This window comes from Orbicella franksi, chromosome 13 (assembly GCF_964199315.1).
Source record: "Orbicella franksi chromosome 13, jaOrbFran1.1, whole genome shotgun sequence".
NCBI lineage: Eukaryota > Metazoa > Cnidaria > Anthozoa > Scleractinia > Merulinidae > Orbicella > Orbicella franksi.
In genome coordinates, this window is record NC_138157.1 from 2203301 (window position 1) to 2323600 (window position 120300).

At 39.3% G+C, this 120300-nt stretch overlaps 13 protein-coding genes across 16 annotated transcripts; 2 read left to right on the plus strand and 11 right to left on the minus strand.

The window, feature by feature from the left end:
• Positions 1-7562: 7562 nt before the first annotated feature.
• LOC145465571 (uncharacterized) lies at positions 7563-8909 on the minus strand. The gene has a single exon (XM_081449345.1). It carries the CDS (start codon positions 8907-8909, stop codon positions 8079-8081), a length of 831 nt encoding a protein of 276 aa, XP_081305471.1. The 3' UTR covers positions 7563-8078.
• Positions 8910-12438: 3529 nt separating this feature from the next.
• On the plus strand, positions 12439-17138 carry LOC145465402 (putative G-protein coupled receptor No18). The gene has a single exon (XM_081449184.1). The coding sequence runs from the start codon at positions 13110-13112 to the stop codon at positions 14289-14291; it is 1182 nt and encodes a 393-aa protein (XP_081305310.1). The 5' UTR covers positions 12439-13109; the 3' UTR covers positions 14292-17138.
• Positions 17139-25555: 8417 nt separating this feature from the next.
• Positions 25556-28731, minus strand: LOC145466387 (protein phosphatase 1 regulatory subunit 3D-like). The gene has a single exon (XM_081450106.1). The coding sequence runs from the start codon at positions 27749-27751 to the stop codon at positions 27218-27220; it is 534 nt and encodes a 177-aa protein (XP_081306232.1). The 5' UTR covers positions 27752-28731; the 3' UTR covers positions 25556-27217.
• A 2053-nt stretch (positions 28732-30784) lies between these two features.
• Positions 30785-31348, minus strand: LOC145466239 (protein phosphatase 1 regulatory subunit 3D-like). The gene has a single exon (XM_081449967.1). The coding sequence runs from the start codon at positions 31346-31348 to the stop codon at positions 30785-30787; it is 564 nt and encodes a 187-aa protein (XP_081306093.1).
• A 5480-nt stretch (positions 31349-36828) lies between these two features.
• On the minus strand, positions 36829-37686 carry LOC145466044 (protein phosphatase 1 regulatory subunit 3C-like). The gene has a single exon (XM_081449823.1). The coding sequence runs from the start codon at positions 37684-37686 to the stop codon at positions 36829-36831; it is 858 nt and encodes a 285-aa protein (XP_081305949.1).
• Positions 37687-40585: 2899 nt separating this feature from the next.
• On the minus strand, positions 40586-41932 carry LOC145466045 (protein phosphatase 1 regulatory subunit 3C-like). The gene is made up of 2 exons (XM_081449824.1): positions 41554-41932; positions 40586-41283 (listed from the first exon to the last, which is right to left on the minus strand). The coding sequence occupies exon 2, from the start codon at positions 41195-41197 to the stop codon at positions 40592-40594; it is 606 nt and encodes a 201-aa protein (XP_081305950.1). The 5' UTR covers positions 41198-41283; positions 41554-41932; the 3' UTR covers positions 40586-40591.
• Positions 41933-43736: 1804 nt separating this feature from the next.
• On the minus strand, positions 43737-45772 carry LOC145466385 (protein phosphatase 1 regulatory subunit 3C-like). Its single transcript, XM_081450105.1, has one exon. It carries the CDS (start codon positions 44963-44965, stop codon positions 44360-44362), a length of 606 nt encoding a protein of 201 aa, XP_081306231.1. The 5' UTR covers positions 44966-45772; the 3' UTR covers positions 43737-44359.
• Positions 45773-46716: 944 nt separating this feature from the next.
• Positions 46717-50828, minus strand: LOC145466378 (protein phosphatase 1 regulatory subunit 3B-like). Its single transcript, XM_081450097.1, has one exon. It carries the CDS (start codon positions 50162-50164, stop codon positions 49325-49327), a length of 840 nt encoding a protein of 279 aa, XP_081306223.1. The 5' UTR covers positions 50165-50828; the 3' UTR covers positions 46717-49324.
• Positions 50829-53116: 2288 nt separating this feature from the next.
• LOC145466347 (protein broad-minded-like) lies at positions 53117-78061 on the minus strand. Its single transcript, XM_081450063.1, has 37 exons — positions 76742-78061; positions 75721-75867; positions 74962-75019; positions 74519-74656; positions 74020-74097; positions 72852-72977; positions 72277-72355; positions 71708-71811; positions 71407-71468; positions 70816-70963; positions 70538-70594; positions 70058-70151; positions 69723-69866; positions 69459-69548; positions 68449-68534; positions 68013-68060; positions 67125-67264; positions 66337-66529; positions 65502-65578; positions 65105-65243; positions 64460-64547; positions 63265-63383; positions 62591-62737; positions 61839-61927; positions 61140-61250; positions 60830-60941; positions 60584-60686; positions 60136-60187; positions 59623-59699; positions 58927-59010; positions 58646-58837; positions 57959-58113; positions 57112-57195; positions 56486-56542; positions 55891-55992; positions 55198-55284; positions 53117-54520 (listed from the first exon to the last, which is right to left on the minus strand). The coding sequence occupies exons 1-37, from the start codon at positions 76894-76896 to the stop codon at positions 54407-54409; spliced, it is 3936 nt and encodes a 1311-aa protein (XP_081306189.1). The 5' UTR covers positions 76897-78061; the 3' UTR covers positions 53117-54406.
• Positions 78062-78142: 81 nt separating this feature from the next.
• On the minus strand, positions 78143-99747 carry LOC145466382 (neuropilin-2-like). 3 transcript variants are annotated; one of them, XM_081450099.1, is made up of 6 exons: positions 99661-99704; positions 82421-82459; positions 81191-81367; positions 81052-81117; positions 79518-79825; positions 78143-78460 (listed from the first exon to the last, which is right to left on the minus strand). In XM_081450099.1, the coding sequence occupies exons 3-6, from the start codon at positions 81363-81365 to the stop codon at positions 78323-78325; spliced, it is 687 nt and encodes a 228-aa protein (XP_081306225.1). In that variant the 5' UTR covers positions 81366-81367; positions 82421-82459; positions 99661-99704; the 3' UTR covers positions 78143-78322. The 3 variants fall into 3 exon arrangements, with proteins under 3 accessions (XP_081306225.1, XP_081306227.1, XP_081306226.1); XM_081450101.1 differs by lacking the exons at positions 78143-78460; positions 79518-79825; positions 81052-81117; positions 81191-81367; positions 82421-82459 and adding exons at positions 78467-79478; positions 97256-97600; positions 98465-98536; positions 98625-98783; positions 99543-99581 and having other exon boundaries at positions 99661-99747; XM_081450100.1 differs by lacking the exons at positions 78143-78460; positions 79518-79825; positions 81052-81117; positions 81191-81367; positions 82421-82459 and adding exons at positions 95467-96200; positions 97296-97600; positions 98465-98536; positions 98625-98783; positions 99543-99581 and having other exon boundaries at positions 99661-99745.
• Positions 90735-92110, minus strand: LOC145466241 (protein CFDP2-like). The gene is made up of 2 exons (XM_081449968.1): positions 92088-92110; positions 90735-91782 (listed from the first exon to the last, which is right to left on the minus strand). Exons 1-2 carry the CDS (start codon positions 92108-92110, stop codon positions 90735-90737), a joined length of 1071 nt encoding a protein of 356 aa, XP_081306094.1.
• Positions 99748-105449: 5702 nt separating the features above from the next.
• LOC145466412 (uncharacterized) lies at positions 105450-106535 on the minus strand. The gene has a single exon (XM_081450122.1). The coding sequence runs from the start codon at positions 106459-106461 to the stop codon at positions 105667-105669; it is 795 nt and encodes a 264-aa protein (XP_081306248.1). The 5' UTR covers positions 106462-106535; the 3' UTR covers positions 105450-105666.
• Positions 106536-112022: 5487 nt separating this feature from the next.
• On the plus strand, positions 112023-116798 carry LOC145465759 (techylectin-5B-like). 2 transcript variants are annotated; one of them, XM_081449518.1, is made up of 2 exons: positions 112023-112486; positions 116112-116798. In XM_081449518.1, exons 1-2 carry the CDS (start codon positions 112372-112374, stop codon positions 116381-116383), a joined length of 387 nt encoding a protein of 128 aa, XP_081305644.1. In that variant the 5' UTR covers positions 112023-112371; the 3' UTR covers positions 116384-116798. The 2 variants fall into 2 exon arrangements, with proteins under 2 accessions (XP_081305644.1, XP_081305645.1); XM_081449519.1 differs by having other exon boundaries at positions 116118-116798.
• Positions 116799-120300: the final 3502 nt, after the last annotated feature.

The window sequence follows — 120300 nt, forward strand, 5'->3', positions numbered from 1 at the left end:
TAATAACGAAAACAGCTCTAGGTAGGTGAGACATTAGGCTGGTAAGGCGAGTAGGAGAGCAGGTATTGAAAAGTTGAGAGATAGGTGGGTGGTACAGAGAGCTGACTAGATAAGCAGCATCTGGTAAAGAAAGGAAGGACTAACTTACCTCAGGAACTAAGACGGACATGAGGTAGCTCATCATCCTGGTGTTGGTTGGCTTAAAGTCTGACCAAATGCTCGGCAAAAATGACTTTATTTCATTAGTAAATCTTCTGATCAGTCCGAGGAAAAAGAATTACAACACTTTTTAAGAAGTGCTTGAATTACAATCACAACTGTAATCATAATCATTAACACGATAATGAGCGAAACACTCTACGAATGAATAAATTAACTGATAACAAAAAAAGACAGCTACTATCAACAATTTTGCACATACCTTTGACCCGGTGAAATAACTGGTACAGTCACAACTGTGTATCAGAACTTCGTGTTCCTTTCTGGCGTTAAAAAGGGCATGCCTAGCGCTGGCGGTGTTCCCGTAAAGGATATTCTTAAGGTGGTCCTGTAAATAGATTTTAATATTATACAATTTTTAGAACCCCTTAAAAGCCATAACCGAGATAGAAAATAACTGATGCACAACTATTTCATGCATTCAATGAATTATAACTATTGACGATTTGGAAGGAATCAAGGCTTCTTTTTGTTTCTATTTGAAAAAGACAGGGGAAGTCTGCTAATATCACCCTAATTGGATTGTGGATACTACCTTCAAACCTGCGAGTTCCGGAGATTGAAAAAGTGACATTCCGGATGGATAATTCCTGATTGACGAGAAAAAGAAATACAATTTGGTTACGAAAGTAGAGCTATCATCTGACAACTCGCAAAAGATGTGAAACGTTCAGTGGGCGATAAGAAAAAAGTATCACACACTCACGACGGGTTAAGTTCTTTCGTCTTGCAACCGCAGAAGTACGGTCCATCCGGAACTCTCTCTATTCCGACACATTCAAAATGAAACCATTTAAAGCAGTCCTCGCAGTAAACCCAATTTTGTTGGTTTTCAGCGAGTTCACCTCTCCTCTTTTTCCTTTCAGGAACCTGCTGGCAAAGAGCCGCTTCACAGTTTTCATCTTCTGTATCATATTTACCCTTCTCCAACCTCTGCGTCGCTTTCCTCTTTCTAGTGGAACGTCTGGTATTGGTAGTGGCTATGGTGGATACGATGGTGGTGTTATCCGATATTGTGATGCTTGATGATGGTGTGGTGTTTGATGATGTGGTGCTTGAAGGTGTGGTGCTCGGTGGTGCGGTACTTTGTAGTGTGTTGCCTGATGGTGCGGTGCCTGGTGCTGCGGTGACTAGCAGTGTGGTGCTTGGAAGTGTGGTGCTTGATGGTGTAGTGCTTGGTAGTATGGCACTTACAAATGTGGTGCTTGGAGGTGTGGTGCCTGGCAGTGTGATGCCTGGTAGTGTGATGCCTGGTGGTGTGGTGCTTGGAAGTGTGCTGCTTGATGGTGTGGTGCTCAGTGGTGTGGTGCTTGGAAGTGTGCTGCTTGATGGTGTGGTGCTCAGTGGTGTGGTGCTTGGAAGTGTGCTGCTTGATGGTGTGGTGCTCGGTGGTGTGGTGCTTGGCTGTGCGGTGCTAGCTGCTGGAGTACTAGTGTTGTTTTCCTGTAGTGTATTGTTGATGATGGTGGTGATGTGGTGGAGGATTGTAGTGTGTTTGCAGCTATGTTGATGGGGTTAGCTGATGTTGTCCTGTTGGATGGTTGACCGTTGGTGGTTATGATTGTGGTATCGGCGCTTATTGCAGGTGTCACAGTGTTATGCGTTAACGGTATCGTGGAACTAATCGTCTGTGGTGGTATGGGCGTGTTTGGTGTTTGGGCGTGTTTGGTAAGTTTGAAGATAATGTCGTTTTTAACCGCAATTATTTTCTTCAAATTACCCACTCCATAACCCGATGGATGTTTTAAGGGCAGTGAGCCCATGTTTTCCACCAAAAGAGAAATTTTATTGCACTTAATGTCCTTCTATGGGGCTCTCATGCCACTCTTTCCGCATGCCTCACCTGGAAAAGACAAGCGGAGTGAAAGACTTTTAACCTTACATCCTTGCCGCGGACAAAGGCTGCCAGGCAAGATTAAAAACCCCATTAACCCTATTTGACTCAGAAACTTGGTTAGATGTGATATGGAGAGGAAGACAATAGCACTTTGATTGCAAAATCTTTGTTCGGTTATTAGCTATGTTACGCAACAAAGGTCAATGCGATTTCAATCATCACTTAGAAAAATGTCACGCAGTCAATACAGCAAAGTTGGACCAAGCTCTTATGCATGCTAAACTAGCATCGAATTAATAGCCCAAACATGGGATCTCATAGCACATGACAGGATTCCAAAATTATTACTGCACTTGTCGCTTTTGTCTGAACTGCGTGGCATTAAAAAAATCAAATAGTTAGCTGCTTTATTTCAGTCATGTTCAGTCAGGGCTACCCGCCATTACATCGCCCGGCCGTAGGATCCTACAGCCTCTACATGACGCGATCAGGAGCGCAATGTCATTCGTTTCATGGCTTGTTGTCCCCACTGTACGGTACAACAATCCTTATTGAGGCTTCTTATAGCAGAAGTTTAAATTAAATGCCAGTGGCCTTGATTTGGGACGGCTGTAAATTGTGAACTGAACTAACCCTTAGAGTTCCCTCACCCGGCCATACCCATACTATACTACACAGCCAGGAGTCCAATTTCATTCCCTTCACAGCTTTCAATCTCAGATCGGCGACACTCAGAGTTTTTCATCGGTTATTTCCATTGAAGCAACTTAGATGAAAGGAGAAATTTCCCTATTTGAGGCGACTTCAGAAGTTTACTTTTCACCGAGGACTACCCACCATTAAATCGCCCGGCCCTTGGATCCTACAGATGCTTACACGACGCGGCCATGAGCGCAATTTCATTCCTTTCATGGCTTGTCGTGCCCATTGCACGGTATAACAAGCCCTATTTACTTTTATTTTTATAACAGAAGCTTAAATTAAAAGCCAATAATGGTCTTGATTTGAGACGGCTGTAGAATGGGACTTCAACAGTTAAAATTACCCGGCAGGAACTCACCCGATCGTAACCATACTATAGTACACAGCCCAGCTTTCTATCTCCGATTATCGGCGTTAGCGAATATTTTTCATTCAAGAAGAGTAAATGAAATGAGAAATGGCCTTTTTTGAGACGACTTTTGAATTTTAATTTTTCGCTGAGGGCTACCCATCATTAAATCGCCCGGCCATAGCATCCTATAGTACGACACCGGAGGAGCCCAAAATCATTCCGTTTGCGGAATTTTATCGGCAAACAGTGACATAAAACATTATTGCTGTATTTCGCGCTTTTGTCTGAACTGCGTGGGAGTAAAAAATCAAATGGTACGTTGTTAGAGTTCAGATCATGTTCAGTCAGGGCTACCCAGCTTTTAATCACCCGGTCGTAGGATCCTACAGACTCTACACGACGCGGTCAGGAGTGCAATATTACTCGATTCATGGTTTGTAGTCCCCAGTTTACAGTATAACAATCCTTAATGAAGCTAAATTGAATTAAATGACAATGGTCTTGATTTTAGACGGCTGTATTGTGACATGACCCTTAAAGTTCCCTCACCCGGCCATACCCATACTATAGTACACAGCCAGGAGTTCAATTTCATTCCCTTCGCAGCTTTCCATCTCCGATCTGCGGAGCTAACAGTTTTTCATCGGTTATTTCCATTGAAGTAGCTTAGATGAAAGGAGAAATTTCCTTATCAGAGGCGACTTCGGAAGTTTACTTTTCACCGAGAGCTACCCATAATTTTAAACGCTCGGATGTAAGATCCTACAGACTCTGTGAGTCCACTCGCCAGTCGTTTTATAGCTTGTTGTCATCAATTCACGGTATAAACAGTCATTTTTCCAGCTTTTGTTATTTTTTCATAGCAGAAGTTTGAATAAAACGACCAATGGTTTTGACATGACGGGTTTGTAAAATGTGACTTCACCCTTAGAGTCAGCCGGCATAAAATCGCCCGGTTGTAGTATCCTACCGTACTAGGCTCGTACTATAGTACGTACTATGACGGGTGACGCCCGCGTAATTTGGTGCACTTTCAGCGGGCATCACCCACAGGAGTCATGTGAACCGGGTGGTCATTTTGTTCTGTAGTTCATGTTGGATGCGAGGTGAAATATATATTTTTTTAACAGCAAGCGAGGCTCGTAACGCAGAGTCTGTTGTAATTAATTGCCGAATAATAACCTCGTATCCTCGTTTTATCCAACAAGGGCGAATGGATTCTTCATAATGAGTACGTTTCAGTTTGTTCTAAACGAACCCGTGGTCTAAGGAAGGCGGGAAAATTTGGCTCGCGTTGGCGCGTTGTTTACCTTGTGAAGAATGAAGCATGTCAGGAAAGCGAGACGAGTTTTCTTCCGAGAAATTCTTCGCATAATCACCTTTAAAGTTGTCTTCGTTTTGGAAAAATGTGATAAACAACCAAAGGCTTACGGGAAGATGCGAAATAGTGGCGTTAGTGAAAATTATACGCTTCGTTCAATTAGTCAAATGAAGCCAGACTTTACTTGTTACGCGGCTGTCATCATTACGACTACAGCCCTAACATTGGCAAACTGACACGTTGGCGAAACGACCAGTTACCCAAAGAAGTATTAAAGAACAAGGCCCAGTTGTAAGGTAACAAGTTTGCTGTAGTGCTAAGTCTAATTTTCAACTGAAATATAATTGAGCAGCAACGATAATGAGTCGGTTTTTTGCTGCCGGTTTTTTCTTCTTCATATTGTCGGCTTTCAGCCATCGTTTTGTTTTCGACAGAGCTTTCTTTGACAGGCGAAACGTGCAAAACTTATCGATACTTTGGTGTACTCATTTTCTATATACGTTCAAACACAGATACAATAGCCACCATTTGACTTAAACAATATGCTCAGATGCTCCGAGAAGCCAACAGTTTAGCCTCCGACAATAGCGGGAAATACGTCTCAGGCCTTTGTTCGCAAGCTAGCGAGCCATTTCCTTTAGCTTCGCCCTGGCTTCGCTCACGGAAAACTGTTCGCTTCCCGGAACAGTTAATGCCCGCGGACAAATATCTCAGCATATTTTCAAAGTCAAATAGACGTTATTAAAAAACTGGTTCATGCTTAGCGTGCTCGATTTAAGCACAGCTTAAGGTATGAATCAACTTTATATCACATAGCGACAACAACTTGGGCGCTAAAACATGTTTTATTTGTGATTGACTACAAAGTTCTCGCAATGCACGGTGAAGGAAAACAATGGGAAAGGGCTGGTTAAAAACATGCTACAACCAGGTGAGCGACAGCTGAGCGAGAACGCTTCACCTGGTCCCTTAAATTGTCAATGAAATATTCTCTTCATCGAATTAATGAAAATGTATAGAGACAAAGTCAAAATAGTCACGTTTTGGTTAACATCTTAGCTTTGCAGTTAAAGTCAAGGGCCCAAAGGGGGCTATTCCCTGAAAAATTGGGTGGGGGTGTGCTTCCCGCTTCCCAAAACCCTTACCCTATTTATGTCCAAAATCTGCGCTTTTACCCCACCCTATTTATGGCCTGACCAAAAATTCAACACCTTATTTATGACCGTTGCGACTGGCACAGTTGCCCTAAACATAATTTATCAAGGGCTTTTGATGATGGTCTTGTTGATATGATGAAAAAGTAGCTTCTTCTGAAAAAACATACCCAATTCAAGAGTAGAGTGAAAAAAACCATAACCTATTTGAGACCATTAAATGACCAAAATCGATACCCTATTGAAAAACCATAACCTTTGGGGTCGCACATACCTATATAGCCCAAATAAAGGAGCACCCCCCCCCCCCGGGGAAACGGGACACGTCATGTTATTTACCCACGGCCGTGCGTATATAGTGTCGGTGATGTCCTTAGTTTAACATTTCACAACGCGAGACTGGGGAAGTTTTATTAGTTGGGGTATGTATTCGGCCACGTAGACCAATCGCATGCGAAGAAAATATTTGCTGGGTTATACAAGTGAAATTTAACCAATCAGGGGGCGAAAATTCCCTGAGCTATGCGATTCTTACTGAAATTCCTTCAGGTAATCATAATGAGTTCCAATTATTTATCTATAGTCATTTACTTTTCCTTTGAAATTCTCTTTCACAATTACGTTTGGTAAGCTTGAGATTCCTATGAGGTGATTGTTGATGACGCCGAAGGCTGAATCAACTATCACTTAATAGAAATCGAGATTATAGTTCATTAATTCTAAATGAAATTCCATCAGATAGTGATTTCCAGTTACTTATTTGGTAGATACGTACGTAGTACGTATTTCGCGATATCACAAGCGGATTGATATGTCAATTGAAAAGAATGTGAGATTTTAATCTTACGTAACGATGAATTTCCTTAATGTTTATCTTCTCGGAAATTGAATTATTTATTAATGTCTCTGCCCTGATACTTCGGGAAACAAGAAAACGTCGCCACTTTGTATATCATTTTTGGTGTTGTAAGTGACCGCTTGCCACTGCACACTAAATATAAGACTGATAGTACGGTGGCCCATAGGGGCAAAACACAACTCAATTTCTCTTCTGAAACACAACAATCTTTTGGAGAACACAACAATCTTTTGGAGAACACAACAATCTTTTGGAGAACACAACAATCTTTTAGAGAACACAACAATCTTTTCAAGAACACCACAATTTTTTTCAGAACACAACGAAATTTCCTGATACACAACAATCTTTTTCGAAACACAGTAAAATTTTCTGATACACAAACGCAAACTAAAACACAACAAAATTAATTGAAACACAACAAATTTCAAAGTACTGGTAACTAACCCTGATGCTGAAAACGACCGGAACCTGGGACTAGCTCTGGTCACAAGGACCCTTTGCACTTGTCCTCTATCCTGTTGCCCGCCATGTTTTGTCACAGTTGTGGTGGTTGGAGAAGAGCAGATCACAAGTTTTGCCCAAAGTGCGGTGTAAGTTCATCTTCGTCTTCAGCTATTCAAGTGTCCTCTTTCAAGAAATTTTTATCCCAAAAGTCGAAAGAGACGCAAACCACCTTCAATTCCAAGTCCAAGAAAGCGAAGATGGACGAATTTGTAACTATAACCATCGGGATTGGTTCTCTATCGTGCGGCGTTTTCAAGCCCGTGAGAGGCAAGTCCCTTCCCCTAAAAGTCATGAAACATGCCTCAGCCGAGGCAATACTTGACGAAGCCTTGAAGAAACGAAGTTCTTACGACCGTACTTTCAGAAATGACAAGAACAAAAGAGCCATTTAGAAGAAAGTGTCAGGAGATCAGCAAGGATTGTTTGTATGTGGATTCTGGGGCTCAAAGGATTAAGATTGTTGACATTTTCATAAATCATCACACAATGATATTGTTGCAATTCATTCCACAGTAAGGGGTGTTTCATTTGTTATGACCAGGCAGTCTGCAAAATTATGGGGTGTTTTCTTTTCCTTTTTTTTTGGGGGGGGGGGGTGGTTAGAGGGGGAGAAACCCTGTTGGGGGTTAGTCTATTTGTTTGTTTGTATTTTTTGGTGTGCCCAAGAAATTATTACTGCTGGTAAGAGTTTTGCCAATCCTTCTAACCCTGGTCATAAGTAATGAATGCTCCTGTGTTGGTATTGTTTTGGTTCTTACGTTATTGGTGGATATCATTGCTTTAGTAATCAAAGAAAGAAAGCAAATTACCGAGTTGTTTATTAACTTAAATCTTGATGACATTGTCCAGTTGAAATTTACTGATCACGTTTTTGTTCCTATGAGTACTTTCACTTGCTGTCAAAAGACAACTGCTTTTTGATATGTACTTGTAACCACTGATGATGAATAATTATATGAAAATATTTTAACGTTGAGTCTGATGGCTACCTTTTAAGTTTTACTTGCACAGTACTGAAATGGAAAATACAAGGTATAAATCAGTCATGGGTGTAATGGATCTGTATCAAAGTGAACACTTATGTATGAACCTGCCCCTACTGATATTGCACAGCTCTTTCTTCTTCATTAAACATCATCTATGTTAGCAATTTCAAGGAGGTCTTTATACAGAGAGAGTCCCTCTTCAATACTGTTGGGCAGCTGCAACTCGGTGTTTTCCAGTACATATTCAAAGTACCCTTGGTAGATGCTCTCCTCCTCTTCATAGGTCAGGTTCTCCCTCATAGATTGGATCTCGTCATCCAATATCGGGTGAAGTAGACCATCTACTCCTCCATGAAGTTCTGGGAGAAAGAATAGTTCATCCGGTCTCCCACTGATAGTGTCATGCCTAGAGCCCCTTATTAAATGTGTGTTCCAGTGTTTAACTTTGTCTAGGTCATCTTGAAGTAACTGAGCAAAACAGAACCAGAGGCATGCCATTTGAATCTCATCTCCAGGGTTAATGATTTCCTGTTCCATAAGGCTTTTAAAGAAGTTAATCCACCAACCAGACCTGTTTCTTCTGTAAAACGCCCACCAGCCCTCAATCCTTTGGTTCGACGGAGATGACCCATACTTGTGCTCTTCTGCATCTTCTTGAAATGTACATTGCTTCGCTGCCATCAAGCCATTTTCTGTTCCACAGTCAGTCCTCAGTTTCACTGGACAGCCTCCTAGCTCTGCCACACAGTTCAAATAGAAATTGGCAATAATTTCTGGATGGTTGTTTGACTTTGTGACTGCTAGCCACACTATTTTTCGGCTCCAGCCATCGATACACCCATGTATTGGAAATCCATAAGGTTTTAATTTGTCGTATCCGTCGACGTGCCATGTGTAGTTTGGACCAGATGAGAAGTAACTTCTTCTTTTAAGGCTTTTTGCCCTTCTCTGCTCACATCCTTCTAGATCCATTTCCCTCGTAAGGTCAGCAACATGTCTAGGAACTTGAATATTTTTTAGTCGTAGGGTATGCCACATACTTCTATATCCACCTTGGCAGCCTGGGCCACTAAGCTCATTCATGATTTGTTCCCGTACAACATCCATATCAAAAGATGGCAATCTTCTCCTTAAGTTCAATTGCTTCAACCTATTTTTCAATGTTCGTACACACATCGTAATGCCATGAAACTTAGCTAAAAAATCAGTGATGACTTCATACGTATATCCTCTTGAAAAGTAATATGAAATTATGCTTTCCTCCTCTGGATTATAGCTTATTGAACCTGAAGAAGCCATTTCAGATCAAATCCACCACATGAACGGCACAAAAATGGCACCTTTCAGTGACGTTGACCAGAGCAAGTCTCAGGTTCCGGTCGCTTTCAGCATCAGGGTTAGTTACCAGTACTTTGAAATTTTGTTGTGTTTCAATTAATTTTGTTGTGTTTTAGTTTGCGTTTGTGTATCAGAAAATTTTATTGTGTTTCAAAAAAGATTGTTGTGTATCAGGAAATTTCGTTGTGTTCTGAAAAAGATTGTGGTGTTCTTGAAAAGATTGTTGTGTTCTCTAAAAGATTGTTGTGTTCTCTAAAAGATTGTTGTGTTCTCTAAAAGATTGTTGCTTTTCAGAAGAGAAATTGAGTTGTGTTTTGCCCCTATGGGCCACCGTACTGATAGCGTGGCTCAGCCAATCAGATTCTTTTTCTTTTTTTCTTTTTTCAGCCAACCAGATTGCAGTATTTACATTAGTATACTACAGTATAACTGAATTCTAGTTGTTAGTTGGTCATATCCACAACTTTACCGCTCTATTTCTGTCTTGTACGGTGCATTGTTTTGGCGACACTCAAACACATGCGTATATCTTGTCCTATTAGGCAACTGACCACCTGCTATGGTTGGTTTTGAATAAATGGCGTTGTGCTTACTCGATTTGTTTGACATAAATACTAAAGATGTGCCCTAGTCACAACTATGGTATATTGATGCACCAAGTTCTAAGGGAAAAGACTTTTTTGTGGTAATTTCTTGTACATACAACTGCAAATAGCTGATGAGTGAGCGTGTAAACGCGCAAATAGTTTTACCGCAACTTAACGAAAAACCCGTGACCTAATAGCTACAGCTTATCCTAACTTCTCTCTTTTGACGAGTTCTAAATCACAATATTAAAGAAATTAAAACTGAACTACAGTGTTGTTGGAATCGACAACACTTGATTCCCATATACCTTCCTCTTAACAAACGAGACAGGTTATTTTCTGCAAAAGATTCAAAAGAAATTAAAGACGCGTCAAATTTTACATTTATTGTAGTATGTTTATTGTAGTATGGTTAATTTTGTGTGTTTCATTTTCTATACTGACTGCATACATATTGTGTAAGCCCATTCTTCGTTGTATTTTTTATTCCGTTAAAATCAAATGGTTAAATTTGTTTTTTACTAGGCTTATTTCAGAACAAGTATCTTTACGTCTCTGGTTTCACGGAGCCCTTCCTTGCAATCTATAGATGAATAAACCAGTTTATTCAGTGGCGCTTTTTTAAGTTTTCAGCCAGTGCTCCTAACTAATGTATTTTTTAGCTTTCGAGTTATACCGTTAGTGAAAACCTTACATTGCTTCCAAAAAATCGTTGCTTTACTCGCAGCATTTACTTATTTCCCACTGACATAAGTTGTGTGGATACACTATTTGTTACAAATTTTCAAATCATTGAAGTTTGAAGTAAAATTCGTAACCATAACATGTTTCCCGCTATGCGAGGCAGCGTGAATATGTATAGACTATATTGCGCGGCACGCAAACCTAGAAATAATTAAGGCCAATTCTAGGATTCGGTTGTGAATTTTCTCGGCAAATCCCTACTGCGTATCTCATGCAATCGAAACCAAGCATATATGTTACAATTTATCCAAACACACATTTTGACTAGAAGGGAAGGTATTATAAGAAGGTTAAATTTTCGCTCCTTAAGAACACCAAAGAGAGCTTAATTATGTTTTCTCTGAGTTTTATTTGAAGTTGTTTGCTGTTCACCGCCGAAAAAGCCGCATCCCCAAATTGGCAGGTGTCTAATAACAAAGGCGCCAGCTCTTGTTCCGTCTGGATATCTAGTCGCAGTGCTCTTGAAGAAATAAACACATACACGCGACGTGGCGACTGATCGCGAAATTTTGTAGGGGATGGCATAAACACCCGACTGGTTGTGAAAAATTATCCAGTTGTTCTCAGCACAATTAAAGTGTGGCAGAATATTTGCGCGTGCCTCCCACTTGGAAACAAAGTGGTCGATTTGTTCTTCAATCATTTCCCAAAACACGAGCAAAACAGGTGGTTTTTCAGTTGTATTTCGAGGAGCAATTACGTGCTTGAGAAAAACGAAAAAAAGTGTTTTGGGTCGACTGAAGTGATCATGCCGTCGACTGATTTCTCGGGGTCCTCACTTGACGCTGCAAGTAGCGAGGTTGTTTTCCACGTTTCTGGCGTTTTGAAAATAATGATCGTGGTGGTTTTTAAATTTACACGAATATGATCAAGGTATTTTGATCCTAATTCTCTTTTTATGAAGCGAAGGTCGTTAACTGAATTATAACCAATGGGAGTAAAAATCTTAATTTTGATCTTTTTCTTGACCTATTTTTTGCCTAATTCCCATATGAAAACCCAGTGCGATCGTCCTCTTATTTAAAACTGTCTCGTGGTCCTTGCTTTCAAGAAGTCTCTTAAACACTGTCCCCGTTCAGATTGGAGTAAAATTGAATAATCCCCACATTTTTAATTTTACAACTCATATTTAATCCAGTTTATGCCAGTATACCAGCTAAAGTAAACAGAAATACCCGCCTTTTAAAAGGGACAAAAACAACAAACAAATTAGGAAATCGACGGCAAGCTTTTAGCTGAGGTAAGAACGACTGAGTTAATTTTCGTTCGTTGAAATACGCAACTTTAGCGTAGTTACGAGGACCAGAAAAATAATTGTAAATTATTTGCGAAATAGAGGAAGTATATGCAAGATTATATTTATTTGCGATCGAAAGCCAATATCGCGGAATGTCCGCCATGTATACTGAATTTTTGCCGTCCAGCATTAATTAAATCAGATCGCGGCACTATGTAAATAAGTGAAGAAAGGTTCAAGGAAGTTTTTCTAGCTTTCCCCGTGTTGTTAGCTTGTGTTGTGGGTCGGCGTGCCGAGCAAATAACGATCCGACGATGAATCTAAATATTGACCCCTTTTCTCCGCTCGATATTTGAATAACATATAGTTAGTAATGAAACGCCATATTCGTATTAAAATAAACAGTACATATTACAACAAGCCGACAACTTCCTCAGTTAGAAAACACGTTATAATTTTAGATTGCGAGCTTGAAAACCAACTAACAGTACAAGGATGTAAGCACGCGCGTCTTGATATTTTTCAGTAGTTTTTACAATTATCAACTCCGTGGTTTTGTTTTCCGCGAATTCGATATTTCAGTTTCAAGCTGCGCTGAATGTTGGAAATTGTAACGCATTTCCTCTTACTCCTCCTATCTCATCCTCAGAGACAGCGGGGCGAAAGATTTAGACGAAAACAAATCGTTCCTCTATTCGCTGAAAGTCTTCCGCACACTAACAGATCGCAAACAAATATCTGTCATTGTCTTCGCTAATTTAAAATTGCGATAGGTAATAAACACAACACACTTTGGTCAGGCTTTATCTCAAGCGACAAGATCATTAGTTTAGGGGAAAAATGCAAAAATACATGGCACCTTAAGCATTCGACGGCTCGTTATCCGAAATTTGAGCTGCGGCGAATCATATTATTTGAACTACTTCAAAAGCATTTTAACACACTTTTTTTTTCATTAACGAAGGTCTCGCTTTTTTCATTGGGAAGGGAGGGACTTCTTGCCAAATAAAGATTTGAATACAAGATTCAAAATACGGACTAATTAATAGACATTCAGAAAACAGACAAATCACAAGGCAGATGTCACACCCCTCGACATGTCTTTAAGAGCGCTGCCAACGCGCTTTTTTCGTCACTTGGCGACAACAATCATTTCGTACGCGTGTTTTTACGCATTGTCTCTTATTGTTGTTACAAAGCGCACCAGGATAACTACGGAGGTACAAGCGTGCAGAGCATATTAGTCCACAACAAACCAGTGGCGACATGAACGGCTCCAGTTGTGGAGGTGGCGCTAACACCACATTCGGCCTGGCTAACATGATCTCGCAAGCCAGTTTCGTCATTTTTATTCTGATTCTCGATGTCTGCGGAAATTGCCTTGTGATCGGCGCGATTCTTCGTTACAGACGACTTCGAACAATTACCAACTACTTCATCATCTCGTTGGCAGTATCAGATCTCCTTATCGCCGCGCTTTCAATGTCGTTTCGCATTCACCACACTCTCAAGTCGCTGTGCTGGGATCTCGGGGAAACGATCTGCGAATTTTGGGTCTTCGTGGACCTGCTGTGTTCTTGCGCTTCAATAACAAACCTCAGTCTTATCTCGATCGACCGGTTCCTCGCTCTGACCTTCCCTTTGAGCTATAGAAGCATCATGACGAAGGCTAGAGCAATAGCTGCCATTGCGTTCGTCTGGGGATATTCCGGACTGTTAGCATCTCTCTCCTTCATGAACTGGTCTGCGGACGCGTCCACAAGCGCTAGTGGAGAATGCAAGAAAACTGACCGTTACTATTACACGTTTGCTATAACCGCAGGCTTTTTCCTGCCTTTAATCATTCTCGTCATCAACTATTCTATGGTCTTCAAAGTCGCCTTCACTCAGGCGAAGAAGCTGCAGCAGTTGAAATCAGCGAGTTCGATGGAGCCTGCTGAAACATCTGATGCCGACTTTAGCCCCGATCCACGGCCCAGCGTCATCAGCATCGGACGGGTCGAACGTAAACGACGAAAATCGATCGTGCGCGAGCTGAAAGCCACCAAGACCCTGGCGATTGTTATAGGGACTTTCATCGTGTGTTGGCTTCCGTTCTTCATCATAATGTTCGTCGTTCAGTTTTGCGATCTCTGCTTGCATAAAATTCATCCCACCGCAACACAATTTGTCGCGATCGTATTCGTTTATGTTTTACCACTGTTGAACTCGGCTGTCAATCCCATCATCTACTCGAGCTTTAACAGTGACTTCCGTTCCGCTTTCAAGGACATTTTTATCCGCGTCTGCACAATCTGCGGACGGGACAGCTACACTCACAGATCGTCCTCGGGAGACGAAGACGTTTCTGTCGTGACATTTTTCCAGAGCAAATACTACAACGGTACAACTCCACAAATAGTGATCCAAGAAGCGAACTCGGCATCCGAAGAAGGGGATTCAGTATAATTAGACAGTTATTCTCGATAGAGAAAAGATTCATATCAGCGGATCTAAGCTAGTAGGAGCTACTCGACTGAATTTCGCGCGGCGAAAAGAGTCGCTTAAATAAGCACTATAGCGAGTAACACTAACTCTCTAAATAAATTGCCTCCAGATCACTGTTTTTGTTCAGGCGCTTCCACGGTCAAAAATTAAACAAGATTTCAATTTTACCTTGTCGTTTTGTCTACTGAACTGCTTTAATGAATGCGGCTAGATCTCTTTTGGCGACACATCAAAAGTGTCATTAACCGAAAAAGCTCTCAAGCAAATTTGTAGCGTTGGCGTTGAACATTTCTTTAACTCTGCGATACATGTTAATTTTGATATTCCTTAGGAAATAAACCATTTATTGAAATAAAAACATTAAGGATAGATGTGCATTCTGATTGATTTATACATCTGTATAAACTGAAATATAAGAAATCGCTAGAGCTAAACGAAGCGTTTGTTTAGCGGCGGAACGATAGCAAATTCTGAGGAAAAAAATAACTTTATGCAAAGTTCGTTTAGCAAGTTTGTCTTTCTGGCGATGCGCGTGCTTTTTGCCTGAAGATGACTGGATAACAAAAATAAACTAATGGATAAGTTGTCTCGAGCCTATATTCATAAATAATGAATGAGAAGGATAAATCCACCAGCGTCGAAGAAAAGAACATCGATACAGCAAGCGTGGATGAAAATTTTCTCCTTATTCTCAACCACCTGTTATCGAGCGAGTGAAGGCGGTTTTGGCGCGCTCTCGCGAAGGAGACAACCGTGAGAAAACAGTTCACGATTTTCAGAACTACTATTTTTACGTGCCATCTGACGCTAAGTATCGGCAAAATATTTTTTAAGCCAGAAAAAAGACATGTACATTACAAGTGGTGCCATTGCTTCAATTTATTCGACTGTCAAATGAGCGCGGCCTTGCCAGACGTAATGTTGATATGATTAGCGAATTTTGAGGTTTTCTGACGCCGATACAATTATTGGCGAAAAAATAAATTCAATTTAACGATTCCTTTTTACTTGCCGATGGCCATTGCCCCTTTGAGAACAACCCTGTGTACTGAGAAAACTTTGAACAGTAAATTTTCTTTGATCTTTGTTAAGCTTGTTGAATAATCAATGGGTTACTTTTTCATTAGCATTTGCAAATCGATGAATATGAGAGCATATTGTAACATAGAAACCAGCGAAAACCCTTGCTTGTAAAACCGTAATTACGCATTTCCTCGAGATATTGAGGAAAGAGGTTTTGTCGAATGATATTAGGCTGGTAGCTTGGGTGAACGATAACGGCATCTTAGCAACGTGATCCAATCATTTATTGTTATTGTTATCCACCTCGCGAAAACGTGCGAAACTAGTATATTGCCCCGGCACTTTAAACTGACTTCGGCATATTTAACTTGATTATACAAGAAATTTAAATTGAAACCTTCTGAGAAAAAAAAAATTATTCAGTTCTAGTTTGTTCCAACTGATTATCCTTGCAAAAGGGCAGAATTGTTTCGACAGGAAAAGTTGTGCTTTCCCTTTTTATTGTCAACAACCACGCTAGCTTTTCGCAATTCGAAGATTGTGAAAGACAATCGGCGGAATTGGACAACTTCCAACGTAGAAGAGATATTTATTTGCCTGACAAAGCGCTGTATTCAGTTTTCGTCTGTTATTTATGGCATGACGACTATTCTTTCCATTTCTTCTCCTCGTGGACCTGGGAAACGGAATCCAAAATAGCAGCATAATGTCAGTTTCAATGTAGAAAGCTGATTCAATAGAAGCTATGTTTCTGTCCACAGGAAATCGCAGTAAACCGCTTTTTTTTCAGTTTCGTCGGGCTAGTCTAAAGCAAAAGATAACCATTGTGCTTTCATTAACGATGAGATAAAGAAAGAGAGGTTTTCTTTTCCGCTGGAATTATCAAAATTCACGGCGATAACAAAACACAAGTAATAAATGTGAAATATAAAACAGATGTCAGGTCGTGTTCTTTTAACGCGAAAATGCAAATCCAACAAATGTATTCGACTCCTGTACAGGAAGTTGCTGTTTTGAATTTTTTAAAATAAATGTTATCTCGTCAAAAACATCGTCACACAAGACATCTTCAAACTTAAAGCGTAAACATTTTCCCGAGTTTAAAAGAGTCAAAAGAAGTGGTTGTTTGCGCGCGAGCCCACTTTACGGGCTGAATTTGCAAGCTGTTGTGGTATAATATAAAAACTGTTCTTCCTTGGGTCAAAGTACTCAAAGCTGTAATCTAAGGGAAGACGTAGTTGAAGAAGCAAACAAGTTTAATTTTGTGATTTACGTCAAAAGCATGCTTGCTTAAGTCCTATAGTAGAGCCTCAATTATTGCACAGGACAGCTGGCCTTGCGAGTGACACTGCCCTCTCATTTTACATCTTATGCAAACAGTTTAAGCAAATATAATTTCAAAAGACGAAACAGTCGTATGCAAAGGTACCTATATTATTTTCATCCAGCAATTTATGATTATGAATCCCCAGGCACTGTATGTGGCCATGAAACAGTGATTAGAGATTTAGTAAAGTTTTGTCGGCGTTCAACTGTTTTGATTTATCCGCCCCCTTTGCTCGCGTAGGAAGATCTATCTATTTGCACGCATTTAAATATAAACCATGTATGCCGACAAGGGCCTATGATAGTTTAATTTCAGTTTCAAATTCAGCAGCGAAAAGAAATTGTTCTCTGTATTGGTTTCCTGCCTCTCTTGGATCACCCTAAAGATACCGCAAAGTTTTGCTGGAAGCGAACTGAATCAATTTCCTTACCTTTTCGTTGGTTCAGTTGCAGTTTGTTAATAAAGCGGAGAATGTAAATCGAATGTTTCACGTAAAAGTTCATTTAATCATTTTCTTATAAATTAGGCAGCGGCAGGTAACATGCCTTTATCGCCCGTTATAGATTGAATGTTTGCAATGTACAAATTCGTCTTTTTCGTTAGCGGAACCTTTTGCGAATTTCAAGCTCGCTAAAATGAAACGCGGTTCTTTCAAAAAGAAACTGATCTCGTTGTTCCCGTTTTATTGAGTATTATACCAAATAGTCCGATTTCTAAGCAAACTTTGCGGCAACCGAAATATGGGTAAAAATGACGTGACATGTGACATTTCCATTATTAAAATCCATCTTTTATTTATTTCTTGGGTATTTTACAGTTTCGCCTTTCGGTCTTGCTGGGAAATCGGACTAAATATAGTGGTTTATTCCGTTTATCGGCCCCAAAATTTGTTTTTCAACAATTATCGCCAAGCATTTTTGACAGCTTAATTTAAAGGAGGGCGGCCTAATGGACTGCCCTGGTCGATTAAACGACTCATCACTATTCGCATTTGCTGTATGACATGGCGTAAAATTCAACAAGAAACTTTTTGCATTTAAGGATGTTTATTCAACTGGACATGCCCTCGACATGTATGCCGATATCACGGGTTAATGTGGCAGTGTTATATTCCTCAATAGGGAAACTCTACTCTCCTCAGTGTTAAGGCATTGTAGGACATGTACACGATATCGCATTGCTAAATGGCAAGTTTATTTTTTATATGGAAGAAATATAGTTTTGGTTGCTGACGAGTAGGTGATAACCTAAGCGGAAGAAAAAATAATAGAAAGGATGATGAAACATTCGCTGATGATTTTCAAGAGATTTTAAAGATTTGCACATACAATATATTTTTGACACATGGCTTGAAGTTTTGTCATGGTAAATTGCAATTTACGCCTGAAAACCCGCAAACAGAAAGTTGAAAGGAACACTCCGACAGCATTTCAAACAATGTTCCGCTTGCTTTACCTGAAACAAAATACAGCTACTCGAATTAATTTTGCATTTTTTACAAAAATGAAAGACCGAACATCTTTACTTTTTTCGATTTCTGTCTTCTCTCGAAGTTTTAGTTCTTTTTTTTTTTTTTTGCCTTTTTGCGGGAAAAATGGCTCTCTTATAAAACTGTTATCACAACACCCCACCGTCACGAAGAAAAATGATAGTTATTGACTAATAATGGAACAAAAGATAGCCAAAACAACTACTAACTATTTGAATGATTTCAGCTTGGTCTTTAGTATGCAGTAATATTCAGTTCTGTGTATCTACCACAAATTTTTATAGTTTAGGAAATAGAAATCAACGAAATCAGATTCACTTAATACTTTTTATGTGCGTCGAGAAAATATTCATGAATTTACTTATTAATAAACTCAAACATTTTATAATTATGACAGTTTTCGTGCGTTTGAAAACAAATTCGAGACAACGAGTCGAATAAAGCACGAAAGTACATGAGATGCTAACAAACTTGACGTTGGTAATTTACAGACTTTTAAAACTGCATTGTGTCATTGAGTTTGGTATTCTTAGTGTGCACTTCTTAAACAATGCATCACCAGCCATCGAAGTAGGTTGAAACTCTATACATTACATTGAAATCTTGCATTTCTATTTAAAAAAAAAAGAAACCAAGGCTTGGAAAACCAGGTGAAAAATTATTTACGGTTTTAAGAAAACACCTTATCCGAGCTAGTGATAAAAATATGTAGTAGAATAAAAATTATTTTGGTAATTGGTAATTTAATAGGCCGAAAAACCTTGAACCAGGATTGCCCTTAAGTGCACATTTGAAGGTCTTTAAAGACACCGGGATTTAGTAAAGTAGGTTGTGATGAATGATAACCTGGATGTAATGTGGGTGTGATTTTATGTCATCGGAACAGCCAAAATTTCCAAACTGAAGTTTCTTTATAGATTGTTATCTCTTAGAAGAGTCAAAGAATCACATTTATCTTTGATTTTTATTCATAATCAAACGATGTACTCAGCTGTTGATTTTACACGTCCATTAGGTTATATGTACCATCTGAAGTCGCTCGTCCCTTTAGTTTAGACAACATTTGCATGGATAATTGTTAATTTTAGAATGAAGAGAAAGCAGAGATAATGCAGTGATTGGCTGATTGAAACGAAACCTCTAATGGGCTTCCATCGAAAACAGATAATTCACCTGCACCCATGCACGACTCAAGTTCGTAATCAGGATCATATTTTTCCGCTTTATTTCATCGTTCTTTTCAACTAAACATTTTCTCGCATACTCTAAAAATCAACAATATTCTGTAATATACCAGAAACTCAGCTAATGTTGGCAAAAGTTGATGTTAATGACACGAATCGTTTTTTTTTGTTTGTTTGTTTTTTTTGTTTCTCGCTGGCGTTTATTTCATTGTTTTCTTTTAAAATAATTGTGAACCATGCAGCCAGCTAAGTCAACAGTTGACGAGAAACCGTTTGTGCTTTTTAAGGTCCCCTTTCTTCTCTGCTCAGCTGAAAGAGACAGTCATTATTGGACGGTAATGCTATAATTTAGAGGCTTAAATAATCACAATTTTTTTTATAATCATGTATGGTACGATTGCCTTGGTTTATCTAATTATGAAAGAAAAATATTCTGAACACTTTTGTTGATGTCAACTTTCTTTCCCGAGGTGAGCTTGTTACTTGTTAGATATGACAAGCCAGCGACAAATGTCTGTTTTTTTTTTTTTAGATCGCCTCATTTTCGTTGTCTGGTGCAAAAGTAAAATCTTTTTTTTTTGGTAATTTTCCTTTTTTTTTTTCATTTGAAAAAAGCTCACTTACAATATATAATTACAATAAATTACTTACAATACAATTCTTACAATAAACTTACCTACAGTACGTTAATTACAATAAAGGTGCTGTTAATTGTAATTAACGTAAAATCATGCACGTGTGCTAAATTACGCCGAATGCAAAAGGTACTTCACTTTTTAAATAATTGTTTTACTCCATTTAGAAGTTAATGGTAGCACACATTTGTTTGGGACTTTAAATTTCACCGACAATAACAACAAACATGATTGCTTTCCAAGAGAAATACTACTTTTCTTAAATGCTGTTACATCATTGGAATTGACCTGTTTTCGCCAAGGCCAGTTATCACTTATTTAGTCCATTGCTGATGTCCAAAACACATTCAGGGAGACAAAATTATACTTTTACCATTTTTCCATTGAATTTTAAATATTTATCATTTGTACAGTAACATCAACACTCCATCCGTGTTTTTTCAGTTGATGTTAAGATGGATTACGTAGGTGTAAAATGAATTTTTGTAAGTGGCTGTGTCACAACAATGCGCATGTCTTAGCGACATGGAAGTTTGATGGGCAGATCATTAACTGTATTCTGATTTTTGAGTATTTTCATGAAGCAGTGGGTGTCATTCGCAGTGGGGTGATGATTTCGTTTGTACGAAAAACTCTTACTTGCGAAGGAACTGATCTTGTGGTAAAACTCTTATAAGTCATGTTTACGGCAGTTTATTAATATGCAGTGGCAGGTCTTTTCGTTGTGCATTTGATTTTTGTTCGCGAGAAATAAACTATTTAAAAAGGACCTGACTCTGTCAGTGATCATACTGAAAGATAGTCATTTGCAAGTGCAAAAAAGGAAATATCCCGAGTATTTCGACAGAACGGCGGCTTATCTCAAAGTAGAAATTAGAAACAACACTGTTGAGAAAAAACTATGTAATAACTTTGGTGGACGGATAAATTTAAATACTTATTGAAAGCCTGTACAATATCGCTGTCTTGCGAGACGAGGGCACCTTAACCATAAATTCTGATCTTGATCCTGAAAAAAGGTTGAGCCACCAAGAATTCTCCTTCGTAAACAGGACGCGAAAATATTTTTACGCAAACTGCATGGATCCGCCACGAATATTCTAAAAAGCCCAGTAGGGACGAATAAAGCAAGTGTGTATGTAAGCAGGTATAAGCAGACCAGTTTATTTTTTCAAAATCTACCCGAGTCAAGGACCGCAACATTTATTAGCTCGGGCTTCATTAGTCCTGTCACGGGGGAGATGTCTTATGATGTAGCTTCTTTCATTAGTAACTCTCATGTCTCTCATTACAGCAGTAAATTTATTGATTGACTACCAATTTTCCTGTAGGATTTGAAAATAGCTCTTTTAACGTAATAATATATTTCTGGCTGCGTTGGTGCCAAGCCATGCAAACCATAGTTGACACAAGCAGGGTCTCATGATGTGTTTAACATGACATTTATAACGTTGTCGGTACATGCAGGGCAGAAGAAAAAAGCGCAGCTGAAGTCCCTTACGAATGATGGCATTATATCGACAGGTGAGTGGAACACTGCCCTAGCTCTGACCTATACTCAAGTGTAACATCTCTGACACAGCAGTGCAGTGCTATTGAAACTCAGGGGACGTGGACGAGCGACTCAACCCTGGAAGAGCTGAGCAAGGCCATCAACGGCCTGCGACCAGGGAAACCTCCAAGAGCGCAATGGGGCTTCTGCTGAAACAGCACGCACAGTCTGTATTCAAGCATGGTTTATAATTGTCTCGCAATTTTCCGCATGCAAAATCCAAAATGAGTATGACCTGCTAAAAACACCCATAATTTTAGCTTTAAGGGCTTATGATTCAAAAGCGGCAAGGTGAAATTTTTTTATATTATCAAATTTTGATTAGCAGATAAGACGCAGCTTTTAGCGAACTTTTCAAAAATCTGTTCATGGGGTTCATATCTTAAAGTTTTGAAAATTTTCGAAAATTACAACGTGTTCACCAATTACTGAGCATTTTTTTGATACCATGATTGTAGCATCAACTGTATAGTAAAAAGTGGTTTTATCGACCCATCAAAATCTAAGTCTTGGAAAGTGCTGGAAACTTGTACACCATAACAGTTGACCTTTGACTGAGCAAGTCTACAATTCAACAACTCGTGTCTGAGAAAAAAATCCCAACAAAATAAAAATTAGGGAATAAAATTTTCAATTTCAAATCGGAACGGCATGCACGTGATTCCAATCCGGGTGGAGAGTTTCGCGCGCTTCACTTGGTGCTTGTTTACTTCTTCGTCCCGAGGTGAAGTTGCAGTCGGTTCAGGACTAAGTATTCCGTACCCGTTGTTGAAAGCCCGTCCCTTTTTTGTCACTGCACTTTAGGTATCATGAGTGCCTTGCATCAGTCTACTGGAATCACGAGTCCAGAGTGTCGACTGAATAGGGTGGTCCAATTCTGACCGGGTCAGTACTTATCGCAGGACTTCCGGCTCTAACCGCCAGAGGACTGTGTCTGTATTCAAGCAGGGGTTGCATTTTGTCGTTTGATGTTACGCATTCAAATTAAAAAAAAAAATTGCTTGAATTGTGTTTTCAATTTTGAGAGAGAGATAGGGATGGATGTGATTATCATGGTAGCTGTATTCATCAAAACAATATCCTGTCCAAGTTGACGAATACAACTACCATGATTCCCTGCAGGCGGATTTCATAGACGGAATTGCCCATTGTGATAAGCAACGAAAGTTTGTTTTTCGCACTTGCAATTCACTGCCCTGTATGTTACATATGAAAAAAAATAAAAAATACAAAAATACAAAACCTGTGCTATTGCTTTCCTGCATGTATATGTGTCTCTGTCTCAAGGTTCACAGGCAAGGCCGAAAAGTACTTGTAGGTACGTGGGCCATCTGTGTTCCACTTCGCGAACAGTGGAGACTGGTTTTTGGGTCTTTCCTGAGTTAAACGGAGAAATGCATTGTGCGAACAGCATTGCATGCTGTCTCTTTATTCTGCGAAAGTAAAAATGTACCAAAAGCAATATCAGACGGCAAAGGCAACGAGAACGCCACCAAACAAAAGGTTTAATGAGTAGGACAATAGCTGTACACGTGCGTCATACGTCTTGGTACATTTAATTTCTTTGCCGTCCTTTGCAAAACAACAACGCGAAATGACTACTTTCTGCGTAGTCTGAGGAACGCGAACGACGACGGCTAAGTTTTTGTATGTTTCTTTGGCATTGAAGACTAGCATTACATATTTAGCTTGAGTAAAATCTAAGATCAATAGACGCTCTGAACAGATCTAGACATTTGCGAAATGCGAAGGTAAAATCATATGTTTATTTTTTACTAGGCGTTGTCCTTGGGGTCGCGGTCGTCATTGGTTAAATTCCCTTATTTTGTTATTCAGCACCTCACTGGGGGCGTGCACGGAGGTGAGGTACTCTATACGGCTACTATAGTTTCGTAAAAGAGCATCATGCGGTAAGAGCAAATGGAACTACATAACTTAGAGAAAATCTTAACTAGCTGAAACGAATGAAAGTTTATTCTAAAGAATGATAATGACGCCGAGGATACTTGCCTGGCCAATTTTAAGATGAACGAATTCGATGAATAGGGTTTATCGTCAAAGGGCATATATCGGATTGTAAAAATTAGAAGACAACTTCGACTGGTTGCCAGGACCAAAGCCGAGAATAACGTCTTACCAAATACTCTTTGCTTTTATGGTGAACAGAGGGTTCTGCGCTTAATCTTCAAATTTTGAGATCAGGGTCCAAATGGAAGAAGACGTCATAGTCAAAACGATGGCTAAGCTTATTAGTTCTTCTGACACGATCGCTGCGCCAATTGCCTGCTAGATTCTCTGGGTCCGGCCGTTGATAGTCGTATTAAGCTCACCCTTGACTAGAGGCTATATGCAGGAGAAATCAAGCAGGTTACAAGCCATTGCATGTTTCACTGGATTAGAATTCAACACTAAGAAAACCAATATCGTGAGGCTCAATAGCAACTCCCAGCATCAAATCTTTATGAACGGAGCACCCTTGGAGGATGTGGACAAATTTGTCTGCCTTGGTTCTGAGATGGGGAAACCAGCGGAGGAGAGACGGATATCAGCAGGAGACTATCCCTTGCCAGAGGTGCCTTTGTAAAACTCAAACCATCATGGAATTTGTAGTGGTCAGCGGTTCTTACGGGCGCATGCTCGTATCAATAAAACGTGTTCTGTGCATCCGCCATCTTGGGTATCTTGTTTTCTACACTTCCTACACTTCAGAATTCATCAGCTTACCGCTACAAGACCAAACTTAAAATCTCCAAGAGTAATGTCCTAGCTGTTCTACGATATGGCGCAGAAATATGGAAGATGACTGAACATGATGCCTGCCGATTGGACAGAATCCAGAGAAGGTGCTCGAGGAAAATTTTTCGAATCTTCTAGCCAGAAAAGATTACTAACAAAGATCTATTCTTAAAAGCTGGGATGATGCCTGTTTCTGACATGATTACAGATAAGCGCTGGAGATGGTTAGGCCATGTTCTAAGGCTTGAGGATATCAACAATGCTAAGGTGTCTAACATGGAGCCCTGAAGGTAGAAGAAGGAGAGGTAGACCCAAGACAACCTGGCGTTGAACGGTTGAGAGTGAATGGCGCAGACAAGGCTTTACCTCGTGGACACAGATTGAAAATATGGCGAAAGACCGTGCAAGGTGGAAAGAGTTGGAGCGCGGCCTCACACACCACCGTGAGGTGTTAGAAGAATGATGATGATGATGATGATTAGAGGCTCCAAAACGCGAATTAAATAAAGAAATAAAAATATCTTTAATTGACCATTCCCCCAACGGGGCTTTTCAGGGCCAATGAAACCAAATGATGAAACAAATAATACAAATGAACATATCATGGTTAAAAATTCCATCTGGCAGGAGGCATACCAGTTGGCTATTTACAAGCGTGGCCGAGCAGTTGGTCTACCGAGAAACAGCTTCAGCTTAGTGGTCAGAGCGAGACTTAAACCTGCGACCTCCGGAATTCCGGCGCCCTAACCACTCGCTAATTCTTACTTGACTCACAGCTAAGAAACACAAAGGAAACTCATGAAGTCAGGGAACATTCCAGCGATGTTATTTTCAAAAAAGATAAAGTTTGCCGCCCCCTTTTTTATCGTTTCGGAGGGGATAGTAAAGCCAGTCAAGAGTGTCACATGCACAACCTCACATGCTACCTTTAGCTCACCTTTAATATTCACGAAATCCTTGATGTGAGCGCAGTTCAGACGACGTGAAAGATGAAGGTGTGCAAAATGCAGATAGGAGGTATATCCCCCTGAGCGGGATAATTCGTTATTTCGTGTTCCGGCCAAGTGTATGCGTAACGTATGCTATAGCCTGGGAACCGGCTCTCGTGTTTGAGCCAGTGGCGGGAGCGGCGAACCCACGAGAGACATACATGTAAGACGAAACGAGTCCAGTTGAGTTGAGTTGAGTTGAGTATTTAGTCGAGTCGAGTCTAGTTTCTAAGCCCGTCCCCCCCCCCGCCACCCCCCCCCCGCCACCCCCCCCCCCGCCACCCCCCCCCCTCCACTCGCGTCGCCCTTAAACTCGCTCGCGCGCTAAAGCAAATACGGAGCGCTTGAGTGCGAAACCCAGACACTAGAACCTACTCGCGGGCTACGTATGCTTCACCAAGATGTGATGAGACAGATCGCAGTCTCTTGATGAGAGGCTTGGCAGCTTAGTACAACGCATTCGAGGTTTCCCTCACTGGCTATCAGGGCTGTAGTTCAATATTGGGTAGCGGGGGCCAATAACGATTTGTGTTTTGTCACTGACACTGAAAGCATAAGAACGTTTGGGCATTGAACACTGAAAGAACATCACTGAGTAAGTGGGTTTAGCTCAATAAAAGGGGCTCCTAGAGAGAGCGTACGCGCTTTATTGCTTTAGTAAAGGTAGCAAGGAGGTTTTTCGGAACATGTTCCCCATTTAGGCTCTTTCAGAGCATTTAACAGGGATGGATGGGGCCTGTCCTCGTAGATTCCTCATTGATTAGTTTTGTCGTGCACATTTCAGAGTCACATGATGTAAAAAGACATGAAACTAAGGAACGAGAACGTGACATAGAAACAAGTAAGACTACGCTCATAAGAATATATACCTCCGCAATTGGCAGCTGTCACGCGTGACGCGACGGAAAGCGTGAGAGGAATACGGCCTCACGCGAGCGAGCGAGAAAGCGGTTTCTCATATTCGTGCGGCAATTTTTCCTCTCGCGCGTCGCGTGTTCTTGTCGGTCACACTCGACGGACTACTATTCAAAAGAGAGGCATCTCGTAGTCTGCATCTGATACAGAGCGATACACCAGTTTCTAGTTTCAAAGCAAAAACACTTGCCAGACATCAGAGATTAACATGTGATGAGGAACGTACCGCAACACAGAAGCGTCAACAATCATTTCTGGTTTTGTTTTGCTTTCTGTTATTTAAATTTCTGTTTTGCATCTTGTTTTTGTTTTAACTTTTGTTTTAATTTTACCTTTGGTTTAGATTATAACATTGCACAATACGATTAACAAGGCGTTGCGTTTGTCACCTATATTCATTTACGTTACAATTTGCAACGTGGAGCACCCACAACGCAGTCACGCGAGGTTAGTAGGTCACGCGATGTTCGGTAAAAAATATTTACATTGTTGTCGTGGACATATTCATTGATTGTCTTTCTGAATTTTTGTAAAGATGAACGGAAGATTTCGTGTTAGATCTTAGGGAGAGAAACTCGGTTATTCGTAAAGATTTCGATCTTTGTAGCTGCGTCCTTTGTCATCCTGATGTTACACTATTCACCGAGAAGATTGTTAAATTAAGACTTTAAAACAATGTCTTGTGAGATGGCAGCGGTCATTAGCTGTTGTAAGCTCGAATATTCATTATTTCGATTTTAATATTTATTTAGTTATTTTCATTCAACGCCGCCATCATATATCCACTGCAGCGGAATAAAGTGTTGTGGAATATACGCTTTCTTAATCTTGGATGGCTATTGATATCGAAAACTGTTTAAGAAGGGCTGAGTGAAGTCTTCTTATGTGCTTCTCCTCCAAAAGGCTGTATAGTAGCTCTGAAACAGGTCTCGTCGTTCCGTTTATTTTCGTTGTAAAGACAACTGACCCTCGGGAGCAAAAAATATCACCTGCGATCATTACCTCCCCACAAACCAGCTGACTCAGGAACCAAACAGTTAGCCTTCACTTACAAGGCGTACCGAATAGTTTTTGTAGAAGTTATTGTCCCAGTAAACGTTTCCCCTCACGTTGTAACGAATGGCGAACTCCACATTGCTCGTTTCTTTCAAGAGAGATAGCAATGGTATGCGAAAAAAGAACGTATCCATTGTCCCATCACTTGAAATCGAAAGATGTTCGGCGGACTCCTCGCGAAACGTTTCCCAACCATCCCCGGTGTATCGTACCACAACCTCTTTTTTGTAAGCGATGTTCAACACTCGCACAAAGCCGATGATAGCTTTATCACAAACTACGCTTTCCAGACAAATGTACTGTCGTGTGACTCTTTCAAGAAAATCGTCTTTGTCGACTGGTTGCTCAAACAGGCATGTTAGGTATCGCCGGTGAGCTGCGATCGGCTTTGCCGGAGCTTTATGGTCTTGTGAAAAGCAAATGTCTGTCAGGCTATTCCTCGGAGAGATTTCTACCACATTGACCAGCGAAAAGCCCAATAAATCGGCAAAGGTGACTCTTTTCTTTTTTCCCATTTAGAAGCCCGTGAAATGTTTCACACTTAGGGCTTCTAGCGGGAATGTTATCCAGCTCAAACGTTCAGCGATCGGTTCGGTAAACAACATTCAATCGAACGTGCAAGCATGCACAACTGTTCACGTGAGCAGACAGTCTCCTGCACGTGCACAGAGATAACAGTAATTTACATAAACAACGTTAAAAATAGATCAGCAAATTAAGTTTAAGTGTAGTGATGACGTTTTTCGCGAGTCATGACATAAATCGTCGAGTAGGGGCGCGCTAGTAAGTTTGCCAGGGTCGCGTGATTATGAACGAACGATCGAAACCAGTGGAACAAGTGGAGCAAGGCATGTAAGTGATTCGACCATAATGACTCCACTCTTGCGGGTATACGTACATCAGTAAATGTAGCTGGGCATTGAATCAAAATAAAAGCAGACTGTATGTAATTATGTAAATGATCAAACGAAAGGCAAGTGCACCTGCCAGGGTGCGGTGATGGATTTTTGTCGAATCGTGTCAAGCAAATGATGTCGGTCGATTCCTGCTGCGAAAATCGGTTATTACTAGAATTAATTGCTAGACTAAGACAAAGCAACGAGGGCGAGGAATGGGGCTGAGTCCTGAATCCCTCACCTCACCTCCAAGCCCCTGATAAAACTATTTGGAAGTTTACGAGTAACGCGGGTGCTGAGTGGTTGATGGAGGTGGAACAGAGTTTTGGGGGCTCCGCACGAGGACAAGATTTTCAAAATCCTGCACTGTGATTGGCTATTCGACAGGATAAGATGGTAACAAGATGGAGCAGTCTTGCCTGCTCGGGGATCCGCACGAAAATGTGTTCTTGCAATTTGTGTAGCAAAATAAATCTAATGGATCAAGCTTGTGCCTCGGCTTAAAAGGAATGAGGCCAATATTTATTCATCTTGACCTCACTTTTGGTCAATAATCCTTGTTTCCTTGCCATTAAAGGTCTGTTGTAAGTAAACTACGTGACGGTGAATGTATCGTCGAAAAAAACCTCATCAGGCCTGTCTCAACAGTTGATTCCTGATCCGGTCCGCGCAACCGAAGAAACAGATGCGGCCAAAGTTCAAGTTAGCCGAAGTTTACTGGCGTTGAATTTTGGCAGCTGGACAATACAAGTAACAGGCGAATCAGTCTGAAATTATGCTGAAATGAACACTGAAATTTTGTTAAACTTAAATTCTACATTCTACATTCTTAAATTCTACATTCATCGGAGGGTAAACGTGAAGGCATAAGAAGTATTCTTTGACCTCTGCTCCTTGGAAAACAAATCAACTTGCTCCATACTGTAGCTGGGAGAAATAAACGGGTTTCCCCTAACTAAAATAACAAAAGTGTAGGCAACGTTTAACAACATAAAAAGCGATCTCTGGTGCTATTTTACGTAAACATGACTACGCTCTGGATGAAAAAAATCTTTGCTTTTTTGAAGGGTCACCTGCAGAGCCCCTCACTGAAATGGCATAACAGGTTGGGGCTGGTACTAATCTAATGCCTTTTGAAGTTATAACTAATAACGCGACAGAAAGATAGCTGGACAATATTACGAACGTTACAATGATCACGCTCATGCTAGTGAGCCCGGAAAGGCTGAAATATGTTTGTTGTTCTCAGGTACACTTTTCACCTACTACGAAGCAAAGATATTTATGCATAATATTAACAACCAAGTTATATTAACAATCAGTTCGTAAAGGAAAGGCCCGGGGACGGAGGAATGCCATATAAAAGGGACGGGGGTACTTGTCGGAAATTTGGAAAACAAAACCCTACGAGGTACCAAGATCCTGTTTCGTGGGCGTGGCTTGAGATGTTTTTCACCCCTAACAAGTACCAGATCTAAAATAACACTTTATCTCCTGTCATATATTATTCGGCTCAATACCTTAAAAGATAGCACAAAAGCTCCTGCAGTGGTCCTTTTGGGCTGAGCACCTTAACAGGCACCAAAACCGCGCTTTTAACCCCTAAAAGGTATGACGAGCAACCCAGTCCTTTTTATATGGGAGTCCCCCCCCCCCCCCCGGGGGGAAGAAAGGTCGCAAAACAAGTCTTTGTGCCGACAAACGGCACCTGGTCACTTATGATATCACAAAATGTCTCCACAAGAGACAGTGTTTATTAATTACATTTCAATGTTTAAATGGCATTTAGACAAGCTCACTGAGAAATAATCAAGCTGTTCAACAGTGACTGTCATTGTATAGTATGGCAGGAGTTCATTACATATGGAAGCTCCGGGTGATGGTTAATCTTTTCTACATGGTGTTTGTGCGATCTCCGTTCAAGCTTTTGGGTCTATAAAAGAAAGTCATACCATTCTTTTATACTTCTACATGATTTTCATGCTCAAAATTTCTTCTTGAATTTCATTCCTCTAAATTTCAAGCTCTCTTGCGCATCCTCTTTGATACACTTCTACTTGACACACGAGAAAATCAAACAAAGAGGTTAAGCTTGTAACTGACTTTCTATAGCGATTGGAAAAACCTTCAGCACCATTTCGTCAACCTTAAAAATTTCATTAGCTGAATATTTATTGAACATTTCCTACCCTCCTTTTTCCCGTCAGTTTTAATGTCACTTCACACGATTTCCTAAGAATAGTAAACATCATTAATTTAGAGGGATTCCCAAATCGCGATGAAATTAAATCACTACTAAAATAATATACATCATACATATTATACTATGACAGCAAAGATATTCTCAGTTTCAGGCAGCAAAAAGACCACCCGGTTGCAAATTGAGCTTAGTCGAGCGTGGTGTAGTATATGTAGTCAGTGGTGCATGAAGTGGAATTAGTGATTGTTGTAGTTGTAGGGGAAATGGTGCAGTTCGTCAGGTATTAGAATTAGTGATAGCTGAAGCTCTATAGTATAAATAGTGTTAGTTAAAGTTTTAGCAGTGTAGTTAGCGGCTTTATTGGTGAACTTCGCAGTTGCATTGGAAATGAATCGAGGATAGTCGAAGTTGCAGGGGAAGTGGTCCACGGCACCTCCGAAGTTATTGTTGACTTAACTGGATTCAATGCACTGTATTTTATAATTGCTATTCAAGTTATTGTCCCAAAACTCTTGACCGCCAATGCAATAACGAATCGCAAATTTAATTTCTAGATCGACGGCAGAATCCATTGGAACTGTAACACGAAACCAGAACTTATCCGTTTTTCCATCCATGCTTGAGGAGAGATAATCCGCCCAAATATCTCGATAGGACTTCCAGTTATCTGGCGTGAATCTCACTATCACTTCTTTAGCGAAACCTATGTTAGTTACTCGAATACTTCCAGTAACAACAGAGTAATGGCATACAATGCTTTCGAGGCAAACATTCTGACTGTAAACACGTTCGAAGAAAGAGCTTGTTTTATAAGGCTCGGTAAAACTTGGAGACAAGTACTTCCCTAATGGTTGTGGACTTGGCAAACTTCGGCTGTAGTTGTTGTTGACGTTCCACAAGTTACTGGTGTAAATGTTAACATAATCTTCTCCACTGTGTGGTGGAATTATTTTTACAAATTCGAGCGTGAAGCCAGCCGCATCTGCAAAGGAAACTCTCTTCTTGATCTTAGACATACAGATGCTGCTTATTTCATTCATCCGCTTTCGCTTGATACGATCCGTCAAGTGACTTTTGGATAAAGTGAAGCTTTGCGTTTACAATACATCTTTTTGAAGGGTTCACCCACAGAGCCACCGACTCAGCGCCGTGGCGTAACACGTTGGGGCTGGTACTGAGATACAATGCCTTTTGAACTCATAACTCCCATATAGCTAACACACAACGAGAGTTGTACAAAAATTACGAACGTCGCGACTAACTCATGTTAGTAAGCCCGAAAGGAGCTAAAATATGTCTGTTACTCTCAGGTGCACGACTCGCTTGCCACGCAGCAAAGATATTTTAAAATGCTGAAAACTAACAACCAAGAGGTTATCAGTTCATGAAGCAAAGGTCGCAAAACAATTCTTTGTGTTGACAAATCACACTCATCACTTATCACTAATCGCAACAGATCACTTTGAAATAGATCTAGTGTATCCTGCAATATAGGAAAGAAGCACACTATTACGAACGATGTTGAAGTCGCATTTAAACAGGCGCAGAAATAATCAGTTTAGTTGTTATTATCATATATATTAGGTTAATGTTCTGAAAGGATGTTTGTGATTTCGTTTTAAAAGTCAGAAATATGTTCAATTTCGTGGTGTGCGAACATGCGCATTTGATACGTTTTAAGTGCATAACAGGAAGTACTCATATCACACTTTTAAGTACTGCCACATGACTCACGATATCGCATTTTCATTGGCAACTGTTCAATTGAATGGTTCCAACGTTCAAGCCTTCTCATTTCCATTTCACGGCATCTACTACAGACAACGGAAATTGGCTTTGGTTACCATGTCATCGGCCTTGCCTGTTTTTACCAGCTTACTTCAGCACCTGAATATGTAATACCCTCCTTCTCCTCCACACCCCACCCCCTCCACTCCGTTTAATGCTTTTTCAGTGAGAGGAAGTAAACAAAAATAACAAAAACACAAGATATGGCCTATGTGTAGGCTCTCGTACGTTGCGGTACAAGCAAACAGGTAAGCCGAAGCGGGCCAGGCCCCGACTCGCTCCCCACGCCGACTCGTCTCTCGCGTCCTCTCCTTCTACGCGTACGGGTCTCCGCAGCCGTTGTTAAACCTTGGTAGAGTGGAGTTACATACTGGTAACTTAGTACACAGAAATAGTGCTAGCAGTTGTAAATGCTAGAGAAGTTTATATATGATGTTAATGAAAGTGGCATTGGAGGAATTTTTTGCATGGGAAAGTAGTAAAATGAGCTGATACAGTTTCAGCTGTGGAAAAGGGGTGGAACTAGAAAGTCATTGTGTTATTTGTAGAAGTAATAGGAGTTGCTCAAGTTTTGAATTTGATCATAGTTGCAAAGACGTTTTAAACTGAGGTAGTGGTAGTGGAATAGTTATAGGGAACGGAGACTTAAAGTTGCCGCAATCTAAAATCAATCAAATCTTCGAATATCCGTTGGCTACATTCGGGCTATATATAAGTCAGCACGATCCGAAATATCTGACTCTTAACTTGCATGATTCCATTTCAGCCCTTCTTTCTATATTGTTGGGACTCAAAATCCTGAATTAATTTTCATAATTACTAAATCTAGGGCTGTCACTTGTTTCACTACCAAAAACCATTTGTTCCATTTCTGCCACTAATTCCACTACGGAGCCACCACAGCCAATACAACTAACTATATAACTTACTCCAACTCCACCAAACCAAACATTGTCACTACAACTATCACTTCCTCTCCTACAATCAACCTCAACTCTATACCACATTTACTCCATAACTGCCAGAACAAGTCGATGTACCACTATCACCATTATGGCAATTCAATTGTCATCTGACTGCCATTATGTTCAATTAGCATAGGCACTAATTCCACGGGAACTAGCGCCCTAAATGCCTTTACAACTCAGTAGCGCTATCACTAAATCCACTACCTCTTACTACAAGTAGTATAGTAGCAAATCATGAATTAAAGTTGAAGTGACCATTGCGCAGCTACTTCTACTGGAAAACGCACAGGTAGTTGTGTAGTTAATAACAGTAATGAAACAGTGGCAGCTGTTTGGTCATTGGTAGTTGAATGGCAATTGGGGAAGTTGCAGCAGCAGCAACAGTAGTAGTAGTATCGCAACGTTCGAAGAAAACAATAGTGAAGAGGCTGGTTAGTAGCTAGCGATATGACGTTCTGTCATGCACTATTTCATTGACAACGTAAATCACAAAGAAAATATTCACAGAGCGTCGTGCTTCAAAAAGAAATTACTTGACGGTATTTGTCTGACAATCATCGTGTCCATAAAAAAGACACTCAGTGACACTCATTTCGTCTGAAGCCGGGAAAGCCTTCTTAGGGTGTCTTAAGTCACTATTGACATGTTATAACTGTATCGATTTTTTAATTTCAATTCAACTGAAGTTATTCAGTATCCCCAATGCAAGAACGAATCGCAAGTTTAATTTTTAAATCGACCGCAAAATCCAATATAAAACCAGAACTTATCGGTTTTTCCATTCATGTATGCTTCACGAGAAACATTCCGCCCAAATATCTCAATAGGACTCCCAGTTATCTAGCATGAATCTCATCACATCTTAAGCGAGACCCCAGGCTATGTTTGTCACTCGAATGCTTCCAAAAACAACAAAGTCATCTCATACAATGCTTTCGAGACAAACATTTTGACTTTAAACACGCTCGAAGAAAGAACTTGCACGATTCGGTAAATCACGGAGACAAGTTCTTTTTTCTCAGTCTAGAACCAAACCGGAAACGACCACTAACTGTGACACTTCTACAGCAACTACAACCACCAGCATTTCCATTACTACTAACTTAAACTAAATCACGTCCACAACAACTACAACTATCACAATTCCATTACAACTAATAACTGCACGATTTTCTCTACAACTACAGCTATCACCAGTTAATTCCACCACCACTAACTGCACCACTTCCACAACAACTGCAACTATCAGCAGTTCCACTAACACTAACTTCACCACTTCTACAACAACTACAACTATCACAATTCCACCACCACTAACTGCACCACTTCCACAACAACTACAACTATCACAATTCCATTACAACTAATATGACTGCACCATGATCTCCACAACTACAGCTACCACCAGTTAATTCCACCACCACTAACTGCACCACTTCCACGACTGCAACTATCAGCAGTTCCACTACCACTAACTTCCCCACTTCTACAACAACTACAACTATCACAATTCCACCACCACTAACTGCACCACTTCCACAACAACTACAAATAAAATAAATAAAAGACTTTATTTAACCTGAAAGGCCAATCAGTAATCACTGGATCACTGGTATTAACTGGCGATCAGCATTTACATATAAAATACAGCTATTCATAAAATTGTACTTTAAAAAAAAAAAAAAATCATGAAGATATATATAGTACACGTTTACATTAAAAATTACAACCATTGTGGAGATTATGTAAAAACAAGCATTTAAAAAGAAGAGCAGCAACAACAAACAGACAAGCAAAAAATTGAACCTAATTTACGGTACATACATGATTGATACGGTCTTGATCCATAAAATGCTTTAAAATATGTGTTTTAAACTTGGAAAGAGTAATTCCACTACCAGCAATTCCACTACCACTAACTACCACTAACTCCACCACTTCTACAACAACTACAACTATCAACCGCATCATCTCCCCTAAAACAAAAACTGTATCACCAATTCCATTACCACTAACTACACAATTTCACGACAACTACAGCTATGGGCAAGTCCACTAACTGTACTACTTCCCTTACAACTACAACTAAACTTCACAACAACCACTCTCTGCACCACTTCCCGAGCAACTACAAGTATCACTAGTTCTACTGCATCTCCGCAACTAAAACTATCACTGGCTCCTTTACCAGCTGCATCATGGCCACTAAATCTGCAACCACTTATTCTACTGCCATGCACCAACTCCATCACTGTCAACGGCTACAAATGGAAATAACACCAATTCCACTATCACCAGCTGAGCTTCACCGCTGGTGATACTGAGTGGATTAGTGGTAGTTCCATTCGTAATGGCAGTGATGGAGTTGGTGCCAATACAACTAACTACATAACTTACTCCACCTCCACCAACCCAGTCAGTGTCACTACAGCTATATCTCCTCTTTCCCTACTATCAACTTCTTAACCGACATTGCCCTTACAGCTACCTCAGCCGACAATAATTCCAATACCACATTGTTACATAACTGCCAAAATCAAATACATGTACGACGGGCAGCAATAATTCCACTGTCACCTTAACACTGTCATTATATTCAGCTACCACATGCAGTGGCACAAAGTCCACTGCAACTAACGCCCTGACGTGACCTTTACAACGCAGTAGCGCTGACCACTATGCCACTTACTACAAGTAGTAGAGTTGTGGTACAATGGTAATAGTACAGTTAAAGTTGAAGTGACCACTGTGTAGTTACTTCTCAGTACTGGAAAGTGTACAGGTAGTTGCGTGGTTAATAGTAATGAGGCAGTGTATTTGGTCAGAGGCAGTTGAATGGCAATTGGGGAAGTTGCAGTAGCGGTCGTAATATCTCTTTTAAACATGACCATATTGAATTATTACAGCATTGCATAACTCTCGAAGTTGGTTGAATTACTTTATTTTATGTTGTTCATACGATGTTACTGAAAGATAAACTTCCCAGGAAAACGTTCATAATGGACACGAAAAACTGGCCGACGGAAGCCGAGCTTCTTGGTAGTTTGTAAAGGAAGATATCTGAGGCCCCATTAGGGGTTTTAGGGATACGGGATATTTGCGAAAAAAAATTATAGGGATACGGGATATTTCGGGGAAAAATTATAGGGATACGGCATATTTAGAAAAGAAAGGGTGGGATATCGAACGTCAAAGTTTTCTTTTTTGACAGAATACAAACTACAGGAATTAATGGGATACGGGATATTTGGGACAAAAATTATTGGGATACGGGATATTCAGATCCCCCCCCCCCCCTTAATGGGGCCTTGTATCTGGTAAACATAATGGCGAAAATCGTATCGATGTCATACTTGTCATTAATATTGCGTGAAATTGTTTTCTTAATCTGTCAAATACGTATTTCGGACACTAGAAACAGGAAAGGAAATAAATTTCGTTCTCAATTTGATTTGACTATGAATACCGTGACTAATCTCCCGACAACGTGTCGGTGAAAATCGCAATTCTATAGTTACATCGTACGAGAAAAACAATAATGAAGAGGCTGGTTACTAGCTAGCGATGTGACGTGCTGTCATGCACGATTTCATTGACAACGTAAATCACAAAGAAAATATTCACAGAACACCTTGCTTCAAAAAGAAACTATAGACGGTATTTGTCTCACTATCATCGTGTCCGTAAAAAGGTCACTTAGCCGCATCGGTATGACTATATATTTTATATTTCGCTTGAAATTATTGACATGTTTCAATGAATTGTATTTTATAATTTCTATCCAAGTTATTGTCCCAAAACTCTCGGCCGCCAATGCAATAACGAATCGCAAATTGAATTTCTAGATCAACCGGCGAATCCACTGGAACTGCAATACGAAACCAGAACTTATCCGTTTTTCCATCCATGCTTGACGAGAAATAATCCGCCCAAATATCTCGATAGGACTTCCAGTTGTCCAGTGTGAATCTCACTGTCAGTTCTTTAGCAAAGCCTATGTTTGTCACTCGAATAGTTCCAGCAACAACAAAGTCATCGCATACAATGCTTTCGAGACAAACATTCTGACTGTGAACACGCTCGAAGAAAGAGCTTGTTTTGCACGGCTCGGTAAAACACGGAGACAAATTCTTTCCTCTCGGTCGTGGACTGGGCAAACTTCTGCTGTTGTTGTTGTTGACGTTCCACACGTTACTAGCACAAATGGTAGCATTATCTTCGCCACTGCGTGTGGGAATAGTTTTCACGGATTCGAGCGTGAAGCCAGCCGCATCTGCAAAGGAAACTCTCTTCTTGATCTTGGACATAGAGGTGCTGCTTATTTCATTCATCCGCTTTCGCTTGATACGATCCTTCCACTGACATTGTGAGTCGGTCTGTCCGTCAGTCAAGATCTTAGCTAGAAATTCGACGCCTACGCTTGTTCGCCTCGTTCTTTGTCTGGTGGTGTAAAAGCCGGTATCGCGTTGTTGTCGCTTCGGATTGAAATTGGTGACGTCATTGCCGGAACGACGAACTTGAGCGAAGGCTACACACATATACACATAAAAAAAGTGTGCTACAGAACAGCTATCTTTGCAACCGAGAGAGGCAAACATTTCAGGGATTACGAATGCAACACCACATAAACGGCTACAACTCAGCTATTGACCTGATTAATATATCTGGACCCTTCGTCGATTAATATGAGCGCGTTCCGAGTTACCTTTGAGTTACTATGTCTTCAGCTTCCTCGTACAATTGAACAGATTCAGTGACTTACAGACAGTAATTGTCAATTTAATACAGGCCGCTCTATTCAGTTCTAAGGTTCTCCGTATGCACCTAGGGCTGTGGAGCAGGTGAACAAGTAAAGAAAAATTTAAACCCTGTTCGACAGACAATGCCAGCAATCGGTTTCAACGGTTTCCAAAAACGTTAAACAAGGGATTTGAAACCTTGCTGGAAGGTCTCTGAGTTCATATCGCCTCATCAAAAGTATAAATGTTTATATGCACGGAAACATCCTTGTATAAAATTAACTGACAGGAGTTGCAACTGATTGATCGATTTTGTGCGAATTTATTGGGAAACAGACTATAAAAATCAGAGGATTACGGTAACACTGTAGGAAATTTTTGGACTGAAAAAAAAAAAGATAATCTTTTTGGGTTGTTTTGTTGGTGTAATCGACTCTCATCTTTGATAACATGTGAGTGTCAATATAAAAACTGGCTGAAGATTTCTTACTTAAACTTGTTCCAGATACTTTGATAAGAGCTGAGAGTTCAGAGATGTTCGTTTTGATTTAGCCTCGCTCAATATAAATTCAAGATGTCAGTTCCTTTTTGCGATTGCTGCAATTTCTTTCAATGCTTCTTAATATAAGTTGTGTGAATATGATGGTTCATAGCAACAATGTATTCCTATTCTCCTATATCAGTCTTCTCGGGTCTGCTAATAATCCAGAGACAACATGTAAGATCGCTATTTGAAGAGACTGAGTCAGATCAGTGTAGATACTGAAAATCTCTTCAGTAGAGCACAGAAGTAAAGATATAGCAGTACGTTCATTCTCAGCTGACTTTAATACAGCTTTCGAATTTCTTTGTTAAATTGACCCTACCATAGTTTCGCATGTGGTATCAGCCTACAGCCAGTAATAAAATGTTCTTTAGAGTGTACGATGAGACGTCATCGTTTTCTTGACAGTACTTTGTTTTCTGATGTAGTTCTGCATGCGATCACTTGTCTCTCCATTGCTGCCGTTATTCTGGGAAGTTGCTAGTTTTCCCTCGTCACATTTGAAGGTTCATGTTTGTTTTTCTTGTACCTTTACTGACAAGTCGTCAGTTGACATTGCTAGTACTGTATTTATTGTGTATTCATTTTGTTTCAATTGCCGCACGTATTCCGACACCGTTTTCATGAGTCTAAGGACAATTTTTTCATATTTCGAATTGATTGCTTTCTTGCGAAAAAATTGGACGTCGATTGCACTTCGGAAGGGATACTATCTCACACGGTTTTGACTCGGCTATCAAAGGCTTGGTCGCTTCATGGTCGTTCGTGACGAAACCACGTGGAACGATCGATATAATAGAGAAAGCAAACCACAACGGTAACGGCACCAAACAATAGGCTTAATGAGTACGGCAATGGCTGTGCACGTGCGTTAGCAACCTTTGTACCTTTCCTCTGGAAAACAATAACGTGAAATGACTAAGTTCTGCGTATTTTGGAGAACGCAAAGGATGGTGGCGAACTTTTTGTCGTCTTATTTGGAATTGAATGCTGGCGTTACATATTTAGCTTGAGCTTGTTCTGAGACCACTAGGCACGCTGAACAGATCTAGACAATTGCGAAATTCGAAGGTAAAATTAAATTCATTTTTTTTACCAGGCGTTGTCCCTGGGGTCTCCGTCATCAATGCTTAAGCTCTCTACTAATTCCACTTGTACCGCGAGAAATTTTTACGTTGCATTAATTATATTGGCTGCCGGATCTTTGCTGTTCTACGCTTAATTTCACGGTATAACAAATATTCCTGTTTTCTACATTTATGACTCATGGAGCATAATAAAGTGTAATCAAAAGTGGCTAATGAGTTGGAATTTTATTTTAACTCTAAAAAGATATTAACTGGCTATTTATCCAAGCCTATGCAGTTTTTCCTGTTCGGTCTGCAAGGCCAAGTATCACAGTATTTGGCTCCAACTAATTAAATTTAAGAAAACCAAATGACATAATTCATCGATTACAATTTACATGCATTTCCATAAGTTGTTTTCTGAGTCGGATCTGTGATTATAATCCTTGAGTACATTGTCTTGCCTGACCAACGTTTTTAGTCTCTATTTCTTGTCATCGACATACTGTAGGACCTATGGTTTGGTTTTAATACTCGTTTAAAAAACTGAGAAGATCAAACCCCCGGGATAATTTTTTTCCAGCCAGCAGTTTTTTTCTGCTAAACAAAAACATTAAGAAAATGTTTTAGCGAGGCAACAGATGTTACATAATAGCTAAGTTGTTCGTTTACAATTCCACACGGAAGGTCGGTGTTGAGGATAGTTGCACCAAATTTTTCTCCTAGATGTTGTTTTCAATTGCCTTGTGTTCAACGAAGCATGTTCTACTAATTATAGTGGAACCCGGTCCAAGATGACGAACCTCAGGGGAAAAAATGTAAAAAAGCCACCAAATTGTCCGCGCTCTCTTCAGTTATTTTAAAACGCATAGACTGACTTGTCACGTAACTCCGCAAAGCGAAAACATCAACCCACAGACGTTTGGCATCATGACAAATTCGTTATATCTGGGCTGCTCCATTTTCTCTTGATATTGGCATTCCTTTTTACGGTTTCGTGTAAATGCAAGGCAAAGAAAACAGTTAATAGTGAAATTTTAAATTTCACAATCATTTCAATATATTTGTACTCATCGAGGTTTGGTCAAATTCGCTCGCACGAAGATTACCATCTTTCCTCAGTTCAGTTTGTTCTGTTTCTGTAACGATGTTTCTATAATTGTTCAGGAAAGACTTCTAAACACTGAATATGATAATTTTTTCTGTCATTATTGTCCCAAAATTCTTGGTCGGAGGCGCGATAACAAATTGCAAACTCCATGTGTCGATTTACTTCAAAGTCATGAGGTACAGTGACACGAAAGCTAAACTTGTCTGTTTTTCCATCCGTACAAGAGGACATATAATCAGCCCAAATGTCCCGATACGTTGCCCAGCCGTTGAATGTGAATCTCACCGTAACCTCTTTAATGAAAGATAAATTTGTCACTCGAATAAGCCCAGTGACAACAAAGTTTTCGCACGCAATGTTCTCCAAGCAGACATTCTGGCTGTAAACTCGCTTCATAAAATTGTCTGTTTGTTCTGCAGGTCGAACGAAGCACGGGAACAGACATTTTATCCGTCTCCTTGGCAAATTTTCGTTGATATCACAATGACTTTTCCTCGCACCGATCGCGGAGCATAGGTTGTCATCGCTGCTACATGGAGTAATGATTTTAACGAATTCAAGCTTGAGTCCAACCAGGTCCGCAAAGCAAACTTTTTTCGTCGCGGAGGTTGGACTGGGTAGCCCAGAGCCTTGTCCGTCCGCCTTCATTGCTGTGCAACTCTCGGACGATTAGTTCTCTAATAGGTGATGCTGTTGTTCGGGCGAATTCCGACAGATGACGTCAGCTTCGGAACCTAAGATTGAAGGTGGAACGAAATTTTCCACCATAAACGACTTATATTCTTGCTAGCACACTCCATAAAAAGAAATTGATGTTTTTTTTTAAAGTGGGAACCAGTTGTTTTTCATTGCTTCTATATAATTTTAACCAGCCAGAGCGAAACAAGAATTGACAACCAGAGCAATGTTTATCCAGGGAGCTCGCCGAAGTAGTTTTGAGCAGAGCTCAGTAAAGTCACAATAATACGAGATTTTTAAAAGAAAATTGAAAAATTGTTACTTACGGTTATCCCAAAGCTTTCCTTTCACTTTTAAAACAATTGAGACAACATTCCCCAGATCATGGAAAGCAAATGTTCTCCGGACAGGCATTGGCACACTTTGCGGCACGTGCGAGAAATGAATCGGGTTTTATAACCATGGTTTGGAGGTCAACAGTGACGTCAGTAAAAAAAAACGTGTCATAAGTCATGGAGATGGAAACAACTGCGGGAAAGGAATGTAATGGAACTTCGATGCTTCCACCTAATTTCCTTTCATGTGAACACCCGCTATAGTCGAAGCAGTCGCATCTAACAATTCGTTAACTTTCGTGGAGAAAAAGTTAAATTATATGAAAAAAAGCAATGTCCATATATGCAAATTTTAATTCAGTTTCAAACAGCGACAATATGTGACGTCACACCTTGAATCGTGCGTGAGCAAGCGTCGCGCGCTGACCGTGAAATATCTCGAACAAAATATTTTTAGAAGCCTTTTCTAGCTTAAAGTTCAAGTTCACCACTCTTTGAAATATACTCAGGCGTGACACTGTTGGACATCTAGCGGAATTGAATCAATGATCTGAATGTTGTAGGGTTTGATTTGGGACGCAACACCATCGTGAGCATTAGCTGTTATTTTCGTCGTTGACCGGAAGAAGATGTCTCTCTTAATGGAAACATCAAAGGTAATATCAAAAGAGTGCCGATGAGAAAACTGACAGCCTTCAGGCCTTGTTTTTCAAGTTTATTTTTTATTGACATTTTTTTCTCGCGCGAAACTTTCCGCCTTAAAACTGTATTGGACCACCACTGTCTACACTGAAACACTAATCAAGTTGCCTGGTTGGTGAACAATGCGTGCTGTTCGGTATTATTCTTTTCTCAGAAGTCATCAGTTACCAAACTGAAGTTCCATATATATTCTAAAAACCCTTGCTCGTAAAATTTTGGTGGTTTGCACCACTAAAACGTCGAACGTGAAGAAGGTATCTGTAGCAAAGTAAAGCTTAGTTGTGTTGACCCATCACTTTCAGTCTTGACATAAGAACATCAATACCAACTAATGAATTTACATACATGTAATTTCACTGTCATTTCAAATGTAAATCTACTTGAATATTATACGTATATCTTACCTGCGCCGGAAATCGTGCCTGTTCGCAGACTAAATACATTATATTACATGAAGGGAGACTTCTCACGTGAGGGGCGCGGTACGGGCGATCGCGAGGATGGTGAATCCCGCCTCTGACTGGTGACTTCCCCCTTAAATAATTGGTTGAAATGACGTTGTTTTAACCACAAAACAGAATGTTTCGCGACAATCTGATGTCCTGAAATTCAATAAAATATGATTCCGACTGAAGCCGTAAAATTGGAAGGTAAACAGTACAACATCACTTATGCAGTAAATCATGCACGAAACGGTCGTTACTAGTTGATACAATCGACATCTTAACTCTAGTCCTAGGCAACAAAAACATGTTTTATTTCAGGGTTTCCCTGGAAAATTTCTCTAGCAACTTGCGTGGCAGCAGAATTATAAGTTGCACAGGTATGAAACTAAGTATAAGATATATACTTCCAGAACTCTCAAAATTCAAGCATTTACTCGATGTTTCCATGGCGACTGTCTGTCCATCCAAATTTGGAGGCTTCTTACTTAATTTTCTTAGTTAAATTAACAAAATTTTTAAAACTTTCATGGAGTTGCTTCTAAACTGTTAAGACTTTTTACCACTGTTTTTGGTTTTAATTCGTTTTTAATGGTTTTATGGAATCATGAAATTCAGGATAACGCATCCAAGTGGTTGGCTGTTTGGACACCATTAGGTGACTAATCATACTATATGCAACTTACTAGCACTGCGAAGCAGTTTTATACATTGAGTTTCTTTATCATGTTATTATAATTGAAATTACAAGCGAGGACAGTCCCCCCTCCCCTTAGTAGAAAGAGATGTCTTCTCGCCTGAAGGAAGCATCAGTTATTATCCAAGGAAGCGGTAGAGCACTCAAGAAGTAGGGAAAAACACTCGACTACGTCTCGTGTTTTCCCCTACACTTCTTTCGTGCTCTACCGCTTCCTGCGTGCTTTACAACAGAACAGAGCACAGTCGAGGCTTCTTTATTTGTTAAACTGTTTTTGAGTGCCACGATTTGAACACGTGTATTCTTCAAGATTTGACAGTTTTTGACACTGATTGTGATGTCCATATTTATTTAATTTTCAATTCTAAATTTCTAATCTGTACAACAAAGGCGATTTCCGAGTTCGTTGAATTGTACTGTTAGAATATGTCTTATCTTCTTTGTTTCAACTAAATGTTTAATACCACGAATTTCGAAAAATATTCTCTAACATATAAATTTACATTTCATATAAATAACTGATTGATATCTTTAAGGGAATATGATTTTGTGTTCGCTTTTAGCATAAATTAAACACTAACTCAAAAGTTCGTGAATACCGTAAAATAATGTAGTTATTTTAAGGAAATATCGTCCTTTATATACTTTGCGGAGAGAAACAGCCAATTTCCCTCTCTCTTCAGAAACGTCTTGAGACAACGAATACGGAAATACAACAAGTGTATTCTTGGTAACAGACTAATTTCAGAGGTGAATTATGTTGACCTGAAATTATGGTAGATATGTACCTGACAACTCTTTGCACAAATAATATTTGGAGTTGTAGACTCTAGCTACTTTGCTTGCAAACACAAAATCCTTCCTATAGCTCTGAACGGTTTGTTGCTCAAAATGACAACAAGGAGAACTCGACGTGGACTACTCAGTTAATATATGCACAGCAAGGTCAGGCAAATTATTTATCGACGATGGTGTGAAGAAAACATTCCGCACAATAATTTCGCTTAAAATTGTTGTCCCAGTATTCTTTTCCTGCCGTACAATATCGAATGGCGAACTCAAGCTTTCCCCCAACATCCAAGTCTTGAGGAATCGAAATTCTGAACTGAAATCTGTCGGTTTGACCATCCGATGATTTCGGCACATAGTCTGCCCACACATCACGATAGCTGTGCCATCCGTCCACCGTATATCTCGCTGTTACTTCTTTAGCGAAGGCAATGTTTTTTACTTTTACAGTCCCAACCATCGCAAAGCCACAGAAAACAACGTTCTCCAGACACACATTTCGCTCAATCACGCGATCAATAAACTTTTCTTCGGACGCAGGTTGGGTGAAGCAACAACTCATTCGTTTTAGGTGAATCGGCGTTGAAATATGGCTTAAAATATCCAACTTTTTATCAAGCGATAGGTCCTCCTCGCTGTTTGCCGGCGTGATCATTTTCACTGACACCAAATCCTGGCCGTCAAAGTCTGCAAAGTGAACTCGCCGTTTCGAATCCAAACTCGTTGGCGAGTGTAGCGGCGAGTTCGCCGTATTCTCCTGTTGTTCTTTCATTACCTTCACTGATACATTTCCCCCCAAACAAGGAAAGCAAACGTTATTATTGGAATCCAGGACTAGTTTAAGCGTGAACAACCCGTTGATCGTTACATTATGTCATGGCGGCTTTTGACTGCCGCTCCTGTACGCTAGCATATTTACATTCTTCCTCCGCAGTGTCCGTGACTTAGTGCATGTATGACTGAATCGAATCTCTTTCAGAAAGCGTGACGTCATTTGCATGTTTATGAGGGATCCCGTCAAGACTGTCCATCACTTACGTCAACAACCCAAGAAACCACAAAACCACAAAGCGATACTGTCCAGAATTCACATTCACTGTGCAGAGAAGATAAGTTGTACTCTCATTTGACCGAGCAAAGAAAAACTGGAAGTTCTAAATATATCTTTTGAGTGTAGAAGTCAACGGAATATTGATTTAACTTTTTGTTATCGAGTTATCAAATCTGTTTCTCTCAGACGTCTATGAAATGTCGGACCATTTCCTTTTACGGGATCGAGAACAATTATCTGAGAAGAAAATGTCAATTTTTGTTGATGGAAGATTCACCTTAGCAGAAGTGTCCGCATGAGTTCCACTTCCGGTCCTTTCCTTCCCTCTAGATGACTACTAGATGGCGTGTTTACTGTGGCATCCAAATCAGGAGGAAAAAATAGACTCATTGGTTAATAAAGGTGATAATAGTTTATTTACAGCACAAAAGTGAAAGCTACTTACATAACCTTCAGCATTTGTCTGTAGAGAACCTCTCTCCCTTGAGGATCGTACACTGTATGTTAATTTTCAGATTATTATAATAAATATGCTTAAAATATACTTCAAGGACTTCATACAGAGTGGACTGAGCATACCGGCAGATTTGTCTGCTTTCAAATTATGTGTGTGTTCACAGGATATGTATTTAAGTGCAACAATGTGCCTGTAATAATTAAGAGTGGGTTTTACTAAATTATGCTTGCTTGATGTGATGCTACACTGTTTCAGTTCAGCAGGGCTCATAATTTCTATTTCACACAGAAGGAAAGGTGAAGCCCTTACTATCCCTATTAAGAAAATATTTGAAGGCAGGAATCACAAAAGAAAAAGAAACCAATCAACTTTCAGGAGAAGCAATGCATTGCAACCTGCACCACCAGCAAATAATAATTATCAAGTGCTTGGATTAACAGAGCTAATCAGAAAGCTAGGGGTAAATATGAAGGACAAGTCAAAAACAAAAAGCGGAGAAACATTGTCGCATGTGAATCAGGGGATCAAGTAATTAAAACCAAATGATTTGCAAGTTATACTCAGTGTTTTCAAGCCAGTCATCCAGGATTATACACTCAAGAAACTGGAACAAATAACAATGTTATTTTCTTTTAATTTTTTAATTTTAATTTTTGTGTTTTTGTCACTGAAAAACACCAAATAAAATCACTGTGATACCATGTTACTGTATATCTTTTCATATTTTGCATGTCCAGTTGCCATTATAAAATAATGCAAAATTTTGACTATTGTTGATTTCCATTGCATTATACTCATAACTGTACAACCATATATTTCCTCAATTAAATACACATCTCCCATAAGTGCCCCTCCATAACCAGCTGGGCTCAGTTAAACTTCTAGCTAAAGTCCATGTCTCTCAGCCCTAAAAACCACTAAGAAGGTGGATAATCCACATGTGATAAAATGTTATTGTCCAACATCAAACATGATTTACGGTCAAAACCAGCCAAGAGTAACTCCAAAATTATAACCACATAAAAAATAATTTAATAAACATATTTTGATTTTCGTTCTTTATTTAACACTATTCTAATTCCATTCCAAGGTGAAGTTTTCATTGTGCAATTAAACTTAAAATTTAAATGTTGATTAGGATAATGTCTGTTTTCAACAGCCATGTGAGAATGTTTAGGGATTTTAAAAGGTCAAGAACAGTTTTTTGCCAAGTTTCTGTTCTCTATTTATCATTTTGACCCCCTTGAACTCAGTTGAAAAACATGCCTCACATCTATTTTTGTAATAAAAATAGTGTGAAAGTCAAAACAACAATACTGCATATACTTTTTAGAAGAGCTTAGCAGTGCAAATTTGGAGTAAGTTCTTAGGTATCATTTAAATCAATATTGAATGACTCCATTCATACAGTGTAATCAACAATATTGCAATGCAGATTGAAGCCAAATTTGTTAACATATTCATTACATTATATGTTATTGAGAGGAATTATACTTGACTGGTTTTGACTTTAACCATGAAACATGGAAAGTGACAATTAGTAGAAAGAGCTGAAGTGCTTCAATTGAATAATACCAATAAGGTGTTTAATCCAAATAGGTTCAGATTGTTCGCTTTAAATTTTAGAAGTTCAAAGTATCAATGCTTCTCATTCAACCATCAAAACAATGATGGTCTAAGACAAGTTTCTCCGTTTCTAAACCATCATTGACAGTGTAGAACAGTCTGTTCAATGATAAAGAAAAATTCATGCAAGAGCAATGTAAATCTGGTGCATGATGATTAAAATAGAGACATGGTTTGAAGTCTAGTCAAACGACTATGCTCTTGTCTAGCCAACAGTTCTTTTTCAATGTACCATAAATGCCGGCAGATAAGCTGCACCTAATTACTCAATATTTTCTCAACAAATTTAGGATGTGGCCAATGTCTGGGAGAACATCTGGACAGCGTGACATAAATTTGCATAAATTAATGCTTTCCATTGAAACTAAGTCTGTATGGCAAACTAAAAAGAACTTCATCACACTATACCAGAGTACGCATTGATCATTGTGTAAATTGTAAGTTTGGTGGCTTACATGGGTTTACATTCCATGAATCAACGAAATATGTAAGCTTATACATGTAACACATCTTTCTTAAGACTCCACTTCTGATTTATTTTGATATCTTTTAAAAATCCTTTTTTCCAAAATTTGCGTTCCCAAACTCAGGGTGCAGCTTGTCTACAAGTACGGCTTATCCACCAGGGTTTATGGTAATTACGTTGTGGTTGAGTGAGTTCATCAGCCATACATTTTTTAAGCAATGTTTTGAAATGTCAAGCAAAGAATCCAAACCAAGCTGAAGCTAAAACTTACTCTTAATTTGACTGTAATACCTACTATGCAGCGCTGTATTTACAGTAAGCACAATGCTAAACCCTAAAACAACTTTCCTCATCCAAGGCAAATCTGATCTAAGGAGCCCTTAAACAATAATCAGTAAGTAGGTACTACTAATACTTGTTAACTACAAATTACTGTTCGGAAAAGCTCATGTTATACACTTGCCAGCACTAGGAGAGAGGAGGAGATGCATTTTGGTTGAACCTGTCACTCATAACATCATTATGGTGTGTCAAAATGTGGTATGTACGTGTTAAAACGGTGCAATAGGTGCAGTAACAAAGTAAATAAGGGCTGTTGACCATGTGTCACCCTGCTGTAATGCCCTCATACTGACACGCAGACCACTCAGTATCTGTGGCATTACTTGGTTTATGCTTCACATGTACAGTACATGTGTATTTGTCATCAAACTTGCCATAACATCTCTGTAAACTTTCAATGACTCATCAGCAATTTTTTGTTGCTTTATCAGCAAAGTTGAGAAATTTAGCCATGTGGGTAGACAAGTTTGCTGATTAAAACTTTGCTCAAGGATCATCATACATAATATAGATTAAGACACATTTTCTTTCTATCTACATCTGTAACACTCAATGATGCATAGAAGTGCTGAAAAATGCAGAATAAAAACATATTTTTTGAATAAACCCTAAATGTTACAGTCCTGTGGTGGCTAATCCCCAAAATGCATGTTGCTATTAACCTTTTTAGAACTCTTAATCCTTATTATTTGTATGTTTCTTATAGCCAGTTATAAAACATGGCAAGTCGAACAAGTGGTAATGTTCCTTGGAATGCTGATCCCACAGCCATTTGATAGATGAAATTTAAAAGCTTAAAAGGTTAAAAAATATGCGATCACTTGCAGATGTCATGTTTTAAAACAGATATTATGATCTTACAATAAACCCACAACACAGAGCACAGGGACGAGCTCTAACTCACGCAATATGAGACTTGTGACATGTTTATCTCGCTTGATGGGTTTGCATAAGAACACATTATCATAATATCTTTCAGTTTCAAGATTGGACCCCAAAAATTTACACTGTTCTTTCTAGTGTTATGGCTTTGGTTTTTTCTATATCTTTTTCCTGTTGATGGCGAAGTGGAGAAATAAAACCTACTACAAAAGGCCATGCATGTGTTACTTTCAGGCCCACAATGGATGTGCCATTGTCCTTTCCACTTTTGTCCTGGAACAGAATACCGATGTTCGCTTCGACCTGTTTACCGTGTACAGTTAAAAAGGTTTGCCATTCGATTGAAACCACCGTTCGAAGCAGGAGCCTCTCGACACTCGATGCGATAGTTCTGACTGCTGTTATTGTCCCAAAACTCCATACCTTCACCCCGAAAGCGAACTGCAAACTCCAATACTCCTCCGGAAGCGAGAAAATATTCTGGAAGTGTTAGCGCAAACGAAAATCTGTCCGTTGCACCATCGTTTGATTCAGGCACATAAACCGCTTGCAAATCACAAGATGAAATCCAGGCATCTAATGTGTACCTCACACAGACGCTTTTATGAAAGCAAATGTTTTTAACCTTTATCGTTCCCCAGATAGAGTTTTGCGAAGCCACAGCGTTTTCCAGACACACAGTCTGAATCTCTAGTTTGTCTCTGAAGTCTTCCGAAGCAACCGGTTGTGCGAAACATACATGTAATGTCTTCTTCGCTCGCTGGAGCTCCCTTTTGGTCATTTGTAATGCCACGTGTATGTTATATTCATCATCACTGTAAACAGAAACAAGCGGCTTCCCGCAGCCATCCGCAAACTGCACGGATTTTTTCCTCGGTGCAGGAAGCGAGTGATGCTTGCGAAGAATAGAATGGCAGCCGTTTTCACCATCATTGCCATCCAATTCATCGTCTTCTGAAAACGGAGGGAACACCGAATTCACTCTTCTCAGATGGGGCCAATCGACCATGTTGACACAGCGACTTTCGCTGCTATCACAATCAATTCCGTTGCTCATTTCCACCGCTCCCGTCGCTAGATGATTTTGTTCAACTCCGCATCGCGCCGGCGGTGGAAATAAAACGAGCGCTGAACGCAGGGCACGCATGTGTTTACGTGCGAATGATCACGCACGCATTAAAGAGTAAATTGACTCGATCTGATTGGTCCCTCAATAATTTAATGTCTGACCCATTGTACTTCAAAGACAGAAACTTCCTAAAAAGCGACTGTTTTGCATTTGTTGCTCGATTGCACATCTTCAGGAACAACAAAAAGAATAAGGAAAAGGGTTCCAGGGATAAAAGGGCAGACATTTCTACTTCTGAGAGCGTGTCACATGACCGAGGGCAAGCATAAATTAAATTTTCGTGTCACATCAAATACCGGGCAAATTTCCTCTTTTGCTTTCCACCCCGTTGTCTAACGTATAGATTTACAGTCGAACAACAAATTATTCTCCTTGGGTGTATTTCGGTTTCAGGGCTGTAGTCAGACAAAAATTCTTACCAAAGCAAAATCAGGAAACAAACACCTTTTTTTATATTCATTTGATTATTCAATGTATAGAGCTGAAATAAAGAAACCCAGGCAAGTGCCTCGGTTCCCCTGATACGGGCTACCCTCCTGGGTTTCATTAAAGGAATACAATAATTATTTTTTACAACAGTATAATCAAACAGAAGTGATAAAAAAAGGAAGTCACGAACTTTAAAAATCCTAAAACAATTTCTGCTTTAGTCTCACCAATGCGTGACCCTAGATAGGTCACGCATTCCTCTATGTTAGACTTGCTCCAAACTTGCAAATTTTCTGAGATTCTTTTCTGAGATTCGTTCGGTGATTCCCATAAGAGACTTCATACTATGAAGGAAAAAAAACAAAACAAAACAAAGCAAAACAAATATAGAAGTTTGGGTCTGAGATTCTTTTGTTTGGTAATTCCCATAAGAGACTTCATACTATGAAGGAAAACAAACAAACAACAAATAAAGCCTCAGCGCTGTGGGCTATTTTATTCAAAACACAACATTTAGAACAGCTGATACGTTCCCAATCACGAAACCAAGTTGCTAAAAGTTGAGTATGTGAGAGGAGGGTCCGGGCATTGGGAGCCAGTTTAAGGCGGAAACGCTCTTGACGGATCTCAAATACTGAAACATTGAGTCTGAAATATTTTTAGGCGTATACGTATAAAGAACTCAAGTCAGTAGCTCACAACATAGCATATAAGCCCGTAAAACAGGCTGTTCTATCGAGAAGAGAAGAGAAATGTAATTAGAATTTTGTATATCGAACATGGGCACGAGTTGATATTCGATCGTCCGTAACAACTGAATGTTTGTAACGCCTGATTCACTTCAAGTGCCCTATTTATTAACCGCAACTTCGGATTAAAGGCTTCCTGATATCGGTGTTGTGTAATGTCTAGCGTAAACATTTAGAAATCATTTCTGACACAGTTTGGCGTAAAAATTGGGGAAAGCACACTCGAGTCTTACTGGAGGAAGAACTTAAAAATAAACTTAATGGGGCCATAATTAAAAATTGTGCTTTTGCTTTGATTCGAAACCGACAAATATAATGCCAGAAATTACAATGATTTATCAGATTATTAATCTCCTAAAATAACCTTTCAGACTGCTAGTTAGACTGCGTCTTAGATAAAACAAGAACAGCAGACAAATTAAAACGAATGGTGGAGAATGTTCAATAAAGGACATACAAAGAAAGCCAGGTAATCACTTAATTGTTACTGACAGACTAAACACGGGACGAATGTAAATAAATAAAGAAAAATTATTTTACGCAACCAAACCGCACACTTGCACGGTAATTCTACATCCTGTAATTCAACAATCGAAAGCTAGATTAAATATGCGCTCAGAACTCGAGGATGTGTAATCAAATATCAGTGTTTCATTTTTAAGAACACTACATATCATATCAAATAGCTGTAGCGAGAATGGTGCAATGGACTGGCGTTAAAACGTGGGTAAATCCGAAAATCACAGTCACATTTAGAATTTGACCTCAGAAATGGAGCGTTTCGAAAGCAAAATGAAGGCCAAACTAGCGCAGTTTAATGACTTTATACCCCACAACGGGGTGTGCTATGATTAACAGGGATTAATGATCTGCGTACCAAAAGGTGCTCAGTTCAAGAGGGTTAATGAAAATTACCGAAGCCAGTACGTGATCAGAATAACTAACTTATGGACCTTATGGAGCATAGCCAGAGACGAAAAAAGTTCCTGAAGTTGTTGGAATTCCTTACAGCAAAGCGCAACCAAGCCTTCATCAGCCCTTGTCACTCAGCTAACTCAAGTTACTGCGGAATGAAGAACAACTTATTTTCATTTTAGCCCAAATAAAGATATTGCTCAGTCTTTGAGGTAAACTGGGATACTTATAAACCCAACCAGCGAACATTCATACACCTGTTTTTTTTTTGTTTTTGTTTTTGCCATTTTTTGATGTTACCATTTGTGTAGACTCTGCCCTTTAAAGATCTCAATACTGTCAGTGAATAAATAGTCGAACCAAACATCAAACTTCAAACAAAGAACAATAACCTGGAAAGCTCAAATCGACTCTTCTCTTGTCACTTTGTTAATGCAGGCAAATTGTGTTGTTTTGTAACCGTTTATAATTATCAAGAATGCATCAAGCTACCAACGTTTTCAACCTTAGTCATCAAGGAGGGGCTGCATATACTCTCCAGACACGAAAACCCTGGCATCTGTACACACACAACTCTTTAGAAATGTCATTTAGGGTTGTTTAGAAAACATGCCATGTTATCATACATTTCTTGAGAGAATTGATATTTTTGGTAGCGTGTTTATATCTTTTGGGCCAAAGCACGTGTTGATCACGGGCAGATCAAAGTCTAAGGGCTTTCCTTAGTGTTTCAAGTGTTTCACGAAGTAAACAAGGACAGTCAAAGTCCGAATTCGCTCGTTTCTCTGATTGGTTGAACCCTAACCTGTACAACGAGTGCCATAACCTTTATCGTATGGCTAAACAAACGATATATCTTTTTTGTGGGGAGGGGGGTGGGGGGAGGGGGGCAAGGGCTGAAAAGTAGCAGTAAGCTCGAGATAACTATGATCGAGAGCAGGGTGAACGGACTGGAGTCGGAAACGATGAAAATTTAATTCATGTAGTAGTGACAAAAGGAAACGAAGGTTTAGGTCGTAAGAGCTGGACGCGGCATTCCTACTCTTGTCGACGCGGCGCGGTGAGACGTATCATGAAAATTTAGGTGATTCCGCATTCAATCAGAACAGATAAATGGCGATAAAGACGCTAGGACCGGTGTCAATTACACCTGTATGATGAATTAGAGCCTCGCGAGCTGACAGGTGCATATCCTCGAGATGCCAGGCACCACAGGGTTAACTCCAGCATTAGATATTTATACACCTCGAACAGGGGTGAAGAGAGAACGGTACTGTGAGAGTAAAGTGTCTTGTTCAAGAACACATGGCAATGACCTCGGCCAGGGCTTGAACTCGACTGCTCGCGGATTCGGAGCCCAGCGCGCCAAGTATTAGGCCACACGATAAACAACCGGTGTTATAATTGCAGTTACAGCATTTATTAACTTTATATTCACTACGCAGCAATATGACTCGATTTATTTCGTTTTCAAATTTGTATAATTGCTCTATGGCTAAAAGCCTGGAGGCATTTTTATACTACAATTTTAAATGGAAACATTTATAAACAGTACGTAATCGAACCTTAGACTCGCTATCAACAGATATATGTACAGTAAGATTGATATTTATATACAAATGTGCATTATGAACACAATAAATACCCTTGCAGGGTTATAAAATCGTCTACCTTGGACAGTACATCTCCTACCCATTACCATTATACTGCTGTTTAGAGTTTTTTTAGATCGGGATGTCGACCCACCCCAGATTGAAACAACACCAACACCAACGTCAAAGCTAGTTTCCTTCTATAATCACTGGCGATAGCTGGATTGTGGTTATTTCTGAGTTCTTTTTCGTAAATTTCCCCCAATTTCTTCACTTTTTAGTTATATTTTGTTTAAACACGTTATAAATATTCACGTCATTGTTAGGGGCCTCAGGTCCTTTTTTATGGAGAAAAGTAGTTCCTGTTCGAAGGGTCACCCTCCATTGCAGGTCACGCTGGAAGAGGACATATTTTCCACACATAAACATGCCCCTAGGCAATGCGCAGAGTTACCCTCTCGCGAGTTGTATGTGATGGGTGCGCCTGTCGATGTTTGTGCGTGGATGTGTGCGTAAATGTGTGCGTGGATACGCGCGAGAATCAGAAAATCGCGTCCTTCGTTCTATTACAGAAGTTAAGGTTTGGTGATGTTCTGCAGGTCAGACAGGATTGTCTGACGATATCGAACTTCTAATTCCTGCATGAAATCCAGCTGTTCAGCAACTTTGAAGTTGGGGATTGGATTTTCCTACAGGAAAGACCAAAAAAACGAATGTTTGGTTAAGATTAACAATTAGTTCTGGTACAAAAGTTTGCAGTTAAAATCTCTCTGTAAAAAGACCAGATCAGGCTGTTAAAATGTGTCGAAAAGAAATAGTGACACTTTTGTCAAGTGAAGAATTGTTCCTTGCGGCTGCACTTGCAATTAAAGTCATCGCAAAGACTCCAGGAAAATTTCAGGGTTTCAACAGGAGTGATAGGTGAAATCTGCGTTCAAGCTAAGTGGCCCATCAGACCAACGCTTATCGTCGGTTTCTGTAGCATTAAGTGACTAGGAGTATTTCTACTCCCCCTGGATGGGATTCTGGTGAGCTAGTCCAGCGCAAGGCTACCCCCACCATTAAATTTGCCGGTACTCATTTAAACATCTGTCTTTAACGCAATGATCCCGGCCAGTGTTCGAACCCAGACTGCTCTCCCGGAGTTCAATCCACTCGCCGTTGGCCCACCGCACCACATGCGCTAGTAGTAGATGTGTTAAATTTGGAGGTGGATGACGAGTATATTAGCTGCACGCATGATTGTCAGTCACACTTTCTGTGAGGTACGGCGTACCCAATCCCTTAGAGGCAGCTGCTTCCAGACAACTGCACCAAATGCCACCTTTGAAGAAAGTCGCTGAAAAACAAAACAGATAGAACTCACCTTTAGGAAGATCAATAGCTGCTGTTGTTGCGTCTTTCTTAAAATGTCCTGTTGTAAATGTCTTAGAACTGCTATACAGAAGTACACCTGCAAACAGATTGGAACGGTACGACAAAATCATACTGCCACATAAGATTAGGTACTGAAGTGCTAACTCATGGGTGTGCCGGTAGGTCCAGGCAATTGAGGCTCATTCCAGTACCCTTACTCATTCACTAATTTGCCGTAATACTTGTTGCCATGGATAGGATCTCGCTAGTCTGTAGCAGAGTACGAAGGGTACTGACCCATACTGTGTAGATCCATGAAGGCCAGTATAGTAAAGTGATAGAGAAGTAGCTAAAGTCATTATCAAGTATTGCGCATTGCATGTGAGAGAACAAGGGTAAATGTGGGAAGAATGATTCATGCTCCAATTCCTTCTACAATTTTCAAGTGCTCTCAAAACCTCACGCCGTTTTGGTGTAATACAGTATCATAGAAGATTTTGACTTCTTTATAAATACAAATGGTGCATGCACGAAAAAATAACAGTGGAACGATTCTCCGTGTTAAAAACTGGCGTTTTCCTTTAAAGGAAACGACGCACGTATTATATAGTCTGTAGCATGAACAAACTACTCTCACGGCTCTGAAACTACTACGATAAAGATATGAAACTCACCAACATTGCACCACACCTGATAAACATACCTGATAGTCAATACCCATTGTAAGACAGGTACAAATGTACAAACAGATCTCTTCCCAGTCCAGATAGTTCCAGAAACACTGTCGTAACCAGTGCTGGCAGATCTAATGGAGCAAATCAAGAGAAAAAAATCTGTGAAGATGGCATGCAAATAAATAAATAAATAAATAAATAAATAAATAAATAAATAAAATAAATAAATAAATAAATAAATAAACAAACAATAAATAAAATCACGATCGACATGAACAGCTCAATAGGTCGTTCGATTGTTGACATGTGTTACATTCCTCCCCTCTCAGTGCCGATAGAAAAGCCTTCGTCACTTTCGACTCGCTCCAAATTCATGGCGCTCCTCTGATTTCGATACGTGCGCGAATTTAGCGAATCACAAATAGCCCACTGGCGTTTACTCGCTATATGCCACTTCAGCAATGTTTCTTCTTTTACATGTGTCTTCACATGTGCATTACATTTTTTCAAAGATTCTTCGAAAACAATTTCAGTCATTAGCTGCTCTCCAAAAATGTGATCTGCAGTTGCACGCTTGCATACTCAGTCGTCTCTGATGTGAGCTGTTTACAAGGTTATACTGACCTGCGACGGAGTGTAGCCAGACATCCTAAAGGCAGAATACACTAGAGGCACTTCAGCCTAAACGAAAAAAAAAAAATTAAAAAAATGAAAATAATAATAATAATAATAATAATAATAAACGTTCAATTAACGACAAGAAAATGTGTTCTTTGGGCTCTGTTTAACAGTTATCTTTTGTAAGGACGAGATCAAGCGCCATGTTTCGAGAAAAAAAAAAAGTTTTCTCGAATAGACTCTCTCCATTGAGAATAAATTCATGCACCAATATTTTTTTTCAGGACAACTTCGCAAAAATGCGGAAAGGGAGTGGGAGGCGAGTAGGGTAACCTAAGTTGTCGTAACATTCAATCCAGGGGGGGGGGGGGGGAGGAACAACAGCCTTTGTTACGTTATGGAAAAGAAATAGGGAATGAATCGCCCGTCGTATGGGGTCCAGTGTATCAAAAACGGTCATATAACCAACCTCCAGGACAGATTTGTCTCGTATCTCTGTCACAGGATAGATTTTGTCGGCACATTGAACAATAAACTTCATCCAGATAAGTGGTACAAACTGGGTACAGAAGGTGACTGGGTTCATTTTACGCTAGGACTTAGAATAATCCAACAATAACTATGGTACAAACCATCAGTATCAGCTCCACATTATGGCACGTGCACGAATAGAGTGGAGGAATACCGCTGACTGTAAGGGACACCGGTAAATGAACCTGAGAAAAACAATAAAGAAATTCATTTCACTCTGGTTCTGCTTTAGCCTGGTGATGCACAGAATTGAAGTCATGCATGGCTGATCAGATTGTACACTTTTCAGGAAATTACAGAAGTCCTCTTTAGAGTAGCCAGATAACAAGAGGTCTCACAAGAAGACATTGCGTTATGCATGTAGCCGTCACTGATTAGAAAAGCGAAGCCTCACTTGATGAGCTTTGGGGACAGTCAGGGGAATGTGCCATTTACATTCTAGAGCTAGGGCCATGACAACAGAGATAACAGCATTTACCAGCCCGAAGACCACACTTATTTGAGTATTGATCAGAAAATAAGCTCAGAAGAACTTTGAGCGCTAAGACAACAACCCGTTATTTGTGAGGCAAGCTTAACCAAGACAAAGATGATTTCAGATGCAAATCCACACCAATTGTGGTTATACACACGACTTTTTTCGCACTTGCCACCATTTACAAGTTGCCATTTGGGCACCGACTGTGGCTAGAGCTTATTTTACTACAATATCTGTGGAAGAGCTTGTGATAACTGATTGCATTAGTTTTTCACCTCCCTTGGTAACGCACGCGTTTGGGACAGATCTGACTTCTTGCATTAATCAGCAGCCTGTAAAGTGAAGGCTTCGTTTATGACTCCAATACGAGCTACTCTACAACCCGCTTTAAGGTCTCCGTCGAGGAGTTCACTGTATACTCGCTCACCCATGCTAGGGAGTTACATGGCAGTTCTAAAATGCTTCCTTACCGAAGCGTGTAGTCTACGAACCCACAGATAACCAGAACTGACAAGACTGGAGCACTTGAAGAGGAATTCCCAGGCCAGATCAGGGTCTCCATACATCATGAGAAAAACTGTCGATACAAACCAATCATGGCCGACATAGTCACCACTGAGAGTACCTAGTATCAGGAGAGGGACAGGGTCAAGGAAAGGTGACGTGAGGTAAAAAAGGTTTAGTTTATTCCAGTCCTAGGGAATGATAGAGTCAAAGTATCATTGGAACCTGTGGCTAATCTCCATCTTCATTTCCAAACGCACGCGAAGAGAACCAAACTGCGAGCGAGTGCCAAAAGGAGCTGGGGGAGGGAGTGGGGCAAAATACTATTCATTTCCTTCCCACCTGCCTTCTCCTCCTTTTTTTGCCCACCCCACCCCCCCCCCTCCATTTTTGCTCATCCCCGCCGCCGCGCTTCCTTGCTCGCTCGCTTGCTCGAACTCCCCGCCTGTAAATGCAAAGGAAACGTCTGCTACGCAGGCTAGATACGGATTTCAGCGCGCTATTAAAACGCATCCTTCAAAAATTGGTCTGAATAGCTAAATTTCATCTCCTAAGTTCTAATTTAACCCTTTCCGAGGTAAGTATACTGTTAAATGTGACCTAAATTCTCGCTGATACTGACGGAAATGGCGCTATAGATTTTACAAGGATACGTAACGTGACGTCTGTGGTCCGCTGTTGTCCCTGTAGAAAGAACTTGGAGTATTTCAAGAGGTAGGTCAAATCTTCCACTCCGTCCGTGGTGGACTGGAGCAACTTCAACTGAACACCGTATCGCACCGCTACTTTCGTGCCCAGGTTCTCTATATCTGATAGCTCCACAGTCTTCAGACTGCTTTCACTCGCTGTCAAATGAGGATGAATAAATACGGCATTACTGGAACTCAAATCAGAGAAGTCTTGAAATTGAAACAAACAATTTCAGCGTAATTACCCGAAAAGTCTATCAGCGGGAATATGGCTTCTTCTGGTATATTTGTCAATGCTGTACAAACCTTCTCAAGTAACAACTTCAAGACTGTCAAACAGCAAAACGATAAGTTTAAGTATGAAAATTGATTTCTTTTTTATTAGTAAGAACTTATCTACCCTTCGTTAAAGTAAATGAATGTCATTGATCAGTTCTGTCTGATTACATTTAGCAAAACAGTTCTACAACTAGTACCAAGTACAAACATCGAGCTCTTATGGACTAAGATCTGTCAATCTTTTCGATCTTGTAGATTCCGAAATTTCTTAGCATAGCAAAACGAAAATTGGTTGAAATACATTTTTGTAAATGCAAAAATGTAATGTAAATCTTATTTATAGTGATCATGCACTTAGCTATACAAGCACTAAGCTTAGCTAGTTTACAGGCATGCCACTGAAACAAAGGAAGCAAATATTTCAAATAAACGTAACATACTTAAAAATCCCAACTGACAGGAGGCAGACCAGTTAGCTATTTACAAAGCACGACCGAGGATTTGAACTCGGGACTACCAAGAAACAAATCCCGCTATAGTGGCAGGGTAGAGGCCTTGAACCCGGGACTCCGGATTACAACACCAGCGTCCTAAACCACGCGGCCACGCTGCTTCCTCCTTGTATTTCGTTTGCCTGAATAGGGGTTTATGAATGTACAAACCATTTCCTTTTGCTTTGGTTTTTCCAGATGTCAGCGATTGACAGAACATTTTTCGACATTCCTGAAGCCAAGTGAAGCTATATAACAGAAAAGGTTTATCAGGCAAGGCTTATTTTATTCTTTAGAGTGTTTTGGGAAAATCAATCAAGATATTTGAGCCCTCAAGAAGGCAGCAATGCCAAAACGCTCGTTATTTTTTCAGACATTTAGCCGAAAAAAACAAAACAAAAATACAACAACAACAACAAACAAAACACAAGCTCACCTTATCTACCTAGATCAAGGTGTTAGGTAGTATTTATTTTTATATAATTACCGGCTTTAATCTTTAGAAATCAATTGTCCTTAGATCTAAATTCTGTTCTGTTTTAACGGACAACTTTCGCTTACAGAACATGTAAGGGTGGTGGTGGGGTACGGGTTGAGGATAGGGTAGGGGGCAGCACTGAGTGGTCCATTTCGAGACACAGGTTATCCAACATCAATATTTGCTGTAGCAAGAAGATGACTTGCCTGTCTGCTGACATTGGTTCGCTGCTCTCCAGAAACTCCAACAGAGTATCACCTGCAAAAGACAAAGTGACAGCCCTTCAGTACTGTACACCAATCAAACAAATGTCGTCTTCGGTAGATTTACATTAACACGCCCGAAATGTTTCCTATCTTTATTACATGCTATGAATGCTTGGCCAAGCGTGATACCTTTGGTTTAGGTTATACGACAATCATTAAAAAATCGCTTTAATTGCCAGTTATCCTGCACTTCTACAACTACTTCCTCTGGAATCCGATTGGCCATCTGCACAGCCAAGCTAACATTACATGGGCTGTCTATAGGTTTTAGTGGATATCTCAACGATCGTAAATCATGTTAAAAAAACTGTTGGTTTTGAAATAGTACACTTAGGCCTCCAGAAGACATCGAAAACGATGCATGCATGAAGAAATTACAGTTACCAACCTTCTTCAAATGCTGTCATCTTGGAAATTTGTTCAACAGGAAGATAGTCTTTAGGAGGCGGATAAGACGAAAACAAAGGCCAAGGGTAAGGGTTATTCAAATCCTACCACAAATGACATCAGACAAACAGTCAGTCTATACATGAATCAAGTCATCAATGAATAAACTATTCTCTTAACGAACCCTTTACTTGAAGTCCTGAAGACTTTATCCACCGACGTATAGTTAAGGAGCACTTTTGATTACCTCAGTTAAGGTCATGCCAGGAATGATCCTCTCTGATGCGCCCCCAACAAGATACGTTTTGACCAAAATGTGGTTCCTGTCCACAGAACACATGTCGATGATGTAGTCCTTTCTGAAATTACACAGAAAAAAACAAATTCAACTTGAACCTGGTTATTATACTATTACAGCTTTTTCTGTGAAAGAAATGGTACACAAAGTGGCGTGCTTGTAAACGAGAATTGTCTTCCTAAATCAATCTTACTGTGAACCATAGTGCCAAGTAACCCTCTAAATACGATTACTTACAAAAATTAATTGAAAGTCTTACCCATTGTCTAATCTGTTGTCCAGCTGAGATTGAAGCAGGAGCTCTTGAAAATGATAGCAACATTCCAGAAAGAGGAATGTGTCAAGGCATGAACACAGGACACTTAGCACTCTGAGGAGAAGAAAAGCGACATCGATAACAGCCCTTTACATTAAGAAAGCTCCGTGCAATGGTTTGTTCCGTTCTACAATTTAGAACCAAACGGAACGTTTCATAACATACAGCTGCGGTCAAGCACCTGGATTTGAGTAAAGGCTGTACCTTTCAAGTGCATTTCGTTTGTTTACTATTTCAACAAGTACATGAACACAATTCAAGCTTACGTAGCTTCTCTCCTTGTTCAGTATATTTTCAATTGCTCTTTAACTCACTATCACCAACACTTTTGCCTCAATCGAGCAGCCATCTTAGGCCAGAATCTCGTTTCCAGATCTCGCGCTCTGATGAGAGCCAGATTAGGCCCTTTGCACGATCCGGTCACATGGTACGGAATTAGTTATGCCGGGACGCAAGTTACACAGTGGGACTTCCAAAACAAAGCAACTCGTACCAACCCAGCCAGACTTTCCTTTGTTTTGAAAGTCCCACTGTGTAACTTGCGTCCCAGCATAATTTATTCCGTACCATGTGACCGGATCCTGCAAAGGACCTATTGCTGTGGACACGAAATGCAAAAATGTCTATTTTACGTTGGCGTACCTGAGACCAAAGTGATGTGACTGTTCAAAGTTAAATAGCGAATGGAACTTCTCTTCCGAGTCAATCATAATGAAACGATCAACTAAATCCTGTTTGAGAAGAAAGAAAGATACGTCACAACAACAACAGTCTCGGCAGCCTCGCCTTTCGGACGCCTGAGATTCCGAGCAACAATCAATCCGAGATGCTAAACGAAGCACAGCTACGTCACCAGCAGTACTGAATTTCACGGTTCGAACTGGAGTCTCGGACGTTACTTCGGCGAAGAATGAATTGAGCACAGAATCAAGCAACTAGGAGTAGTAGCCCCTCCCTCCTTCCCTCCCTTCCATGAATGGGACGCTAGTCCACTACAGGGTTACCTCTCAAGCACACAACAAAAAGAGTACGGCAGAACCTGGAGCGATCCGGCGTCTCACACACTAACCATTAGGGCCGCCATGCCTGCCTCCCTGTTACACGACTAACACAGCTGAGAAGACCAATAACTAATATCTACCTATCAGAACGCTTTATTACCTGGTCCAATACTTTCTCAGTTCTGGACCTTCTAAAGTTTCCACAGCACGTTTTCAAACGTTAATCCGTGTAATAAATCTCTTATTAACCAGGTTTACTTGCAACCCTCGGAGTTTTCGGTCTTTCTGTAACACCCAAGCTGCGTTCGATTCGTACCGTCAAGGCCTCCAGTAAGCCGGATATTCTCCCACTACGGCCGTTGCGCTTGGTTAATATGTGATATATTTACTCACCATAATACTGACAGGTGCACAGAACGCGTCTCGACTTGTGATGGTCTCCTCCACCTCAGAACTCGATGTGGATGGACGACAATCGTCGGCAAGAACTTCATATACAGCAGGAAATGCTGACAACACGCTCAAAAGATTGTTGAGTGCCTAGGAGAGGAAAATGAAACGACTTCTGTAAGACCACCAGAGAACTTACTATCCAGTTTACCTCTGGGAGATACAAATAACATAAACGAGTACAACTTGTTCTATAAAAAACCGGTTAAACTGGTTGGTTGCTGTCCTGTTAGTTCTTCTGAGCGTGCGCATGCAACATTTTAATTGATGCAAGCAGTGGATGCAAATGTCATATGTGTTCAACTTGACTATTTTCATCATTCTTAGTTAACTTTATTTGTAGCTTTATTCTCTTTTGTACTTTTATTTTGATAGATACGCTTTTATCTTGTAAATACTTATAATGTTTAAAAATTTAATTTGTACATAGTCGTGATAATTGTAACTCTTTTTAGGTGTCCCCAATTAGTTATTATTATTATCATTATTATTATTATTATTATTATTATTATTATTATTATTATTATTATTATTATTATTATTATTAAAACAAAGTTCAAAGACTGGTTTGACTAACATGGCAAAGAAGAAGGCTATCATACATATGAATGCCAAACCTTGTTGTAGGTTCTGCTGTCGATGCTATCCACGTGTTTGATTCTGGGAGGAGCAGGCTTCCTGTCCTGCCCACTTTCAAACACCGTCCAAATGTCATGCACAAGTCGCTTGAGAAACCCTAATGAGACGCCGGAACAGTGACACAATAGGTATATTTATAAGCCGCGGCTTATATAAGATGCGAAATGACTAATGCCTCGCTTTTGTGTTGGTTGTCATAGCAATCGCGAAATTGTGCGAGCGCGGGGAAAACGTGAGCTTGCGCAGTGTGTGTTCCCGTCTTACGTAAGCCGCAAATAAGCCGCGATTCCATTTATACGAGTGGTTTCGTGTCTTACATAAGCCGAGCTCAAAACCCTCGTCGTACACAAGCCGCGGCTTATGTTATCCGGCCGCGGCTTGTATAAGACGTGAACTTGTTAAAATGTACCGTTTATACGGTAAGTTCGCGTCTTATGTAAGCCGCGGATTGTGTCAGCCGCGGCTTATTTTCCCCCGTATAAATAGCCCTAACACTATTAAAGCCATCGTTATACTTGTGTACAGTGAAATAGCTTCACGGTGGTCGATAGAAACTGAGAGACATAATCGTGTTAACTTTCTTTATAGCAGTTATGTCTTGAAGTGGTATGTTGAAAGACAAAAACACTCTACATAAATCTGTCACGTTTCTAAAAAGATTGGTGTATTATCTGTTTTCTTTTCCGCTTGGAGAGCTTAATTCTTTCCCGGCTCAAGACAAGTCTAAGATTCAACCCAAAAAATTCCATGCTCATGACGCAGCTCTGCAATGATCCACGCTGTGAATCTGATCGGTCATTTTTCTCAAAAGACACGAAACGCTTTAGAAAGTCTGCTAAGAACCATAATCTCAGCGGACTCCCTCAAGCGACATCGTTTCACACATGCTTAAAGCCATAGTTAATATCCGCCAGTGAAGTTCTGGGATATGTAAAAAGTTGAAAAATGTGACTTGTATCTTAACTACCACAAGGCCCACCAAACCACACGCCCCTCGTGGAAATCAGCTTTCTTTCTTCCATGGTATGGCTGATGGGGCAAGTGTGTTAAAATAAAGTTTACCTCCCTACCGACCTAAGTTAGTATAGCTTTTAAAGTAACTGCACGCAGATGTGGAGCTCAGGATGTACGTTCCATTGTGCCGAGTACTTACTATTACAATACAGTCTTTACCTCTGTTTTCCAGTGCAACCATACCCGGAGCAGTAGCTGCGATCTGTGTTACCATCACTCCATAACCAAACTTCTCACACTTACTCACCTAAGAACAAAACCTTCCGTTCAGTTTCTAGTATCGATACTCTATACACAACGGTGAAAAACGACGGAAACTAGAGACGATGTTTAACTTGGAAAAACATTGAATAGAGACATGAAAACTGCCCCAGCAACCCCCGGGGGTGGGGGAGGGGGCTACCCTAGAAAGTTTTATACGGGGAGGCTCCGCCACGAGGTTCAACCCCTTACCCTTTTGTACACCATTTCGACAGAAAAAGTAACCTTTTCGAATACCTTTTATTGAAAAAGGTACCTCTCTGACATACCGTCTTTAGAACACTGCATCCCTTTTCTAAACCCTTGGAATAAAGTTAGGAACAATACTATGGGAGAACACCACGCATTACCAGAAGAGATGTTAACCAAAAAACAAGTATTTTATTTGTTCAGTTCATGTTGTGGTGTGAGTCAAGATACCCTGACTTCCCTACCCTTTCACATACCCTAACTTGGAAAAACTCATGAAAGTGTAATTCCCTGTCCGCACTTTTCCGACGAAACGTTTCTTATACGTTGTTAAAGTAAAAACCTTTTCTGTACCTGTAGTTTCTTGATATATCTCTCATTCATATAAGCCACGCATTCATTAATTTTTCCAGTCTGCTGCAGAAGCAGCAGTCCTTTTGGAGTGCCAGCAAAATTTAACAGGTTATCGATCAATGAACTCTCCCAGACAAGCCTAAAAAGATCAAGAAAACGTACATATCAATGCATCACCATCACGTCCCTTGCTTCATTTTTTTTATTTTTCTGTAGCGATCGTTCACGTAAGAGTAGTGACAAGAAAGTCTAAAGACAAAGCCTTACCCTGATTACAAAATTCAGCGACAAGCGCCATACTCTTACTCTACTTTAAATTATCTATTTTGAACACTTTCCATGTCAGGCCAAGACTGAAAACAAAAGCAACAACAGATAACACAGTGTAAATACTTACAGTTCCTCGTCCTGAATGAATTCTGGTGGCGTTTCATCGGACGCTAGTTCTGTATCTGCAGAGGCTGTTTCGAGTACCTGGTGAAACAAAAGGCAGTATATAATAAGTAATTATGAACATACAGCTGTGCACAAGTGAACTAGAAAATTTCTTCACTTGCTTCATATTGACAAATAGATTCCCTGTTGCCGTGCTTCTGCTGTTTGATAATGCCCATCAATTCCAGAAAATAGTCATGAATATACAACAGGATTGTGTGGTCACTGATGGCCGGAGTTCTAATTTGTCACATTTTATGATCTATTGAATCAAGGCAAAGGAACTCTACAATTCAGCGATTTACAAATGATCCACGTTTTCACCATTCAACAAGAGCATTGAAACTTTACAGTGTTACCAATTTCTTCTTCTCCGACCATTTCTGTGAAACGATTTCAAGACACTAGTGTAGTGTCGAGAGGTGGCCAGTCATATTAGAGCTACTTTTCAGCGTATTTATATAAGCAAAGGTATCATCATAATGCATGCGCAGTAAGCTACGTGACTCCACAGCTAGTTGATTATGAGGGGACAGGCTCACAAGGGATACACACTCAGTAGATCGAGTACAAGAACAGAAGAATGCACTATAGACCAACCAAATATAACAAGGCAGGATGTCTTACAACAAATGAATAATAACATTTACAGCACCAAGTGTTTTAGCGTTAAAAAAATGCGGGAATCAAAATTAATCTAGGCTCTTCGAATTGTTTTTAACGCATGTGTGCGGCCACGACTCAGATTTTGAAATGCTAAAGATATCAAGGAGATGATGATCAGTGTAGCTACTCACCTTAATCCAGGCGTTGGCGATATGTTGATGCAGTTCATAGTGATTCAGTACCATGAGTCCATCACATGTGTTGTAAAGTTGTCGGCAAATGAACAAGAAGCCAGAAATAACCGCTTTGGAAGGTGTTCCGCCTGGAAGTCTGTCAGATAAAGCTTTCTTGGCGAACTGCGCTATCGTGTGAGCTGGGGAAAACCTGAATATCAGAGCAACAAAAATATAACAACATCAGTGCTCATTAGGAACTAGTCAACATGGATTTTTACTAAAGGTTTGGTTCAGTGGACTTTTGGTAGGGTGTTTATAACACATTTGTGTTATAAATGTCCTCAAACTTGCATTGAAGCAACTTTGTATTATCTGAGCCCTGTTATTTGTTGACAACAGGTTTTTTTATTGGATAAAAAGTTTATAACACCTCGAATAAGGGCCTCAGGGGCCTTATTTACAACTCTTCAGTTCAGAGACCAAATGTTAATTCGAAAACATACGATATTTCCATTACGTTAAACAACGGTACGTTATGCTACGTAAGCCTGCTGTAACATAGTAATACCACGAAATACTGAGGAAATGGTGTGAGCATTAAGCATTGTGTTAGTGAGATCGAAGAAGGTCGAAGCAGCTGTACAAGGCTGCAAGTTGCCACTTCTGACAGATCTTTTCAAGATTACTCTCAACCAGATGATCACACCAGACGATCTACTGATGCTCTCAGGTTCAATCCAGAGTCCATTTTCGAAGCTTAAAGCTAGGAATCCTTACAACGGATGGCAGAGGCACTGCAATACCTGCTTCTCTGCCATCTGTCCTGTGCTTCTCCATATAACAGTTGCCTTTGTCCTGTTTCTGTAACAGCCAGTGTGGCTAAAACATCAGCTACCAAGAGAAGCGTGTTCTCAGCACCCGGTGTGTCACAGCTGTCCATACCCTGAAATGAAAAATACAACGTCAAAGAGTTATCACAAAAACACAATAGAGCAAGTATCTCTCAGTCGTTCTCTTAATCCACTTATTCTTTGGGCTCCTTAATTAAGCAAACTTATCCTCGCGAACTCTACTCAGGTTGGTCGAAATTTGGCTTAACCAGCCATTTTCCTACGAAAATGTGCTGCCACAAAACGTTTTGCCTGGCGGTATACTCGTAAGAACTTGTACACTTTGCTATACTTGGCTGATTAGCCTGGGCTCGAAAAAACTTGAATTCTAGCTTGCCCTTCGGACAAGCAGGTCAAAAATTTTGCTTGCCCTGGGCAAGCCTTCGTTTGCTTTAATCACTTAGTTGAAAGACAACTTGCCCGGTGTCTTACCCACTGGGCAAGTGAGAATGAAAAGTTACTTGTCCGGCAGGAAAACCTTCTTATTCCGGACGACCGCAAGGCATTTTTTTCGAGCCCTGTTAGCATTGGAAATATATTTGGGGATTTCAAACTCAAGGCTTACACGAATTTTCTGAATGTTCTTCAAAAGTACAAAATTGAAAACAAGTTCGCAAAGGGAGGTAACCTGCGTGCATGTCAAGCGTATTAAAAGCGTTTTAGCGGAGGAAAGGAGGGAAGAGAGTGAGGGAGGAAAGAGATAAATAAATAAATCAAACAAGTACAGAAATGATGGGAAATATATTTAGTAAGGAGGTATTGGTAAAACAAAAGACCGTTTCATATTTTTTGACTACTTACATCAAGCCAGGACTGGACGGGAGACAGAAGACTGGTGGTTATCACATCCTGGGACGAGAAACAAACATAATCAAATTTTTAACTCAGACTGTGTACTGTCATCTTTGGTCTCGAATCCAATGTTGAAGGAAGCGTGACCGAGTGATTAGAGCGGCGGACTTCAAATCCAGTAGCGGGTTTTACGTCCCATTTTTTTTACCACCAGCTGGAGTTGTTTCAAGGCAGACCCGAGTAAAAAACCTCAGCCACGTTTGAAAATATTCAACTGGTCTGCCCCCTGCCGGCCAGATGAGGTTTTCAATGTTATGTTTATTTAAGATACTTCTTTTAGCGTTTGTTTATATTGGCCCAGAAGAGCCCCACAGGGGGAGTGGACAGTTAAGAAAATAACATGACAATCTTGATCACGTGGTATATTGAGTGTAGTCGTACTTACCTTACAGAGACATTCTTTGCTAGAGTTGGTGCAGGAAGCAATATTCTTTAGCACATCACAGACCAAGTATCCAGGATGAAACTGAACTGATGATGTGTCACAAGAGACAAAATAAAATGCTCATTGTTATAGCCATAATTTTCAATATCCAACGTTCTAAATTAAAAACCGTTTAACGCAATGACAGGATCTAGATGTATATGTACTCAAACAGTGGCTTGACGTGAGAGGGGGGGGGGGGGGCTTTCACGGGTTTAAAAAGGAGAGGGGGAACGAATAGCCACAAGACATTTTACGATAATTGCAGAAATTCTCACGCGCTCATTGGCTAATTTTTATTGTCAATAAGCAGACGGACACATGAATTCATAATTCATGCGATGCGTCAATGGGTGTGAGCGGACAATTTGACAATTTGTTATCGTAAAAAAGAAATTGATGTCAGGTTTTTGTTAAATATACAATACAATACAATACTGGTTTAATGTGAATATCCGCTTAGCTATGGTGGTGCACTACAATAATTCACCGGCTTGTTTACAGGTATATCACTAGAAAAGAAATATTAAAATAAAATGAATATGAAGTGAAAAAATTGGCTAAAATAAGCTAAAATATCGAAAAAACCAGTTAAAACTTCCTTTACATATGTACAAGCCTAAAATTAATTAATAAATCAACAGAATAATTAACTAATATACACTACACTATGTATTAAGTCCTTTCAAATCTGTCAAATCCACAAATACGAACATGTAAATACAAGACTACAAGTTACATCTGTCACAGAACATATGGGAGAAAACACTAGTGATATGACGTTTAACATCACAAAAAGCATCAATAATGGAATGTAGAAGCATGTGAGTTGAACCAGAAAAGTCACTCTCCAAATGGAACTCACAAAATTATTAAAAGAGTGTTAAAAGGAACCAAGGTGGCTGGCAGGTTACTATTATCAGTAAGCCTGACATTGAGACAGTCTCGGGATTGCGAGTTCATGATCTTACCATCTAAGACAAGCTTAGCACTTGCACCAGGCAGAGCTGTACACATGATTCTAATCAATGAAACAAGGAGGCTGGAAATTGTCACCATTTCTGAAATGCAAAACCATCAATTCAATTATTATCACAAACATGCAACTATTTCCATTTAACCTATTCAGTCCAAGTCATCCACAAAAATATATCCTAACTGGTAAAATCAGAGTTCAGTAAAGAAAAACTTGGCAAGACTATATAGTACATTAATTCTTCTACAAGTAAACCTACCTTCTCTTTCTGGTAATAACACAGGAAACAGTGCTCTGCCACCGCTGTACAAAAGTACTCTCCCCAACAGGCACAAAGAGTGAACAAAGTAGATATATTCCAGGTCTTGTGAAGTATAAAACAGCCCATCATTACCATCATCATCTACACACAAACAAACAATAATTCACATATTATCAGAACTGTTTTTGCATGTCAGTGTCGACACATAACTTCTCCGTCGACCGCTGGATATTGAAAGAAAGGAGGCGAGAACCAGGGAAATACAAGAAAATTATTTCAAAGAAAGAATCATGATGAGAAACTATACTCTTTCCTTTTGACTGTCTGATTACCTCTTTGTTCTTCATTAAGTTGCAACATTTCCAAGGACTGTAGGGTTTTACAAGTTCTGGAAAAGTCAATACATTGGCTGATGGCATCTGCCAACTAAGTGTACATTAGAAAAAAGAACACAAAAAAATACAATCAATCAATCATTGGTTGGTCATTCAGTTAGTTGACCAGTCCATTGGTCAGACAGTCAATCCACCAATCTGTCCATCTCTCTGTCCAATTCTGCCAGTCGGTTAATCAGTCAGTCCGTCCATCTGTCCGTCCATCTGTTACTCACTCACTCATTTAGTCAATGCAGCTATATTGTAATTAAATAGAAAACATATTGATCATTTAAATTCATTTTACATTGTTGTTGTTTTTTGTTAGAACCTAAATTTTCGTCTGAATAACTTGGCGATAAAGAGCAGATCAACTCTCTCATAAATAACTGAGATCTATATATTAAAATATAGATATTGATAATTTTATAATCTTACCAAAGAAGGATGCTTCTTGAGTTCTTTAATTGCGACAGTTCTACTGTAATTACCATGCTATAGAATAAATGATCATGATTAGTGGTTAATAACACAGTAACAACAGTTAAGTTATGTCATGTAAGATACATCATTTGTGTTAGGGTAAGTGGGATGCTCTTAACGGTTTTCCATAAACTGTAATATCAGACCATGTAAATACAAAATTTTGAGGATTCATGTGAGGTTCTCAATACCTCAGCTTCTATCTGCAGCAAGCAGGAATTGTTTGAACTTACCATCCACTTTTTAAACCAGGTAGCTCTCGGGTCAATCAGAGCAAGGAAGTGTAGTGGCGTCATGAACTGCAGCTCAGATGATTCAAACTCTGGATCAGAACTGGTGGAGAACAGATTGAAAGTACTCGCCAGAACAGTCTCAAGAAACCTAAAAGAAGAAAAAATTACATCCAGTCACTAGCTATGTAGCAAGATTACCACTCACTGGAGTAGTAATCTACTATTCCAGTGAGCAGCCATACTGCTGGCAAAATTACTACTCACTCGGGTAGTAATGCAAGTGAAATTATTTCTTAATTTTAGATACCATTTGATTACCATGCAATATCATGGGGGACAAATACGCTCGCAATATCATACCGAGAAATTTTGCACCCAATATTGCCATGGCAATTTTATAACTTCACATGTGAAATAATAAATTAACGTGTAAATTTTGTGCCAAAATTTAAGGAGTAATTTGGCACCCATGATATTATGTAAATAATAGTGTATAATTTATTATCATAATACCAACCTGATTGTAATACCCAATGTACATTGTGTACTACAATCAGACTAATTTTCATATTAAACATGAGTTCAACACACCATTCAGGATATCTGATCCAGAAGGATGCAACTTCATGTTGAAATTCATTCAGAAGCCTGAACTGTGGAAGTGAAAAATTATAAACCATTCATTATTAACACTAATAGAAATTTTAAAAAAATTGACACAGTAAAAATGTGAGCATAATGTTTAGTATTATCCCAATATGATAGCTGTAAATTGAACAAAATTTATGCTAAATATTGCATGTGTTACAATTTACATGAAAAATTATTCATAACTGTTATTTCATGCTGCTGTATGACAACAAAAACCCGTGTACAGTCATAAAACACTAACCCGCTTCAGTAATCTTTGATTATTTCTGGTAGATGCATCCAGGCCATTTTCAATGTTTATCTGGTGACAATTAGCATCACTGAAGCATGAGACAAGGTGCTCAGCTAAAAGAGGAAACAAAAAGATATGCCCATAATTAGGTCATTGTTTTCTGTTAAGATAGAAATCAAGGCTTCAGAGCAGTGTGCAAAGAAAGTCCTGTTCAGTTAAGCCTGGGCCTAGTGGATTTGTCACTTTGTCCGTCACTTGACCAACAGACAAGAAAAGACTCCTTGGGAATTTTTTTTTGAAATTCAAATTCAATACAGGCTATCTGGTACATCAAACAGTAATATTGACGCGTAAGTTTTTTAATACCACCCTGTAGTTAGAGCTTGCTGGAGTGGCAAGCTCAAAAATTAGTTTTCTGTGCACCAGCTGCAGAGACTGTGCTGATGCCAGGATTACTCGCACTCATCAGATTTTGTCCTTTCGTTCTCTATTGTTTTAGGCCAACTGTGTTTTCTACACAAGTAAGAGCCACGATTATGTTATGGCTGCTAATGTCTACTGACCAGTTTAATGCTCACCTAAGCATGTGTAGATCTCTTTTGTCACATGAGCAGAAGATGCCATGAACATTCGAGCATGAAACTTGAGACTCTTTTCCTACAGTAAACGAAACAATGGTTACAACAAGTTACAATTACTTAATATTCCAGTGTTCAAGTACAGATTTCAGCGACCCAGCACATGAAATAATATTTGCATAAAACAGTTTTTTTCCATGATTTTTTGGTGGGGTTAATTGTCCCCAGACTGAAAGTAAAAGGAGCACAAACAGTACATACAATGTACCTCACAATTCTGAGATTTGCCATGGCCAAATCAAAGGATATGAAACAAATGTACAGCTGCACGAACAAGAACTTTGTCAAGTGGCGATAATAAAGAAATGAGTACTTTCTAGAAAGTCTCCATGGAAACCTCCCCTGTGCACAAGGACACTGTACTGGGGTGGGAGCTCAGATAAAAAAACCTCCCCTGGGGGATATGGATATTTTCTGAAACAACACAATACATGTATGTACTTTTGTGTTCATCAAAGAAAACTTCAGAAGAAGATGCCAAGTATTTTATCTGGAAAACATAAATTTGAACATACTGCCAGCTGTTCATCTTCATCAGCCAGTGCAGCTAACAGTCCTTTCCTTATTCCATCTGAATTCTTGCTGGTAAGTTCATCGGAGAGAGGAAACTGATACAGAGTGTTGAGAGCATTTATCCGAACCTGTGGCAACAAAAGGATATCAATGTTAATAAATGAAAAATGGAAGTAAGGCATGTTCTGCCTATTTAGGACAAGGGCAGACCACCTTCTGCTATTGATTCACTGGTAATTAGTAAAACACAGCAGTTCATTCAGACCTGCAGTTTTGTTTTCATTTTTGGCAAATCTGCAGACCTCATTATCTCCTCAGAGCTTTATTATCTAGCTCTCTGCACGCACTGCAGGCCTATGATGCTCCCACATCATAGGCCTGCAGTGCGTGCAGAGAGCTAGATAATAAAGCTCTGAGAAGATAATTTTGTTCTTAGGGTGAGGGACTTTGTTTGTATTGTTCGTCTATAACTTGTTTTGTTAGGTCAGTTATAAATAACTTTGAAAATGGTGTGGGTCCCCCAAAAAGAGACCAAGTGGCTTAATGTGTAGTCAATGAGTATTAGAGTTAGAGTCTGGGTCTGGGTTAAGTAGCAGTCTGACCTATGTGCTGCATATAGGGTAAACCAATTTACTAGGTCACTAGTAAATTCACTAGTACCTCTCTCCCCTGGTGTACATGTACAAAAATTCTGAAAAGAACATTTGGTACATGTACCCAATCCAGAAGAGTAGTGATAGTCCTGAATCATGTTTAGCTATGTACACTATAAGTGCTGTTAGTCACCCAGTATATACACGTAAAGTACAACTTGACATCAAAAAAAGAGAAGAAGAGGAACACATCATATGTATGTAGTGTACTTGTAATGGCATTGATCAGTTAAAATGTCATCTATCAAATGTTTAAACAACACATCAATAATTATATTTTTATGACTTTCTAAATAATGTACTTTTTAACGGCTACAAGTAGAGTAGTTCCTGACCTTCAAAAATTCCAGCCTGGTACAGTGTTCGTGGGAATAAAGCAGTAACCAAAGGGACATTAACATGTATAAGAGTGCTCCATGTCCCATGTTAAATAAAATTAAAGAAGCTCTTTTCTTAAATTCAAACAATCCAAAAAAAAAGAGAGAGAGAGGATATTATTAAATTAAATTCAACCTACATGCAGTGGTTTAACTGGATGCAGATTTTCTGCAATCTCGCTGAATTTCTCAGGTGACATATTAAACATGTATCCAGTCTGAAACAACATAAAAACCAATTACAATTATTGATTATACATAATATGAACCAAGCAAGGAAAGTGATCAAAAATAACATCTAAGCCCAAAGAAATACGAACAGTGTTATGAATGTACTCTATGGAATATTAATTTTTGTTAAGGAGGTCCTAACCCAGGATCTTGCATCTGATAAATACTCTGACCTTTCTTGCAGTTGGCAAACAGAGTTAATTTGTGTGATCTCAGCACGTTTTACATTATGTATGCTTCTGGGGGTCACCCTATTCATGAGCATACATTTGGCTGTGAATTCAATTCCCCTATTTATTTTGGGATAAATTCCTGTGATAAATAAGTTGATAATACTTGGAGGTTTCTAACAATCAACTTTTGGACAGCATTACGTTAATAATAGAGTACTGGACGTATAAAAGATACCTGTCCAAAAGATGAAGACATAGAAGAATCCTCATCACTTGAATCCAGTGACAATCTGAAAGGATGCAGTCGACCCCTGTTTTCTGTGAGCTCATAGTCAGATGTACGAAGGCTAGGGTTCTGGGAAAAACTCTGGATCTGAAAATTAATGATCTGTTTAGATTACTATCATTCTATAAGTACCTATAATTTGAGTAAAATTTATATCCTTATATTCTTAACTTAAGTGCCCTAAAACATTTACAGTGACAGTACCAAAAAAAAAAAAAAAATTAACTACTATTTTCTAAACAAAATATGAATTGAACCACTTTATAAAGGCAGTGCAACTTTATAAACAAACTTTTAAGTCATTGTAGTGTTTCCCAACTGCCCCGTACACCTACAGTATAAATGTTGATGTCCATGGTTATTTTAGATTGATAGTACAGGTATTATCTTACCAGAGCATTTACTGCATCCTTTGTATCAGCCAAAATTGACTGCTGAAGGGCCACAAATCTGTAAGTTAAGTTTGGCATGATGAGAACAGGTTACTGTATACTTGACGATATGAACATGCAGTAAATCTATTACTCCATTTTCTTTTTCTTTTTCTTTTTTTTTTTTTGGAATGATTGAATGATGAACGGTCCAGATTCTACTCTTGGCTTGGGCCAGGTTCTGGTGTGTTGTATTCTTGCATGTTGTGTTCTTTACTTTTATTTTCACAGTGCCTCTCTTCAGCCAGGTGTTATAAAGGCTTAGTCCTTACTAATGAATTAATTAATACACTGGTGGACTGCGAGCAACCCTGAGATGGACTAGCACTACTCCATTGCTTCTAAATTCTACTAGGCCAGTTACCCTTTCATATCATAACAACGAATCTAAGACAAAGGAAAAAATACAAAACAAAACTAAACAAACAATATACCACAATATACATGGATAAACAATGAATGAATTATTTCACCTATCCTAAGAGTGCTCTATACAAAAAATATGCAGAGTAAAATATAAAGATATAAAGACAGAAGGTAAATGTAACTTGAGTTTCAAGCTCTAAGGGATCATCATCTCACTAGCTGTTTGTGTCAAACAACCAGTCTGATGATCGCTTAGTGCATGAAACTCAAGTTACCAGGGGTACATTTACCTTCTGTCTAAGTTAAATCTTTATACCATAGTATACATGTATTTGTAACTATGTTTAAACTTACTCAGGTGAAGCTATAATCTCGTCTGTTATAACAGACATTGAGTTGTTTCTGTCTCCTTCCCTTCCAGTCAGTCGCTCCAACTTCTTGTCAATTAAAGGTGTAAGAGTGGTGTCAATACGACTCCTAAGCTGACGTACAAAGTCATATCTAGTGAACAAATAGAGTCAGAATTTTACCAAAAACAATCAAGTGAGTTATAATGCAAATCACTTCAAAAAGCTACATGTAAAAGCTTCTTCTTTGTCAAGGGTACAAATATTTTATAACACAAGAACTGTCACTTGTAATTATTTAAGAAATAGAAAACGTGTTCTGTGTTTTTATCGAGTCATAGAAACATGAGTGGAAGTTTCGGAGAATGAGAAATGCTGTGGCATGTAAATTCTCTTTGCCCATGCCATCATTACTTCAACGGCTCAGCAAGTTCTGTGTTTGTATAAGTTGAGTTACAGAAACCCAATTTTAATCAATAAGCTACTCCTGTAACTAATATAAAATCAGTTCCCCCTCAAGTACAACATTAGGATTTAAAAAAAAAAACATTGTCCACCTCGAAAAGAGAACCGATCAGTCTGTATCATGTCATCCCCAGTGGCGGAGTTACAGAGGGGACCAAGACGCCAGGCCCACAGTTTTGGTGAAACAGTTTGGGGTTTTAAATGCGAGAAGGCAAGACTAGAGGTAAAAATCTGTTCTTGAAAAAAATATTAACTTGGAAAAAGAAAAAAATCAACAGTAAAAAGTTACTACTTGTAGCTAGGGGGGAATATTATTTCGATAAAAAAACTTACAATAATAATATTGAGCTTACTGCATGGATAGCATATACATGTACAGTGGTCTAGTAGACACAGTAGGTTTTCTTGTACATGTAGCAAGCTTTGCTAAATATCTATAGCATATCTCCGCATAAAGTATACTATAATAGACCTCTTTTCGGTTAATCAAGCCCAAACAGATTTCAGAACAGAGTCTGCTGAACTCGATGCAATGACACCAACAGAACACCCTGTTTCCAAACCTGTGAAAATTTTCGTCTGTTGCCTCTAGGTGTGTTAAAATATCTTCGGCCGCCGACACCGACCCAGCTTCCTTTATGGCAGGCTCTAAACTTAAAATAAGCTGATTTAAACTAGCAAAGAAGTTGTCACGATTTTCGGAATCCTTTCTTTCCATGTTTACAACTCCGTCGCTAGAAACTTGTTACTTCGCCGCCATTTTGGTTGATAAGGAAAACCTTCTTACCCAGACCCTCCTCTGTCAACCCGGAAATTTGCACGCGGCAGAAAAATGTTTTGGATCACGTGATCTCTTAGCACAATCATCTCTCCACTTGCCCAAAAGTAAGCTAGATTTTGGTTTTAAATTAATCGTTGCAAACCTTGTAATCTTTGTCTGGAGTTAACTCCTCTAAACAATCAGACCTGGTGCTAAATTTAGCCTCGGTACTCTGAGAAGATATACAGGAACAGACAAGCATTGCGCACAAATGGTGTTTACGAGAGTAAGAATACTTAGGTCGTCCCCATTTTCGTCTCCCATCGTCCTGACTCTCGTGAACGTGAGCCGTCGATCGGAAAATATGCAGCCGAGTTTTTAGCAAAAATAGTTTGTAACCTATTTGACGCTTTTCGCTGCTGTTGTCACTGTTGTTGATGATGTTGTTAGTTAGTTTGTTTGTTTGCCTGGTTTTTGTCCAGCGATTAAAAGTGAGCGAGAGCAATTTTAACACTCGAAGTATAGGAGTTGTACCTGCAACCGTGTAGCCAGCAGCGCAAGCCGATAAGCCGGCGGGACATACACACCGGAGGAGTCTCATATAGAAAGGACGGGGCTGCTTGTCGTACTTTTTAGCGGTTGTATCTTTTAGAGATCTCAGCCTCGACAGGTCCGCAGCGGAGGCCGTTTTCGGTACCTTTTCAGGGTATTGAGCAAAAAAAATATATGACAGAAGAATTTAGGATTGGAAAATGAGCTCTTGACCATGTGCGGCAAGCTTCGACCTGGGCTTCGTGATCGTGGTCGCGCTCCGTGTTTGTGTATCGCGTTTTGCCCTTTGACCCACTAATCCGCCTTTTCTGCAGGCTAGCAATCCCGAAGCAAATAATTGATCTGTGACAAACTGATAAATCACGATATTTTGCAATAATCGAGTTCAGTGATCGTCTTATCACTCCATCACCAAGTTTTTTCATATTTAAATCACCCTCTGACAGCCCAGGCAAGCGATCTGCCATTGTTCACACAAGAGCGTGGTTACAATTACGCATTATTTATTGGGCAAAATATAATTTACAACAACACAAATTTAGGCGATATTACGCATAACGGAACCATTTTTTGTAGACAGTTATTTGCAGGTCACGTAGTGGGCTCTGGCCTAATGAAAAGAAGGAAGTAAAAAAACGCATTGAATGATAATCTTATTTATTTCTTTCCCATTACAACACTACATTATTGCATCTGTATATGACTGAATTTTCCTAAACCTGCTTATAGACCCTCGTTTAATGATCAATTAATCAATCAATCAATCAATCAGTCAAGCATTATTCTGTCGGCTCAGTTTAATGATCACACCATGATGTTTTTGAAACGATTTTCAACGCGCGAAGACTTCAACCCTCATGCAGGGGAAGTTATAACGCGTCACAGGGTAGAATCGAACGTATCTTGCTTGCACGTCATGCTTCAGGGAGTGGTGCACAATGGTGTTCAAATCTGAATTGGCGGCAAAAATCTGTGAAAAGAAGAAGAAAAAAATATATCTTAAATTTTTATCAAAATTAAAGATTGTGGTTATGAATCTCCTTCCGGACAGGATTGGCTTGGTGCTTCCGGGATTATCAGGCAATGAGTCAGCTATCTGTTATGACAATTTTAATTTCCCTTCACATACTACGTAATTAGATTAGATTTCCCAGGAAAGTATCTATTTATTTATTTATTTATTTATTTATTTATTTATTACTGTTAATCGCCTGGGTTAGACTGGGTTCAGTAAGTGATCCTGACTGCATTTAAGTCTCTTCCAGGTGTTCACAACTAATTGAACCCCTGGAGGAGACTATAACTGCACAAGACGCGTGTTAAACGTTATTAAAAAGCTTTTGAAATAGCAGCCTTAGAGACCAAATGGTGATGGGACCCGATGAGGAACCCGTTCCTGGCTTGTGCATATTTTCACTCACAGATTGCTATGGAATTCCATTCTGAAGTTAACAACTAAACAATCACATAGCGCTTTTACAACGGTTTAAAAACTTGATATCAATCATGGACAGATTTTTTCAATAATAATAACTATCCTACTCGACCTAGTATAGCCATATCGTCTGATTTTAGCCGGCCATCAATTGGCAGGACCGTTAAATATCCAGGCAGGATATTTAAGGATCACTATATGTTTCAGTCATTATCTCCTTTTCCTCATACAAGAAGCCATGAGTATGCATTTCTAGAATCCGCTACAGAGTCTTCACTAATCATGAACAACTGCTTTTTGTGATTGTAAAAATCCGAAATAGATTTCCGGGTTATCAGATTAGCAGATGAGTTCTTTGTTTGAGTCTAATATTTTTGTTTATTTGGCCTTGACCTCCCGGGTTATGCGTGCGTCCACATTTTTGTTTTTAGAAATATTATAAGATAGTTTAAACGAATAGATTTATGTCGCTTTCTCTATCACTAATAACTAACATTAAGAATAGGATAAATAATACGTATTGTAAAGGAAAATGAGAAGATAAGCCGACACACTAGCTATAGTTCTAAAATTGTAAAGATTTGTTCCATACCTTGTCCGTGTTATTTTCCTGGTATGTAGTGAAGGTGACACCATTAGTAGAGAACTTCAGCTTGTAGCTTGTCACCCATGATCCATTCTTTTTTCCTTGGGTCGACACAGCACACACATGGCGCAACCTTTTCATGTCGATTTGGAGGTAGTCAGAGTACGTGATATGCTGATATCTCTGACACCATCCTAATGGTCCATTGAGGCGGCCTTTATATGCGTAGTACTGCAGATACACGGAGCTGGCGGTCATCTGACTGTTAGATACGTAGTTCTTATCTGCTGCTACTCCAATCGCTGTGCAGTTACCTGGACAAACACAAAGACCAGCACAGTTCTGTCACCAATTATTCAGTGCACGAGGGAACCGCTTGCAAGGACAACAAAATAATTAGCAGTAGAAAAGTTTCTTAGTTTTTCTTTCAATGGAAAATTGAAAATTAATTTGAAAAGGCGTAGCTTAATCATTGTATAGAATTGTTTATTATATCGGCTTTCGTATCTTCCCAACTTACATACATGCATACATAAATACATAAACTTTATTTTTTCTCGAATTTAAGAGTAGAGAAAAAGGGAAAAAGGGAAGGAAGCAAGTCTTTTCCAGGCTATGGTGGAGCCTCTGCTATGAACATTTTTTAAAATTTCCGAATCTTACCCTTTTACGTACAAGTTTTGACAGAAGAGGTAACTTTGCATCTATCTTCTAAAAAGACTTAAAGAAGCTACGTCACTGTTTGCGCATCAAAAGTTTAGCCTAAATTTTTCAAGTTCGTTGTTTGCAATCCGCGTTAATCTTCTTCATCCTTAGCCATCCTTTTTCTATGGATTATTATTATTATCCCATTGGTGTTTTTCTATCTCAGGAAACTGCTATTTTCAGGTTTCCCCCAACTCAAAGGTAATTTTGTAGTTAGCCAAAATACCGTTATTATTCTCCATCTCAGAAAAACATGTCACTGGCACACAATTCAGATCAGCCGGCATTTTCAACAACACAGAGAATTTCGTCAATCACTCAAAAAACATAATTTTAATAGATTACTCCACCGAAGGTATCAGTAGAAAAAAGCGGCAAGGTCTAACTTTTCAGCTATCGCTTATTTAAACTATATTTATATTCTCTGTAAATTAACCTAACCTTAGTTACCATCTTTTCGAAATGAAATACTCGTCGCTACAAAGAGACTGAATTTGGTAAAAGAGTGTCTTTAAAAGCTTTAAACTTGATTGTAACCAACAATCAGAAAGCTGGTTACAGAACAGGGCCGTGTTCAAGCCCGATGAAACTAACCCACGATTAGAGAGAAATTGATCTCAGTTTTTTTTTTTCTTGTTCGCCCTTCAGTTTTGAGTTTGAATAATCTCAAACTTCACGAGATATCTCCAATGAAAAACCGTGATTACAGAGTAAAATTAATACTTTGGGTAACTTTTAATCCTGGACTAGCGTTAACCGGCCTTCGAACAACCCGGCCCAGAGAAGACTTTTTAATTACTTTATGATAAATTATATGGGTTTTTTCCTAAATTACCTTTTGGAGGGACCTTGTCTGTAATCTGTTCGACTAAAGCCGTGAGGTTTTTAATCATTGAGCACACTGAAACGAAATTTAAGCAAAAACAGTTAATTTTGGTTTGTTTGCAGACATGTTTACTCAGTGGTTTGCTTACGTTTGCAGTCGAGGTCTAATTCGCATAAGGCGTCTTCTAGTTTCTTGACTCTGGCTTCCAGTCTCCTATATTTACAGTCTCCATAACATCTCTTCGCCAGCATAGAGTTGACATCTCCCATTAGCATAAAGAGCACCAGACCTGCCACAAGGGCAATCCTCAATCGAATGGCCATTTCTGTTGGATAACAATGAATTAAAAAACGCGATTATTGGATAATGCAATTCTAGAGTTTTCATTGTTTTTTTGCGCGTTGTTATTCCTATTTTATTCAGAAGTTATCTATGTTTTGGCGACGTTTTAATAAAACAAATTTTCCTTGGATATGAGATGGTTATAGCTAATGAGGCACGTAGTGCCTTGGTTACTATCTACCATCTCATATCCAACGCGCACTCGTGGAAGAATTGCTAAATATATATCAGTACTCGTGATGTTTCGTTTCCTTCCAGCGATAAAAAGGTATATATGATGGATAGAATATAAAGATACTGCAAGACACTTTTTGGGGGACAAATTGCTTTCGAGGTTTGTCATTTGTTGAGCTTTGAAGGCACTTTGATCAGTTTAGAAACGAAAGTTAACACTTTTTTTCTGACCTTTCTTTTGGCTGTTTACAACTTGCCTGTGATACAGGACAGGTTTAGCCCATTCGAATAATTCGATCTTTAAATTGCTTGAATTCGAATTCGATTTTGTGACTATGGTGACACGGCAAACGCATTCTCTCTGCTTCTCTTCCTTACGTTCAGAATCTCTTACGGATTTCGTGCTTCTTAACGTTTCAGTTGAGATTTTACTGTAACATTCCATGATTGTATTTGGTTAATTTTTGATGACTGGTACGTAAATGAGATGTTTGCTGAAAGGAAGGGCTAACGTTACCATACAATGTCTTGGTTGTATATGCACAGTGAGTCAGTCGTTCTTCTGAAGCTCTCATGAATTACGGCTTATCATAACACCCTTGTTTTAATTCATTGGTTTTAGTTTTTGGAATTGAAGTATTTTATAAGTTGATTGTTCCAGAAAAGGTGGAATTAATATATTGATATTCAGAAAAATACATTTCAGCAGCAGCTAATAGTCGAGTTTTGGAGAGCTTTTGATGGTAAATGAATGAACATGATTGATCAATCACCTTTCGGCCGAGTGTTTTTCCTACATTATTTTGCCGAATTTTTTGAACAGACAGAAAAATATTGTTGAGCAAAAATCTATTTTACTTACCTGAGTCTCAGAGGTAAAGAGCAAAAACAAAAAGCTGAACTGTAGAGGATAACAGAAAATTAACGTCAGTTGGAGTACACGTTAAGGTAGGTGATGAATCAACTTCTCCCGTACTCACCTCCCACCTTCGATCCGAGACAGGAATGATCCTCTGCTCGAAAAACTATTAGTATTACTCGGTAGAATTGTTTGTTTAGTTGTGAACCTGTCCAATAGAATAAAGCCAGCCACTCTTCCACTATAATTTGTTAATCACGTTTTGTTTAATTGCCAAGTTTACTCAGGGATAATTACGCCAAGGTCCCTGAGTGCGATTCCGTACGTCTGAATCAACAAAATGGAAAGTGTAGTCTTCGCAACTAATATATGATATTCTAGATTGAAATTTTACACTTATATTCAGTCCTTATTCAGCACACAGCAATGCTTGGCTCAAAGAAGCTGTAAGAACATTTTACTCTTCTGAGGAAGAGACTCATTCTTCAGGTTATCATATAAGTTCGATTTTCCCTCTTAAATAAACTAGTGTGGACGTGCAAAGATTCACTGATGTGCATAAACAAAGGTGTAGGAGGTTATGATTTGCAGCTGAACTCACCTGCAGAATAAGGGAAGTTGGAAGGTGACATTTCATTCCCTAAATTTGCGACTTAATCAACGGACTAATATTGTTAATGATAAAAACGAATTGTAGTTTACTAAGCAAGGAGACATAGTTAAGGCGTAGAGCGATAATCACGTTATATAACGAGCAAAAAAACACAAGTTTCCTTGGAAGGAAAGTAATATTTTATTTGGGAATTGGTCTTTGAGTGAAACATAGAAACATAGAAAAAAGACGATAAAATAAACAAAACTTCCTTTTTGATTTGTAGATGACGTAGATTCAGGGGTATAAGCAAATCTACTCCTTTTAACAGAATCATGATCGTTAAAAGCAATCTTAAACAGATCAAATTTATTTAAGGTTAATAAATACAGGTGCCATGTTCTCGAAGTTGCCAAAAAAGGGTTGAGCAGTTATATTAGTTACGACAATAGCTAGTATGAATGTTTTCTAAACCAATCTTCGTTAAGATACCGTTGTATTAATAAAACTTTTAACATAATGTGAAATTTTGTCATTGGTAAACGACTCTTACACAGTTCAAACATACGTTTTTAGAATTGTGAGATTCATGGAATACATATTGAAGTTTAATTAACATTAACAAGCTTTTGCTGTCCACTTTCAGTCCGCTGTTTGAAACCCCTGATCCACATTCCTCAGGTATTACCGGGACAACGCAGGGACCTGCATATGTTGCAATAGCTCCAGCATTAAGCGAAGTGATGCAACTAGATGCCAACTAGATAACCCAACTCTCGTTCTGTAGATCCAAAAAGGCTGTAAGTTGCTAGTAAAAAGATTCGACGAGTCGGATCATGTAAGTACCATGTAAGGGACATACAGAGGCGGGGAGAGGTGGTGGTGGTGGGGGGGGGGGGGGGGGGAGAGGGGTTGTTAACCACTCACTTTTGCCTCGGGGGACGGATCGACTTCACTAACGTCACCTGCATAAAACGTGAATGCCGAGTTAACGCCCGAGGAAGGGGGTTTTAAATGACTGGCGCACAAGTAACGTGCGATCACGCGTTCTTTTTTCTCTGCGAAACAAAAGAACGCTTGATCGCAGGTTAGTGCATAAGTCACGTAGATAGTTTCTCCTTGCCACCTTAGCTCCTCAGCTGCTTCACAAGATCATCAATGTTTGAGTTTTAAGTGACTGATGTGATGTTTGTCACATCAAACCAATTAGACTCTAAGTGATCCTTTATCAGTTGTGTTTGCTATTGCTTGCCTGAGTTTGTTAAAAGAACAAGGCTGATACTTACACTGTTTATTTTCCCAGCTTCATAACTGGATCATGAATGTTTGCTTTCTCTGATGTGCGCCAATAACGTAAATTGACTCTTAAGTGGTCTTTATCTGTGCTGTTTTGTTAGCTATTATCTTCATTCTTGACATAATCTGACCGAGACAGTTGTGGAAAATGCAAAATCCTCTATAACTCTGGGTATCAGATTAACAAGAACGGCTTTGGATAAAAACTTTGGCGGGCTAATAATAGTTTCTAGCGTTTTTGAGCAATTCTTCTTTTTTATGGATCAATGCTTTCTTTGTTAAATTTTTGAAAATTCAAGGTCGTTCTGAATCTACTTCCGCATTTTTTTTAACTTGGGAAAAAGTTGAATCTTGAGTTATAAGCCCATAAAGCTAAAGTTAGGGATGCTTTCTTCATTAACTTATACCACTGCAATTGTGTAACTATGGTACGTAATGTTAGGGAAATCATTAGATCTTGTTCACCAATGATTGAGCGATTTTCGATGTAATTATTGTAGTGTCAACTGAAAAAGATAGGTAGTATTAATCTATCAAAGTAGAAGTGCTGAAATATGTTGAAAACCTGTGTTTGAGTCACCTTTATCGTATTTCTCGTCCAACCAAGTTAAATTCAATTATAAAGCAGCCATAGCTTTTAATTTTCTGCCCAATTGTCTCATGGTTTGCTTAGTCGTGGCTCCGCGATATTCGTTTATATTTTTTCGTTTTAAAGAAAAACATTCTTTTGAATAAGTCTTTTTTTTTATGAGAGACCTGTGTATACAAATCTTGATTGCCTGAATAACCACTTCAAATTTCTCTATTTAATGACGTGTTTTATAGCAAGGCTTTAATTGTATACTATAAGTTGCGTTTGTGGTGATCATATCAACTCAAATAGACTCTAAGTGGTCCTTAAGCTTCTGTTTATCATCCACTCGTGAACATGTTAAATTTGTCTTCTGTGCTTTGTTTAGAGGGTGTCAATGGGGTTCACGGTCAACAGTCAAATGGCCAAATCATGAATGGACTGGATCATGAATGTTTGCTTTCTGTGATGTACGTCAGTCACTGCAAATATACTCTTAAGTGATCTTTACCTTCTTTGCTATTTTATTAGCTATTATCGTTCATCCTTGACATAACCTGACCGAAACAGCTGTGGAAAATACAAAATCCTCCACAACTCTGGGTGTCAAATTAGCAAGAACGGCTTTGGATGAAAACTTTGACGGGCTAATAAAAGTTTTAATAGTAATAGCAATCCTTCTTTTTTGTAAATAAATGCTTTCTTTTGTTTTTAGTTGATGCATTTTTTTGTCAAATTTTCGAAAATTCAAGGTGGTTCCGAATCCACTTCCACAATTTTTTTTAACTTGGCAAAACGTTGAATCTTGACAGGTTGATTACAATTCGACGTTAAAAAATGAGCCACGTACTCGTTTTTGAGTTTTTAGCCCATAAAGCTAAAATTAAGGATGCTTTCATCATCAACTTGTATACACCATTGCAATTGCACTTTGTAATGTTAAGAAAATAACTAGATCTTGTTCACCAATTATTGAGCGCTGTTCGATGTCATTATTGTAGTGTCAACTGAAAAAGAAAGGTAGTATTAATCTATCAAAGTAGTATTAATCAGTTGGCTCATGGTTTGTTTTGTCATAGCTTTTCCCGGTGGCTGATAAAATTTAAAAAATTGAATTGAAATTGAGGATGTAGTCTTTAATTCTTGTTTTTTTTTGCCCCGCTAAAGGTTTTCTCCCTCAAAACGATAATTTAACAGTGTCGGGAAAATTGTCTATAATATATTGGGAAAAATGCAAAGCAACTTCAATATAGATTTCGGCGATATTCGTTTTTATTTTTTCGTTTTAAAGAAAAACATTCCTTGGAATAAGTCTTTTTTTATGGGAGACCTGGGTATCTATTTCTTGATTGCCTAAATAACTAATTTAAATATCTCTATTTGATGACTTGTTTCACAACAGGGCTTTGTTCGTATACTATATGTTAAGTTTTTGGTGATCATACCAACTCAAATAAACTCTGAGTGGTCATATCATCCACTAGTGAACATGTTAAGTTTGTCTTCTGCGCTTTGTTTAGAGGGTGTCAATGGGGTTAATTGTCAACCGTCAAATGGTCAAAAAATTGACGGCAACCGTCAAAAACGCAATATTTTTACTGCCAACCGCCAAATGAGCAAATTATTGTTAACCGTCAAAAATAGACCAATTTCGATATATCAAATTCAGCCTAAAACAATAGACCTCAACACGAGGCTCCGGGGAATTAACCCCACAAACTCTGTATTTATTCCCATGAGCCTCGTGCTGAGGTCTATTGTTTTAAACTGAATTTTAATATATCGAAATTGGTCTATTAAGAACAAAACGATTGACTTACATGGGGTCAATTGCAAGTTATGATGTTTGTGAATGATCGTTTTAATATATCACAAAAATACATTTATGCCGCAAGCCCTTTACATTCTAGTCTCGATCGGCAGCGGGCGATAATACGTCTAGCGGTAGCAAAGGCGGGTGTAATTACGCGAATTAGAGACAGTTTAAGACTGGAGACCTGAATTTTAATGCACAAATTTTAGGACTAATTGGATTAGGCAAATATAAGCAAAATTGTGTCCTTCTAAAAAAGTTACAGCCAACTTTGCCCTTTATTAATTTCGTGCTATAAACGTCATTCCGTAAAATTGACCCGCGTCAACGGTCAAAACGGCTTATTTTAAGTCAACCGTCAAACCCCCATCATTGGCACAATGAGTTTAGTACTTACCGAATTTGTTAAATAGATCACAAATAAAGAATAATAAAAGAAAAACTTCCATCAACAGTCTATCAAGCTACATCTTGTATGTAAAGATCTACATTCATTGCCAACGAGACAGGCGAGCGAAAGCGCGAGCCTGTCGAGGCGGCAGGATATAGAGCCGTGCTTAGTTTGATGGCTATGCAGAAAAAATCTCAGATCTTTCAGCTCGATTTTCGTGTAATCCGGTTCCGTCAGTGATATTTTTTTGGCCATATTAGGATGTAGCCGGATATTGTCGATATATCGCACGAACCAATCAAAACACTATTTTTCTTTGTGACGTTACGAGGCTTCGATATTTGTTTAGCGTACGGAACTATTTTGCGTGCCATTCTGTTTTCTGAGGCGTATACATCTTGGATTTGTTGTGATTGAATCGTACAACTGTTAAAGCTCAACAAGACCCGAGTTGTTTTCTGGAATGAATTCGAGTGTTGTTTATTTGATTCAGAGTAAGGCTCAGGATTTGTTCGCCATTCGTTCGACGAATTATTTCGGTAAGTAGTTTGTCTGACATTCTGCTTTTCGCTGTGGCTACATGTCCGGCAGCCGGACAGGTTTTTTAAAATACTCTGTGTCCGGCAATTAAAAACCGCTCTAAAGGATTATTTGCAATCAATTCGATGATTCGCGGTAAGTTTTTAGAGCGGTTTTCATTTGAGTGTCGAAAGTAATTAGACAATTACTTTGGTTTTGGTTTTGGTTTTACTACGGTTTGAGATTGGCTGAGTAGTCTAATTGGTAAGTAATTGGTTTGGTTTTGGTTTTACGACACTCAATTTAAAACTGCTCTAAGTGATTAATGGTATATGTTTGGTTTGGAGTTTCTTTTAATTTCAAGAACTTTGCTCAGAGGTCGTCAGAAGTGCATGAACTCGTTGGTTTGATTTGAGCTGTCAACACCTTGATTGAAATTTACTCTCAAAGAGCGCTTTCGCTCGAATAAACACCTGAATGAGGTATATATATCGACAATATCCGGCTACATCCTAATATGGCCAAAAAAATATCACTGACGGAACCGGATAGCAGAATGGTAGGTAGAATAATCGCCCAACGAGGTCCCGCACGCAGGATTTTTAAAAATACAAAAAAATTAAGTGTGTAGCGTTTTGTTCACTCACTGAATTAAAAAATAAACAATGTTGTGTTCAATTACAGCAATAATTTGAAACATTAACTAAGAGAAATTGATTTTAACACCTGTTATGAAGTGGTTTTCAATTGAGTGTCGTAAAACCAAAACCAAACCAATTACTTACCAATTAGACTACTCAGCCAATCTCAAACCGTCGTAAAACCAAAACCAAAGTAATTGTCTAATTACTTTCGACACTCAAATGAAAACCGCTTTATTAGAAGTATCCCAAATAAATATTACAAAATTCAATCGACTCCCGTTTACTAACTCAATATTCACTTGTTGGCACTTACCGATAGGTACAACTAGTGTTGTTGCTGTTGTTGTTGTTCGTCCTTCGTAGTCGAAGATGACCAAAGACATCTAGTTTGTTAAAAATAAATTTCTACGGTGTGTCCGGAGGTGGCTGATGAGACCAATCCGGGCAAGCAAGCCTCTCCCACAGGTAGGGCAGAAGTGGGTAGGGGCTGTGCTGTTAGTGCTGGCGGCTCTTTCCTTGCGTACTGCTCGCTTCTCCTCGGCTTGACGGGACCTGCGTTCCTCTGCTGCGTGGGCTCCTTTGGTGATGAGTTGGCGCCAGGAGGGTCTGTCGGAGGCAAGAGACTCCCAGGACACAGTGCTGATGTTGAAGTCTTTTAGGGAGACTTTTAGACTGTCCTTGTAGCGCTTTTGCTGCCTTCCAACTGTGCGCTTGCCAGAGCAGGGTTCCCCGTAGAAGAGCTACTTTGGAATACGGTCATCTGGCATGCGGGAGACGTGGCCTGCCCATCTCAGCTGGGGCTTGCGCATGACGGTGATGGCACTGGGAAGGTCTGCCTGCTTCAGGACTTCTGTGTCCGAGACTTTGTCCTGCCAGCGAATGTGGAGAATGTTTCGGAGGTACCGCAGATGAAAGTGATTGATCAGCTTCTCATGCCGTCTGTACGCAGTCTAGGTTTCGCAGCCGTAGAGTAAGGAGGTAAGGACCACAGCATGGTAGACTTTGAACTTGGTATTGAGGCTGATTCCTCTTCTCTCCCAGACTTTCTCCCGCAGTCTCCAAAACGCGCTGCTTGCCTTGGAGATTCTGTTGTTGATCTCAGCATCAATGTTCGCATTGCGAGAGGGTGTGCTGCCCAGGTATGTGAAAGTTTCTACTGCCTGTAGTATATATCTGACCATTCACCGTTATCTGCGGCTCGTGGTACTGCTTGCTCGGGGCTGGCTGGAACATTATACTTCTGTCTTCTTGGTGCTGATGGTGAGGCCGAAGTTGTTGCAGGCTGTGGAAAAACTGTCCATCTCCGCTTGCATTTCTTGCTCATTGCTGGCGTTGAGGGCACAGTCGTCAGCAAAGAGAAAGTCTCTAAGAATAGTTTCCTTCACCTTAGTAACGGCCAGCAGCCTCCAGGGGTTGAACAGTTTCCCATCGGACCAGTACCTGATGTTGATGCCAGGATCACAGTCCCTGAAGGCATCAGACAGCATTGCCGAGAACATCAAGCTGAACAGCGTCGGGGCCAGGACACAACCCTGTTTGACTCCGTTAGTCACTGGGAAGGCTTCGGATGGTTCACCGTCGTCGAGGACTCGGGCCATCATGCCGTCATGGAATTGGCAGACGATTGTGATGAAAGTGCTCGGGCAGCCAAATTTCTCCAAGATCTTCCAGAGGCCTTCCCGGCTGACTGTATCGAAGGCCTTGGTCAGGTCAACGAAGGTCGTGTAGAGGTCGTGATGCTGTTTCAGGCACTTCTCCTGGAGCTGACGAGCAGCAAAGATCATGTCACTGGTCCCACGACCCGCACGGAAGCCACATTGGCTCTCAGGGAGGAGGCCTTGCTCCATGTGCTCCAGCAAGCGGTTGAGCAGGACACGGGCCAAGATCTTGCCTGTTATAGATAGGAGGGATATTCTTCTGTGGTTATCGCATGCCTGGCGATTGCCCTTCCGCTTATAGATGTGCACGATTGTGGCATCCCTGAATTCTTGAGGCAGGTGCTTTTGGTGCCACATAGACTGGAACAGGCTTGTCAGCTGACTACGAATGGTTTCGCCACCTGTCTTGTATACCTCAGCAGGAATGGCGTCGGGGCCTGGTGCTTTCCCTGTGGTCATCTGCTTGATGGCTTTGTTGACCTCTTCATATGTAGGTGGGGTGTCGAGCTCTGTGTTAATTGCCAGTTGAGGGAGGCGTGCGATTGCTTGGTCATTGATAGCTGCAGGACGGTTGAGCACACTGTTAAAGTGCTCTGCCCATCTATCCAGGATCTGCTTCTTGTCGGTCAGCAGGGTTGAGCCGTCTGCACTAAGTAGGAGAGAGGATCCAGAGGACTGTGGTCCGTAGACAGCTTTCAGTGCATCATAAAACCTCTTTGTGTCCTGTCTGTCGGTATATCCTTGGATTTCATCGCCTTGGCGCTGAGCCAGGAGTCCCGCAGAGCGGAGCTTAGCTTGGACTTTGCTGCGCATGTTGGTGAAGGCAGCTTTCTTCACCACGCTGGTCGGGTCGTTCTGGTGGGCCGCAGCATACGATGTTTTTCTTCGAGCAAAGAGTGTATCTCACTGTCGTTCTCGTCGAACCAGTCCTGGTGGTGTCTGGTAGCAGGGCCAAAAGTTTCCAGGGCAGCGGAGTAAACTGCGTCCCTGAATGATGCCCATTTCTCTTCAACACTTTCAACATTGGGTTGGAGGTTCTCGAGTTTGTTGTCCAGGTTTAGTTGGAGTTTTTGAACAGTGTCAGGGCATTTGAGTTTTTTGACATTTAGTCTTCTGGGGACTTTCTTCCCCTGAGGCCTTCTCTTCGGCTGGATAGGAAAATTCAATTTTGAGACAATCAGGTGATGGTCCGTCCAGCAGTCGACGCCACACATGGCTTTGGTCACTCGTACGTCCCGCCTGTCCTTGGCCCTGGCGATAACATAGTCAATGAGATGCCATTGCGTTGAACGAGGATGCATCCATGTTGTCTTGTTGCGGGTTGGCAGGCGGAACATGCTGTTGGTAATGGCCAGGTCGTGTGAGGCGCACAGACTGAGCAGGAGGAGACCATTGCTGTTGCATTTTCCTACTCCATGTTTTCCGATGGTTCTAGGCCAGGCTTGGTGGTCATTGCCGACGCGTGCATTGAGGTCGCCGAGGATGATGAGCCTCTCTGATTTTGGGAGAGAGGCTATGTCTTTGATCTCGTTAGGGTTGGTCATGGTTGGGGCGTAGGCACTTATCAAGGTGGCATTTGTCTTCTGTCCAAGTGGCAGCTGCATTTTCATGAGGCGATCGTTGAGACCCTCAGGAATGCAGGCGAGTTTATGGACATATGTCGTTTTGATGGCAAATCCCACTCCTGCCTCCCGCCGCTCTTCACGGCTGCGTCCGCTCCAAAAAAATGTGTAACCGCCATAAGTCTCTGTCAGCTGGCCTTTGTCGGCGCAGCGTGTCTCGCTGAGAGCCGCGATATCAACTTTATAGCGATCAAGTTCCCTAGCCACTAAGGCAGTCCTTCTCTCTGGCCTGTTCGCTTTAGTGTTGTCAAGCAGAGTTCTAACGTTCCAAGACGCTAAGATGAGCGCTTTTGTTTTCTCCTTTCTCTGGTTTCGACCGCAAAAAAGGGATCCCCGCCAGTCGCGGTATACTGGCCAGGGCGAGTTGAGGCAGGCTATGTTTAGGGCACCTTTTCAAGCCCCGTCCTCATGCTACGGAGGCGAGCAGAGCGGTCCTAAAGAGGGCTGCTCGGTCACTCAGGAGGCTGCCGGACTCCACTGCTGCCTCGGTCCAGTGAAGGGCGACCACTTGTCCTGAGCCGCCTGTGTGCAGGTTCACGACTACAGCTCCCAGTGTATCCTCACCTGCTGCTTCGCCGTTTCCCCATCGCCACAGGACTTATAGAGTAACTGGTGGTGATGTCATGACTTGCGCGTGACTTGGATTAAAGTGAGGGAGACTTAAGCAGGATCAGCCTCACTCTCTCTTCCTGATGCGCCGGGTCCAGTGGCAAGAGAAGGTCGAGACGACTGAGGACGGACCAGGATGCAGGAGTTGCTGGAAGGTGACAAATATGCCCTGCAACCGCCTATCGGGATTCCACTCCGGTTTTTCTTTCAGGGTTTGCTCCCATAGCCTTTGGCTATCCCTAGCCACCACAAGGCAGTGGAACCGTAACCCTGGTTAAGGGAGGTTAAGGGTGTACTGACACTTGCCCAGGGTGTCCACCCAGGCTAGTGGAGGGAAGGAGGCGCCTTACTGTTCCATTCTAGATCGGCACCAAGCAAGGTCTAGCCACTGCCCTGAATACAACTAGTAAATAGTTTTTCAATGATTGTTTATCGATAATCTTTGAGTATTTTTTTAATTATCTTTATCATTGTCTCTGAAAAGCCCCCATGGGGGGTTGACAATAAAATTTGTATTGTATTGTATTGTATTGTATCTTGTTTAAGGTGGCTCAAAACAGTTTCCAGCAGTTACATTTTGATGGTTCATTATAACCACTCTTTATCACTTGATGCTACAATCATGGTATCAAAAAACTGCCCAATCATTGGTGAACACGTTTTTATCATGTTTTGTGACACGATAGGGTACCACAGTAGCAGTATGATCTCCTAAAAACACCCTTAATTACAGCTTTAGGGACTTACAATTCACAAACTACAAGGTGAAATATTTTTATATTATCAAATTTTAATAAAAATTATAAGACGCAACTTTTGGGAAAGTTTTTGAAAAATATGTACATAGGGTTCAGAGCCACCTTAAAGTTTGGAAGTTTCCTAAAGTTTCGGGAAACAGTTTCGCATTCTTATTGATGTTAATGATTCAGTTTTTGTTTTTTTCCATTAGCACGGTCTCTAAAACGAAAATAATGGGAGCATTTTTACATAGTCGGGGTTCTTTTTGGCGTCAAAATGACAAAAAAGCTCGTTTTTCGTTTTACAAAGAAATGCGAGAAAAAAAAAAGTGTTGAATTACAGTTTAATTTGCATAACAGGGAAATTCGAAGTTAATACCGACCCGGCTTCCTTTATGACGAACTCTAAACTTAAAATAGGCTGGTTTAAACTAGCAAAGAAGTTGTCATGATTGTCAGAATCCTTTCTTCCCATATTTACAACTCCGTATACAACTTTTGCCGCTCCGATTTCTCAGAATTGATAGAAAACTAGAAATTGCTAAGAACGCAAAAATTGCTCGAAACGAAAAAAGTTGTTCGAAATGCAAGAAGTCGCCAAAAAGTTGACGAGCAACTTGTGGAAGGCCCTAGTAGAGCCAGAATAGCGGCTCTAAAAATAGATGTGGACTGTGACTCAGGTTGGATGGTAACCTGTGCTCAGAATCGACAATACGTAACAGAAATCATGGCTTGTTATATTTTTTATTCCCGCATTGTTCACCTTTTTTAAACTTGAGTCTTCCAAATACAAAACACATATATATACTGTTCGACAGTTACATGTATACAGTATCCACACACCAATCATGGAGAAAAACTAATGTAATTGAATGTGAAAAACTTTATTAAGAGGTTTTGCGCTACGTGTACAAGCATTCATTTTGGAAAACACCCTTCTGTCAATTAAAATTAACAAAAAATACTTACTGTCATTTATGGCAGATGAGAATATGCAAAGAAGCACCTTGGTCAAACTTGACATCTTAATGCCTCTCAACTTGACCTAGTAAATTTTTACCCAGCAATGATGCATCAAGCCACAAGAGCTACAGAAACTATTGTACGAAGAATTGGCCAAGTAGCTCATGCTCTAAAACAAAGTAAAAAACAATGGTTTTTAGAACTACAGAAAGTTGCTCGAAAAGTTTGTTTAAGCAGTTATGATGTCACATTTGATGAAAATGGTGTTTTGGCCTTCTATGAAAAAGTAGAGGAACTTTTGAACAACTCTGGTTTTAGCCCTTTGTTCAGCGAAATATTGCTATGTTTTTGTACTGGCCTGAAAAAAAAATTTTCCAATGGATTTTAAACACTCCGAAAGAATTAACCAGATCGACAGGAGTATGAATGTCAAGCAAGAGTTCTGTTAAGATTTCAATTTATTTTAATTTTTAGCTCTGAAACTGTTACTGCCACTGTGAAAAAAAACTCATAGCTTACACTGGGTTTTATGTCGAGAAGGCTCTTAAAGATGCCGCCTTGAGTGGACTCCCTTTGACCTTGCGCAATTTTAATGACAGCATCATGGAGACCAAACGCAAAGAAGCCAAGCAAGGCAACTACATTTACAGTGGTGGACGAGTGGGTGAAACAGGAAAGATTGACTATCAAACTGAGTATTCACCGAACAGTTCTGTCACGAGTGGGCATCTGTTGAGAACCGAGAGAAGAAGGGGAGCAACTACTCGTCAGACTCTAAAGTCCACAAAAAGGAAAATGAAAATTGACTTCCTGGCCAATCGGCTACTTGAAACTCTGGGACTAGGATGATTTCGATTGACGCTAAAAAGATGGAAAACCACCATAAAAAGAAAAACCAAGTTCTGTTTAAGTCTAAATTGGAAAACAAAGGCAAGTTTCTTTTACTGCAGTTGCATGAAATAAAAAATGTCAAATATTAGCGTATCTGTAAAAACTTGACCCCAATTGCGCAATATAAGAGTTTGGCTCAAAATAGTATTGAAAGTGGCATATTTTAAAATAAAAGAACAGCCTGTCAAGGATTTCCTCAGAGAAGCGATTTCTGTCAACCCAACTTGGCCAATTAGGCCAATTTGGGCCGTTTCTTCTCTTATTATCTTTTATACGCGCGCTCGCATTCGAGGTGAATTTACAGCTTCGTCGGTTATGACTAATTAATGATCTCCAGGTATTCCGCGGGATGGCAGAATAATTAACAATTATTCGACGAGGATGAGCAAAGTAAAGTGATTTGCTTTGCCGAAGCCGAAGACTGAAGTAATCGGCTTCGGCAAATAGTTGATCTGCGAGACACTAACAAGTCACGATATTTTGCGATAGCCAAGTTCAATAATTTTTTTATCATGTGTTGTACCGAGTTTGTTTTCATATTTAAGGTCATTCCACTGAAATAGAACCTGCGATGATATTTCTGTGAAACTTTGCCTATTGATTGTTTATAATATAGGAAATGAAATTTTGAAATAAAAATGAGGGGTCCCCATCTTCGTTTAGGAGCAACAGCACCTTGTTTATACCCATATAAATCCTTATAATAGCACCATGATTGTAGTCACGATTGCTTGCTAAATTCACGTTTCCGACGATTTGTTTTTGTTCCACACTGAGAACTGGTCAATATTTATTTTACACAGAGAAATTTATTACTCAATTCAAAACAACAGAAAAAAATGATAGGTCACCATACTCGTTTGCGAGAAAATGACGATTTACCTCTATGGCGAGGTCCAGCCGTAAAGAAAAAGCCGCCATTTTTTTTAACGCGCGCACGCTAATCACGCGTGAAATTATGCGTAGAAGGGATGCGCAATGCAATACTGGGGAATGACCTTAACTCACTCTGACAGCTCAGGGAAGTAATCTGCATTTTTCATACGGGAGCGTGGTTACATTTACGCATGAGCAGAATATTATTTGCCGGCAAAACACAGTTAGACGGTTGTCGACAATTATTTGCAGGTCACCTGATGGCCAATGAAAATAAAGGTAAAAATGAATCTAATAATAATCTTGTTTATTTCTTTCTCATTACAGCATTACATCTATCTATGATTGAATTGCACTTGGATTTTTCTGCTCACAGACCCTCATTCAACGATCAATCAATCATTATTCTATTGCCTCAGTTTAATCGGTTTACACCATCGTGATGATTTTCTTGAAACGACGTTCAACGCGCAAAGACTTCAACCCTCATGCAAGGGAAGTTAGAACGCGTCACAGGGTAGAATCGAATGTATCTTGCTTGCACGTCATGACTTAGGGAGTGGTGCACAATGGTGTTCAAATCTGAATTGGCGGCAAAAATCTGTAAAAAGAAGAAACCAGTATATCATAAATTTCATCAAAATTACAGATTACGATTATAAATTAATCGCCTTCCAGACAGGATTAGTTTATCAGTTCCGAGATTTTAAGGCAGTGAGTTGCTATTAGTTACAACAATTTTAATTTCCCTTCACATACAAGTAGATATTTTGTAATTACATTAGATTTCCTAGGAAATTGAACTGTGAATTGCTGTGAATCACCTGGGTTAGACTAGGTTAAGGGATCCTGACTGCATTAGTCTCCTCCAAGCTTTCAAAACTAACGTCTGGAAGAGGCTATAACTGCACAGGACATGTTAAACCTTCTTTCAAGAACGTGCAAAAGCTCTTTAAAAAGAGCTTTTGCAGTACGAAGTCAAAAAACACCTGCCTCCAGAGTACCTGCCTGAGCAACCTAGAGGTTAAGGCACCCGACCAGGAACCCGTTCCTGGCTGGTGCCGCATATTTTCACTCACAGATTGTTGTGGAATTCCTTCAGTTTGTGAAGTTGACAACAGAGCAATTACAGAGCCCTTGTGCAGCGGTGCAAAAACGTGATTTGAATCGTGGACAGATTTTTTCAATAATATATAAATATCCTACTCGACCTAGTAGGCATATCGTCTGATTTTAGCTGAGGAATTGAATGATTGGTTTAGTATCGGGCAAGATATTTAAGGATCATTATATATTTCAGCCATTATCTCCTTTTCCTCATACAAGAAACCATGGGTATGCATTTCTAGTATCCGCTACAGAGTCTATACTAATCATTTTAAAGGAACTGCTTTTTGTTTCTGATTGTAAAAATCCGAAATAGATTTCCGGGTTATCAGATTAGCAGATAAGTTCATTATTTGAGTCTAATATTTTTAATTATTTGGCCTTCACCTCCCGGGTTATGCGTGCGTCCACATTTTTGTTTTTAGAAATATTATAAGATAGTTTAAACAAATAGATTTATGCCGCTTTCTCTATCACTAATAAGAACTAACAATAAGAATAAGATAAATAACAGTACTGTAAAGAAAAATAAGAAGATAAGCCGACCACCCTAGCTAGAGTTCTAAAATAGTAAAGATTTGTTCCATACCTTATCCGCGTTATTTTCCTGGTATGTAGTGAAGGTGAGACCATCAGTAGAGAACTTCAGCTTGTAGCTTGTCACCCATGATCCATTTTTCTTTCCTTGCGTCGACACAGCACACACATAGCGCAACCTTTTCATGTCGATTTGAAGGTAGTCAGAGTATGTGATATGCTGATATTTCTGACACCATCCCAATGGTCCATTGAGGCGGCCTTTATATGCGTAGTACTGCAGATACACGGAGCTGGCGGTCATCTGACCATCGGAGACATTCTTATCTGCTGCTACTCCAATCGCTGTGCAGTTACCTAGAAAAACACGCAGACAAAACACAGTTCTGTGGCCAATTATTCAGTGAAAGAGGGAACGGCTTGCAAGGATAACAAAAGAGTTAGCAGTAGAAACGTTTCTCAGTTTTGTTTTCAATGCTTATGATACATTTTTTTTCCTTTATGCCTATGAACAAGAGATTATGATTCTGTTATGGGCTGGTCCTGCTTGAGCTAACTAGAGACTACTGTTTTAAGGTCACGGCTTTTTTAACTTTTTTAAACTGAGGCATAGCTTTATCAGTGTAGAGCCGATTGTTCATCATATCGGCTTCGTATCTTCGCAAATTGAATAATTTATTTTCTGCCTTCAGATCCGGAGGAGGAGGGGAATCTTTTAAGGCTCTGGTGGAGCCTTAAAAGTGACGGTGTAAAAAATAGCGGAAAGCTTGTTAAGTTTGTAACTTCAGCTATCGCTTATTTAAACTATATTTATATTCTCTGTAAACCTACTGATGTTAGTTACCATCTTTTAGAAATGAAATATTCGTCGTTACGAAGAGACTTTGAATTTGCTAGAAGAGGTCTGTAAAAGCTTTAAACTTGATTGTAACCAACAGTCAGAAAGTTACTTACAGAACAGGGCCGTGTTCAAAGGCCGATTAAACCAACCCACGATTAGAGAGAATTTTGATTTCAGTTTGTTACTTTTCGGAGAGGTTTGTTTATTTGTATTCAGTTGTACTTCAGACATCTTCATTAAAAAACATTTTTATATAAGAAAAATCAATACTTTGGTTAACTTTTAATCCTGGGTTAGGGTTAACCGGCTTAATTCGAACAACCCTGCCAGAAGGCTTATTTAGTATTTAATGATAAATTATATATGTTTTTTGAAGTTACCTTTTGGAGGAGTTGGAACCTTGTCTGCAATCTTTTCTACTAAAGCCGTAAGGTTTTTAACCATTGAGCACACTGAAACGAAATTTAAGTGAAAGCAATTAATGTTGGTTTCGTTTGCAGAGGCGTTTGGAGACACGTTTACTCGGTGAGGTCGCCTTACGTTTGCAGTCGAGTTCTGCTCCACATAAGGCGTTTTCCAATTTCTTCACCCTGGCTTCCAGCTTCTTATAGTCCTCTCCCCTAGCCAGGATGGGCTTGACTTCTTTCATTAGAACAAACAGAGCCAGACATGCCACAATCCTCAATCGAATGGCCATTTCTGCGGGATAGCAGAATTTATTAAAAACTGGATCAATGGATAATGAAATTCGAGAGTTTTCATTGGTTAAGCCATCATGGCATATGAACTATTATAACCCATCAAATATTTTCGCTCGCGAGTAATTAGTTTAAACGCGTCACGTGACTGAGCATTCCCCTGCTAAAACTGGGAACAGATAATGTCCGCGGATAAATATCCGGGCATATTTCCACGCCAAATGGAGGCTATTGTTTATTTATACAAATATGATAAGAGTAATTTTTTCGGGCGTTTTTATTCCTGTTTTAATAAAATAATTATTCGTTGCATATGAGATGGTTATATCCAACTCAGCACTACGTGCCTCGTTGGCTGTCTCCCATCTCATATCCAACGCGCGCTCGTGTAATAATTGTTAAATATACTCGCGATGTTTCGTTTCCTTTCAGCCATTAACTATGTTCCAGCGGTATAAAATATACACAGTGGATTTCGAGGTTTATCGTTTGTTGAACTTTGAAAGGCACTTTTGTTGGAAACAAAAGTGTCTGACCTGTTTTTGGCTGTTCAACATTCCCTCATTTTGTTCTTTAAATTGCTTGAATTGGATTAAATGTCGGCAGCAGCTAATAGCCCAGTTTTGGATTGCTTTTGCTGCGGTGAATGTATGAATATGATTGATCAGTCACCTTTCGGTCGAGTGTTTTTCGACATTATTTTGCCGAATTTTTTGAACAGACAGAAAACTATTGGGGAGCAGATATCTAAATTACTTACCTGAGTCTCACAGGTATAGAGCGAAAACAAAAAGCTGAACTGTAGAAGATAACAGAAAATTAACGTCAGTTGGAGTACACGTTAAGGCAGGTGATAAATCAACTTCTCCGATACTCACCTCTCACCTTCGATCCGAGACAGGAATGATCTTCTGCTCGAAAAACTATCAGTATTATTCGGTAGAATTGTTTGTTTAGTTCTGAACCAGTCCAATAGAATAAAGGCAGCCACTCTTCCACTATAATTTGTTAAACACATTTTGTTTACTGCGTGTTTCAATAACATGCGCATTCTAAAATTCAAAGCTCAACCGACAAATGCATTTGTCATTTGAGCTTTGAATTTTAGAGTCGGCATGTTATTGAAAGGCGCAGTAATTGCCAAGTTTATCCAGGAATAATTACGTGAAGGTCCCTCTGTGCGATTCCATATGTCTAAATAAACAATAAGGAAAGCGTAATCTTAAAGCTAATACGTAATTAATATTAGATTGAAATTGAACAGTTATATTATTCAGTCTTCATTCAGCACACAGCCACGTAAGAACATTTTCCTCCTCTAAGGAAGAAACTCTTTCTTCAGTTTAACATGTAAGTTCGATTTTCCCTCTGACTGTTCAATAAACTAGTGTGAAGGTGCAAAGATTCGTGTACATAAACAAAGGAGTAAGAGGTGATGACTTGCAGCGCGCTGAACTCACGTGCAACATTAATTGGGGAAGTTGGAAGATGATATTCCATTAGCTAAACATTTACAACTCAATTAACAAACTATGGTCAGTGATGAAAATTAATTGCAGTTTACTAAGCAAGGATTCATAGCTAAGGCGTAGAGCGATAATCTCGTTATATAATAAGAGCAAAACAAGTTTTCTTTGAAGGAAAGTAATAGTTTATCTGGGAATTGGTCTTCGAGTGAAAAAAGAAAACAGAAAAAAGAACAAAATTAACGAAACGTCCTTTTGATTTGTAGATTCAGGTGTATAAGCAAATCTAGATCCTTTTAACAGAATCAGGATCATTAAAAGCAATCTTACACAGATGTATTCTAGGTTAATAAACACAGGTGCCATGCTCTCGAAGTTGTTAAGTTCTAGCAGTTAAATTAGTTATGAAAGTGGTATAAATGTTTTCTAATGCAATCTTCGTAAAGATTCCGTCATATTAATTTATAACTTTTAACATAATGTGAAATTTTTTCATTAATAAATTGCTCTTACACAATTCAAAAATATGTTTTTAGAATTGTGAGTTTCATAGAATACGTGCTAACAAGCTTTTGTTGTCCACTCTCACTTTTAATGCACCACTCCACTGAAAACCCCGACCCCGCCTCAGCCTCGTGAAGTAGCAGGGCACCGTGCATATTCACTCCGTTTTGGTCCCCTGGTAAGCGAGGGATACATAAAAAATCACAGTCTTTACCTCCCGTTGTAGGGAGTAGGCGGGTAATTCACTATCTTGCGGTCAGGGGTTCATTTTTGAACCTTATAGTAACTTCCAGCTTCAAAGCAAAGTGAGCGACAACTAGATGTTGACGAGATAATGCTTTTTCAACTCTCTTTCGGTGGATCCAAAAGGCTCTAGGATGCTAAAGAAAAGACAAATAATCAACTAAGGTTTCTTAATTTTCCAAAAACAAGAATTTGATGATCGGAAAAAGGGAGTAGCGCGTGTGTGAGACATACAAGGGGCGGGGGAGTTCGCCACTCACTTTTGCTCAGATGGATCGACTGACTTTCACTTTCCTAAAACGTGAATGCCGGGTTAAAGCCCGAGAAAGGAGGGTTTTGAATGACTGGCGCAAAAGTGATCTGCGATCAGACGGTCTTTTTTTTTTCGGCGTAAATAAATGAATAAGAACGCCTGATCGCAGGTTAGTGCATAAGTCACGTAGATAGTTTCTCCTTGCCACCTTGGCTCCCCAGCTTCTTCACAAGATCATACATAATTAAGTTCTGAGTGACTTATGATCGTTTTTGACGTCTAAATGACAAAAAGTCAAGAAACGCATTTTTCGTTTTACATCATAAATGCGACGAAAAAAGGTCAGTATTGAATTACAGCTCTGATTTGCGTAACAGGGAAATTCGAAGTAAATTCGCTTCTCCTAAAAGTGTTTCAATAAAAACCGAGTTTGATTTTGTAGAACCTTACTTGATTTATTTAAGTAGATAAAAGAGAACATAACAGGAAAAAAGTTTTACGATAAAACGGACAGCTTTTCTGTAAACTCATTCTTATAAAGATTTGATGGAGACGAATTTTCATTTGAGTGACTTATACCTTCTAAAAGAAGAAAATAACATTCCATGATTACGAATGAGTGCGTGCTTTACCCGAGATCTTTTTTTTTGATATTATTGTATGCTTTATTGTTTGACGTACAGAAATCTCAAAGAAATATTCTGACGCAGCGGAACACTTTTCTAGCAGGTGATATGAATTTTAATCGTGTATATACAGAAGTCTCAAAGGACATCCCATTCATTTTAGTGTTTGAAACCGTCATGTGGTGAACCGGCATCTTCGTCGATGTACTCCTCTTCGCAGATAAGTACACGTTTTCGTTTTCCCTTTTCATGTCCTCGTTAGCTTTTCGCTTAGTTTCGCCACGCAGTTTGGCGGTTTAGTACAGCCATTTTGTTGAGAAGGTTTTTATGTGCGCACAGTAAAGAAATTGTTGAATACTGGGAGGGTGTCAACTGAACGTTTTTGAATAACGAGTTGCCAAGCTCGTTTAGCCAAGCGCATCGAAACTGTAGGTTTGACTGAAAGTTTCTTACCCAATACCATATTTCAGAAGCAAGTTGTTTACTAGCTCCTTCGTTCGTCGTTTTTGTAACTGTTTCATCCTCAGTCTGAGTTGCTAAGGGTATAAAGATTTTGAATTAATATGTCTCAATAGCTTTAAAATTACGTCAGTAGTATTCCCTTAGCGTTTAAAACTATTTTCCCATGCAGGAATAGTTTGTTTAAATACATGAGGTCGTGAGGTTTTTAGCTGGACTTTAATTTAGCCGTTTTTCCGCGGTTTTACTTTAGGAGCGACTGTGTTGGGATGTTATGCCACCATCCTCGACCTTTACTTCAGGATTGATTTCTGATACATTTTCGGGCGAGTTATAATATAAAAATATTTGTTAGAATTTCAGACATAAAGGCAGGTTTGAGTTGCAATTACATTATGGCTACTATTTATTGATCCTCATGTTTTCATCAGAAATTACATGACGAATGGAGTCAAATTTGAACGTACTGCTTTGAATTCTCGTGACAACACTAAATTACCTCACTCAAAATACAATAATTCTAAGATAATGTTAAGAATTTGTTAATGCCGGCGATATTGACCCGATGTTTTATGGCCGTTTTCTAACTTCCGAACTGACTGACCCGCTGACAAGACTTTAAAGTCAAAGGTGACATATGTTTTTTTACAGCTTCCTCTCTCCTTCTGACACAAAGGAATTGTACCCATTTTGAGCAGCCGTGTTCAGCTTTGGAGCTCCGTTTTCTTCTTTTCTCCTTACCAGCCTCTTCATTTTGCAACTAACTCCAATTGCAGGTAAGTTCTCGGTTATACTTTGTCTTTTTTTGGATGATCTGACCTTGTTGCAAAGCGTCATTTAGAAATTCTGATTCAGATAGCTATCATGATATGTATTGTTTTAGTTCAGTTTGACCCTTGCTGCAATTTTATATTTTTCTTTGTTCTGGTGTATGGTAATAATGATAGATTAAAATGTAAAAGAAACCTTTTTGAATTGCAGTTTGCAGTTCTTGGGCTCTAGCGCAACCTGGAAGTTGACTACAGGAAATGTCTGATTTCAGATAAGTACATCTTTGTTTTGTTATTTGTTCCGTCTTTTTCCTGGTAAACTGTTTTATTCAGAGCAAGATTTATCAAAACATTGATAAAACATACCAACAGAATCCCAGAACTAATATGTTTGTACGCAGTCAATTTTGTAAGCGAAAATAAAGCCAGTTGCCACTGATAAAATGCATTTCTCTCTTTTGATTTCAGGCTGGCGAATACAACATGTCTGAAAACTGCAAAATTATACCACTCTAAGACTGTTTAATTGAATAAAAGGAGAATAACTTAATTTATTGATGTTTCCTCTTTTTTTTGAGGTTGAACACAGACTGCGTTGAAAGAAAAAGCCACCATTTTGGATTGTGGTGTTTTACCCTTTGTTTCAGTGCAAGCGGACGCATTGGAAAGATTTAATATTCAGATAAGTTGGTTGTAATTTTCTTATTTCTTCTGTTTTATACCATTTACAGTCTCGGTCCGAGAAAGAAAATGATCAAATGTTTCATTCCCATGTTGAGTACATCATGAAGAAATAACCAAATGAACCGTCTTCATGTAGCAAAACAAATAATAATTTTATACTGCTTTGCGCGTTCAAACACTGCCTGGATAGCACTGAAAAGTATTTACATATGCTTTAAATGTCTCTGCAAACTGGTGGCTCTGTATTGTTTTTCACCAGATTCCTAAACGTAACGCAAATTAAGTCAATATATCAAAGCTTCCTGTTTTCGTTTTCATGCAGGTTTTAAAAAAGATGTGTTGGCGGAGAGAAAGCGAGACCATTTTGTATGACAGTACGTGGCTCTTGTACTTTGGGCCAAGTTAAGTATTGCAAACATACATCTTGGCTCGGGTGGACGAGATATTGCCATCGCAGTTCTCTATTGACTGAGAAATGTTGTCTAAATGTACCACCAAAAGCTCATCAGCAGTGACACGTTCATGAAACATTTTTTTGCTGATGTTAGAAATTTATATGCAACTTGCCCCTCTTGGTTTCTGGCAAATTTATGAAATGAAAGGACTGAAAATTTGCTAATGAAAGAAAAGCAACTTCGTTAAGTTTTTTCCTCCTGTTTCCAAGTCGACCAAAGTCGATTGTAATGTGTAGCTTTTGGACGAGTGGTGTCCATCAGTAGTTCAATGTCAGCTGATGGATGAAAACGCGTTTCCTCCACAATAAGTCCAGCACCAAAAATTTTCGTTTTTTCGGTTTGAGTCCAGAGTTAATAAAATCTCCACCCATGTCGATACGTTTCAAAGTGTCTTACAGAGAGAATCTTTAACTATTTTAATATCCTCGGCAGAACCAGTAAGTTTGTTTGAGATTTGCTAGCCAACAAAAATTTAGTTCTTTCTAAAATATTGATACCACATAGTAAAGAGCCTGATTAACTCAAGCTTTAAGAGGTCACAGCAGAATTGTCTGCTATTGAATTTATAAACACGACTCGAATTTGTTGCTGAAAAAACAGCTCGTTTTATGTTTAATCTCCTTTTTTGCCAGGTGAACTCGGATATTGAAGAGAAAGTGTGGCTATTTTGGATTGCAGTGTGTAATTCTTGGACGCTAGTGCACCATGATATATTGGAAACATTTTAATTCAGATAACTTCATCCTTTCCTTATTTTACATGAATTTGTCGTTGACCACTTTAATAACTGTGTTATTGCAAATATCCAGTAGAGAAAGCTAATTAGGAGTAATGAAAGATGAAATTTAGAGCATGTGGTGAGCGTGGGACAAAGGACTTGAACGTCTCAGTCCACACAGATTCGAAGCCATCAACTGTCAGATACCGGTTCGGGAACTTTTAACAATTTTTTAAAATTGTTAAAATTCTTTTAACAATTAACAATTTTTTTTTTATTTCTTTGTTATTTACATTGACAATTACGGTTACAAGCATATTTACTGAACAAATAAATAAATAAATAAATAAATAAATAAATAAATAAGAAATACAATAATAGTTCATAACACTTACAACAACAAATAAAACAGTAGCCAGCGATGAAGGCTGTTAATTGTGCTACTAATGAACTGAATCTTGCACGTATGATATTTTTGGAATCCAAACATGCAGCTCCGTTTTAGCAAATAAAACGAAAAATAATGTATGCCGTTACATGCTCGTGAAGAAAAAACTAAATATTTTTAAACTTGGTGAAATTAATAAACTCGGGTTGCCTCAATGTGCAGTTTATCTGGCTCTGAACGCTTAAAGAACGCTGATCGCCCATCTTCTTTTGCTTTTCTTAAACGATTTCTTTTGGTAGGTCTGCCGATTTTCCAAGATCATAGACCCTTTCCTTTCAGCTTCTTTGCACTTGACATTACCAACTCTCTATCAGAATATCGCAGAAACCGAGCGATGATCGGTCTTGGCTTATCTTGTGAGAGTTTGAGCCTCCCTATGCGATGGATTCTTTGAAACTCAATGGTATCCGCCTCACTGGTGTCCAGCTCATTCTGCATAAATGCAATTAACACCTCTTTGACGTTCTCCGCTGTGGTGCCAGATGCTTCTCTGATCCCATAAAAGCGAAGGTTTTCTCGTCGTTGGTACACTTCCATGTAAAGCTTTTCATCCCTCAATGTTTCGATCTCTCCCTGAAGCTTCCTCTCCACCCGCGCCGTTTTTTCTTGAAGAGATTTTCCCCAGTGCTTCGTTTTCTCCTTCAAGCTCTCAATTTCAGAGTTCGCAAAAGACATTCCTTCGTCTAACACCTTTAATGATGATGCGGCGTCTTTGCTAAACGATTCAAAGCGTTCGACCTTCTTTTGCAGTCGATTAACCTTTCCGTCGACAACTTTCACGTAGCTTTCAAGATTGTCCAGTTTCTTTTCCATCTTATCAAGTTTCTCTAAAACCAATTCAATCTTGGGCATAACTTTTTTAACCACCTCAAGCGTCGCGACAACATCATCGGTTTCGCTTCCAGACTCCGACTCCGTGTGGTCTTTTGGTTTGATTTTCTTTTCCAGCGGGGAAAGAGAATCTTCTTCAGACGATATTGACTCACTTCTCCAAGCCGGTCCAGTTCTTTCTATATGGGTCTTTCGTTTAAACTTTTCTACCTTCTGTGCCATGTAACTAAGGCCATATACAAACTTTTATAACGGAGCTAGCAAGAACACGTCTGGACTCTCGCCATGCTCGACCCAGTCCTACAGGAATGCTATAAGATTATGCCAAGAAACATTGTTGGTCTCTTGCTAATATCACGCAGTTAAAAAGGTGATTGAAAATGTCAATAGACTCTTAAGCGTTAAGCGTTTAATTGATATCGATTCTCACACGTGTAACTCGAAGACAGGTTTGCCTTATTTAATCGAAGAACTTGTGGCTGCAATTTTTTTGTGCAGTTTCCACCATTAAAAACATGTAAAATAAATGAAATTACTCTCTGCCATTCTGAGTGGTTCAATTATAGTTAAGCACAAAGGGTTCCCATTCATGCTGTGAGCTTCATAATTGTGCCGTGAGCTTCATTATTATGCTCGGAATTTCGTGAGAAATTGAGAACTTGCAGCATTCTACTGCGTTCAGACCACTACTGTATATGCTGAACCAGCAAATTTTATTTCTATAAGAGTCTTGTGTTTCTGTTCGAAACATTTCAATTCTTTAATGACAATGAATATCAGACTTATTTTTTTTATTAAAGCCTACTGATGAAGGAAGTTGATTTATGGGCCACGGATACGTTTGACGTATTGTTTTGTGTTCAGTCGGCGGGATACTCAGGGAAAGAAATCCCATTTTCGAATTTCATTTAAAAAGATTTCTCTGATGATGAAGAATGACTAACATTACTTCTCTTTGATATGGTAATTATGGTTGGTCATAATGCAGCAACTTCCGCATGAATCAAAAATTAAGTAAGTTAAATTTGAGAAGATTACCTGTCGAGGTATGTGTCTGTTGGGTTTAGATTATCTGTATTTTATGACTTTCGCAGTAAGGATTGCTGTTAGTTAGATAGAGGTTTACAGCAGACAGGTGCAAAATTATGTCCCTCTAGGATCAACAAACTAAATTTCAGTGTTAAACAATGTTTGTTTAACGAAGGACTCAGTGCCAGTAGAGACATTTACACCGATACACTGCTTTTTCTTCCAACAGCTTTGGATTAAATAAATGCGACTAGAAAATTCACAGGTAGAACAATATGCTGTGCGATTGACTTGCCCACAATTTGCAAAAGCCCAGCTCGAAAAGAGAAAAATTTCCGCGACTATCAAAAGCCGAATGCAAAGGGTATCATGTAGAGGAACGTAAGATTTTGAGAAAGAAGAGTAAAACGAAGAACTAGTGGAGTCAAAGAAGGTTGATCGAGGTTCATCTGGAGTTGTATAGCTAATTTCAAAAGAAACCGTAGAAATCATAAGACAATAGTTGACAAAAATGTTTTAACAAAATCCAGTTTTAGTATATACCACACAAGAGCTTTTCGCGCGCTCTGATTGGTTAACGCAGAGGTCATTAGCAAGTACTATTCACCTCCGAGCAGCCGGCGCGAGAGATTTTTAAATTTCCGACCGCTTGTCACACATAAAATAAAGTTTTGGTCCGCTATTTATTCAGCTTGTGTGGTATATACTAAAACAATTATTCACCTCGGTGTCGGTGAATATTAAAGTCAGTGTCGCTTCGCGGTTCGGTAAATATCCACCACTATTCACCTCAACTTCGGTGAATAGTTGTTAAATATTTATTGCGATTGGACAGGCACTAGTCATGATATCAATTTAACCTCCAGGGAAACTAAACACCTCGTAAGTTTTAAAAAAGGTCATCGCAGAATCACGGTAGAATTCAGGGAATATTGAATGACAACGGTGATATAGTTTGTTTATTTTTTTACCACGAAGAAACCAAATTAGTTTGGGCAACTCATGGTATTCCGATCTGGAAAGGAGTAAACCCTGATTCACCATAACCAAGAGATTATAACTTATTCATGAAAGTAAAGCATTTATTTATCTCTTGAACTTGACAATATTAGGCAATCCGTTAAACATTCCATCAAATTCATCAAAACAGGGACTTCTGCTCTAATTTAACCTCTCCCAGTCAAAAGTGAGAAACACATTCGTTCCTCACGGAACGAATAGAAAACCGATTTTTTTTTCTTATCCACTAGCTTTTCAAGAACTCGTATAAACTAACCTGACGGTTCAGTGAATCTTCGAAAAGAGTTTACAGGCCTTTAGGAAAACTGCCAGAACTTTCTCTTTTCGGAGACGCTTTTTTTCGATTTACACTCAAGTTTTTTAGCTAAACGAACTTGGGAAAGTGGGTTTTCAGTCTTACTTTAGAGCCCAGTGTCATGACGCCCAATTTGTTAGATCATAAATGATTTATACCGCTGTCAAAATTTCCCGAAATTGAGAGTTGTCCTTCCAAAACAAAAATTAACTGAACCATATTTTACGGGTGACTATAAGAAAATGGCTATTCCAAAGCAAATGACTTAAACTTCCTCGATAGTTTTTTTCATCACATAAGTCTATGCCAAGCAAAGCATCTGTCAGGGCATTGCCAAGGTGGTTAGAATATTATTTTCCCACAAATGCCCAATCATTTATCTTTATGGCAGATATAAAGGTTACCATAGCAACGAGGCACCTGTTAGCTTTGAAAACTTATAATTCAAAAGCGACTCGGTCAACTCCACTGTAGATAAAACTCCTTTGCAAAGTTAAAAAAATCATTTCGTGAATTCACAGTCACCTTTTAAAAATTGTCGAAAATTTAACATGAGCCCCTTGACAGAATATTTTAAATTTTGCAGAAAGTTTTATCTTAACATGTGCCACATTTCAATGTTAAAATGTAAGGATCGCCAAGTCGTTGTTTTAGTAATAAGGTCCTAAGTTAAGTCAAGTGTTAGCAGGTTTTACTGTTCGTATATTAGCCTATTACGTCACAAAGATAACAAAAATGTGTAGGCATTGTTGTGAAACCACTATTGTAACATCACTTGATAAAGATTGGTAGTATTGATCTATCAAAGTGTAACCATTCTTTTTCTGGTTTAACTCTTAATATTTTCCACAACGGGAACACCGCATGTTGCAAATAAACCATAAGAACCAGTGGATGTCGAAGGCACTGTCTGAAATTATTTCACACGCAGACAGGAAAATAAACAAAACGGAGAACACAAAAGGCGGCTCGTTTTACAAAATAAGAAAGCTTTTCACTATTAATTCAAATTTGAATAATGGAAATTTAAGTAGTTCTTACAAACAATGCCCGGAGGTCTTTAACTTTCCAATAAAATATAAACTTACATTTCAACGTCATAGTTTACTGCAGCTGGTGAGCAAGCTGCTTATGCTCATTAACAAGCTGAGCTTTGAAAGACTCCCATTACAGTATCTCGCCCAACTGCTATCTTTCGGTAAGTTTATATTAGCTGTTAATTCTGCTATTTACAAAAATTAACTCATCCACAACGTATGTTGCAAAAAGGTCTTTATAATTCTCGTGCTGTATGATAGTATTTTATATTTTATTACGCGGTGCCGTTAAAAATCGAGGAAGAAGAAAGCATAAGCCAGAAAGGTTAGTGCATCAGAGAACTTTAAAAAACGCCGACTTTCAAGTACCCAAGACAAGTCAGATAAAGCCAATGATTTTTTGGCGGAGCCTATTAATTGAACGATGCCATGTTTGTGTTAATCTCCCCACAGTTAGAAATTGAAAGTCCTGGAAAATGCTGTGGACCGTTCACTGCTTTTTTCTCTTCGCCGGCTTCTTTATGGATCGCGTATCTGCTGGCAAGCAATGCAGAGAGGAACGGAGCATAAATGGGATGGCTTTATAGGGATTTATCTTGAAAAAGTTCTTCGTTAGAGCTCTTCACGAGTGTGATATCAGCTGTGAAACAGAAATCACCTGTCAAAGCTATAACTAGGTCTTAGGGGAAAAGTCGTGCGAACTGAATAACCGCACCAAGGAGGCAAGGCCCGAACATTTTCGCTCAGACCCGGCACGGTTTTACAAACGACGCTTGAGCAACCGGGGTATGCGCAAAAAAAATTGAGAAAGCTTAAACATAGACGTTTTTGAGAGGCGTACATCAACCGGAATTCCAATGCTATCGCCAAAGGAAGAAGATAAAACTTCCAGTTTCCGTCATTGTTTTAAAACTGTCTGTGCTTACGATTTAAGATTAATGCCTAAAATTTCCCCAAATTAATAGAACGTTGTTTTCCCGAAAATTTAATGCTCTTTAATACTCCTGGAGGGCTTTTCCCTCGAGAGAAGAATCTGTATCGAGTGCCAAATTTTAATTGGCCCTATTTGCAACATTTTCGGAAATTTCATCCCTGGAAGTTTCTGGGTAATGGTTCCCTGAAAGTAGTTACTTATTTTATTTCGGTATCGGCGTATCTCGATGAAATGATGAAATTTTCCCCGGTTTTTATCATTTTATTAAAAACAAGATTTCTGTGGGCAGCTATCAGTCTCCATTGACAGAAACACTGTATTTATTATGATGGAGACCAACGTAGTATAATTAGTAAATTTGTAATTTTTTTTTCTTTTCTTTTTTTTCGATCAAAGTTCCTCTGGGTTCTATTCCGGAGCTCCCAGCGCATTCAAGTCAGGAAATAAAGGCAAGCGAAGGCAAAGACACCATTAGCAGCAAGTACTGGCTGGATCCGACCGCGAATGGAACGGCAGTTTTGGTTTATTGTGACATGGACTTAGAAGGTTACTCACAATCAGCTTTCATGCCATTTCTGTGTTGTTTTTAGTATGACTTGGGTTTTGATTTCGTCGATTTCTTCTCTGTTTAAATAGAAGTAAACTTCTGGACTTTTCTTTGAGTATCACAGCATTTTCATCTACTTTATGACAAAGGTTAACGTTAAAAAGTTCTTTTTTAATCATTTGCAATGTAGATGTCGATTAATGTATCACCGGCAACCACGACTGCGACGTGAATGCCAACTGCACCAACACTGTTGGCGGACATAACTGCACTTGTAAGGAAGGGTTTACTGGAGATGGTCGCTTGTGTTCAGGTAGACTCATCTTTTCGTGTAAAACTTGGGCAAGCTGTAATAACAGTGTAAAACGTCTGCTATCTCTTGGATAGGATAATCTTTATTTATAATATTTGCTTCATTACATAAGCGATACAGTTTCTGATGGAGCTACAAAAACATTTGTTCTGAATACTGAAAGGGCACAGCATGATTTACTGTCTCAAGGAATTTGAGCCCGAAGTATTGAATACTTTCCGTGTGCGACGCGGGTTTAAAAACTCCAAATTTTACAAAGAATGTATGAAATCAGTATCGCTTTTGCCACCCAGAAAATTTTGCAGTTTTTGAAAGCCAATTTCCTTTCGAATATGGACTCTATTCAGTCCAACTATCATCTCTTTATTATATGACGGGGAAATTACCTCACTGTGATTGGCTGAAAGCAGAAAAATTTATGTGATTACAGTGCTGTGCAACTTAATGCAGGTGCCCTCGTATTTTATTTAGTCATATGATAAATGAGTAGTCGTACGAAAGCTCGTATCACTCGTAATGGAAATCGTAATTGTATATGGATGTTACACAAAAGCAAGTTCGTATCGCCATATTTATGTGCCGTTTTTCCTCGCCATAAACGGCGCCTGCGGGGACTCCGCAAATAAAAAAATTTCTTCCAGGAACAAACTCGCTCCATATTGCAATTTTCATCATTTCTTTTTTCCTGCAGCTTACAGAAACTGCGATGAAATCTACAAATCTGGTGAACGAAAAGACGGTGTGTTCACCATCAAACCTGACAGTTTGCCTGCCTTTGATGTGTTTTGTGACCAAACAACAGACGGTGGGGGGTGGACAGTATTCCAGAAGAGACTGGACGGTTCTGTTGATTTTTTTCTTGACTGAAGCGATTACAAAGTTGGTTTTGATGATCTGAATGGTGAATTTTGGCACGGACTGGACAAAATTCACCGCCTGACATCAGATGATAACAGCATGCTGCGTGTGGACTTGGAAGACTTTGAAGGGAATACTGCTTATGCCGAGTATAACAAGTTTGGTGTTATGAGTGAGAATGACAAGTACAAGCTGATCCTCGGTTCTTACTCAGGTGATTCGCTTCGTTTCCTGTCACTATGTTTGTGGTAGCAAGAATTTGTAAATATATCGATACAGTTAAAAACACATTTAAACGCAAAAAAATCTGATGGGTCAAAACAACAGCTAGGACTGCTGAAAGTTTGAGAAGCGAATCAGTTAACACCTTCCACACAAACAAAATCTTAGTAAGCTCATCTCTCGTTCTCGAATTTTCAAAATGAGACATTCACATTGATTTTTTTTACTCAGTTGTTTCTTTTTCTTTTTTTTTTTTTTAACACGACGGTCTGTTATTTAAATACAATGAGCCTTACATTACATTTACATTCATATTTATAATAAAGTTTCCATATCACGCGCGCTCTGATTGGCTGAAACAGCGTGCTTTATCAGAGAACAGAGCACGGGCTGATGACAGTAAGCTGGCTTTCAAATTTTTGCTTCGGAATTTTGACAAGTTTGACCTAAATGAAACATCCCCTGTGATTGTGACAAACGCAATGGAAAAGAGCTCTATGTCTACAGTAAATATGGCTCACGAAGACCATTGTTAGCAACAGTAGTGTGAAAACTGTACTAAAATGACAAGTTTTGCTAGATTCCCGCCGAAAAAACACGTAGCGAAATAAACAAACTCTCAACCTAACCAGTGCTTCGATAAAAGACATTATATTCCCTACGAAGGCGGAAATTATACAAAACAACGACAGAAAACAACAATTGAGCTGTCTCTGTTTATAATGAGAAGCTTTATTTTTGTAAAAATGCTCAATTGCTCAAAACAACACTTACATGTAGTGTACTAACGCTCGCTTGTTCTCTGGTCTTCTCAGCGAAGTGAACCGACGTGTGACCAGCTCAAAGTTTGCTCTAGATATTCTCCTTTGTGTTCGGAATAGAACCAGTGGGAGCAGTTTACTCTGCCTAACTTTACGCTAGTTCGGGCAATCTTGCTGCAAGCGGCAGCAAGCCGTAAGCTTAAATAACTGTAGATCCTTTCAAATTCAACTCAGCATTTCGCATTTTCATCCGCAAGCTTTGAGCTCCTGGTTCCATAATTTCCATCGGAAAAGTGCACGTTTTCATGAGCCACAATACGGCCGGATTCCTATGGACTACAAACCTTAAGAGGCCCTGTGCCTAAGAAACGACCGATGATTTCCGGCTAAAAAATAAAATCGGCCGATTTTTATCTCCCAAGTAGAGGTTACCGAATACTACTTAAAAATGAATTTCTTTTGTTTCAGTTTCGCTTTAAACCAAAAATATCGAGCCGCAAACTTTTTCCGTCTGATAGCAGCAAAATCAGGCCGAAAATAAGCCCCCGCAAAAAAACTGTTCAGAAATTACTATCGCAACGCAAAATAATGAGAAAACTACACAGTGTTGAAGAAAAAGGCCTTTTAATGCAATATCATTCGATAAACATAAAAAAACTGCCGAAGCGATTAAAAAAATAAAGTTTCAAATATTGCATACTAAATTAGATGGAGGTTGGAGCTGATTTTAAAATAATTATTTCTCAAAAGTTCAACGTTTTTGAAAGCAATCACAGTGATGAATTAGACATTGGAGGGATATACATCACGTTTCTGGAAAAACATTTTTCGGCCAAAGTATATTGACCTTGTACAAAGCGTTCAAAGTTACCGTGTTTACCGTTATCCTTCTACTTCGGCGAAACACTTCCCTTTTGCCAATACGGCCGTGGATGGCGTGGTAAACGCAACTTTAAACCTTGCTAGGCATACAAAGACCATCCTGAGTAGAAGGATGTAGAATTGAAAGAGAAAGGAAGATGAAAAATACGCAGAAAAAGAAAATAACTCGAAATTACCATCTCCCAACGAAAGTTGAATCTGGAAAATGTCGTGGCGTGACAGCGGCCATTGACGTCATTTGTCACGTCAAGTCGCAAGAGCGTGGGAAAACGAGTCTGCAACGTCCTTCGGGCGGTCAGCGGCTAGGGATCCAGTCGTGACCCCATAACTCAGATCACGCTGCGGCCAAAACGGTGTGGCGGTTGGGGAAGTTTTTCTTTTTCAGTGACCATCATTTGTGAAAAATAACATAACATTGTTCCACCAAACGTTTTCTGGCCGGGAAAAATCGCTTTCCTATTTGTGCATTCGTTTGGATTCCGTCGCTATTTATACGAATGACGTCAATGGCCGCTGTCACGCCACGACATTTTCCAGATTCAACTTTCGTTAGCAGATGGTAATTTCGATTTATTTTCTTTTTCTGCGTATTTTTCATCTTCCTTTGTCTTTTAATTCTACGTCCTTCTACTTAGGATGGTCTTTGAATGCCTAGCAAGGTTTAAAGTGGCGTTTAACACGCTATCCACGGCCGTATTGGCAAAAGAGCAGTGTTTCGCCGAAGTAGCAGGATAACGGTAAACACGGTAACTTTGAACGCTTTGTACAAGGTCAATATACTTTGGCCGAAAAAAGTTTTTCCAGAAACGTGATGGATATCCCTCCAATGTCTAATTCATCACTGTGATTACTTTCAAAAGCGTTGAACTTTTGAGAAATAATTATTTTAAAATCAGCTCCAACCTCCATCTAATTAAGTATGCAATATTTGAAACTTTATTTTTTTGATCGCTTCGGCAGTTTTTTTATGTTTATCGAATGATATTGCATTAAAAGGCCTTTTTCTTCAACACTGTGTAGTTTTCTCATTATTTTGCGTTGCGATAGTAATTTCTGAACAGTTTTTTGTGGGGGCTTATTTTCGGCCTGATTTTGCTGCTATCAGACGGAAAAAGTTTGCGGCTCGATATTTTTGGTTTAAAGCGAAACTGAAACAAAAGAAATTCATTTTTAAATAGTATTCGGTGACCTCTACTTGGGAGATAAAAATCGGCCGATTTTATTTTTTGGCCGGAAATCATCGGTCGTTTCTTAGGCGCAGGGCCTCTTAAACCTGCCTTTAGATTCTTATTTGAAAATTAACTAAAAAGCGAACTTTGAAGGCATCGTTCTTCTCTTGAAAGCCGCTCGAAACCACACGAACCTGAAAGCTTAGCTGAAGTCCAGTTTGTGATTGACAGCTGTCGCTTCGTTAGCCAATCAAATTATTTGAACAATTCTAACAAGGATTGTGATTGTCGTATTTTAGCGCGCTTTATCAGAGAACAGAGCACGGTTGACGCCACTTTTACTCGTTTGGAAAATAAAGTTTGGTTTGAAAATTCAGCCGAATGCGTGGGGAAATTATTGGATTCTTTATCATAAAACAAATAAAGAAGCCTCGACTGTGCTCTGTTCTGTTGTAAAGCACTTAGGAAGCGATAGAGCACTCAAGAAGAAGGGAAAAACACTCGACTTCGTCTCGTGTTTTCCCCTACACTTCTTTCGTGCTCTACCGCTTCCTGCGTGCTTTACAACCGCAGAACAGAGCACAGTCGAGGCTTCTTTATTTGTTAAATATTGCTTCGTTCCTCGAGATCAAGGAATGTGTCTTGCTCTTCAGGACGCCTTGATCATCATAGCTTTAAAGATCAATGTGTTATTACCATTCCCACTTCCCCGAACACACAAGAGAAAAACTTTCACTCGGACAATTTATTTTCATTGTTAACTTTGTCTTACTTACAATAGTTAATTATTTTTTAATCCAATCAGCTTCAGGAACTGCTGGTGACTCTCTCTCTTATCATAACGGTAAACCATTTTCAACTCGAGATCAAGATAATGATGATGACCATAACACCGACTGTGCCAAGAGGTTTCACGGAGCCTGGTGGTACAATAACTGTCACAATTCCAACCTGAATGGCATGTATCATAATGGCTCTCACTCGGCTTATGGCGTTGGCGTGATCTGGTACTACTGGAAGGGACATGAATACTCCCTGAAGAAGACCGAGATGAAAATGAGACCAGTGGATTTCTAAACTTTTCTCTTCAGTTTTGTTTTTGCTAAACACTGACGAATTTTTTAAGCTAAAATGACAAACTTAAGGCAAAAAAACTCGTCTAACCGAGAAAAAGGTTGTGTTATACAAGCACGGCTGCGCTTTCCGAAAATAAACACCGCACGTTTATATATTTGAATGTTACTAAGTAAACTTTGAGAGGAGAGAAATGTACCGTGACGTCATCATGAGGCTTATAAGGACATATTAGTGGAAATGCTATAAGCTAATGCTATATTTTGTTTAAAAGGTGCTTGAAAACGTCAACAGACTTATGCTTACAGTTTTGAATCGATAATTATTAATATTGCTTTATTAGTATTTATGCCCATTTTTTGTAAATTATATTCAGTATAGATCAAAGTCAGCGGTGACATCAAAATTTATCTTTAACTAGAAACCCCAAAACAGAGAGAGATCTCTGAGAAATTTTACTGTTTTTACTTTGCTTTAAAACGATGAGAAGTCAAAGACTACTGCAAGGCTGACATAACGTCGTTTATTCAAAACAATATTTCGGCTGGCCAAACCAGCCTTCTTCAGGTTTAGATGCTACCAAATCATAAAAAATGAAGTTGCAATATTATATAATGGTGGATGTCGTAACACATGTTTCGAAACTAAAAGGAGTGGCGGAAATGAAGAACAAGGCGTTGAGTTCACTGACCGAGTTTTCCTTAAACACAAATCCAAAATGACCGTTGATTGCTGCGTTTTCAAATTCCTCCAGCGTATTGTGGACAGAAAACTTTTGATGCGTTTTCAGAGTGAAAGCTCCGTTTTCAAACTCTTCCAGCGTAGTGTGGACGGGGCATTACCCATCCACGCCGATGAAGAATGACTAACATTACTTCTCTTTGATCTTGTAAATATGGTTGTACATCACAGCCTGACGTTTTGCATGCGGCAACTTCCAGTTGAATTAAAAATTCAGTGAGATAAATTTAAGATGATTACCTGTCGCAATATGCGTCTGTCTGTTGGGTCTTAATTATCTCTATTTTAGGCTTTCCCAATTAGGACTGCTGCTAGTTAGTTAAACGTTTACCGCAGACAGATGCAAAATTATGCCCTCTAGGAGTAAATGTATTAAATATTAAGGTTCAACAAACTAAGTTGCAGTGTTAAATAACTTTATTAAACGAAGGACTCGATGCCAGAAGAGACACTCACACAATTTACTGGGTTTTTTAACCAGCTTTGGAGTAAATAACTGCAACTAAACATTTAGAGGCGGCGCAATAGGCCATGCAATAGACTTGCCCGCAAGCCAATTTGCGAAAGCAGAGCCCGGAAAGAAAAAAATTCCGCTTACTCAAAACCCGAATGCGAAGGGCGCGATGTAGAGGTGTGTAGGATTTTGAGGAAGTCGAATTTTCCAAAGAACTTATGGAGTCAAGGAGGGCTCAAATAGAGCTGTTTAGCCAAATTAACGCAGTCTATTTTCATAAAACATTCCGTTGTGCAATTCTGCTTTAACCAATGATGTTTGGTCTGGAGATCAGGCCAAATATGTTTTTTTCTAAATTTTTTTCAAAAAAACCAAAGACTGGATGGGTAACAATTTCTAAAACGAGATTTGAACAGACTTACAAAGATTGTACTGTAATTCTCGCGTATTCAATAATGATTAAAGAAGATGTTGAGCTAAATGAAAGCACACTTTTTTCTTTACGCTGATTGCATAACATTTGCCGGTGGTAATGAGGTGAAAAAATAATCCGAATGTGATGCATGTAAATACTGGGAAGTCAACAACAAGACGTTTACAAGTTTACGACTATGTTTCCTGCTGCGTTTCAACGCATTGATGTTTTGTAATTTCGTTGGGAACAGAATTCCTTTTTCCAGGTTATGTCTAGCTGACGTAGAAGGCATCCCCCTTTTTTTCGATTACATACATACATATACGATCTTTATTTAAGCACGGTGAAAATTTCGTAAACTGAAAACTACTGAATATATTTAATGCCTAATGTCTAATATAATAAAAAATAATTAAATAAAAAGGCTGCTTTCCACGAATGCCGTTCCTTATACATCTCCTTTGAGTAGGCGTTTAAATTGCCTCAGGGACTCTGCTTCCCGTTCAGTCGAGACGAAGGCTGTTCCAAAGAATGGCGCCTCAATAGCTAAAGCTATTTTAAAAAACGTTTGTGCGCGGCAATGGAACTATTGTTATGATAGTTTGTGCGCGGTAGTGAACAAGAAAAATGCGAGTCTTGCTATCAGTATGATGCGCGCTAGTAATTTTATTTAAGTCTTGAAACGTGTGAATAATCAGGGCTTGGGTAACTAACACTTCAAACCGCTTTGTTTAACTTATTTTTATTCTGTCCGATTGTTTATTCTAGCCCAACAGGTGACAAATATTCATTAACAAAAACCGGTAGAATTCTATTGAAGGCGATGTTACTTCCCAGGACGGTATCACAATAGACGGTTTTCAATAGAAACCCAAGATCATAAGGTAAAAGTTGACTCTACTGGAACTTTTAAATGTAGTTATATTGAAATTCAAGGTCGATTGGACAGGCGCTAGTCATGACATAAATATGGCCTCCGGGGAAACTAAACACCTTTTAAGTTTTAGAAACCATGGTAGAACTACCGTGGAATTGAGAAAATATTCAACAGAGTTGTCCTTTCAAAACTAAAATTGACTGAAAGAAATTCAACCCATCTTTTATGGGTGACTATGGGAGAACGGCCATTCCAAAGAAAATGATTCAAACCTCCTCGATAGTTTTCATCACATAATTTTAAGTCTTTGCCAAGGAAAGCCTTTGCTAGGGCATTGCCAAGGTGGTTAGAATATTAGTATCACACAAATGCCCAATCATTTATCTTTATGGCAGATATTAAGGTTACCATGGCAACGAGGCACCTGTTAGCTTTAAGAACTTATAATTCAAAAACGTCTCGGTGAAACACATTGTTTATTATTGAATTGTAATAAGCATTTTAAGATAAAAGTCCTTTGCAAAGTTGAAAAAAATCCTTTCGGGAATTCACAGTCACCTTTTAAAAATTGTCGAAAATTTAACATGAGCCCCTTGAATGAATATTTTAAACTTTGCAAAAAGTTTTATCTTTACATGCTCGTCGCATTTCAATAACAAAATATAAGGGTCGCCAAGTCGTTGTTTTAGTAATAAGGTCCTAACTTTTTAGCAGGTTTTACAGCTGCTATGGTAACCTATTATGTGACAAAGATGACCAAAATGTGTTCACTAATTATTGGGCATTACTGTGATACCACTATCAACATCATTTGATAAAGATTGGTAGTATTGATCTATCAAAGTATAACAAGCCGCCTTAAATATTGTTTTTGTGGTTTAATTCTTACATATTTTCCTCAACGGGAACACCGCGTGTTGGAAATAAGCCACAACAACTAGTAAATGTCGAAAGCATTGTCTGAAATTATTTCACTCGCAGACAGGAACATAAACAAAACGCCCATTCTAAAAACATCAATTTATTTTCCTAAAACTTAAAACTGAAAACAGCGCGGCTACGAGATCACTGCGGGCTGTAGCGGGAACACAAAAGGAAGTACTAGGAACAGAATTAAAAACATTGATGACATCCCGCGCCTCGTTTTACAAAAAAAGAAAGCTATTCACTATTAATTCAAATTTGAATAAAGGAAAATTAAGTAGTTCTAACAAACATTGCCCGGAGGTCTTTAACTTTCCAATAAAATATAAAGTTAAATTTCAACATCATAGTTTACTGCAGCTGGTGTGCAAGCTGCTTATGCTCATTAACAGGCTTAGCTTTGCAAGACCCCCATCACAGTATCTCGCCCAACCGCTATCTTTCAGTAAGTTTATATTGGTTGATAATTCTGCTATTTACAAAAATTAATTCATCCACAACGTATGTTG

Bases quoted from the DNA above. Each gene is read 5' to 3' on its own strand.
- LOC145466347 (XM_081450063.1), bottom strand. From the start codon at position 76,896: ATGGAAAGAAAGGATTCCGAAAATCGTGACAACTTCTTTGCTAGTTTA. The intron at 69,867-70,057 runs GTAATCAGACAG...GTTTGTGTGTAG, and splicing joins ACTTAATGAAGAACAAAGAG to ATGATGATGGTAATGATGGG. The intron at 57,196-57,958 runs GTAAGGAAGCAT...TGTTTTTCTCAG, and splicing joins TTCGTAGACTACACGCTTCG to GTTCATTTACCGGTGTCCCT.
- LOC145466387 (XM_081450106.1), bottom strand. From the start codon at position 27,751: ATGGGAAAAAAGAAAAGAGTCACCTTTGCCGATTTATTGGGCTTTTCG.
- LOC145465759 (XM_081449518.1), top strand. From the start codon at position 112,372: ATGCTGCGTGTGGACTTGGAAGACTTTGAAGGGAATACTGCTTATGCC. The intron at 112,487-116,111 runs GTGATTCGCTTC...TAATCCAATCAG, and splicing joins GATCCTCGGTTCTTACTCAG to CTTCAGGAACTGCTGGTGAC.
- LOC145465571 (XM_081449345.1), bottom strand. From the start codon at position 8,909: ATGGATCTAGAAGGATGTGAGCAGAGAAGGGCAAAAAGCCTTAAAAGA.
- LOC145466239 (XM_081449967.1), bottom strand. From the start codon at position 31,348: ATGTCTAAGATCAAGAAGAGAGTTTCCTTTGCAGATGCGGCTGGCTTC.
- LOC145466045 (XM_081449824.1), bottom strand. From the start codon at position 41,197: ATGAAGGCGGACGGACAAGGCTCTGGGCTACCCAGTCCAACCTCCGCG.
- LOC145466382 (XM_081450099.1), bottom strand. From the start codon at position 81,365: ATGGCCATTCGATTGAGGATTGCCCTTGTGGCAGGTCTGGTGCTCTTT. The intron at 79,826-81,051 runs GTAATTTAGGAA...GTGTTTGTCCAG, and splicing joins AGACAAGGTCCCTCCAAAAG to GTAACTGCACAGCGATTGGA. The intron at 78,461-79,517 runs GTATGGAACAAA...TTCTTTTCACAG, and splicing joins AGGAAAATAACACGGACAAG to ATTTTTGCCGCCAATTCAGA.
- LOC145466378 (XM_081450097.1), bottom strand. From the start codon at position 50,164: ATGCGTGCCCTGCGTTCAGCGCTCGTTTTATTTCCACCGCCGGCGCGA.
- LOC145466385 (XM_081450105.1), bottom strand. From the start codon at position 44,965: ATGAAAGAACAACAGGAGAATACGGCGAACTCGCCGCTACACTCGCCA.
- LOC145466044 (XM_081449823.1), bottom strand. From the start codon at position 37,686: ATGTTTGCCTCTCTCGGTTGCAAAGATAGCTGTTCTGTAGCACACTTT.
- LOC145465402 (XM_081449184.1), top strand. From the start codon at position 13,110: ATGAACGGCTCCAGTTGTGGAGGTGGCGCTAACACCACATTCGGCCTG.
- LOC145466241 (XM_081449968.1), bottom strand. From the start codon at position 92,110: ATGGGGAAACGGCGAAGCAGCAG. The intron at 91,783-92,087 runs GTGAGGATACAC...TTGGAACGTTAG, and splicing joins GGGAAACGGCGAAGCAGCAG to AACTCTGCTTGACAACACTA.
- LOC145466412 (XM_081450122.1), bottom strand. From the start codon at position 106,461: ATGGCACAGAAGGTAGAAAAGTTTAAACGAAAGACCCATATAGAAAGA.